This window comes from Manis pentadactyla, chromosome 1 (genome assembly GCF_030020395.1).
Source record: "Manis pentadactyla isolate mManPen7 chromosome 1, mManPen7.hap1, whole genome shotgun sequence".
Taxonomy (NCBI): Eukaryota; Metazoa; Chordata; class Mammalia; order Pholidota; family Manidae; genus Manis; species Manis pentadactyla.
In genome coordinates, this window is record NC_080019.1 from 84,246,656 (window position 1) to 84,388,541 (window position 141,886).

Consider the following 141,886-nt stretch of genomic DNA (forward strand, 5'->3'; position numbering starts at 1 on the left):
CATTCCTCTACTGACGGACATTGCCATTTCTTGTCTACTGTGGATCGTGCTGCCATTAACATAGGGGTGCATCTGTCTTTTTCCAACCGGGCTGCTGCGTTCTTAGGGTACATTCCCAGAAGTGGAATTCCTGGGTCAAATGGTATTCCCATTTTGAGCTCTTCGAGGAACCTCCACACTGCTTTCCACAACGGACGAACTGACTTCGGTTCCCACCAGCAGCGCAGGAGGGTTCCCCTCTCTCCCTCACCTTGCCAACGTCTGTTGTGGGTCTCCCGGATGGCGGCCATCCTGACCGGTGTGAGGTGATATCCCGTGGTGGTTTTAATTTGCATTTCTCCGACGATGAGCCACGTGGAGCATCTTTTCATGTGCCTGTCGGCCACTTGGCTTTCTTCTTTGGAGAAGTGTCTGCTCAGGTCCTCTGCCCATTTCTGGATTGGAGTATCTGCTTTCTGTCTGCTGAGGTATGTGGGCTCTTTATGTAGTTTTGGATGTCAATCCTTGAGCGGATCTCTCACTGATGGGTATATTCTCCCTTACTGCAGGAGAACTCTTTGTTCTATCGATGGTGTCCTTTGCTGTACAGAGGCTTTTCAGCTTGGTGTAGTCCCCCTCGTTCATTTTTGCTTTTGTTTCCCTTGCCCGGGGAGATATGTCCATGAAGAGGTCGCTTGTGTTTATGTCCAAGAGATTGCTGCCTGTGTTTTTCTCTAAGAGGCTTATGGTTTCATGACTGACAGTCAGGCCTTTGGTCCATTTCAGACTTGCAGTTGTGTGTGGGGTTAGACAGTGATCCAGTTTCATTCTCTTACATGTAGCTGCCCTGTTTTTGCCAGCACCATCTGTTGAAGAGACGGTCTTTTCCCCATTGTATGTCCACGGTCCCTTTATCGTGCATTGATTGACCATATATGTTTGGGTTACTGCCTGGAGTCTCTGTTCAGTTCCACTGGTCTGTGGCTCCCTCTTGTGCCAGTGCCAAACTGTCTTGATGACTGTGGCTTTGTAGTAGAGCTTGAGGTTGGGGACCGAGATCCACCCCCCCCCACCCCCCCACCCCCCACTTGATTCTTCCTTCTCAGGACCGCTTTGGCTATTCATTTGGGGTCTTTGGTGTTTCCATGTGAATTTTTGAACTACTTGTTCCAGTTCGTTGAAGAATGCAGTTGGTTATTTGATCGGGATTGCATCAAATCTGTATATTGCTTTGGGCAGGATGGCCATTTTGATGATATTAATTGTTCCTAGCCCAGAGCACGGGGTGAGTTTCCATTTGTTAGTGTCCCCTTTAACTCCCGTGAAGGGTGTCGTATAGGTGTCAGGGTTTCGGTGTTTCACTGCCTTGGTTCGGTTTATGCCTAGGTGTTTTATTCTTTTTGATGCAGTTGTGAATGGAGTGGTGTTCCTGATTTCCCTTTCTATTCAGTTCACCGTTAGTGTATGGGAAAGCCACAGATTTCTGTGTGTTCACTTTGTGTCCTGCAGCTCTGCTGTGTTCCGGTATCAGTTCTAGCAGTTCTGGAGTGGAGTCTTTCGGGGTTGTTGTTTTTTTGTCTTTTGTTTTTTTTTTTTTACGGTCCAGCATCATGTCATCTGCAAATAGTGACAGTTTGACTTCTTCTTTACCAATCTGGATTCCTTGTATTTCTTTGTTTCGTCTACTCACTGTGGCCAGTGCCTCCAGTACTGTGTTGAAGAAGAGTGGTGAGAGTGGGCATCCCTGCCTTGTTCCTGATCTCAGAGGAAAAGCTTTCAGCTTCTCACTGTTCAGTGTGATGTTGGCTGTGGGTTTATCACATGTGGCCTTTTTACTATGTTGAGGTACTTGCCCTCCTGACCCGTTTTGCTGAGGGTTTTTACCGTGAGTGGATGTTGAGTTTTGTCAGACGCTTTTTCAGCGTCTGTGGAGATGAGCATGTGGTTTCTGTCCTCCTTTTTCTTTATGTACCACGTCTTCTTCATGCATTCCTCTACTGACGGACATTGCCATTTCTTGTCTACTGTGGATCGTGCTGCCATTAACATAGGGGTGCATCTGTCTTTTTCCAACCGGGCTGCTGCGTTCTTAGGGTACATTCCCAGAAGTGGAATTCCTGGGTCAAATGGTATTCCCATTTTGAGCTCTTCGAGGAATCTCCACACTGCTTTCCACAACGGACGAACTGACTTCGGTTCCCACCAGCAGCGCAGGAGGGTTCCCCTCTCTCCCTCACCTTGCCAACGTCTGTTGTGGGTCTCCCGGATGGCGGCCATCCTGACCGGTGTGAGGTGATATCCCGTGGTGGTTTTAATTTGCATTTCTCCGACGATGAGCCACGTGGAGCATCTTTTCATGTGCCTGTCGGCCACTTGGCTTTCTTCTTTGGAGAAGTGTCTGCTCAGGTCCTCTGCCCATTTTGGATTGGTTTTATTTGCTTTTTGCGTGTGGAGGCGCCTGAGCACTTAAGACGTATTTTAGTTGGCAGCCCCTGATCGGATATGTCATCTATGGATATATCCTCCCGTTCTATAGGGTGTCTTTGTTCTTCTTCTGATGTTTTAAACAGAATGGTATGCCCCTCCCATTTCATTCAAATTCTTACTCAAATTTTTCTTTTTTTTTCCCAGGACACCAACCCGTCGAGAAAACTGGAATGCAGAGGAGAAGATGTGATGCAGGAACATCGGGCCTAAGCTGAGAAGTGAGATGGTGGAGACTGATAGTATCTTTCCATGTGCTGCTTTCAAGGTTCATAGGGAGAAAAGGTTGCCACGGAGATAAGGCCCGGGATGTGGACATCACCTGGTATCGGTGGTGCCACCTAGCCACTAGCCATTCATGGGAAGGCTTAGCATGCGGCACTGTTTATCTCCTGTGGATTTACACGTGCGGCGTCCCCCCATTGCAGTTCGGTCAGACCCCGTGTGGGACTGCCCTGACAGCGGCCGGGGTGGATCTGAGCGCTCTGCCCGTTCCTGCTGGGCTGTCCCAGCATCCTTCTCAGAACAAGGCCTCAAAAGTGCTGCTGGTAAAGAGAGAGGTGGGGGGGCGGGAGAGAGAGAGAGAGGGAGAGAGAGAGAGAGGTAATTATGCTCAAGAGACAGGGGCAATTTTTTGCTGTAGCTCCATGAGCATGTTTCTGATTTTTATGTTGAGATCCCTTTCACGAAGATTGCTCGAGTCCAGTTACCAGGTTCCTTTGACTTTGACGTTTCCTATTTGTAGGTGGCACCCTCTAGCGCCCAGAAGCTTTTCTCTCTGGAGCTGCTCAGCCCTTGGGGTGATGGCAGGCAGGGGTCACAGAGGAGCGGTGCTGGTGCCCGCAGGAGGAAAGAGGTCTTTCCTGCTTCCCGGCCGCAGTGCCTGTCTCCACTGCCGGGGCCAGTTTGCGGAGCACGCAGGGAGAAGCCTCTGTGCTTTGCACCTGTAGCTGCCGTAGGTGGGGCCGTCCCGTCACTGGCCCGGTGCGATGGAGGGGGCAGCCGGTTTGCGAGCCGGTGCTGTTGGGGAGGAAGGTGCAGCTGGCCGTGTTGTGTATCAGTCATATCATGGTGGGGGCGCCTTGGAGCTGCGTAGCCAGCCAGGGGTCTGGAGCGCCCGGAGCTCCTAAAAGTTCCCCCACCTGCTGGGCAGAGTGCACCGGGACAGTTTTGCGCACCTGTGCTTTCTTCTGAGCGGCAAGCAAGCTCTGTGCAACCCTTGCCCCTTTAGCGGCTCTCTCGCTGTTACGAAGCCTCTCAGACTGCCCGCCTTTCTTTTGTCCCACAGCGGCCGGATGTGGATCCCTGTGTTCCGCAAGTGGCAGCAATGTCAAGTCTCTCGAAGTATTCCGCCCGTCTTCGCTTTCCGACCCCACCGATCCTCCAGAGCATCCTGTAAGGTAGGTTCGTGCTCCCAGAGCAGATCTGCAGGGCTGGGTGTTCAGCAGTCCTGGGCCTCCACCCGCCTCCCCGGCTCCGTTTCTCTTCCTCCCTCCGCTGAGCTCGGGTGCAGGAAGAAGTAAGTGCTTGCGGGGTCCCTCTGGATCACGGCCTTGGTACATCACCCTCCACCTTGAGGTGACGGCCTGCCGCGGCAGCCTTCTTTCCTGCTTCTCTTCCAGGATCTGGTGTAGTGGTCATATTCCCATACTGTATGTATGTATGTGGTTTTCGGAGGAGGTTTCTGCCTCCCCTCGCATGCTGCCTGCCGTCTTTAATCCTACCAAGCCATCTTTAAAGTTTTTTTCTTTTTCTTTTTCAGTTTCACTTCTGACTTCTGTAGGGTACGTTTTCCCACCCCTTCAACTTGTAGTTTGTCTGTGTGCTTGGATCTCAAGTGAGCCTCCTGTAAGGGAGCACGTAGGTGGTCTTGAGTATTCATCCATTCATTCAACCCTGTGTCTTTTCGATTGGAGCATTTAAAGTCTTTCCCTTTAGTGTGATAATTGATAGCTGTGTCCTTAGTGCACTTCCTAAACTTGATTTCTTTCTTCTTTGTGTTTGTAGTTCTTCTCTGTGCTTTCACCGTTGCTCTCCTGGTTATGAGCTATAGCTTTGTTTAGTATTATGCTTTCCTATCTGTCTGTCTGTCTGTCTGTCTGTGTATCTATCTATCTATCTATCTATCTATCTATCTATCTAATCTATCTACTGTCATCTATGTGTCTGTCTATCCAAACTACCTAATCTATCACCTATCTGTCTATTATCTATCATCTGTATGTATCTGTATCAATGAGTCTAGCTAATCTATATGAATCTATATCATCTATCTAATCTATCTAATGCATCTATCATCTACCTAGTCTATCATCTTATCAATCTGTCTACCTATCATCTATCTGTATGTGTCTGTAGGTGTCTCTGTCATCTGTCCACCTAATCTATCATCTGTCTAATCTGTCTGTCTAATCTATCATTCTATCTATCAGTCTCATCTAATGTATCCATCTACCTAATGCATCTACTTATTTACTTATTTTGCCCATTTTTATCAACATACCGTCACTAGGCGCACAGTGATTCCTCTGTCTCCTTCTCATTCTTGATTCCTTGTGTTTGTTTCTGTGAGTTAGCTGTGTCTTTGGGTCTTGAGAGGAGTGGCCATGGGTTGGAACATCAGGGTAGGTGGCACAAGTCCGCTGGGGGTAGGTGGCCACCTGGACTCTCTAACCGGTGCGGGCGGGGACCCTCCGGGTGCTCTGCCCCGGGGCTGGCCCTGCTGGGGTGGCTGCGTGAGCTGCGGGGCAGATCCGAGGCCCCACACGGGGCACCCCGGCTGGCCTGCTGGCGCTGAGGCAGGTGCATGCCCAGTAGGTGGTCTTTGTGCCTGCGCGCCGATGTCACCTCGGTGGCCCTGCTTGGCGGCCCGTCTCCCAAGAGAGCACGTGTAGTCACAGGTTAAGTGAGCCACCTTTCGGGGACACGCAGGGCTGCTGTGGGCTAGTGGCCCATGGGCTCGCTGAGGTGGCAGGCCAGCTAGCTCCTGGGGAAACTGCTCCCCTCTGCTATCAAGGTGTAGGTGGAGTGTCAGTGCATTTAGGCATTTAGATGGGAGTGAGGTCTATCTGAAATGGAATAGTATAGCATTTAGAGCTATGTTTCTCTTGGATTGAAAAGGATGCTGAGCGTAAAGTGTTGGGTGGTGGTGGCCGGAATTCTAGGAATGTTTGTGTCCTTGCATTTATTTACTTTCGGTTAAGGGAAGTGATTCTGAGGTAACATTTTGCTCATGGATGAAGGTGGTGCGTAAGGTCATCCCACGTCAGTCATGGTGAGATGAAGTGAGGTGGTAGAAGTAAAGCCTGTACCCCTTGGCCTGATACATAGGAGACACACTGTGGGTGCTCTTTGCTGCTCTCCCGTCCTGGCTTATTACCTTAACTACCGTGATGGTTCAGAGTGGTCCCAGTGACATTTCCAGCAAAATCTTTCTAAAATTGTATAGAAACACTTGCCAAGGAAATCCCCAGAGGCTAGTGGAAAAGTTTACCCTTTCTCGTCACTGTTTGCAACCTGTTCGCTCTATCACATGTCCCTTTGTTACTTTTAGACCGATAGGGACAGTGGTACACGCTCACTTGCGTGCGCGCGCACACACACACACACAACACACACACACACACACACAGAACTAAACATGTTTCGAAACCAGAATGAACAGAGAGGTTCTGTGTGTCACAGCAGGAATTCCCTAGCCTGTGGCGAGCTCAGAGCAGTAGCAGAGAAGAGGGAAGGGGCCTCGTAAGCCAACCCCATCTCCCTCCTCTGGACTTGCCTCCCCCTGGGTTGTCATCCCTTAAACGCTCAGCACGCAGACCTCGCGTTGAGCATGCACAGCTACTTCCACGTCCCAGTCACTGGGGCATGGGACACGTTGCATCTTTAGGTGTGGCACAAAACATCGTCACTCATGTCTGTGAGTCCTTCCTCTGCAGCTGAGTGAAAGAGTAAACAGAGCAGAGGCATATTAGCAAGAACAGGGTTTAGTGGGAATATATAATACACACACACACACCAAATTTGGGAAAGATTTTAATGGATAGTAGAATATGAACATAGGCCTTGTCTGGGGCAGGGGGAGGGGGGCTCTAGATGGCCTCGAGGGGGGTGGTGTGCCCAGCCCTTCACCATGGTCGGGGGTAGGGCTGACTCCGGCAGTGGTGCCACGTGCGGCATCGTTTGGGGCCCGTGAGGATGTTATGGGAGGGGGGCAGGAGGCCGGCGGCGGTGATGAAGCCCACGGCTTGGCGTGGGGCAGGTGGGGACCGGAAGACGATGGCCCGGGCGGGTGGTGTTGTGTCCATAGGTTCGTCCTCCGCGTCAGATTCCGGCCTCAGGCCGGCAGATGTGATGATGTCCACGGCCCTGCGTTTGGCCGGTGGGGACCGGAAGACGACGGCCCGGGCGCGTGGTGTTGTGTCCATAGGTTGGTCCTCCACGTCCGAGTCCGGCTCCAGGCCGGCGGTCGTGATGATACCCAGGGCCCGGTCGGGTGGTGTTGTGTCCATAGGTTCGTCCTCCCCGTCAGAGTCCGGCCCCAGGCCGGAGGATGTGATGATGCGCACGGCCTGGCTTGGGGCCGGTGGGGACCGGAAGACGATGGCCCGGGCAGGTGGTGTTGTGTCCATAGGTTCGTCCTCCGCGTCAGATTCCGGCCCCAGGCCTGCGGGAGTGATGATGCCCACGGCGCGTCGTTTGGCCGGTGGGGACCGGAAGACGATGGCCCGGGCGGGTGGTGGTGTGTCCATAGGATCGTCCTCCGCGTCAGATTCCAGCCCCAGGCCGGCAGATATGATGAAGTCCACGGCCCTGCGTTTGGCCGGTGGGGACCGTAAGACGACGGCCCGGTCGGGTGGTGTTGTGTCCATAGGTTCGTCCTCCCCGTCAGAGTCCAGCCCCAGGCCAGAGGATGTGATGATGCCCACGGCCTGGCGTGGGGCCGGTGGGGACCGGAAGACGATGGCCCGGGCGGGTGGTGGTGTGTCCACAGGTTCGTCCTCCGTGTGAGATTCCGGCCCCAGGCCGGCAGATGTGATGATGTCCACGGCCCTGCGTTTGGCCGGTGGGGACCGGAAGACGATGGCCCGGGCGCGTGGTGTTGTGTCCATAGGTTGGTCCTCCACGTCCGAGTCCGGCTCCAGGCCGGCGGTTGTGATGATACCCAGGGCCTGCTGTGGGGCCGGTGGGGACCGGAAGACGATGGCCCGGGCTGGTGGTGGTGTGTCCATAGGTTCGTCCTCCGCGTCAGAGTCCGGCCCCAGGCCGGAGGATGTGATGATGCCCACGGCCCGGCTTTTGGCCGATGGGGGGGACCGGAACACGATGGCCCGGGATGGTGGTGTAGTGTCCATACGTTCGTTCTCCGCATCACTGTCCGGCCCCAGGCCGGCGGATGTGATGTTGCCCACGGCCCGGCGTTTGGCCGGTGGGGACCGGAAGACGATGGCCCTGGATGGTGGTGTAGTGTCCGTAGGTTCATCCTCCGAATCATTGTCTGGCCCCAGGCCGGCGGACGTGATGATGCCCACGGCCTGACGTGGGGCCTGTGGGTACTGGAAGACGATGGCCCGGGCGGGTGGTGTTGTGTCCATAGGTTCGTCCTCCGCGTCAGATTCCGGCCCCAGGCCTGCGAGAGTGATGATGCCCACGGCGCGTCGTTTGGCCGGTGGGGACCGGAAGACGATGGCCCGGGCGGGTGGTGGTGTGTCCATAGGATCGTCCTCCACGTCAGATTCCAGCCCCAGGCCGGCAGATGTGATGATGTCCACGGCCCTGCGTTTGACCGGTGGGGACCGGAAGACGACGGCCCGGGCGCGTGGTGTTGTGTCCATAGGTTGGTCCTCCACGTCCGAGTCCGGCTCCAGGCCGGCGGTTGTGATGATACCCAGGGCCTGCTGTGGGGCCGGTGGGGACCGGAAGACGATGGCCAGGTCGGGTGGTGTTGTGTCCATAGGTTCGTCCTCCGCGTCAGATTCCGGCCCCAGGCCCGCGGGTGTGTTGATGCCCACGGCCCGGCGTTTGGCCGGTGGGGACCGGAAGACGATGGCCCGGGCGGGTGGTGTTGTGTCCATAGGTTCGTCCTCCGCGTCCGAGTCCGGCTCCGGGCCGGCGGTTGTGATGATACCCAGGGCCTGCTGTGGGGCCGGTGGGGACCGGAAGACGATGGCCCGGGCTGGTGGTGGTGTGTCCATAGGTTCGTCCTCCGCGTCAGAGTCCGGCCCGAGCCCAGCGGTTGTGAAGATCTCCACGGCCGTGCGTCGGGCCGGTGGGGGCCGTACGATAGCGGCCCACGAGGGCGGTTTCGTGTCAGTAAGTCCTTCGTTTGAGGCAGGCATGAGAATAGCGTATGAAGCTAGGGAGAGCTTCTAACTTCTTCTCTGGCCAAGCTCGCACTGATCTGCCCAGCTAGGGTAACCTCTGATTGGTCAGCCAGGGGACGCATCACATAGGAGCCTGGGCAACCGTGATGTCACCCAGGGGGAACGCATCACGGGGCCCCCACCCCCATGAGCACACCAGCCCCGCCCACAGGAGACCCTGGCCAAAGGTCACAGGGCGTGGCCGCAATGCCCACCCCAGTAGAATCCCTTGCCCCCAGGACTGCCAGCCGCGGGCCGTGCAGCTGTTTGGGCCAGCGAGACCGCCATGCAGACCGTTCAGGGCCGCAGTGCCCGCGTCTGTCATAGCTCAGCCCGCCCGGGTGCCGGCTCTGCCCGCGCTCAGCATCCGGGGTGCGGTGGCCAATGCTGTGCCCTCCGCGGTCCCGGAGGCCAGCTCTGCCGTGGCACACGGCCCGCCCTCGCCCCGGGCCTTCCCATCTTCTCTGGGAGGCCTGGAGCCAGACATGCTTTCTCCGCCATGGCCAGCCAGGCAGGTGACAGATTCTGAGGAAGGGTCCGGCCGCATGACTTCCCTTTCTAGGTAGCAGGCAGGTTCATTCTTTGCTTCCCAGAAAGCGTAGGCGAGGGACCACCAGGTTTCAGCATAGGAACATCCCACATTCGGACCGGGCCTAACAGCCCAGATTTTCTCTTTGGTCTCGTTTTGGGTCCTGTGTCTGGTATATAAAGAACACAACACGGTAAACTGGGAAACCATTTTTATTTTCTCACTTTTATTTTTTTATTTTTATTCATTTTGTTATCATTAATCTACAATTACACGAAGAACATTATGTTTACTAGACTCCCCCCTTCACCAAGCCCCCCCCACAAACCCGATGACAGTCACTGTACATCAGCGTAGTGAGATGCTGTAGAATCACTACGTGTCTTCTCTGTGTCGCACAGCTCTCCCTATGCCCCCCCCCCCCATTATAAAACCTAATCGTAAGGCCCCCGTTCTTTTCCCCACCCTTATCCCTCCCTTTGCACGCATCCTCCCCAGGCCCTTTCCCTTTGTTAACTGTTAGTCCATTCTTGGGTTCTGTGATTCTGCTGCTGTTTTGTTCCTTCAGTTTTTCTTTGATCTTATACTCCACACATGAGTGAAATCATTTGGAGCTTGTCTTTCTCCGCCTGGCTTATTTCACTGAGCACAATACCCTCTAGCTCCATCCATGTTGTGGCAAATGGTAGGATGTGTTTTTTTATTTTGGCTGAGTAATATTCCATTATGTATATGTACCACGTCTTCTTCATGCATTCCTCTACTGACGGACATTGCCATTTCTTGTCTACTGTGGATCGTGCTGCCATTAACATAGGGGTGCATCTGTCTTTTTCCAACCGGGCTGCTGCGTTCTTAGGGTACATTCCCAGAAGTGGAATTCCTGGGTCAAATGGTATTCCCATTTTGAGCTCTTCGAGGAACCTCCACACTGCTTTCCACAACGGACGAACTGACTTCGGTTCCCACCAGCAGCGCAGGAGGGTTCCCCTCTCTCCCTCACCTTGCCAACGTCTGTTGTGGGTCTCCCGGATGGCGGCCATCCTGACCGGTGTGAGGTGATATCCCGTGGTGGTTTTAATTTGCATTTCTCCGACGATGAGCCACGTGGAGCATCTTTTCATGTGCCTGTCGGCCACTTGGCTTTCTTCTTTGGAGAAGTGTCTGCTCAGGTCCTCTGCCCATTTCTGGATTGGAGTATCTGCTTTCTGTCTGCTGAGGTATGTGGGCTCTTTATGTAGTTTTGGATGTCAATCCTTGAGCGGATCTCTCACTGATGGGTATATTCTCCCTTACTGCAGGAGAACTCTTTGTTCTATCGATGGTGTCCTTTGCTGTACAGAGGCTTTTCAGCTTGGTGTAGTCCCCCTCGTTCATTTTTGCTTTTGTTTCCCTTGCCCGGGGAGATATGTCCATGAAGAGGTCGCTTGTGTTTATGTCCAAGAGATTGCTGCCTGTGTTTTTCTCTAAGAGGCTTATGGTTTCATGACTGACAGTCAGGCCTTTGGTCCATTTCAGACTTGCAGTTGTGTGTGGGGTTAGACAGTGATCCAGTTTCATTCTCTTACATGTAGCTGCCCTGTTTTTGCCAGCACCATCTGTTGAAGAGACGGTCTTTTCCCCATTGTATGTCCACGGTCCCTTTATCGTGCATTGATTGACCATATATGTTTGGGTTACTGCCTGGAGTCTCTGTTCAGTTCCACTGGTCTGTGGCTCCCTCTTGTGCCAGTGCCAAACTGTCTTGATGACTGTGGCTTTGTAGTAGAGCTTGAGGTTGGGGACCGAGATCCACCCCCCCCCACCCCCCCACCCCCCACTTGATTCTTCCTTCTCAGGACCGCTTTGGCTATTCATTTGGGGTCTTTGGTGTTTCCATGTGAATTTTTGAACTACTTGTTCCAGTTCGTTGAAGAATGCAGTTGGTTATTTGATCGGGATTGCATCAAATCTGTATATTGCTTTGGGCAGGATGGCCATTTTGATGATATTAATTGTTCCTAGCCCAGAGCACGGGGTGAGTTTCCATTTGTTAGTGTCCCCTTTAACTCCCGTGAAGGGTGTCGTATAGGTGTCAGGGTTTCGGTGTTTCACTGCCTTGGTTCGGTTTATGCCTAGGTGTTTTATTCTTTTTGATGCAGTTGTGAATGGAGTGGTGTTCCTGATTTCCCTTTCTATTCAGTTCACCGTTAGTGTATGGGAAAGCCACAGATTTCTGTGTGTTCACTTTGTGTCCTGCAGCTCTGCTGTGTTCCGGTATCAGTTCTAGCAGTTCTGGAGTGGAGTCTTTCGGGGTTGTTGTTTTTTTGTCTTTTGTTTTTTTTTTTTTACGGTCCAGCATCATGTCATCTGCAAATAGTGACAGTTTGACTTCTTCTTTACCAATCTGGATTCCTTGTATTTCTTTGTTTCGTCTACTCACTGTGGCCAGTGCCTCCAGTACTGTGTTGAAGAAGAGTGGTGAGAGTGGGCATCCCTGCCTTGTTCCTGATCTCAGAGGAAAAGCTTTCAGCTTCTCACTGTTCAGTGTGATGTTGGCTGTGGGTTTATCACATGTGGCCTTTTTACTATGTTGAGGTACTTGCCCTCCTGACCCGTTTTGCTGAGGGTTTTTACCGTGAGTGGATGTTGAGTTTTGTCAGACGCTTTTTCAGCGTCTGTGGAGATGAGCATGTGGTTTCTGTCCTCCTTTTTCTTTATGTACCACGTCTTCTTCATGCATTCCTCTACTGACGGACATTGCCATTTCTTGTCTACTGTGGATCGTGCTGCCATTAACATAGGGGTGCATCTGTCTTTTTCCAACCGGGCTGCTGCGTTCTTAGGGTACATTCCCAGAAGTGGAATTCCTGGGTCAAATGGTATTCCCATTTTGAGCTCTTCGAGGAATCTCCACACTGCTTTCCACAACGGACGAACTGACTTCGGTTCCCACCAGCAGCGCAGGAGGGTTCCCCTCTCTCCCTCACCTTGCCAACGTCTGTTGTGGGTCTCCCGGATGGCGGCCATCCTGACCGGTGTGAGGTGATATCCCGTGGTGGTTTTAATTTGCATTTCTCCGACGATGAGCCACGTGGAGCATCTTTTCATGTGCCTGTCGGCCACTTGGCTTTCTTCTTTGGAGAAGTGTCTGCTCAGGTCCTCTGCCCATTTTGGATTGGTTTTATTTGCTTTTTGCGTGTGGAGGCGCCTGAGCACTTAAGACGTATTTTAGTTGGCAGCCCCTGATCGGATATGTCATCTATGGATATATCCTCCCGTTCTATAGGGTGTCTTTGTTCTTCTTCTGATGTTTTAAACAGAATGGTATGCCCCTCCCATTTCATTCAAATTCTTACTCAAATTTTTCTTTTTTTTTCCCAGGACACCAACCCGTCGAGAAAACTGGAATGCAGAGGAGAAGATGTGATGCAGGAACATCGGGCCTAAGCTGAGAAGTGAGATGGTGGAGACTGATAGTATCTTTCCATGTGCTGCTTTCAAGGTTCATAGGGAGAAAAGGTTGCCACGGAGATAAGGCCCGGGATGTGGACATCACCTGGTATCGGTGGTGCCACCTAGCCACTAGCCATTCATGGGAAGGCTTAGCATGCGGCACTGTTTATCTCCTGTGGATTTACACGTGCGGCGTCCCCCCATTGCAGTTCGGTCAGACCCCGTGTGGGACTGCCCTGACAGCGGCCGGGGTGGATCTGAGCGCTCTGCCCGTTCCTGCTGGGCTGTCCCAGCATCCTTCTCAGAACAAGGCCTCAAAAGTGCTGCTGGTAAAGAGAGAGGTGGGGGGGCGGGAGAGAGAGAGAGAGGGAGAGAGAGAGAGAGGTAATTATGCTCAAGAGACAGGGGCAATTTTTTGCTGTAGCTCCATGAGCATGTTTCTGATTTTTATGTTGAGATCCCTTTCACGAAGATTGCTCGAGTCCAGTTACCAGGTTCCTTTGACTTTGACGTTTCCTATTTGTAGGTGGCACCCTCTAGCGCCCAGAAGCTTTTCTCTCTGGAGCTGCTCAGCCCTTGGGGTGATGGCAGGCAGGGGTCACAGAGGAGCGGTGCTGGTGCCCGCAGGAGGAAAGAGGTCTTTCCTGCTTCCCGGCCGCAGTGCCTGTCTCCACTGCCGGGGCCAGTTTGCGGAGCACGCAGGGAGAAGCCTCTGTGCTTTGCACCTGTAGCTGCCGTAGGTGGGGCCGTCCCGTCACTGGCCCGGTGCGATGGAGGGGGCAGCCGGTTTGCGAGCCGGTGCTGTTGGGGAGGAAGGTGCAGCTGGCCGTGTTGTGTATCAGTCATATCATGGTGGGGGCGCCTTGGAGCTGCGTAGCCAGCCAGGGGTCTGGAGCGCCCGGAGCTCCTAAAAGTTCCCCCACCTGCTGGGCAGAGTGCACCGGGACAGTTTTGCGCACCTGTGCTTTCTTCTGAGCGGCAAGCAAGCTCTGTGCAACCCTTGCCCCTTTAGCGGCTCTCTCGCTGTTACGAAGCCTCTCAGACTGCCCGCCTTTCTTTTGTCCCACAGCGGCCGGATGTGGATCCCTGTGTTCCGCAAGTGGCAGCAATGTCAAGTCTCTCGAAGTATTCCGCCCGTCTTCGCTTTCCGACCCCACCGATCCTCCAGAGCATCCTGTAAGGTAGGTTCGTGCTCCCAGAGCAGATCTGCAGGGCTGGGTGTTCAGCAGTCCTGGGCCTCCACCCGCCTCCCCGGCTCCGTTTCTCTTCCTCCCTCCGCTGAGCTCGGGTGCAGGAAGAAGTAAGTGCTTGCGGGGTCCCTCTGGATCACGGCCTTGGTACATCACCCTCCACCTTGAGGTGACGGCCTGCCGCGGCAGCCTTCTTTCCTGCTTCTCTTCCAGGATCTGGTGTAGTGGTCATATTCCCATACTGTATGTATGTATGTGGTTTTCGGAGGAGGTTTCTGCCTCCCCTCGCATGCTGCCTGCCGTCTTTAATCCTACCAAGCCATCTTTAAAGTTTTTTTCTTTTTCTTTTTCAGTTTCACTTCTGACTTCTGTAGGGTACGTTTTCCCACCCCTTCAACTTGTAGTTTGTCTGTGTGCTTGGATCTCAAGTGAGCCTCCTGTAAGGGAGCACGTAGGTGGTCTTGAGTATTCATCCATTCATTCAACCCTGTGTCTTTTCGATTGGAGCATTTAAAGTCTTTCCCTTTAGTGTGATAATTGATAGCTGTGTCCTTAGTGCACTTCCTAAACTTGATTTCTTTCTTCTTTGTGTTTGTAGTTCTTCTCTGTGCTTTCACCGTTGCTCTCCTGGTTATGAGCTATAGCTTTGTTTAGTATTATGCTTTCCTATCTGTCTGTCTGTCTGTCTGTCTGTGTATCTATCTATCTATCTATCTATCTATCTATCTAATCTATCTACTGTCATCTATGTGTCTGTCTATCCAAACTACCTAATCTATCACCTATCTGTCTATTATCTATCATCTGTATGTATCTGTATCAATGAGTCTAGCTAATCTATATGAATCTATATCATCTATCTAATCTATCTAATGCATCTATCATCTACCTAGTCTATCATCTTATCAATCTGTCTACCTATCATCTATCTGTATGTGTCTGTAGGTGTCTCTGTCATCTGTCCACCTAATCTATCATCTGTCTAATCTGTCTGTCTAATCTATCATTCTATCTATCAGTCTCATCTAATGTATCCATCTACCTAATGCATCTACTTATTTACTTATTTTGCCCATTTTTATCAACATACCGTCACTAGGCGCACAGTGATTCCTCTGTCTCCTTCTCATTCTTGATTCCTTGTGTTTGTTTCTGTGAGTTAGCTGTGTCTTTGGGTCTTGAGAGGAGTGGCCATGGGTTGGAACATCAGGGTAGGTGGCACAAGTCCGCTGGGGGTAGGTGGCCACCTGGACTCTCTAACCGGTGCGGGCGGGGACCCTCCGGGTGCTCTGCCCCGGGGCTGGCCCTGCTGGGGTGGCTGCGTGAGCTGCGGGGCAGATCCGAGGCCCCACACGGGGCACCCCGGCTGGCCTGCTGGCGCTGAGGCAGGTGCATGCCCAGTAGGTGGTCTTTGTGCCTGCGCGCCGATGTCACCTCGGTGGCCCTGCTTGGCGGCCCGTCTCCCAAGAGAGCACGTGTAGTCACAGGTTAAGTGAGCCACCTTTCGGGGACACGCAGGGCTGCTGTGGGCTAGTGGCCCATGGGCTCGCTGAGGTGGCAGGCCAGCTAGCTCCTGGGGAAACTGCTCCCCTCTGCTATCAAGGTGTAGGTGGAGTGTCAGTGCATTTAGGCATTTAGATGGGAGTGAGGTCTATCTGAAATGGAATAGTATAGCATTTAGAGCTATGTTTCTCTTGGATTGAAAAGGATGCTGAGCGTAAAGTGTTGGGTGGTGGTGGCCGGAATTCTAGGAATGTTTGTGTCCTTGCATTTATTTACTTTCGGTTAAGGGAAGTGATTCTGAGGTAACATTTTGCTCATGGATGAAGGTGGTGCGTAAGGTCATCCCACGTCAGTCATGGTGAGATGAAGTGAGGTGGTAGAAGTAAAGCCTGTACCCCTTGGCCTGATACATAGGAGACACACTGTGGGTGCTCTTTGCTGCTCTCCCGTCCTGGCTTATTACCTTAACTACCGTGATGGTTCAGAGTGGTCCCAGTGACATTTCCAGCAAAATCTTTCTAAAATTGTATAGAAACACTTGCCAAGGAAATCCCCAGAGGCTAGTGGAAAAGTTTACCCTTTCTCGTCACTGTTTGCAACCTGTTCGCTCTATCACATGTCCCTTTGTTACTTTTAGACCGATAGGGACAGTGGTACACGCTCACTTGCGCGCGCGCGCACACACACACACACAACACACACACACACACACACAGAACTAAACATGTTTCGAAACCAGAATGAACAGAGAGGTTCTGTGTGTCACAGCAGGAATTCCCTAGCCTGTGGCGAGCTCAGAGCAGTAGCAGAGAAGAGGGAAGGGGCCTCGTAAGCCAACCCCATCTCCCTCCTCTGGACTTGCCTCCCCCTGGGTTGTCATCCCTTAAACGCTCAGCACGCAGACCTCGCGTTGAGCATGCACAGCTACTTCCACGTCCCAGTCACTGGGGCATGGGACACGTTGCATCTTTAGGTGTGGCACAAAACATCGTCACTCATGTCTGTGAGTCCTTCCTCTGCAGCTGAGTGAAAGAGTAAACAGAGCAGAGGCATATTAGCAAGAACAGGGTTTAGTGGGAATATATAATACACACACACACACCAAATTTGGGAAAGATTTTAATGGATAGTAGAATATGAACATAGGCCTTGTCTGGGGCAGGGGGAGGGGGGCTCTAGATGGCCTCGAGGGGGGTGGTGTGCCCAGCCCTTCACCATGGTCGGGGGTAGGGCTGACTCCGGCAGTGGTGCCACGTGCGGCATCGTTTGGGGCCCGTGAGGATGTTATGGGAGGGGGGCAGGAGGCCGGCGGCGGTGATGAAGCCCACGGCTTGGCGTGGGGCAGGTGGGGACCGGAAGACGATGGCCCGGGCGGGTGGTGTTGTGTCCATAGGTTCGTCCTCCGCGTCAGATTCCGGCCTCAGGCCGGCAGATGTGATGATGTCCACGGCCCTGCGTTTGGCCGGTGGGGACCGGAAGACGACGGCCCGGGCGCGTGGTGTTGTGTCCATAGGTTGGTCCTCCACGTCCGAGTCCGGCTCCAGGCCGGCGGTCGTGATGATACCCAGGGCCCGGTCGGGTGGTGTTGTGTCCATAGGTTCGTCCTCCCCGTCAGAGTCCGGCCCCAGGCCGGAGGATGTGATGATGCGCACGGCCTGGCTTGGGGCCGGTGGGGACCGGAAGACGATGGCCCGGGCAGGTGGTGTTGTGTCCATAGGTTCGTCCTCCGCGTCAGATTCCGGCCCCAGGCCTGCGGGAGTGATGATGCCCACGGCGCGTCGTTTGGCCGGTGGGGACCGGAAGACGATGGCCCGGGCGGGTGGTGGTGTGTCCATAGGATCGTCCTCCGCGTCAGATTCCAGCCCCAGGCCGGCAGATATGATGAAGTCCACGGCCCTGCGTTTGGCCGGTGGGGACCGTAAGACGACGGCCCGGTCGGGTGGTGTTGTGTCCATAGGTTCGTCCTCCCCGTCAGAGTCCAGCCCCAGGCCAGAGGATGTGATGATGCCCACGGCCTGGCGTGGGGCCGGTGGGGACCGGAAGACGATGGCCCGGGCGGGTGGTGGTGTGTCCACAGGTTCGTCCTCCGTGTGAGATTCCGGCCCCAGGCCGGCAGATGTGATGATGTCCACGGCCCTGCGTTTGGCCGGTGGGGACCGGAAGACGATGGCCCGGGCGCGTGGTGTTGTGTCCATAGGTTGGTCCTCCACGTCCGAGTCCGGCTCCAGGCCGGCGGTTGTGATGATACCCAGGGCCTGCTGTGGGGCCGGTGGGGACCGGAAGACGATGGCCCGGGCTGGTGGTGGTGTGTCCATAGGTTCGTCCTCCGCGTCAGAGTCCGGCCCCAGGCCGGAGGATGTGATGATGCCCACGGCCCGGCTTTTGGCCGATGGGGGGGACCGGAACACGATGGCCCGGGATGGTGGTGTAGTGTCCATACGTTCGTTCTCCGCATCACTGTCCGGCCCCAGGCCGGCGGATGTGATGTTGCCCACGGCCCGGCGTTTGGCCGGTGGGGACCGGAAGACGATGGCCCTGGATGGTGGTGTAGTGTCCGTAGGTTCATCCTCCGAATCATTGTCTGGCCCCAGGCCGGCGGACGTGATGATGCCCACGGCCTGACGTGGGGCCTGTGGGTACTGGAAGACGATGGCCCGGGCGGGTGGTGTTGTGTCCATAGGTTCGTCCTCCGCGTCAGATTCCGGCCCCAGGCCTGCGAGAGTGATGATGCCCACGGCGCGTCGTTTGGCCGGTGGGGACCGGAAGACGATGGCCCGGGCGGGTGGTGGTGTGTCCATAGGATCGTCCTCCACGTCAGATTCCAGCCCCAGGCCGGCAGATGTGATGATGTCCACGGCCCTGCGTTTGACCGGTGGGGACCGGAAGACGACGGCCCGGGCGCGTGGTGTTGTGTCCATAGGTTGGTCCTCCACGTCCGAGTCCGGCTCCAGGCCGGCGGTTGTGATGATACCCAGGGCCTGCTGTGGGGCCGGTGGGGACCGGAAGACGATGGCCAGGTCGGGTGGTGTTGTGTCCATAGGTTCGTCCTCCGCGTCAGATTCCGGCCCCAGGCCCGCGGGTGTGTTGATGCCCACGGCCCGGCGTTTGGCCGGTGGGGACCGGAAGACGATGGCCCGGGCGGGTGGTGTTGTGTCCATAGGTTCGTCCTCCGCGTCCGAGTCCGGCTCCGGGCCGGCGGTTGTGATGATACCCAGGGCCTGCTGTGGGGCCGGTGGGGACCGGAAGACGATGGCCCGGGCTGGTGGTGGTGTGTCCATAGGTTCGTCCTCCGCGTCAGAGTCCGGCCCGAGCCCAGCGGTTGTGAAGATCTCCACGGCCGTGCGTCGGGCCGGTGGGGGCCGTACGATAGCGGCCCACGAGGGCGGTTTCGTGTCAGTAAGTCCTTCGTTTGAGGCAGGCATGAGAATAGCGTATGAAGCTAGGGAGAGCTTCTAACTCCTTCTCTGGCCAAGCTCGCACTGATCTGCCCAGCTAGGGTAACCTCTGATTGGTCAGCCAGGGGACGCATCACATAGGAGCCTGGGCAACCGTGATGTCACCCAGGGGGAACGCATCACGGGGCCCCCACCCCCATGAGCACACCAGCCCCGCCCACAGGAGACCCTGGCCAAAGGTCACAGGGCGTGGCCGCAATGCCCACCCCAGTAGAATCCCTTGCCCCCAGGACTGCCAGCCGCGGGCCGTGCAGCTGTTTGGGCCAGCGAGACTGCCATGCAGACCGTTCAGGGCCGCAGTGCCCGCGTCTGTCATAGCTCAGCCCGCCCGGGTGCCGGCTCTGCCCGCGCTCAGCATCCGGGGTGCGGTGGCCAATGCTGTGCCCTCCGCGGTCCCGGAGGCCAGCTCTGCCGTGGCACACGGCCCGCCCTCGCCCCGGGCCTTCCCATCTTCTCTGGGAGGCCTGGAGCCAGACATGCTTTCTCCGCCATGGCCAGCCAGGCAGGTGACAGATTCTGAGGAAGGGTCCGGCCGCATGACTTCCCTTTCTAGGTAGCAGGCAGGTTCATTCTTTGCTTCCCAGAAAGCGTAGGCGAGGGACCACCAGGTTTCAGCATAGGAACATCCCACATTCGGACCGGGCCTAACAGCCCAGATTTTCTCTTTGGTCTCGTTTTGGGTCCTGTGTCTGGTATATAAAGAACACAACACGGTAAACTGGGAAACCATTTTTATTTTCTCACTTTTATTTTTTTATTTTTATTCATTTTGTTATCATTAATCTACAATTACACGAAGAACATTATGTTTACTAGACTCCCCCCTTCACCAAGCCCCCCCCACAAACCCGATGACAGTCACTGTACATCAGCGTAGTGAGATGCTGTAGAATCACTACGTGTCTTCTCTGTGTCGCACAGCTCTCCCTATGCCCCCCCCCCCCATTATAAAACCTAATCGTAAGGCCCCCGTTCTTTTCCCCACCCTTATCCCTCCCTTTGCACGCATCCTCCCCAGGCCCTTTCCCTTTGTTAACTGTTAGTCCATTCTTGGGTTCTGTGATTCTGCTGCTGTTTTGTTCCTTCAGTTTTTCTTTGATCTTATACTCCACACATGAGTGAAATCATTTGGAGCTTGTCTTTCTCCGCCTGGCTTATTTCACTGAGCACAATACCCTCTAGCTCCATCCATGTTGTGGCAAATGGTAGGATGTGTTTTTTTATTTTGGCTGAGTAATATTCCATTATGTATATGTACCACGTCTTCTTCATGCATTCCTCTACTGACGGACATTGCCATTTCTTGTCTACTGTGGATCGTGCTGCCATTAACATAGGGGTGCATCTGTCTTTTTCCAACCGGGCTGCTGCGTTCTTAGGGTACATTCCCAGAAGTGGAATTCCTGGGTCAAATGGTATTCCCATTTTGAGCTCTTCGAGGAACCTCCACACTGCTTTCCACAACGGACGAACTGACTTCGGTTCCCACCAGCAGCGCAGGAGGGTTCCCCTCTCTCCCTCACCTTGCCAACGTCTGTTGTGGGTCTCCCGGATGGCGGCCATCCTGACCGGTGTGAGGTGATATCCCGTGGTGGTTTTAATTTGCATTTCTCCGACGATGAGCCACGTGGAGCATCTTTTCATGTGCCTGTCGGCCACTTGGCTTTCTTCTTTGGAGAAGTGTCTGCTCAGGTCCTCTGCCCATTTCTGGATTGGAGTATCTGCTTTCTGTCTGCTGAGGTATGTGGGCTCTTTATGTAGTTTTGGATGTCAATCCTTGAGCGGATCTCTCACTGATGGGTATATTCTCCCTTACTGCAGGAGAACTCTTTGTTCTATCGATGGTGTCCTTTGCTGTACAGAGGCTTTTCAGCTTGGTGTAGTCCCCCTCGTTCATTTTTGCTTTTGTTTCCCTTGCCCGGGGAGATATGTCCATGAAGAGGTCGCTTGTGTTTATGTCCAAGAGATTGCTGCCTGTGTTTTTCTCTAAGAGGCTTATGGTTTCATGACTGACAGTCAGGCCTTTGGTCCATTTCAGACTTGCAGTTGTGTGTGGGGTTAGACAGTGATCCAGTTTCATTCTCTTACATGTAGCTGCCCTGTTTTTGCCAGCACCATCTGTTGAAGAGACGGTCTTTTCCCCATTGTATGTCCACGGTCCCTTTATCGTGCATTGATTGACCATATATGTTTGGGTTACTGCCTGGAGTCTCTGTTCAGTTCCACTGGTCTGTGGCTCCCTCTTGTGCCAGTGCCAAACTGTCTTGATGACTGTGGCTTTGTAGTAGAGCTTGAGGTTGGGGACCGAGATCCACCCCCCCCCACCCCCCCACCCCCCACTTGATTCTTCCTTCTCAGGACCGCTTTGGCTATTCATTTGGGGTCTTTGGTGTTTCCATGTGAATTTTTGAACTACTTGTTCCAGTTCGTTGAAGAATGCAGTTGGTTATTTGATCGGGATTGCATCAAATCTGTATATTGCTTTGGGCAGGATGGCCATTTTGATGATATTAATTGTTCCTAGCCCAGAGCACGGGGTGAGTTTCCATTTGTTAGTGTCCCCTTTAACTCCCGTGAAGGGTGTCGTATAGGTGTCAGGGTTTCGGTGTTTCACTGCCTTGGTTCGGTTTATGCCTAGGTGTTTTATTCTTTTTGATGCAGTTGTGAATGGAGTGGTGTTCCTGATTTCCCTTTCTATTCAGTTCACCGTTAGTGTATGGGAAAGCCACAGATTTCTGTGTGTTCACTTTGTGTCCTGCAGCTCTGCTGTGTTCCGGTATCAGTTCTAGCAGTTCTGGAGTGGAGTCTTTCGGGGTTGTTGTTTTTTTGTCTTTTGTTTTTTTTTTTTTACGGTCCAGCATCATGTCATCTGCAAATAGTGACAGTTTGACTTCTTCTTTACCAATCTGGATTCCTTGTATTTCTTTGTTTCGTCTACTCACTGTGGCCAGTGCCTCCAGTACTGTGTTGAAGAAGAGTGGTGAGAGTGGGCATCCCTGCCTTGTTCCTGATCTCAGAGGAAAAGCTTTCAGCTTCTCACTGTTCAGTGTGATGTTGGCTGTGGGTTTATCACATGTGGCCTTTTTACTATGTTGAGGTACTTGCCCTCCTGACCCGTTTTGCTGAGGGTTTTTACCATGAGTGGATGTTGAGTTTTGTCAGACGCTTTTTCAGCGTCTGTGGAGATGAGCATGTGGTTTCTGTCCTCCTTTTTCTTTATGTACCACGTCTTCTTCATGCATTCCTCTACTGACGGACATTGCCATTTCTTGTCTACTGTGGATCGTGCTGCCATTAACATAGGGGTGCATCTGTCTTTTTCCAACCGGGCTGCTGCGTTCTTAGGGTACATTCCCAGAAGTGGAATTCCTGGGTCAAATGGTATTCCCATTTTGAGCTCTTCGAGGAATCTCCACACTGCTTTCCACAACGGACGAACTGACTTCGGTTCCCACCAGCAGCGCAGGAGGGTTCCCCTCTCTCCCTCACCTTGCCAACGTCTGTTGTGGGTCTCCCGGATGGCGGCCATCCTGACCGGTGTGAGGTGATATCCCGTGGTGGTTTTAATTTGCATTTCTCCGACGATGAGCCACGTGGAGCATCTTTTCATGTGCCTGTCGGCCACTTGGCTTTCTTCTTTGGAGAAGTGTCTGCTCAGGTCCTCTGCCCATTTTGGATTGGTTTTATTTGCTTTTTGCGTGTGGAGGCGCCTGAGCACTTAAGACGTATTTTAGTTGGCAGCCCCTGATCGGATATGTCATCTATGGATATATCCTCCCGTTCTATAGGGTGTCTTTGTTCTTCTTCTGATGTTTTAAACAGAATGGTATGCCCCTCCCATTTCATTCAAATTCTTACTCAAATTTTTCTTTTTTTTTCCCAGGACACCAACCCGTCGAGAAAACTGGAATGCAGAGGAGAAGATGTGATGCAGGAACATCGGGCCTAAGCTGAGAAGTGAGATGGTGGAGACTGATAGTATCTTTCCATGTGCTGCTTTCAAGGTTCATAGGGAGAAAAGGTTGCCACGGAGATAAGGCCCGGGATGTGGACATCACCTGGTATCGGTGGTGCCACCTAGCCACTAGCCATTCATGGGAAGGCTTAGCATGCGGCACTGTTTATCTCCTGTGGATTTACACGTGCGGCGTCCCCCCATTGCAGTTCGGTCAGACCCCGTGTGGGACTGCCCTGACAGCGGCCGGGGTGGATCTGAGCGCTCTGCCCGTTCCTGCTGGGCTGTCCCAGCATCCTTCTCAGAACAAGGCCTCAAAAGTGCTGCTGGTAAAGAGAGAGGTGGGGGGGCGGGAGAGAGAGAGAGAGGGAGAGAGAGAGAGAGGTAATTATGCTCAAGAGACAGGGGCAATTTTTTGCTGTAGCTCCATGAGCATGTTTCTGATTTTTATGTTGAGATCCCTTTCACGAAGATTGCTCGAGTCCAGTTACCAGGTTCCTTTGACTTTGACGTTTCCTATTTGTAGGTGGCACCCTCTAGCGCCCAGAAGCTTTTCTCTCTGGAGCTGCTCAGCCCTTGGGGTGATGGCAGGCAGGGGTCACAGAGGAGCGGTGCTGGTGCCCGCAGGAGGAAAGAGGTCTTTCCTGCTTCCCGGCCGCAGTGCCTGTCTCCACTGCCGGGGCCAGTTTGCGGAGCACGCAGGGAGAAGCCTCTGTGCTTTGCACCTGTAGCTGCCGTAGGTGGGGCCGTCCCGTCACTGGCCCGGTGCGATGGAGGGGGCAGCCGGTTTGCGAGCCGGTGCTGTTGGGGAGGAAGGTGCAGCTGGCCGTGTTGTGTATCAGTCATATCATGGTGGGGGCGCCTTGGAGCTGCGTAGCCAGCCAGGGGTCTGGAGCGCCCGGAGCTCCTAAAAGTTCCCCCACCTGCTGGGCAGAGTGCACCGGGACAGTTTTGCGCACCTGTGCTTTCTTCTGAGCGGCAAGCAAGCTCTGTGCAACCCTTGCCCCTTTAGCGGCTCTCTCGCTGTTACGAAGCCTCTCAGACTGCCCGCCTTTCTTTTGTCCCACAGCGGCCGGATGTGGATCCCTGTGTTCCGCAAGTGGCAGCAATGTCAAGTCTCTCGAAGTATTCCGCCCGTCTTCGCTTTCCGACCCCACCGATCCTCCAGAGCATCCTGTAAGGTAGGTTCGTGCTCCCAGAGCAGATCTGCAGGGCTGGGTGTTCAGCAGTCCTGGGCCTCCACCCGCCTCCCCGGCTCCGTTTCTCTTCCTCCCTCCGCTGAGCTCGGGTGCAGGAAGAAGTAAGTGCTTGCGGGGTCCCTCTGGATCACGGCCTTGGTACATCACCCTCCACCTTGAGGTGACGGCCTGCCGCGGCAGCCTTCTTTCCTGCTTCTCTTCCAGGATCTGGTGTAGTGGTCATATTCCCATACTGTATGTATGTATGTGGTTTTCGGAGGAGGTTTCTGCCTCCCCTCGCATGCTGCCTGCCGTCTTTAATCCTACCAAGCCATCTTTAAAGTTTTTTTCTTTTTCTTTTTCAGTTTCACTTCTGACTTCTGTAGGGTACGTTTTCCCACCCCTTCAACTTGTAGTTTGTCTGTGTGCTTGGATCTCAAGTGAGCCTCCTGTAAGGGAGCACGTAGGTGGTCTTGAGTATTCATCCATTCATTCAACCCTGTGTCTTTTCGATTGGAGCATTTAAAGTCTTTCCCTTTAGTGTGATAATTGATAGCTGTGTCCTTAGTGCACTTCCTAAACTTGATTTCTTTCTTCTTTGTGTTTGTAGTTCTTCTCTGTGCTTTCACCGTTGCTCTCCTGGTTATGAGCTATAGCTTTGTTTAGTATTATGCTTTCCTATCTGTCTGTCTGTCTGTCTGTCTGTGTATCTATCTATCTATCTATCTATCTATCTATCTAATCTATCTACTGTCATCTATGTGTCTGTCTATCCAAACTACCTAATCTATCACCTATCTGTCTATTATCTATCATCTGTATGTATCTGTATCAATGAGTCTAGCTAATCTATATGAATCTATATCATCTATCTAATCTATCTAATGCATCTATCATCTACCTAGTCTATCATCTTATCAATCTGTCTACCTATCATCTATCTGTATGTGTCTGTAGGTGTCTCTGTCATCTGTCCACCTAATCTATCATCTGTCTAATCTGTCTGTCTAATCTATCATTCTATCTATCAGTCTCATCTAATGTATCCATCTACCTAATGCATCTACTTATTTACTTATTTTGCCCATTTTTATCAACATACCGTCACTAGGCGCACAGTGATTCCTCTGTCTCCTTCTCATTCTTGATTCCTTGTGTTTGTTTCTGTGAGTTAGCTGTGTCTTTGGGTCTTGAGAGGAGTGGCCATGGGTTGGAACATCAGGGTAGGTGGCACAAGTCCGCTGGGGGTAGGTGGCCACCTGGACTCTCTAACCGGTGCGGGCGGGGACCCTCCGGGTGCTCTGCCCCGGGGCTGGCCCTGCTGGGGTGGCTGCGTGAGCTGCGGGGCAGATCCGAGGCCCCACACGGGGCACCCCGGCTGGCCTGCTGGCGCTGAGGCAGGTGCATGCCCAGTAGGTGGTCTTTGTGCCTGCGCGCCGATGTCACCTCGGTGGCCCTGCTTGGCGGCCCGTCTCCCAAGAGAGCACGTGTAGTCACAGGTTAAGTGAGCCACCTTTCGGGGACACGCAGGGCTGCTGTGGGCTAGTGGCCCATGGGCTCGCTGAGGTGGCAGGCCAGCTAGCTCCTGGGGAAACTGCTCCCCTCTGCTATCAAGGTGTAGGTGGAGTGTCAGTGCATTTAGGCATTTAGATGGGAGTGAGGTCTATCTGAAATGGAATAGTATAGCATTTAGAGCTATGTTTCTCTTGGATTGAAAAGGATGCTGAGCGTAAAGTGTTGGGTGGTGGTGGCCGGAATTCTAGGAATGTTTGTGTCCTTGCATTTATTTACTTTCGGTTAAGGGAAGTGATTCTGAGGTAACATTTTGCTCATGGATGAAGGTGGTGCGTAAGGTCATCCCACGTCAGTCATGGTGAGATGAAGTGAGGTGGTAGAAGTAAAGCCTGTACCCCTTGGCCTGATACATAGGAGACACACTGTGGGTGCTCTTTGCTGCTCTCCCGTCCTGGCTTATTACCTTAACTACCGTGATGGTTCAGAGTGGTCCCAGTGACATTTCCAGCAAAATCTTTCTAAAATTGTATAGAAACACTTGCCAAGGAAATCCCCAGAGGCTAGTGGAAAAGTTTACCCTTTCTCGTCACTGTTTGCAACCTGTTCGCTCTATCACATGTCCCTTTGTTACTTTTAGACCGATAGGGACAGTGGTACACGCTCACTTGCGCACGCGCGCACACACACACACACAACACACACACACACACACACAGAACTAAACATGTTTCGAAACCAGAATGAACAGAGAGGTTCTGTGTGTCACAGCAGGAATTCCCTAGCCTGTGGCGAGCTCAGAGCAGTAGCAGAGAAGAGGGAAGGGGCCTCGTAAGCCAACCCCATCTCCCTCCTCTGGACTTGCCTCCCCCTGGGTTGTCATCCCTTAAACGCTCAGCACGCAGACCTCGCGTTGAGCATGCACAGCTACTTCCACGTCCCAGTCACTGGGGCATGGGACACGTTGCATCTTTAGGTGTGGCACAAAACATCGTCACTCATGTCTGTGAGTCCTTCCTCTGCAGCTGAGTGAAAGAGTAAACAGAGCAGAGGCATATTAGCAAGAACAGGGTTTAGTGGGAATATATAATACACACACACACACCAAATTTGGGAAAGATTTTAATGGATAGTAGAATATGAACATAGGCCTTGTCTGGGGCAGGGGGAGGGGGGCTCTAGATGGCCTCGAGGGGGGTGGTGTGCCCAGCCCTTCACCATGGTCGGGGGTAGGGCTGACTCCGGCAGTGGTGCCACGTGCGGCATCGTTTGGGGCCCGTGAGGATGTTATGGGAGGGGGGCAGGAGGCCGGCGGCGGTGATGAAGCCCACGGCTTGGCGTGGGGCAGGTGGGGACCGGAAGACGATGGCCCGGGCGGGTGGTGTTGTGTCCATAGGTTCGTCCTCCGCGTCAGATTCCGGCCTCAGGCCGGCAGATGTGATGATGTCCACGGCCCTGCGTTTGGCCGGTGGGGACCGGAAGACGACGGCCCGGGCGCGTGGTGTTGTGTCCATAGGTTGGTCCTCCACGTCCGAGTCCGGCTCCAGGCCGGCGGTCGTGATGATACCCAGGGCCCGGTCGGGTGGTGTTGTGTCCATAGGTTCGTCCTCCCCGTCGGAGTCCGGCCCCAGGCCGGAGGATGTGATGATGCGCACGGCCTGGCTTGGGGCCGGTGGGGACCGGAAGACGATGGCCCGGGCAGGTGGTGTTGTGTCCATAGGTTCGTCCTCCGCGTCAGATTCCGGCCCCAGGCCTGCGGGAGTGATGATGCCCACGGCGCGTCGTTTGGCCGGTGGGGACCGGAAGACGATGGCCCGGGCGGGTGGTGGTGTGTCCATAGGATCGTCCTCCGCGTCAGATTCCAGCCCCAGGCCGGCAGATATGATGAAGTCCACGGCCCTGCGTTTGGCCGGTGGGGACCGTAAGACGACGGCCCGGTCGGGTGGTGTTGTGTCCATAGGTTCGTCCTCCCCGTCAGAGTCCAGCCCCAGGCCAGAGGATGTGATGATGCCCACGGCCTGGCGTGGGGCCGGTGGGGACCGGAAGACGATGGCCCGGGCGGGTGGTGGTGTGTCCACAGGTTCGTCCTCCGTGTGAGATTCCGGCCCCAGGCCGGCAGATGTGATGATGTCCACGGCCCTGCGTTTGGCCGGTGGGGACCGGAAGACGATGGCCCGGGCGCGTGGTGTTGTGTCCATAGGTTGGTCCTCCACGTCCGAGTCCGGCTCCAGGCCGGCGGTTGTGATGATACCCAGGGCCTGCTGTGGGGCCGGTGGGGACCGGAAGACGATGGCCCGGGCTGGTGGTGGTGTGTCCATAGGTTCGTCCTCCGCGTCAGAGTCCGGCCCCAGGCCGGAGGATGTGATGATGCCCACGGCCCGGCTTTTGGCCGATGGGGGGGACCGGAACACGATGGCCCGGGATGGTGGTGTAGTGTCCATACGTTCGTTCTCCGCATCACTGTCCGGCCCCAGGCCGGCGGATGTGATGTTGCCCACGGCCCGGCGTTTGGCCGGTGGGGACCGGAAGACGATGGCCCTGGATGGTGGTGTAGTGTCCGTAGGTTCATCCTCCGAATCATTGTCTGGCCCCAGGCCAGCGGACGTGATGATGCCCACGGCCTGACGTGGGGCCTGTGGGTACTGGAAGACGATGGCCCGGGCGGGTGGTGTTGTGTCCATAGGTTCGTCCTCCGCGTCAGATTCCGGCCCCAGGCCTGCGAGAGTGATGATGCCCACGGCGCGTCGTTTGGCCGGTGGGGACCGGAAGACGATGGCCCGGGCGGGTGGTGGTGTGTCCATAGGATCGTCCTCCACGTCAGATTCCAGCCCCAGGCCGGCAGATGTGATGATGTCCACGGCCCTGCGTTTGACCGGTGGGGACCGGAAGACGACGGCCCGGGCGCGTGGTGTTGTGTCCATAGGTTGGTCCTCCACGTCCGAGTCCGGCTCCAGGCCGGCGGTTGTGATGATACCCAGGGCCTGCTGTGGGGCCGGTGGGGACCGGAAGACGATGGCCAGGTCGGGTGGTGTTGTGTCCATAGGTTCGTCCTCCGCGTCAGATTCCGGCCCCAGGCCCGCGGGTGTGTTGATGCCCACGGCCCGGCGTTTGGCCGGTGGGGACCGGAAGACGATGGCCCGGGCGGGTGGTGTTGTGTCCATAGGTTCGTCCTCCGCGTCCGAGTCCGGCTCCGGGCCGGCGGTTGTGATGATACCCAGGGCCTGCTGTGGGGCCGGTGGGGACCGGAAGACGATGGCCCGGGCTGGTGGTGGTGTGTCCATAGGTTCGTCCTCCGCGTCAGAGTCCGGCCCGAGCCCAGCGGTTGTGAAGATCTCCACGGCCGTGCGTCGGGCCGGTGGGGGCCGTACGATAGCGGCCCACGAGGGCGGTTTCGTGTCAGTAAGTCCTTCGTTTGAGGCAGGCATGAGAATAGCGTATGAAGCTAGGGAGAGCTTCTAACTCCTTCTCTGGCCAAGCTCGCACTGATCTGCCCAGCTAGGGTAACCTCTGATTGGTCAGCCAGGGGACGCATCACATAGGAGCCTGGGCAACCGTGATGTCACCCAGGGGGAACGCATCACGGGGCCCCCACCCCCATGAGCACACCAGCCCCGCCCACAGGAGACCCTGGCCAAAGGTCACAGGGCGTGGCCGCAATGCCCACCCCAGTAGAATCCCTTGCCCCCAGGACTGCCAGCCGCGGGCCGTGCAGCTGTTTGGGCCAGCGAGACCGCCATGCAGACCGTTCAGGGCCGCAGTGCCCGCGTCTGTCATAGCTCAGCCCGCCCGGGTGCCGGCTCTGCCCGCGCTCAGCATCCGGGGTGCGGTGGCCAATGCTGTGCCCTCCGCGGTCCCGGAGGCCAGCTCTGCCGTGGCACACGGCCCGCCCTCGCCCCGGGCCTTCCCATCTTCTCTGGGAGGCCTGGAGCCAGACATGCTTTCTCCGCCATGGCCAGCCAGGCAGGTGACAGATTCTGAGGAAGGGTCCGGCCGCATGACTTCCCTTTCTAGGTAGCAGGCAGGTTCATTCTTTGCTTCCCAGAAAGCGTAGGCGAGGGACCACCAGGTTTCAGCATAGGAACATCCCACATTCGGACCGGGCCTAACAGCCCAGATTTTCTCTTTGGTCTCGTTTTGGGTCCTGTGTCTGGTATATAAAGAACACAACACGGTAAACTGGGAAACCATTTTTATTTTCTCACTTTTATTTTTTTATTTTTATTCATTTTGTTATCATTAATCTACAATTACACGAAGAACATTATGTTTACTAGACTCCCCCCTTCACCAAGCCCCCCCCACAAACCCGATGACAGTCACTGTACATCAGCGTAGTGAGATGCTGTAGAATCACTACGTGTCTTCTCTGTGTCGCACAGCTCTCCCTATGCCCCCCCCCCCCATTATAAAACCTAATCGTAAGGCCCCCGTTCTTTTCCCCACCCTTATCCCTCCCTTTGCACGCATCCTCCCCAGGCCCTTTCCCTTTGTTAACTGTTAGTCCATTCTTGGGTTCTGTGATTCTGCTGCTGTTTTGTTCCTTCAGTTTTTCTTTGATCTTATACTCCACACATGAGTGAAATCATTTGGAGCTTGTCTTTCTCCGCCTGGCTTATTTCACTGAGCACAATACCCTCTAGCTCCATCCATGTTGTGGCAAATGGTAGGATGTGTTTTTTTATTTTGGCTGAGTAATATTCCATTATGTATATGTACCACGTCTTCTTCATGCATTCCTCTACTGACGGACATTGCCATTTCTTGTCTACTGTGGATCGTGCTGCCATTAACATAGGGGTGCATCTGTCTTTTTCCAACCGGGCTGCTGCGTTCTTAGGGTACATTCCCAGAAGTGGAATTCCTGGGTCAAATGGTATTCCCATTTTGAGCTCTTCGAGGAACCTCCACACTGCTTTCCACAACGGACGAACTGACTTCGGTTCCCACCAGCAGCGCAGGAGGGTTCCCCTCTCTCCCTCACCTTGCCAACGTCTGTTGTGGGTCTCCCGGATGGCGGCCATCCTGACCGGTGTGAGGTGATATCCCGTGGTGGTTTTAATTTGCATTTCTCCGACGATGAGCCACGTGGAGCATCTTTTCATGTGCCTGTCGGCCACTTGGCTTTCTTCTTTGGAGAAGTGTCTGCTCAGGTCCTCTGCCCATTTCTGGATTGGAGTATCTGCTTTCTGTCTGCTGAGGTATGTGGGCTCTTTATGTAGTTTTGGATGTCAATCCTTGAGCGGATCTCTCACTGATGGGTATATTCTCCCTTACTGCAGGAGAACTCTTTGTTCTATCGATGGTGTCCTTTGCTGTACAGAGGCTTTTCAGCTTGGTGTAGTCCCCCTCGTTCATTTTTGCTTTTGTTTCCCTTGCCCGGGGAGATATGTCCATGAAGAGGTCGCTTGTGTTTATGTCCAAGAGATTGCTGCCTGTGTTTTTCTCTAAGAGGCTTATGGTTTCATGACTGACAGTCAGGCCTTTGGTCCATTTCAGACTTGCAGTTGTGTGTGGGGTTAGACAGTGATCCAGTTTCATTCTCTTACATGTAGCTGCCCTGTTTTTGCCAGCACCATCTGTTGAAGAGACGGTCTTTTCCCCATTGTATGTCCACGGTCCCTTTATCGTGCATTGATTGACCATATATGTTTGGGTTACTGCCTGGAGTCTCTGTTCAGTTCCACTGGTCTGTGGCTCCCTCTTGTGCCAGTGCCAAACTGTCTTGATGACTGTGGCTTTGTAGTAGAGCTTGAGGTTGGGGACCGAGATCCACCCCCCCCCACCCCCCCACCCCCCACTTGATTCTTCCTTCTCAGGACCGCTTTGGCTATTCATTTGGGGTCTTTGGTGTTTCCATGTGAATTTTTGAACTACTTGTTCCAGTTCGTTGAAGAATGCAGTTGGTTATTTGATCGGGATTGCATCAAATCTGTATATTGCTTTGGGCAGGATGGCCATTTTGATGATATTAATTGTTCCTAGCCCAGAGCACGGGGTGAGTTTCCATTTGTTAGTGTCCCCTTTAACTCCCGTGAAGGGTGTCGTATAGGTGTCAGGGTTTCGGTGTTTCACTGCCTTGGTTCGGTTTATGCCTAGGTGTTTTATTCTTTTTGATGCAGTTGTGAATGGAGTGGTGTTCCTGATTTCCCTTTCTATTCAGTTCACCGTTAGTGTATGGGAAAGCCACAGATTTCTGTGTGTTCACTTTGTGTCCTGCAGCTCTGCTGTGTTCCGGTATCAGTTCTAGCAGTTCTGGAGTGGAGTCTTTCGGGGTTGTTGTTTTTTTGTCTTTTGTTTTTTTTTTTTTACGGTCCAGCATCATGTCATCTGCAAATAGTGACAGTTTGACTTCTTCTTTACCAATCTGGATTCCTTGTATTTCTTTGTTTCGTCTACTCACTGTGGCCAGTGCCTCCAGTACTGTGTTGAAGAAGAGTGGTGAGAGTGGGCATCCCTGCCTTGTTCCTGATCTCAGAGGAAAAGCTTTCAGCTTCTCACTGTTCAGTGTGATGTTGGCTGTGGGTTTATCACATGTGGCCTTTTTACTATGTTGAGGTACTTGCCCTCCTGACCCGTTTTGCTGAGGGTTTTTACCATGAGTGGATGTTGAGTTTTGTCAGACGCTTTTTCAGCGTCTGTGGAGATGAGCATGTGGTTTCTGTCCTCCTTTTTCTTTATGTACCACGTCTTCTTCATGCATTCCTCTACTGACGGACATTGCCATTTCTTGTCTACTGTGGATCGTGCTGCCATTAACATAGGGGTGCATCTGTCTTTTTCCAACCGGGCTGCTGCGTTCTTAGGGTACATTCCCAGAAGTGGAATTCCTGGGTCAAATGGTATTCCCATTTTGAGCTCTTCGAGGAATCTCCACACTGCTTTCCACAACGGACGAACTGACTTCGGTTCCCACCAGCAGCGCAGGAGGGTTCCCCTCTCTCCCTCACCTTGCCAACGTCTGTTGTGGGTCTCCCGGATGGCGGCCATCCTGACCGGTGTGAGGTGATATCCCGTGGTGGTTTTAATTTGCATTTCTCCGACGATGAGCCACGTGGAGCATCTTTTCATGTGCCTGTCGGCCACTTGGCTTTCTTCTTTGGAGAAGTGTCTGCTCAGGTCCTCTGCCCATTTTGGATTGGTTTTATTTGCTTTTTGCGTGTGGAGGCGCCTGAGCACTTAAGACGTATTTTAGTTGGCAGCCCCTGATCGGATATGTCATCTATGGATATATCCTCCCGTTCTATAGGGTGTCTTTGTTCTTCTTCTGATGTTTTAAACAGAATGGTATGCCCCTCCCATTTCATTCAAATTCTTACTCAAATTTTTCTTTTTTTTTCCCAGGACACCAACCCGTCGAGAAAACTGGAATGCAGAGGAGAAGATGTGATGCAGGAACATCGGGCCTAAGCTGAGAAGTGAGATGGTGGAGACTGATAGTATCTTTCCATGTGCTGCTTTCAAGGTTCATAGGGAGAAAAGGTTGCCACGGAGATAAGGCCCGGGATGTGGACATCACCTGGTATCGGTGGTGCCACCTAGCCACTAGCCATTCATGGGAAGGCTTAGCATGCGGCACTGTTTATCTCCTGTGGATTTACACGTGCGGCGTCCCCCCATTGCAGTTCGGTCAGACCCCGTGTGGGACTGCCCTGACAGCGGCCGGGGTGGATCTGAGCGCTCTGCCCGTTCCTGCTGGGCTGTCCCAGCATCCTTCTCAGAACAAGGCCTCAAAAGTGCTGCTGGTAAAGAGAGAGGTGGGGGGGCGGGAGAGAGAGAGAGAGGGAGAGAGAGAGAGAGGTAATTATGCTCAAGAGACAGGGGCAATTTTTTGCTGTAGCTCCATGAGCATGTTTCTGATTTTTATGTTGAGATCCCTTTCACGAAGATTGCTCGAGTCCAGTTACCAGGTTCCTTTGACTTTGACGTTTCCTATTTGTAGGTGGCACCCTCTAGCGCCCAGAAGCTTTTCTCTCTGGAGCTGCTCAGCCCTTGGGGTGATGGCAGGCAGGGGTCACAGAGGAGCGGTGCTGGTGCCCGCAGGAGGAAAGAGGTCTTTCCTGCTTCCCGGCCGCAGTGCCTGTCTCCACTGCCGGGGCCAGTTTGCGGAGCACGCAGGGAGAAGCCTCTGTGCTTTGCACCTGTAGCTGCCGTAGGTGGGGCCGTCCCGTCACTGGCCCGGTGCGATGGAGGGGGCAGCCGGTTTGCGAGCCGGTGCTGTTGGGGAGGAAGGTGCAGCTGGCCGTGTTGTGTATCAGTCATATCATGGTGGGGGCGCCTTGGAGCTGCGTAGCCAGCCAGGGGTCTGGAGCGCCCGGAGCTCCTAAAAGTTCCCCCACCTGCTGGGCAGAGTGCACCGGGACAGTTTTGCGCACCTGTGCTTTCTTCTGAGCGGCAAGCAAGCTCTGTGCAACCCTTGCCCCTTTAGCGGCTCTCTCGCTGTTACGAAGCCTCTCAGACTGCCCGCCTTTCTTTTGTCCCACAGCGGCCGGATGTGGATCCCTGTGTTCCGCAAGTGGCAGCAATGTCAAGTCTCTCGAAGTATTCCGCCCGTCTTCGCTTTCCGACCCCACCGATCCTCCAGAGCATCCTGTAAGGTAGGTTCGTGCTCCCAGAGCAGATCTGCAGGGCTGGGTGTTCAGCAGTCCTGGGCCTCCACCCGCCTCCCCGGCTCCGTTTCTCTTCCTCCCTCCGCTGAGCTCGGGTGCAGGAAGAAGTAAGTGCTTGCGGGGTCCCTCTGGATCACGGCCTTGGTACATCACCCTCCACCTTGAGGTGACGGCCTGCCGCGGCAGCCTTCTTTCCTGCTTCTCTTCCAGGATCTGGTGTAGTGGTCATATTCCCATACTGTATGTATGTATGTGGTTTTCGGAGGAGGTTTCTGCCTCCCCTCGCATGCTGCCTGCCGTCTTTAATCCTACCAAGCCATCTTTAAAGTTTTTTTCTTTTTCTTTTTCAGTTTCACTTCTGACTTCTGTAGGGTACGTTTTCCCACCCCTTCAACTTGTAGTTTGTCTGTGTGCTTGGATCTCAAGTGAGCCTCCTGTAAGGGAGCACGTAGGTGGTCTTGAGTATTCATCCATTCATTCAACCCTGTGTCTTTTCGATTGGAGCATTTAAAGTCTTTCCCTTTAGTGTGATAATTGATAGCTGTGTCCTTAGTGCACTTCCTAAACTTGATTTCTTTCTTCTTTGTGTTTGTAGTTCTTCTCTGTGCTTTCACCGTTGCTCTCCTGGTTATGAGCTATAGCTTTGTTTAGTATTATGCTTTCCTATCTGTCTGTCTGTCTGTCTGTCTGTGTATCTATCTATCTATCTATCTATCTATCTATCTAATCTATCTACTGTCATCTATGTGTCTGTCTATCCAAACTACCTAATCTATCACCTATCTGTCTATTATCTATCATCTGTATGTATCTGTATCAATGAGTCTAGCTAATCTATATGAATCTATATCATCTATCTAATCTATCTAATGCATCTATCATCTACCTAGTCTATCATCTTATCAATCTGTCTACCTATCATCTATCTGTATGTGTCTGTAGGTGTCTCTGTCATCTGTCCACCTAATCTATCATCTGTCTAATCTGTCTGTCTAATCTATCATTCTATCTATCAGTCTCATCTAATGTATCCATCTACCTAATGCATCTACTTATTTACTTATTTTGCCCATTTTTATCAACATACCGTCACTAGGCGCACAGTGATTCCTCTGTCTCCTTCTCATTCTTGATTCCTTGTGTTTGTTTCTGTGAGTTAGCTGTGTCTTTGGGTCTTGAGAGGAGTGGCCATGGGTTGGAACATCAGGGTAGGTGGCACAAGTCCGCTGGGGGTAGGTGGCCACCTGGACTCTCTAACCGGTGCGGGCGGGGACCCTCCGGGTGCTCTGCCCCGGGGCTGGCCCTGCTGGGGTGGCTGCGTGAGCTGCGGGGCAGATCCGAGGCCCCACACGGGGCACCCCGGCTGGCCTGCTGGCGCTGAGGCAGGTGCATGCCCAGTAGGTGGTCTTTGTGCCTGCGCGCCGATGTCACCTCGGTGGCCCTGCTTGGCGGCCCGTCTCCCAAGAGAGCACGTGTAGTCACAGGTTAAGTGAGCCACCTTTCGGGGACACGCAGGGCTGCTGTGGGCTAGTGGCCCATGGGCTCGCTGAGGTGGCAGGCCAGCTAGCTCCTGGGGAAACTGCTCCCCTCTGCTATCAAGGTGTAGGTGGAGTGTCAGTGCATTTAGGCATTTAGATGGGAGTGAGGTCTATCTGAAATGGAATAGTATAGCATTTAGAGCTATGTTTCTCTTGGATTGAAAAGGATGCTGAGCGTAAAGTGTTGGGTGGTGGTGGCCGGAATTCTAGGAATGTTTGTGTCCTTGCATTTATTTACTTTCGGTTAAGGGAAGTGATTCTGAGGTAACATTTTGCTCATGGATGAAGGTGGTGCGTAAGGTCATCCCACGTCAGTCATGGTGAGATGAAGTGAGGTGGTAGAAGTAAAGCCTGTACCCCTTGGCCTGATACATAGGAGACACACTGTGGGTGCTCTTTGCTGCTCTCCCGTCCTGGCTTATTACCTTAACTACCGTGATGGTTCAGAGTGGTCCCAGTGACATTTCCAGCAAAATCTTTCTAAAATTGTATAGAAACACTTGCCAAGGAAATCCCCAGAGGCTAGTGGAAAAGTTTACCCTTTCTCGTCACTGTTTGCAACCTGTTCGCTCTATCACATGTCCCTTTGTTACTTTTAGACCGATAGGGACAGTGGTACACGCTCACTTGCGCGCGCGCGCACACACACACACACAACACACACACACACACACACAGAACTAAACATGTTTCGAAACCAGAATGAACAGAGAGGTTCTGTGTGTCACAGCAGGAATTCCCTAGCCTGTGGCGAGCTCAGAGCAGTAGCAGAGAAGAGGGAAGGGGCCTCGTAAGCCAACCCCATCTCCCTCCTCTGGACTTGCCTCCCCCTGGGTTGTCATCCCTTAAACGCTCAGCACGCAGACCTCGCGTTGAGCATGCACAGCTACTTCCACGTCCCAGTCACTGGGGCATGGGACACGTTGCATCTTTAGGTGTGGCACAAAACATCGTCACTCATGTCTGTGAGTCCTTCCTCTGCAGCTGAGTGAAAGAGTAAACAGAGCAGAGGCATATTAGCAAGAACAGGGTTTAGTGGGAATATATAATACACACACACACACCAAATTTGGGAAAGATTTTAATGGATAGTAGAATATGAACATAGGCCTTGTCTGGGGCAGGGGGAGGGGGGCTCTAGATGGCCTCGAGGGGGGTGGTGTGCCCAGCCCTTCACCATGGTCGGGGGTAGGGCTGACTCCGGCAGTGGTGCCACGTGCGGCATCGTTTGGGGCCCGTGAGGATGTTATGGGAGGGGGGCAGGAGGCCGGCGGCGGTGATGAAGCCCACGGCTTGGCGTGGGGCAGGTGGGGACCGGAAGACGATGGCCCGGGCGGGTGGTGTTGTGTCCATAGGTTCGTCCTCCGCGTCAGATTCCGGCCTCAGGCCGGCAGATGTGATGATGTCCACGGCCCTGCGTTTGGCCGGTGGGGACCGGAAGACGACGGCCCGGGCGCGTGGTGTTGTGTCCATAGGTTGGTCCTCCACGTCCGAGTCCGGCTCCAGGCCGGCGGTCGTGATGATACCCAGGGCCCGGTCGGGTGGTGTTGTGTCCATAGGTTCGTCCTCCCCGTCAGAGTCCGGCCCCAGGCCGGAGGATGTGATGATGCGCACGGCCTGGCTTGGGGCCGGTGGGGACCGGAAGACGATGGCCCGGGCAGGTGGTGTTGTGTCCATAGGTTCGTCCTCCGCGTCAGATTCCGGCCCCAGGCCTGCGGGAGTGATGATGCCCACGGCGCGTCGTTTGGCCGGTGGGGACCGGAAGACGATGGCCCGGGCGGGTGGTGGTGTGTCCATAGGATCGTCCTCCGCGTCAGATTCCAGCCCCAGGCCGGCAGATATGATGAAGTCCACGGCCCTGCGTTTGGCCGGTGGGGACCGTAAGACGACGGCCCGGTCGGGTGGTGTTGTGTCCATAGGTTCGTCCTCCCCGTCAGAGTCCAGCCCCAGGCCAGAGGATGTGATGATGCCCACGGCCTGGCGTGGGGCCGGTGGGGACCGGAAGACGATGGCCCGGGCGGGTGGTGGTGTGTCCACAGGTTCGTCCTCCGTGTGAGATTCCGGCCCCAGGCCGGCAGATGTGATGATGTCCACGGCCCTGCGTTTGGCCGGTGGGGACCGGAAGACGATGGCCCGGGCGCGTGGTGTTGTGTCCATAGGTTGGTCCTCCACGTCCGAGTCCGGCTCCAGGCCGGCGGTTGTGATGATACCCAGGGCCTGCTGTGGGGCCGGTGGGGACCGGAAGACGATGGCCCGGGCTGGTGGTGGTGTGTCCATAGGTTCGTCCTCCGCGTCAGAGTCCGGCCCCAGGCCGGAGGATGTGATGATGCCCACGGCCCGGCTTTTGGCCGATGGGGGGGACCGGAACACGATGGCCCGGGATGGTGGTGTAGTGTCCATACGTTCGTTCTCCGCATCACTGTCCGGCCCCAGGCCGGCGGATGTGATGTTGCCCACGGCCCGGCGTTTGGCCGGTGGGGACCGGAAGACGATGGCCCTGGATGGTGGTGTAGTGTCCGTAGGTTCATCCTCCGAATCATTGTCTGGCCCCAGGCCGGCGGACGTGATGATGCCCACGGCCTGACGTGGGGCCTGTGGGTACTGGAAGACGATGGCCCGGGCGGGTGGTGTTGTGTCCATAGGTTCGTCCTCCGCGTCAGATTCCGGCCCCAGGCCTGTGAGAGTGATGATGCCCACGGCGCGTCGTTTGGCCGGTGGGGACCGGAAGACGATGGCCCGGGCGGGTGGTGGTGTGTCCATAGGATCGTCCTCCACGTCAGATTCCAGCCCCAGGCCGGCAGATGTGATGATGTCCACGGCCCTGCGTTTGACCGGTGGGGACCGGAAGACGACGGCCCGGGCGCATGGTGTTGTGTCCATAGGTTGGTCCTCCACGTCCGAGTCCGGCTCCAGGCCGGCGGTTGTGATGATACCCAGGGCCTGCTGTGGGGCCGGTGGGGACCGGAAGACGATGGCCAGGTCGGGTGGTGTTGTGTCCATAGGTTCGTCCTCCGCGTCAGATTCCGGCCCCAGGCCCGCGGGTGTGTTGATGCCCACGGCCCGGCGTTTGGCCGGTGGGGACCGGAAGACGATGGCCCGGGCGGGTGGTGTTGTGTCCATAGGTTCGTCCTCCGCGTCCGAGTCCGGCTCCGGGCCGGCGGTTGTGATGATACCCAGGGCCTGCTGTGGGGCCGGTGGGGACCGGAAGACGATGGCCCGGGCTGGTGGTGGTGTGTCCATAGGTTCGTCCTCCGCGTCAGAGTCCGGCCCGAGCCCAGCGGTTGTGAAGATCTCCACGGCCGTGCGTCGGGCCGGTGGGGGCCGTACGATAGCGGCCCACGAGGGCGGTTTCGTGTCAGTAAGTCCTTCGTTTGAGGCAGGCATGAGAATAGCGTATGAAGCTAGGGAGAGCTTCTAACTCCTTCTCTGGCCAAGCTCGCACTGATCTGCCCAGCTAGGGTAACCTCTGATTGGTCAGCCAGGGGACGCATCACATAGGAGCCTGGGCAACCGTGATGTCACCCAGGGGGAACGCATCACGGGGCCCCCACCCCCATGAGCACACCAGCCCCGCCCACAGGAGACCCTGGCCAAAGGTCACAGGGCGTGGCCGCAATGCCCACCCCAGTAGAATCCCTTGCCCCCAGGACTGCCAGCCGCGGGCCGTGCAGCTGTTTGGGCCAGCGAGACCGCCATGCAGACCGTTCAGGGCCGCAGTGCCCGCGTCTGTCATAGCTCAGCCCGCCCGGGTGCCGGCTCTGCCCGCGCTCAGCATCCGGGGTGCGGTGGCCAATGCTGTGCCCTCCGCGGTCCCGGAGGCCAGCTCTGCCGTGGCACACGGCCCGCCCTCGCCCCGGGCCTTCCCATCTTCTCTGGGAGGCCTGGAGCCAGACATGCTTTCTCCGCCATGGCCAGCCAGGCAGGTGACAGATTCTGAGGAAGGGTCCGGCCGCATGACTTCCCTTTCTAGGTAGCAGGCAGGTTCATTCTTTGCTTCCCAGAAAGCGTAGGCGAGGGACCACCAGGTTTCAGCATAGGAACATCCCACATTCGGACCGGGCCTAACAGCCCAGATTTTCTCTTTGGTCTCGTTTTGGGTCCTGTGTCTGGTATATAAAGAACACAACACGGTAAACTGGGAAACCATTTTTATTTTCTCACTTTTATTTTTTTATTTTTATTCATTTTGTTATCATTAATCTACAATTACACGAAGAACATTATGTTTACTAGACTCCCCCCTTCACCAAGCCCCCCCACAAACCCGATGACAGTCACTGTACATCAGCGTAGTGAGATGCTGTAGAATCACTACGTGTCTTCTCTGTGTCGCACAGCTCTCCCTATGCCCCCCCCCCCCATTATAAAACCTAATCGTAAGGCCCCCGTTCTTTTCCCCACCCTTATCCCTCCCTTTGCACGCATCCTCCCCAGGCCCTTTCCCTTTGTTAACTGTTAGTCCATTCTTGGGTTCTGTGATTCTGCTGCTGTTTTGTTCCTTCAGTTTTTCTTTGATCTTATACTCCACACATGAGTGAAATCATTTGGAGCTTGTCTTTCTCCGCCTGGCTTATTTCACTGAGCACAATACCCTCTAGCTCCATCCATGTTGTGGCAAATGGTAGGATGTGTTTTTTTATTTTGGCTGAGTAATATTCCATTATGTATATGTACCACGTCTTCTTCATGCATTCCTCTACTGACGGACATTGCCATTTCTTGTCTACTGTGGATCGTGCTGCCATTAACATAGGGGTGCATCTGTCTTTTTCCAACCGGGCTGCTGCGTTCTTAGGGTACATTCCCAGAAGTGGAATTCCTGGGTCAAATGGTATTCCCATTTTGAGCTCTTCGAGGAACCTCCACACTGCTTTCCACAACGGACGAACTGACTTCGGTTCCCACCAGCAGCGCAGGAGGGTTCCCCTCTCTCCCTCACCTTGCCAACGTCTGTTGTGGGTCTCCCGGATGGCGGCCATCCTGACCGGTGTGAGGTGATATCCCGTGGTGGTTTTAATTTGCATTTCTCCGACGATGAGCCACGTGGAGCATCTTTTCATGTGCCTGTCGGCCACTTGGCTTTCTTCTTTGGAGAAGTGTCTGCTCAGGTCCTCTGCCCATTTCTGGATTGGAGTATCTGCTTTCTGTCTGCTGAGGTATGTGGGCTCTTTATGTAGTTTTGGATGTCAATCCTTGAGCGGATCTCTCACTGATGGGTATATTCTCCCTTACTGCAGGAGAACTCTTTGTTCTATCGATGGTGTCCTTTGCTGTACAGAGGCTTTTCAGCTTGGTGTAGTCCCCCTCGTTCATTTTTGCTTTTGTTTCCCTTGCCCGGGGAGATATGTCCATGAAGAGGTCGCTTGTGTTTATGTCCAAGAGATTGCTGCCTGTGTTTTTCTCTAAGAGGCTTATGGTTTCATGACTGACAGTCAGGCCTTTGGTCCATTTCAGACTTGCAGTTGTGTGTGGGGTTAGACAGTGATCCAGTTTCATTCTCTTACATGTAGCTGCCCTGTTTTTGCCAGCACCATCTGTTGAAGAGACGGTCTTTTCCCCATTGTATGTCCACGGTCCCTTTATCGTGCATTGATTGACCATATATGTTTGGGTTACTGCCTGGAGTCTCTGTTCAGTTCCACTGGTCTGTGGCTCCCTCTTGTGCCAGTGCCAAACTGTCTTGATGACTGTGGCTTTGTAGTAGAGCTTGAGGTTGGGGACCGAGATCCACCCCCCCCCACCCCCCCACCCCCCACTTGATTCTTCCTTCTCAGGACCGCTTTGGCTATTCATTTGGGGTCTTTGGTGTTTCCATGTGAATTTTTGAACTACTTGTTCCAGTTCGTTGAAGAATGCAGTTGGTTATTTGATCGGGATTGCATCAAATCTGTATATTGCTTTGGGCAGGATGGCCATTTTGATGATATTAATTGTTCCTAGCCCAGAGCACGGGGTGAGTTTCCATTTGTTAGTGTCCCCTTTAACTCCCGTGAAGGGTGTCGTATAGGTGTCAGGGTTTCGGTGTTTCACTGCCTTGGTTCGGTTTATGCCTAGGTGTTTTATTCTTTTTGATGCAGTTGTGAATGGAGTGGTGTTCCTGATTTCCCTTTCTATTCAGTTCACCGTTAGTGTATGGGAAAGCCACAGATTTCTGTGTGTTCACTTTGTGTCCTGCAGCTCTGCTGTGTTCCGGTATCAGTTCTAGCAGTTCTGGAGTGGAGTCTTTCGGGGTTGTTGTTTTTTTGTCTTTTGTTTTTTTTTTTTTACGGTCCAGCATCATGTCATCTGCAAATAGTGACAGTTTGACTTCTTCTTTACCAATCTGGATTCCTTGTATTTCTTTGTTTCGTCTACTCACTGTGGCCAGTGCCTCCAGTACTGTGTTGAAGAAGAGTGGTGAGAGTGGGCATCCCTGCCTTGTTCCTGATCTCAGAGGAAAAGCTTTCAGCTTCTCACTGTTCAGTGTGATGTTGGCTGTGGGTTTATCACATGTGGCCTTTTTACTATGTTGAGGTACTTGCCCTCCTGACCCGTTTTGCTGAGGGTTTTTACCGTGAGTGGATGTTGAGTTTTGTCAGACGCTTTTTCAGCGTCTGTGGAGATGAGCATGTGGTTTCTGTCCTCCTTTTTCTTTATGTACCACGTCTTCTTCATGCATTCCTCTACTGACGGACATTGCCATTTCTTGTCTACTGTGGATCGTGCTGCCATTAACATAGGGGTGCATCTGTCTTTTTCCAACCGGGCTGCTGCGTTCTTAGGGTACATTCCCAGAAGTGGAATTCCTGGGTCAAATGGTATTCCCATTTTGAGCTCTTCGAGGAATCTCCACACTGCTTTCCACAACGGACGAACTGACTTCGGTTCCCACCAGCAGCGCAGGAGGGTTCCCCTCTCTCCCTCACCTTGCCAACGTCTGTTGTGGGTCTCCCGGATGGCGGCCATCCTGACCGGTGTGAGGTGATATCCCGTGGTGGTTTTAATTTGCATTTCTCCGACGATGAGCCACGTGGAGCATCTTTTCATGTGCCTGTCGGCCACTTGGCTTTCTTCTTTGGAGAAGTGTCTGCTCAGGTCCTCTGCCCATTTTGGATTGGTTTTATTTGCTTTTTGCGTGTGGAGGCGCCTGAGCACTTAAGACGTATTTTAGTTGGCAGCCCCTGATCGGATATGTCATCTATGGATATATCCTCCCGTTCTATAGGGTGTCTTTGTTCTTCTTCTGATGTTTTAAACAGAATGGTATGCCCCTCCCATTTCATTCAAATTCTTACTCAAATTTTTCTTTTTTTTTCCCAGGACACCAACCCGTCGAGAAAACTGGAATGCAGAGGAGAAGATGTGATGCAGGAACATCGGGCCTAAGCTGAGAAGTGAGATGGTGGAGACTGATAGTATCTTTCCATGTGCTGCTTTCAAGGTTCATAGGGAGAAAAGGTTGCCACGGAGATAAGGCCCGGGATGTGGACATCACCTGGTATCGGTGGTGCCACCTAGCCACTAGCCATTCATGGGAAGGCTTAGCATGCGGCACTGTTTATCTCCTGTGGATTTACACGTGCGGCGTCCCCCCATTGCAGTTCGGTCAGACCCCGTGTGGGACTGCCCTGACAGCGGCCGGGGTGGATCTGAGCGCTCTGCCCGTTCCTGCTGGGCTGTCCCAGCATCCTTCTCAGAACAAGGCCTCAAAAGTGCTGCTGGTAAAGAGAGAGGTGGGGGGGCGGGAGAGAGAGAGAGAGGGAGAGAGAGAGAGAGGTAATTATGCTCAAGAGACAGGGGCAATTTTTTGCTGTAGCTCCATGAGCATGTTTCTGATTTTTATGTTGAGATCCCTTTCACGAAGATTGCTCGAGTCCAGTTACCAGGTTCCTTTGACTTTGACGTTTCCTATTTGTAGGTGGCACCCTCTAGCGCCCAGAAGCTTTTCTCTCTGGAGCTGCTCAGCCCTTGGGGTGATGGCAGGCAGGGGTCACAGAGGAGCGGTGCTGGTGCCCGCAGGAGGAAAGAGGTCTTTCCTGCTTCCCGGCCGCAGTGCCTGTCTCCACTGCCGGGGCCAGTTTGCGGAGCACGCAGGGAGAAGCCTCTGTGCTTTGCACCTGTAGCTGCCGTAGGTGGGGCCGTCCCGTCACTGGCCCGGTGCGATGGAGGGGGCAGCCGGTTTGCGAGCCGGTGCTGTTGGGGAGGAAGGTGCAGCTGGCCGTGTTGTGTATCAGTCATATCATGGTGGGGGCGCCTTGGAGCTGCGTAGCCAGCCAGGGGTCTGGAGCGCCCGGAGCTCCTAAAAGTTCCCCCACCTGCTGGGCAGAGTGCACCGGGACAGTTTTGCGCACCTGTGCTTTCTTCTGAGCGGCAAGCAAGCTCTGTGCAACCCTTGCCCCTTTAGCGGCTCTCTCGCTGTTACGAAGCCTCTCAGACTGCCCGCCTTTCTTTTGTCCCACAGCGGCCGGATGTGGATCCCTGTGTTCCGCAAGTGGCAGCAATGTCAAGTCTCTCGAAGTATTCCGCCCGTCTTCGCTTTCCGACCCCACCGATCCTCCAGAGCATCCTGTAAGGTAGGTTCGTGCTCCCAGAGCAGATCTGCAGGGCTGGGTGTTCAGCAGTCCTGGGCCTCCACCCGCCTCCCCGGCTCCGTTTCTCTTCCTCCCTCCGCTGAGCTCGGGTGCAGGAAGAAGTAAGTGCTTGCGGGGTCCCTCTGGATCACGGCCTTGGTACATCACCCTCCACCTTGAGGTGACGGCCTGCCGCGGCAGCCTTCTTTCCTGCTTCTCTTCCAGGATCTGGTGTAGTGGTCATATTCCCATACTGTATGTATGTATGTGGTTTTCGGAGGAGGTTTCTGCCTCCCCTCGCATGCTGCCTGCCGTCTTTAATCCTACCAAGCCATCTTTAAAGTTTTTTTCTTTTTCTTTTTCAGTTTCACTTCTGACTTCTGTAGGGTACGTTTTCCCACCCCTTCAACTTGTAGTTTGTCTGTGTGCTTGGATCTCAAGTGAGCCTCCTGTAAGGGAGCACGTAGGTGGTCTTGAGTATTCATCCATTCATTCAACCCTGTGTCTTTTCGATTGGAGCATTTAAAGTCTTTCCCTTTAGTGTGATAATTGATAGCTGTGTCCTTAGTGCACTTCCTAAACTTGATTTCTTTCTTCTTTGTGTTTGTAGTTCTTCTCTGTGCTTTCACCGTTGCTCTCCTGGTTATGAGCTATAGCTTTGTTTAGTATTATGCTTTCCTATCTGTCTGTCTGTCTGTCTGTCTGTGTATCTATCTATCTATCTATCTATCTATCTATCTAATCTATCTACTGTCATCTATGTGTCTGTCTATCCAAACTACCTAATCTATCACCTATCTGTCTATTATCTATCATCTGTATGTATCTGTATCAATGAGTCTAGCTAATCTATATGAATCTATATCATCTATCTAATCTATCTAATGCATCTATCATCTACCTAGTCTATCATCTTATCAATCTGTCTACCTATCATCTATCTGTATGTGTCTGTAGGTGTCTCTGTCATCTGTCCACCTAATCTATCATCTGTCTAATCTGTCTGTCTAATCTATCATTCTATCTATCAGTCTCATCTAATGTATCCATCTACCTAATGCATCTACTTATTTACTTATTTTGCCCATTTTTATCAACATACCGTCACTAGGCGCACAGTGATTCCTCTGTCTCCTTCTCATTCTTGATTCCTTGTGTTTGTTTCTGTGAGTTAGCTGTGTCTTTGGGTCTTGAGAGGAGTGGCCATGGGTTGGAACATCAGGGTAGGTGGCACAAGTCCGCTGGGGGTAGGTGGCCACCTGGACTCTCTAACCGGTGCGGGCGGGGACCCTCCGGGTGCTCTGCCCCGGGGCTGGCCCTGCTGGGGTGGCTGCGTGAGCTGCGGGGCAGATCCGAGGCCCCACACGGGGCACCCCGGCTGGCCTGCTGGCGCTGAGGCAGGTGCATGCCCAGTAGGTGGTCTTTGTGCCTGCGCGCCGATGTCACCTCGGTGGCCCTGCTTGGCGGCCCGTCTCCCAAGAGAGCACGTGTAGTCACAGGTTAAGTGAGCCACCTTTCGGGGACACGCAGGGCTGCTGTGGGCTAGTGGCCCATGGGCTCGCTGAGGTGGCAGGCCAGCTAGCTCCTGGGGAAACTGCTCCCCTCTGCTATCAAGGTGTAGGTGGAGTGTCAGTGCATTTAGGCATTTAGATGGGAGTGAGGTCTATCTGAAATGGAATAGTATAGCATTTAGAGCTATGTTTCTCTTGGATTGAAAAGGATGCTGAGCGTAAAGTGTTGGGTGGTGGTGGCCGGAATTCTAGGAATGTTTGTGTCCTTGCATTTATTTACTTTCGGTTAAGGGAAGTGATTCTGAGGTAACATTTTGCTCATGGATGAAGGTGGTGCGTAAGGTCATCCCACGTCAGTCATGGTGAGATGAAGTGAGGTGGTAGAAGTAAAGCCTGTACCCCTTGGCCTGATACATAGGAGACACACTGTGGGTGCTCTTTGCTGCTCTCCCGTCCTGGCTTATTACCTTAACTACCGTGATGGTTCAGAGTGGTCCCAGTGACATTTCCAGCAAAATCTTTCTAAAATTGTATAGAAACACTTGCCAAGGAAATCCCCAGAGGCTAGTGGAAAAGTTTACCCTTTCTCGTCACTGTTTGCAACCTGTTCGCTCTATCACATGTCCCTTTGTTACTTTTAGACCGATAGGGACAGTGGTACACGCTCACTTGCGCGCGCGCGCACACACACACACACAACACACACACACACACACACAGAACTAAACATGTTTCGAAACCAGAATGAACAGAGAGGTTCTGTGTGTCACAGCAGGAATTCCCTAGCCTGTGGCGAGCTCAGAGCAGTAGCAGAGAAGAGGGAAGGGGCCTCGTAAGCCAACCCCATCTCCCTCCTCTGGACTTGCCTCCCCCTGGGTTGTCATCCCTTAAACGCTCAGCACGCAGACCTCGCGTTGAGCATGCACAGCTACTTCCACGTCCCAGTCACTGGGGCATGGGACACGTTGCATCTTTAGGTGTGGCACAAAACATCGTCACTCATGTCTGTGAGTCCTTCCTCTGCAGCTGAGTGAAAGAGTAAACAGAGCAGAGGCATATTAGCAAGAACAGGGTTTAGTGGGAATATATAATACACACACACACACCAAATTTGGGAAAGATTTTAATGGATAGTAGAATATGAACATAGGCCTTGTCTGGGGCAGGGGGAGGGGGGCTCTAGATGGCCTCGAGGGGGGTGGTGTGCCCAGCCCTTCACCATGGTCGGGGGTAGGGCTGACTCCGGCAGTGGTGCCACGTGCGGCATCGTTTGGGGCCCGTGAGGATGTTATGGGAGGGGGGCAGGAGGCCGGCGGCGGTGATGAAGCCCACGGCTTGGCGTGGGGCAGGTGGGGACCGGAAGACGATGGCCCGGGCGGGTGGTGTTGTGTCCATAGGTTCGTCCTCCGCGTCAGATTCCGGCCTCAGGCCGGCAGATGTGATGATGTCCACGGCCCTGCGTTTGGCCGGTGGGGACCGGAAGACGACGGCCCGGGCGCGTGGTGTTGTGTCCATAGGTTGGTCCTCCACGTCCGAGTCCGGCTCCAGGCCGGCGGTCGTGATGATACCCAGGGCCCGGTCGGGTGGTGTTGTGTCCATAGGTTCGTCCTCCCCGTCAGAGTCCGGCCCCAGGCCGGAGGATGTGATGATGCGCACGGCCTGGCTTGGGGCCGGTGGGGACCGGAAGACGATGGCCCGGGCAGGTGGTGTTGTGTCCATAGGTTCGTCCTCCGCGTCAGATTCCGGCCCCAGGCCTGCGGGAGTGATGATGCCCACGGCGCGTCGTTTGGCCGGTGGGGACCGGAAGACGATGGCCCGGGCGGGTGGTGGTGTGTCCATAGGATCGTCCTCCGCGTCAGATTCCAGCCCCAGGCCGGCAGATATGATGAAGTCCACGGCCCTGCGTTTGGCCGGTGGGGACCGTAAGACGACGGCCCGGTCGGGTGGTGTTGTGTCCATAGGTTCGTCCTCCCCGTCAGAGTCCAGCCCCAGGCCAGAGGATGTGATGATGCCCACGGCCTGGCGTGGGGCCGGTGGGGACCGGAAGACGATGGCCCGGGCGGGTGGTGGTGTGTCCACAGGTTCGTCCTCCGTGTGAGATTCCGGCCCCAGGCCGGCAGATGTGATGATGTCCACGGCCCTGCGTTTGGCTGGTGGGGACCGGAAGACGATGGCCCGGGCGCGTGGTGTTGTGTCCATAGGTTGGTCCTCCACGTCCGAGTCCGGCTCCAGGCCGGCGGTTGTGATGATACCCAGGGCCTGCTGTGGGGCCGGTGGGGACCGGAAGACGATGGCCCGGGCTGGTGGTGGTGTGTCCATAGGTTCGTCCTCCGCGTCAGAGTCCGGCCCCAGGCCGGAGGATGTGATGATGCCCACGGCCCGGCTTTTGGCCGATGGGGGGGACCGGAACACGATGGCCCGGGATGGTGGTGTAGTGTCCATACGTTCGTTCTCCGCATCACTGTCCGGCCCCAGGCCGGCGGATGTGATGTTGCCCACGGCCCGGCGTTTGGCCGGTGGGGACCGGAAGACGATGGCCCTGGATGGTGGTGTAGTGTCCGTAGGTTCATCCTCCGAATCATTGTCTGGCCCCAGGCCAGCGGACGTGATGATGCCCACGGCCTGACGTGGGGCCTGTGGGTACTGGAAGACGATGGCCCGGGCGGGTGGTGTTGTGTCCATAGGTTCGTCCTCCGCGTCAGATTCCGGCCCCAGGCCTGCGAGAGTGATGATGCCCACGGCGCGTCGTTTGGCCGGTGGGGACCGGAAGACGATGGCCCGGGCGGGTGGTGGTGTGTCCATAGGATCGTCCTCCACGTCAGATTCCAGCCCCAGGCCGGCAGATGTGATGATGTCCACGGCCCTGCGTTTGACCGGTGGGGACCGGAAGACGACGGCCCGGGCGCGTGGTGTTGTGTCCATAGGTTGGTCCTCCACGTCCGAGTCCGGCTCCAGGCCGGCGGTTGTGATGATACCCAGGGCCTGCTGTGGGGCCGGTGGGGACCGGAAGACGATGGCCAGGTCGGGTGGTGTTGTGTCCATAGGTTCGTCCTCCGCGTCAGATTCCGGCCCCAGGCCCGCGGGTGTGTTGATGCCCACGGCCCGGCGTTTGGCCGGTGGGGACCGGAAGACGATGGCCCGGGCGGGTGGTGTTGTGTCCATAGGTTCGTCCTCCGCGTCCGAGTCCGGCTCCGGGCCGGCGGTTGTGATGATACCCAGGGCCTGCTGTGGGGCCGGTGGGGACCGGAAGACGATGGCCCGGGCTGGTGGTGGTGTGTCCATAGGTTCGTCCTCCGCGTCAGAGTCCGGCCCGAGCCCAGCGGTTGTGAAGATCTCCACGGCCGTGCGTCGGGCCGGTGGGGGCCGTACGATAGCGGCCCACGAGGGCGGTTTCGTGTCAGTAAGTCCTTCGTTTGAGGCAGGCATGAGAATAGCGTATGAAGCTAGGGAGAGCTTCTAACTCCTTCTCTGGCCAAGCTCGCACTGATCTGCCCAGCTAGGGTAACCTCTGATTGGTCAGCCAGGGGACGCATCACATAGGAGCCTGGGCAACCGTGATGTCACCCAGGGGGAACGCATCACGGGGCCCCCACCCCCATGAGCACACCAGCCCCGCCCACAGGAGACCCTGGCCAAAGGTCACAGGGCGTGGCCGCAATGCCCACCCCAGTAGAATCCCTTGCCCCCAGGACTGCCAGCCGCGGGCCGTGCAGCTGTTTGGGCCAGCGAGACCGCCATGCAGACCGTTCAGGGCCGCAGTGCCCGCGTCTGTCATAGCTCAGCCCGCCCGGGTGCCGGCTCTGCCCGCGCTCAGCATCCGGGGTGCGGTGGCCAATGCTGTGCCCTCCGCGGTCCCGGAGGCCAGCTCTGCCGTGGCACACGGCCCGCCCTCGCCCCGGGCCTTCCCATCTTCTCTGGGAGGCCTGGAGCCAGACATGCTTTCTCCGCCATGGCCAGCCAGGCAGGTGACAGATTCTGAGGAAGGGTCCGGCCGCATGACTTCCCTTTCTAGGTAGCAGGCAGGTTCATTCTTTGCTTCCCAGAAAGCGTAGGCGAGGGACCACCAGGTTTCAGCATAGGAACATCCCACATTCGGACCGGGCCTAACAGCCCAGATTTTCTCTTTGGTCTCGTTTTGGGTCCTGTGTCTGGTATATAAAGAACACAACACGGTAAACTGGGAAACCATTTTTATTTTCTCACTTTTATTTTTTTATTTTTATTCATTTTGTTATCATTAATCTACAATTACACGAAGAACATTATGTTTACTAGACTCCCCCCTTCACCAAGCCCCCCCCACAAACCCGATGACAGTCACTGTACATCAGCGTAGTGAGATGCTGTAGAATCACTACGTGTCTTCTCTGTGTCGCACAGCTCTCCCTATGCCCCCCCCCCCCCATTATAAAACCTAATCGTAAGGCCCCCGTTCTTTTCCCCACCCTTATCCCTCCCTTTGCACGCATCCTCCCCAGGCCCTTTCCCTTTGTTAACTGTTAGTCCATTCTTGGGTTCTGTGATTCTGCTGCTGTTTTGTTCCTTCAGTTTTTCTTTGATCTTATACTCCACACATGAGTGAAATCATTTGGAGCTTGTCTTTCTCCGCCTGGCTTATTTCACTGAGCACAAAACCCTCTAGCTCCATCCATGTTGTGGCAAATGGTAGGATGTGTTTTTTTATTTTGGCTGAGTAATATTCCATTATGTATATGTACCACGTCTTCTTCATGCATTCCTCTACTGACGGACATTGCCATTTCTTGTCTACTGTGGATCGTGCTGCCATTAACATAGGGGTGCATCTGTCTTTTTCCAACCGGGCTGCTGCGTTCTTAGGGTACATTCCCAGAAGTGGAATTCCTGGGTCAAATGGTATTCCCATTTTGAGCTCTTCGAGGAACCTCCACACTGCTTTCCACAACGGACGAACTGACTTCGGTTCCCACCAGCAGCGCAGGAGGGTTCCCCTCTCTCCCTCACCTTGCCAACGTCTGTTGTGGGTCTCCCGGATGGCGGCCATCCTGACCGGTGTGAGGTGATATCCCGTGGTGGTTTTAATTTGCATTTCTCCGACGATGAGCCACGTGGAGCATCTTTTCATGTGCCTGTCGGCCACTTGGCTTTCTTCTTTGGAGAAGTGTCTGCTCAGGTCCTCTGCCCATTTTGGATTGGTTTTATTTGCTTTTTGCGTGTGGAGGCGCCTGAGCACTTAAGACGTATTTTAGTTGGCAGCCCCTGATCGGATATGTCATCTATGGATATATCCTCCCGTTCTATAGGGTGTCTTTGTTCTTCTTCTGATGTTTTAAACAGAATGGTATGCCCCTCCCATTTCATTCAAATTCTTACTCAAATTTTTCTTTTTTTTTCCCAGGACACCAACCCGTCGAGAAAACTGGAATGCAGAGGAGAAGATGTGATGCAGGAACATCGGGCCTAAGCTGAGAAGTGAGATGGTGGAGACTGATAGTATCTTTCCATGTGCTGCTTTCAAGGTTCATAGGGAGAAAAGGTTGCCACGGAGATAAGGCCCGGGATGTGGACATCACCTGGTATCGGTGGTGCCACCTAGCCACTAGCCATTCATGGGAAGGCTTAGCATGCGGCACTGTTTATCTCCTGTGGATTTACACGTGCGGCGTCCCCCCATTGCAGTTCGGTCAGACCCCGTGTGGGACTGCCCTGACAGCGGCCGGGGTGGATCTGAGCGCTCTGCCCGTTCCTGCTGGGCTGTCCCAGCATCCTTCTCAGAACAAGGCCTCAAAAGTGCTGCTGGTAAAGAGAGAGGTGGGGGGGCGGGAGAGAGAGAGAGAGGGAGAGAGAGAGAGAGGTAATTATGCTCAAGAGACAGGGGCAATTTTTTGCTGTAGCTCCATGAGCATGTTTCTGATTTTTATGTTGAGATCCCTTTCACGAAGATTGCTCGAGTCCAGTTACCAGGTTCCTTTGACTTTGACGTTTCCTATTTGTAGGTGGCACCCTCTAGCGCCCAGAAGCTTTTCTCTCTGGAGCTGCTCAGCCCTTGGGGTGATGGCAGGCAGGGGTCACAGAGGAGCGGTGCTGGTGCCCGCAGGAGGAAAGAGGTCTTTCCTGCTTCCCGGCCGCAGTGCCTGTCTCCACTGCCGGGGCCAGTTTGCGGAGCACGCAGGGAGAAGCCTCTGTGCTTTGCACCTGTAGCTGCCGTAGGTGGGGCCGTCCCGTCACTGGCCCGGTGCGATGGAGGGGGCAGCCGGTTTGCGAGCCGGTGCTGTTGGGGAGGAAGGTGCAGCTGGCCGTGTTGTGTATCAGTCATATCATGGTGGGGGCGCCTTGGAGCTGCGTAGCCAGCCAGGGGTCTGGAGCGCCCGGAGCTCCTAAAAGTTCCCCCACCTGCTGGGCAGAGTGCACCGGGACAGTTTTGCGCACCTGTGCTTTCTTCTGAGCGGCAAGCAAGCTCTGTGCAACCCTTGCCCCTTTAGCGGCTCTCTCGCTGTTACGAAGCCTCTCAGACTGCCCGCCTTTCTTTTGTCCCACAGCGGCCGGATGTGGATCCCTGTGTTCCGCAAGTGGCAGCAATGTCAAGTCTCTCGAAGTATTCCGCCCGTCTTCGCTTTCCGACCCCACCGATCCTCCAGAGCATCCTGTAAGGTAGGTTCGTGCTCCCAGAGCAGATCTGCAGGGCTGGGTGTTCAGCAGTCCTGGGCCTCCACCCGCCTCCCCGGCTCCGTTTCTCTTCCTCCCTCCGCTGAGCTCGGGTGCAGGAAGAAGTAAGTGCTTGCGGGGTCCCTCTGGATCACGGCCTTGGTACATCACCCTCCACCTTGAGGTGACGGCCTGCCGCGGCAGCCTTCTTTCCTGCTTCTCTTCCAGGATCTGGTGTAGTGGTCATATTCCCATACTGTATGTATGTATGTGGTTTTCGGAGGAGGTTTCTGCCTCCCCTCGCATGCTGCCTGCCGTCTTTAATCCTACCAAGCCATCTTTAAAGTTTTTTTCTTTTTCTTTTTCAGTTTCACTTCTGACTTCTGTAGGGTACGTTTTCCCACCCCTTCAACTTGTAGTTTGTCTGTGTGCTTGGATCTCAAGTGAGCCTCCTGTAAGGGAGCACGTAGGTGGTCTTGAGTATTCATCCATTCATTCAACCCTGTGTCTTTTCGATTGGAGCATTTAAAGTCTTTCCCTTTAGTGTGATAATTGATAGCTGTGTCCTTAGTGCACTTCCTAAACTTGATTTCTTTCTTCTTTGTGTTTGTAGTTCTTCTCTGTGCTTTCACCGTTGCTCTCCTGGTTATGAGCTATAGCTTTGTTTAGTATTATGCTTTCCTATCTGTCTGTCTGTCTGTCTGTCTGTGTATCTATCTATCTATCTATCTATCTATCTATCTAATCTATCTACTGTCATCTATGTGTCTGTCTATCCAAACTACCTAATCTATCACCTATCTGTCTATTATCTATCATCTGTATGTATCTGTATCAATGAGTCTAGCTAATCTATATGAATCTATATCATCTATCTAATCTATCTAATGCATCTATCATCTACCTAGTCTATCATCTTATCAATCTGTCTACCTATCATCTATCTGTATGTGTCTGTAGGTGTCTCTGTCATCTGTCCACCTAATCTATCATCTGTCTAATCTGTCTGTCTAATCTATCATTCTATCTATCAGTCTCATCTAATGTATCCATCTACCTAATGCATCTACTTATTTACTTATTTTGCCCATTTTTATCAACATACCGTCACTAGGCGCACAGTGATTCCTCTGTCTCCTTCTCATTCTTGATTCCTTGTGTTTGTTTCTGTGAGTTAGCTGTGTCTTTGGGTCTTGAGAGGAGTGGCCATGGGTTGGAACATCAGGGTAGGTGGCACAAGTCCGCTGGGGGTAGGTGGCCACCTGGACTCTCTAACCAGTGCGGGCGGGGACCCTCCGGGTGCTCTGCCCCGGGGCTGGCCCTGCTGGGGTGGCTGCGTGAGCTGCGGGGCAGATCCGAGGCCCCACACGGGGCACCCCGGCTGGCCTGCTGGCGCTGAGGCAGGTGCATGCCCAGTAGGTGGTCTTTGTGCCTGCGCGCCGATGTCACCTCGGTGGCCCTGCTTGGCGGCCCGTCTCCCAAGAGAGCACGTGTAGTCACAGGTTAAGTGAGCCACCTTTCGGGGACACGCAGGGCTGCTGTGGGCTAGTGGCCCATGGGCTCGCTGAGGTGGCAGGCCAGCTAGCTCCTGGGGAAACTGCTCCCCTCTGCTATCAAGGTGTAGGTGGAGTGTCAGTGCATTTAGGCATTTAGATGGGAGTGAGGTCTATCTGAAATGGAATAGTATAGCATTTAGAGCTATGTTTCTCTTGGATTGAAAAGGATGCTGAGCGTAAAGTGTTGGGTGGTGGTGGCCGGAATTCTAGGAATGTTTGTGTCCTTGCATTTATTTACTTTCGGTTAAGGGAAGTGATTCTGAGGTAACATTTTGCTCATGGATGAAGGTGGTGCGTAAGGTCATCCCACGTCAGTCATGGTGAGATGAAGTGAGGTGGTAGAAGTAAAGCCTGTACCCCTTGGCCTGATACATAGGAGACACACTGTGGGTGCTCTTTGCTGCTCTCCCGTCCTGGCTTATTACCTTAACTACCGTGATGGTTCAGAGTGGTCCCAGTGACATTTCCAGCAAAATCTTTCTAAAATTGTATAGAAACACTTGCCAAGGAAATCCCCAGAGGCTAGTGGAAAAGTTTACCCTTTCTCGTCACTGTTTGCAACCTGTTCGCTCTATCACATGTCCCTTTGTTACTTTTAGACCGATAGGGACAGTGGTACACGCTCACTTGCGCGCGCGCGCACACACACACACACAACACACACACACACACACACAGAACTAAACATGTTTCGAAACCAGAATGAACAGAGAGGTTCTGTGTGTCACAGCAGGAATTCCCTAGCCTGTGGCGAGCTCAGAGCAGTAGCAGAGAAGAGGGAAGGGGCCTCGTAAGCCAACCCCATCTCCCTCCTCTGGACTTGCCTCCCCCTGGGTTGTCATCCCTTAAACGCTCAGCACGCAGACCTCGCGTTGAGCATGCACAGCTACTTCCACGTCCCAGTCACTGGGGCATGGGACACGTTGCATCTTTAGGTGTGGCACAAAACATCGTCACTCATGTCTGTGAGTCCTTCCTCTGCAGCTGAGTGAAAGAGTAAACAGAGCAGAGGCATATTAGCAAGAACAGGGTTTAGTGGGAATATATAATACACACACACACACCAAATTTGGGAAAGATTTTAATGGATAGTAGAATATGAACATAGGCCTTGTCTGGGGCAGGGGGAGGGGGGCTCTAGATGGCCTCGAGGGGGGTGGTGTGCCCAGCCCTTCACCATGGTCGGGGGTAGGGCTGACTCCGGCAGTGGTGCCACGTGCGGCATCGTTTGGGGCCCGTGAGGATGTTATGGGAGGGGGGCAGGAGGCCGGCGGCGGTGATGAAGCCCACGGCTTGGCGTGGGGCAGGTGGGGACCGGAAGACGATGGCCCGGGCGGGTGGTGTTGTGTCCATAGGTTCGTCCTCCGCGTCAGATTCCGGCCTCAGGCCGGCAGATGTGATGATGTCCACGGCCCTGCGTTTGGCCGGTGGGGACCGGAAGACGACGGCCCGGGCGCGTGGTGTTGTGTCCATAGGTTGGTCCTCCACGTCCGAGTCCGGCTCCAGGCCGGCGGTCGTGATGATACCCAGGGCCCGGTCGGGTGGTGTTGTGTCCATAGGTTCGTCCTCCCCGTCGGAGTCCGGCCCCAGGCCGGAGGATGTGATGATGCGCACGGCCTGGCTTGGGGCCGGTGGGGACCGGAAGACGATGGCCCGGGCAGGTGGTGTTGTGTCCATAGGTTCGTCCTCCGCGTCAGATTCCGGCCCCAGGCCTGCGGGAGTGATGATGCCCACGGCGCGTCGTTTGGCCGGTGGGGACCGGAAGACGATGGCCCGGGCGGGTGGTGGTGTGTCCATAGGATCGTCCTCCGCGTCAGATTCCGGCCCCAGGCCGGCAGATATGATGAAGTCCACGGCCCTGCGTTTGGCCGGTGGGGACCGTAAGACGACGGCCCGGTCGGGTGGTGTTGTGTCCATAGGTTCGTCCTCCCCGTCAGAGTCCAGCCCCAGGCCAGAGGATGTGATGATGCCCACGGCCTGGCGTGGGGCCGGTGGGGACCGGAAGACGATGGCCCGGGCGGGTGGTGGTGTGTCCACAGGTTCGTCCTCCGTGTGAGATTCCGGCCCCAGGCCGGCAGATGTGATGATGTCCACGGCCCTGCGTTTGGCCGGTGGGGACCGGAAGACGATGGCCCGGGCGCGTGGTGTTGTGTCCATAGGTTGGTCCTCCACGTCCGAGTCCGGCTCCAGGCCGGCGGTTGTGATGATACCCAGGGCCTGCTGTGGGGCCGGTGGGGACCGGAAGACGATGGCCCGGGCTGGTGGTGGTGTGTCCATAGGTTCGTCCTCCGCGTCAGAGTCCGGCCCCAGGCCGGAGGATGTGATGATGCCCACGGCCCGGCTTTTGGCCGATGGGGGGGACCGGAACACGATGGCCCGGGATGGTGGTGTAGTGTCCATACGTTCGTTCTCCGCATCACTGTCCGGCCCCAGGCCGGCGGATGTGATGTTGCCCACGGCCCGGCGTTTGGCCGGTGGGGACCGGAAGACGATGGCCCTGGATGGTGGTGTAGTGTCCGTAGGTTCATCCTCCGAATCATTGTCTGGCCCCAGGCCGGCGGACGTGATGATGCCCACGGCCTGACGTGGGGCCTGTGGGTACTGGAAGACGATGGCCCGGGCGGGTGGTGTTGTGTCCATAGGTTCGTCCTCCGCGTCAGATTCCGGCCCCAGGCCTGCGAGAGTGATGATGCCCACGGCGCGTCGTTTGGCCGGTGGGGACCGGAAGACGATGGCCCGGGCGGGTGGTGGTGTGTCCATAGGATCGTCCTCCACGTCAGATTCCAGCCCCAGGCCGGCAGATGTGATGATGTCCACGGCCCTGCGTTTGACCGGTGGGGACCGGAAGACGACGGCCCGGGCGCGTGGTGTTGTGTCCATAGGTTGGTCCTCCACGTCCGAGTCCGGCTCCAGGCCGGCGGTTGTGATGATACCCAGGGCCTGCTGTGGGGCCGGTGGGGACCGGAAGACGATGGCCAGGTCGGGTGGTGTTGTGTCCATAGGTTCGTCCTCCGCGTCAGATTCCGGCCCCAGGCCCGCGGGTGTGTTGATGCCCACGGCCCGGCGTTTGGCCGGTGGGGACCGGAAGACGATGGCCCGGGCGGGTGGTGTTGTGTCCATAGGTTCGTCCTCCGCGTCCGAGTCCGGCTCCGGGCCGGCGGTTGTGATGATACCCAGGGCCTGCTGTGGGGCCGGTGGGGACCGGAAGACGATGGCCCGGGCTGGTGGTGGTGTGTCCATAGGTTCGTCCTCCGCGTCAGAGTCCGGCCCGAGCCCAGCGGTTGTGAAGATCTCCACGGCCGTGCGTCGGGCCGGTGGGGGCCGTACGATAGCGGCCCACGAGGGCGGTTTCGTGTCAGTAAGTCCTTCGTTTGAGGCAGGCATGAGAATAGCGTATGAAGCTAGGGAGAGCTTCTAACTCCTTCTCTGGCCAAGCTCGCACTGATCTGCCCAGCTAGGGTAACCTCTGATTGGTCAGCCAGGGGACGCATCACATAGGAGCCTGGGCAACCGTGATGTCACCCAGGGGGAACGCATCACGGGGCCCCCACCCCCATGAGCACACCAGCCCCGCCCACAGGAGACCCTGGCCAAAGGTCACAGGGCGTGGCCGCAATGCCCACCCCAGTAGAATCCCTTGCCCCCAGGACTGCCAGCCGCGGGCCGTGCAGCTGTTTGGGCCAGCGAGACCGCCATGCAGACCGTTCAGGGCCGCAGTGCCCGCGTCTGTCATAGCTCAGCCCGCCCGGGTGCCGGCTCTGCCCGCGCTCAGCATCCGGGGTGCGGTGGCCAATGCTGTGCCCTCCGCGGTCCCGGAGGCCAGCTCTGCCGTGGCACACGGCCCGCCCTCGCCCCGGGCCTTCCCATCTTCTCTGGGAGGCCTGGAGCCAGACATGCTTTCTCCGCCATGGCCAGCCAGGCAGGTGACAGATTCTGAGGAAGGGTCCGGCCGCATGACTTCCCTTTCTAGGTAGCAGGCAGGTTCATTCTTTGCTTCCCAGAAAGCGTAGGCGAGGGACCACCAGGTTTCAGCATAGGAACATCCCACATTCGGACCGGGCCTAACAGCCCAGATTTTCTCTTTGGTCTCGTTTTGGGTCCTGTGTCTGGTATATAAAGAACACAACACGGTAAACTGGGAAACCATTTTTATTTTCTCACTTTTATTTTTTTATTTTTATTCATTTTGTTATCATTAATCTACAATTACACGAAGAACATTATGTTTACTAGACTCCCCCCTTCACCAAGCCCCCCCCACAAACCCGATGACAGTCACTGTACATCAGCGTAGTGAGATGCTGTAGAATCACTACGTGTCTTCTCTGTGTCGCACAGCTCTCCCTATGCCCCCCCCCCCCATTATAAAACCTAATCGTAAGGCCCCCGTTCTTTTCCCCACCCTTATCCCTCCCTTTGCACGCATCCTCCCCAGGCCCTTTCCCTTTGTTAACTGTTAGTCCATTCTTGGGTTCTGTGATTCTGCTGCTGTTTTGTTCCTTCAGTTTTTCTTTGATCTTATACTCCACACATGAGTGAAATCATTTGGAGCTTGTCTTTCTCCGCCTGGCTTATTTCACTGAGCACAATACCCTCTAGCTCCATCCATGTTGTGGCAAATGGTAGGATGTGTTTTTTTATTTTGGCTGAGTAATATTCCATTATGTATATGTACCACGTCTTCTTCATGCATTCCTCTACTGACGGACATTGCCATTTCTTGTCTACTGTGGATCGTGCTGCCATTAACATAGGGGTGCATCTGTCTTTTTCCAACCGGGCTGCTGCGTTCTTAGGGTACATTCCCAGAAGTGGAATTCCTGGGTCAAATGGTATTCCCATTTTGAGCTCTTCGAGGAACCTCCACACTGCTTTCCACAACGGACGAACTGACTTCGGTTCCCACCAGCAGCGCAGGAGGGTTCCCCTCTCTCCCTCACCTTGCCAACGTCTGTTGTGGGTCTCCCGGATGGCGGCCATCCTGACCGGTGTGAGGTGATATCCCGTGGTGGTTTTAATTTGCATTTCTCCGACGATGAGCCACGTGGAGCATCTTTTCATGTGCCTGTCGGCCACTTGGCTTTCTTCTTTGGAGAAGTGTCTGCTCAGGTCCTCTGCCCATTTCTGGATTGGAGTATCTGCTTTCTGTCTGCTGAGGTATGTGGGCTCTTTATGTAGTTTTGGATGTCAATCCTTGAGCGGATCTCTCACTGATGGGTATATTCTCCCTTACTGCAGGAGAACTCTTTGTTCTATCGATGGTGTCCTTTGCTGTACAGAGGCTTTTCAGCTTGGTGTAGTCCCCCTCGTTCATTTTTGCTTTTGTTTCCCTTGCCCGGGGAGATATGTCCATGAAGAGGTCGCTTGTGTTTATGTCCAAGAGATTGCTGCCTGTGTTTTTCTCTAAGAGGCTTATGGTTTCATGACTGACAGTCAGGCCTTTGGTCCATTTCAGACTTGCAGTTGTGTGTGGGGTTAGACAGTGATCCAGTTTCATTCTCTTACATGTAGCTGCCCTGTTTTTGCCAGCACCATCTGTTGAAGAGACGGTCTTTTCCCCATTGTATGTCCACGGTCCCTTTATCGTGCATTGATTGACCATATATGTTTGGGTTACTGCCTGGAGTCTCTGTTCAGTTCCACTGGTCTGTGGCTCCCTCTTGTGCCAGTGCCAAACTGTCTTGATGACTGTGGCTTTGTAGTAGAGCTTGAGGTTGGGGACCGAGATCCACCCCCCCCACCCCCCCACCCCCCACTTGATTCTTCCTTCTCAGGACCGCTTTGGCTATTCATTTGGGGTCTTTTGGTGTTTCCATGTGAATTTTTGAACTACTTGTTCCAGTTCGTTGAAGAATGCAGTTGGTTATTTGATCGGGATTGCATCAAATCTGTATATTGCTTTGGGCAGGATGGCCATTTTGATGATATTAATTGTTCCTAGCCCAGAGCACGGGGTGAGTTTCCATTTGTTAGTGTCCCCTTTAACTCCCGTGAAGGGTGTCGTATAGGTGTCAGGGTTTCGGTGTTTCACTGCCTTGGTTCGGTTTATGCCTAGGTGTTTTATTCTTTTTGATGCAGTTGTGAATGGAGTGGTGTTCCTGATTTCCCTTTCTATTCAGTTCACCGTTAGTGTATGGGAAAGCCACAGATTTCTGTGTGTTCACTTTGTGTCCTGCAGCTCTGCTGTGTTCCGGTATCAGTTCTAGCAGTTCTGGAGTGGAGTCTTTCGGGGTTGTTGTTTTTTTGTCTTTTGTTTTTTTTTTTTTACGGTCCAGCATCATGTCATCTGCAAATAGTGACAGTTTGACTTCTTCTTTACCAATCTGGATTCCTTGTATTTCTTTGTTTCGTCTACTCACTGTGGCCAGTGCCTCCAGTACTGTGTTGAAGAAGAGTGGTGAGAGTGGGCATCCCTGCCTTGTTCCTGATCTCAGAGGAAAAGCTTTCAGCTTCTCACTGTTCAGTGTGATGTTGGCTGTGGGTTTATCACATGTGGCCTTTTTACTATGTTGAGGTACTTGCCCTCCTGACCCGTTTTGCTGAGGGTTTTTACCGTGAGTGGATGTTGAGTTTTGTCAGACGCTTTTTCAGCGTCTGTGGAGATGAGCATGTGGTTTCTGTCCTCCTTTTTCTTTATGTACCACGTCTTCTTCATGCATTCCTCTACTGACGGACATTGCCATTTCTTGTCTACTGTGGATCGTGCTGCCATTAACATAGGGGTGCATCTGTCTTTTTCCAACCGGGCTGCTGCGTTCTTAGGGTACATTCCCAGAAGTGGAATTCCTGGGTCAAATGGTATTCCCATTTTGAGCTCTTCGAGGAATCTCCACACTGCTTTCCACAACGGACGAACTGACTTCGGTTCCCACCAGCAGCGCAGGAGGGTTCCCCTCTCTCCCTCACCTTGCCAACGTCTGTTGTGGGTCTCCCGGATGGCGGCCATCCTGACCGGTGTGAGGTGATATCCCGTGGTGGTTTTAATTTGCATTTCTCCGACGATGAGCCACGTGGAGCATCTTTTCATGTGCCTGTCGGCCACTTGGCTTTCTTCTTTGGAGAAGTGTCTGCTCAGGTCCTCTGCCCATTTTGGATTGGTTTTATTTGCTTTTTGCGTGTGGAGGCGCCTGAGCACTTAAGACGTATTTTAGTTGGCAGCCCCTGATCGGATATGTCATCTATGGATATATCCTCCCGTTCTATAGGGTGTCTTTGTTCTTCTTCTGATGTTTTAAACAGAATGGTATGCCCCTCCCATTTCATTCAAATTCTTACTCAAATTTTTCTTTTTTTTTCCCAGGACACCAACCCGTCGAGAAAACTGGAATGCAGAGGAGAAGATGTGATGCAGGAACATCGGGCCTAAGCTGAGAAGTGAGATGGTGGAGACTGATAGTATCTTTCCATGTGCTGCTTTCAAGGTTCATAGGGAGAAAAGGTTGCCACGGAGATAAGGCCCGGGATGTGGACATCACCTGGTATCGGTGGTGCCACCTAGCCACTAGCCATTCATGGGAAGGCTTAGCATGCGGCACTGTTTATCTCCTGTGGATTTACACGTGCGGCGTCCCCCCATTGCAGTTCGGTCAGACCCCGTGTGGGACTGCCCTGACAGCGGCCGGGGTGGATCTGAGCGCTCTGCCCGTTCCTGCTGGGCTGTCCCAGCATCCTTCTCAGAACAAGGCCTCAAAAGTGCTGCTGGTAAAGAGAGAGGTGGGGGGGCGGGAGAGAGAGAGAGAGGGAGAGAGAGAGAGAGGTAATTATGCTCAAGAGACAGGGGCAATTTTTTGCTGTAGCTCCATGAGCATGTTTCTGATTTTTATGTTGAGATCCCTTTCACGAAGATTGCTCGAGTCCAGTTACCAGGTTCCTTTGACTTTGACGTTTCCTATTTGTAGGTGGCACCCTCTAGCGCCCAGAAGCTTTTCTCTCTGGAGCTGCTCAGCCCTTGGGGTGATGGCAGGCAGGGGTCACAGAGGAGCGGTGCTGGTGCCCGCAGGAGGAAAGAGGTCTTTCCTGCTTCCCGGCCGCAGTGCCTGTCTCCACTGCCGGGGCCAGTTTGCGGAGCACGCAGGGAGAAGCCTCTGTGCTTTGCACCTGTAGCTGCCGTAGGTGGGGCCGTCCCGTCACTGGCCCGGTGCGATGGAGGGGGCAGCCGGTTTGCGAGCCGGTGCTGTTGGGGAGGAAGGTGCAGCTGGCCGTGTTGTGTATCAGTCATATCATGGTGGGGGCGCCTTGGAGCTGCGTAGCCAGCCAGGGGTCTGGAGCGCCCGGAGCTCCTAAAAGTTCCCCCACCTGCTGGGCAGAGTGCACCGGGACAGTTTTGCGCACCTGTGCTTTCTTCTGAGCGGCAAGCAAGCTCTGTGCAACCCTTGCCCCTTTAGCGGCTCTCTCGCTGTTACGAAGCCTCTCAGACTGCCCGCCTTTCTTTTGTCCCACAGCGGCCGGATGTGGATCCCTGTGTTCCGCAAGTGGCAGCAATGTCAAGTCTCTCGAAGTATTCCGCCCGTCTTCGCTTTCCGACCCCACCGATCCTCCAGAGCATCCTGTAAGGTAGGTTCGTGCTCCCAGAGCAGATCTGCAGGGCTGGGTGTTCAGCAGTCCTGGGCCTCCACCCGCCTCCCCGGCTCCGTTTCTCTTCCTCCCTCCGCTGAGCTCGGGTGCAGGAAGAAGTAAGTGCTTGCAGGGTCCCTCTGGATCACGGCCTTGGTACATCACCCTCCACCTTGAGGTGACGGCCTGCCGCGGCAGCCTTCTTTCCTGCTTCTCTTCCAGGATCTGGTGTAGTGGTCATATTCCCATACTGTATGTATGTATGTGGTTTTCGGAGGAGGTTTCTGCCTCCCCTCGCATGCTGCCTGCCGTCTTTAATCCTACCAAGCCATCTTTAAAGTTTTTTTCTTTTTCTTTTTCAGTTTCACTTCTGACTTCTGTAGGGTACGTTTTCCCACCCCTTCAACTTGTAGTTTGTCTGTGTGCTTGGATCTCAAGTGAGCCTCCTGTAAGGGAGCACGTAGGTGGTCTTGAGTATTCATCCATTCATTCAACCCTGTGTCTTTTCGATTGGAGCATTTAAAGTCTTTCCCTTTAGTGTGATAATTGATAGCTGTGTCCTTAGTGCACTTCCTAAACTTGATTTCTTTCTTCTTTGTGTTTGTAGTTCTTCTCTGTGCTTTCACCGTTGCTCTCCTGGTTATGAGCTATAGCTTTGTTTAGTATTATGCTTTCCTATCTGTCTGTCTGTCTGTCTGTCTGTGTATCTATCTATCTATCTATCTATCTATCTATCTAATCTATCTACTGTCATCTATGTGTCTGTCTATCCAAACTACCTAATCTATCACCTATCTGTCTATTATCTATCATCTGTATGTATCTGTATCAATGAGTCTAGCTAATCTATATGAATCTATATCATCTATCTAATCTATCTAATGCATCTATCATCTACCTAGTCTATCATCTTATCAATCTGTCTACCTATCATCTATCTGTATGTGTCTGTAGGTGTCTCTGTCATCTGTCCACCTAATCTATCATCTGTCTAATCTGTCTGTCTAATCTATCATTCTATCTATCAGTCTCATCTAATGTATCCATCTACCTAATGCATCTACTTATTTACTTATTTTGCCCATTTTTATCAACATACCGTCACTAGGCGCACAGTGATTCCTCTGTCTCCTTCTCATTCTTGATTCCTTGTGTTTGTTTCTGTGAGTTAGCTGTGTCTTTGGGTCTTGAGAGGAGTGGCCATGGGTTGGAACATCAGGGTAGGTGGCACAAGTCCGCTGGGGGTAGGTGGCCACCTGGACTCTCTAACCGGTGCGGGCGGGGACCCTCCGGGTGCTCTGCCCCGGGGCTGGCCCTGCTGGGGTGGCTGCGTGAGCTGCGGGGCAGATCCGAGGCCCCACACGGGGCACCCCGGCTGGCCTGCTGGCGCTGAGGCAGGTGCATGCCCAGTAGGTGGTCTTTGTGCCTGCGCGCCGATGTCACCTCGGTGGCCCTGCTTGGCGGCCCGTCTCCCAAGAGAGCACGTGTAGTCACAGGTTAAGTGAGCCACCTTTCGGGGACACGCAGGGCTGCTGTGGGCTAGTGGCCCATGGGCTCGCTGAGGTGGCAGGCCAGCTAGCTCCTGGGGAAACTGCTCCCCTCTGCTATCAAGGTGTAGGTGGAGTGTCAGTGCATTTAGGCATTTAGATGGGAGTGAGGTCTATCTGAAATGGAATAGTATAGCATTTAGAGCTATGTTTCTCTTGGATTGAAAAGGATGCTGAGCGTAAAGTGTTGGGTGGTGGTGGCCGGAATTCTAGGAATGTTTGTGTCCTTGCATTTATTTACTTTCGGTTAAGGGAAGTGATTCTGAGGTAACATTTTGCTCATGGATGAAGGTGGTGCGTAAGGTCATCCCACGTCAGTCATGGTGAGATGAAGTGAGGTGGTAGAAGTAAAGCCTGTACCCCTTGGCCTGATACATAGGAGACACACTGTGGGTGCTCTTTGCTGCTCTCCCGTCCTGGCTTATTACCTTAACTACCGTGATGGTTCAGAGTGGTCCCAGTGACATTTCCAGCAAAATCTTTCTAAAATTGTATAGAAACACTTGCCAAGGAAATCCCCAGAGGCTAGTGGAAAAGTTTACCCTTTCTCGTCACTGTTTGCAACCTGTTCGCTCTATCACATGTCCCTTTGTTACTTTTAGACCGATAGGGACAGTGGTACACGCTCACTTGCGCGCGCGCGCACACACACACACACAACACACACACACACACACACAGAACTAAACATGTTTCGAAACCAGAATGAACAGAGAGGTTCTGTGTGTCACAGCAGGAATTCCCTAGCCTGTGGCGAGCTCAGAGCAGTAGCAGAGAAGAGGGAAGGGGCCTCGTAAGCCAACCCCATCTCCCTCCTCTGGACTTGCCTCCCCCTGGGTTGTCATCCCTTAAACGCTCAGCACGCAGACCTCGCGTTGAGCATGCACAGCTACTTCCACGTCCCAGTCACTGGGGCATGGGACACGTTGCATCTTTAGGTGTGGCACAAAACATCGTCACTCATGTCTGTGAGTCCTTCCTCTGCAGCTGAGTGAAAGAGTAAACAGAGCAGAGGCATATTAGCAAGAACAGGGTTTAGTGGGAATATATAATACACACACACACACCAAATTTGGGAAAGATTTTAATGGATAGTAGAATATGAACATAGGCCTTGTCTGGGGCAGGGGGAGGGGGGCTCTAGATGGCCTCGAGGGGGGTGGTGTGCCCAGCCCTTCACCATGGTCGGGGGTAGGGCTGACTCCGGCAGTGGTGCCACGTGCGGCATCGTTTGGGGCCCGTGAGGATGTTATGGGAGGGGGGCAGGAGGCCGGCGGCGGTGATGAAGCCCACGGCTTGGCGTGGGGCAGGTGGGGACCGGAAGACGATGGCCCGGGCGGGTGGTGTTGTGTCCATAGGTTCGTCCTCCGCGTCAGATTCCGGCCTCAGGCCGGCAGATGTGATGATGTCCACGGCCCTGCGTTTGGCCGGTGGGGACCGGAAGACGACGGCCCGGGCGCGTGGTGTTGTGTCCATAGGTTGGTCCTCCACGTCCGAGTCCGGCTCCAGGCCGGCGGTCGTGATGATACCCAGGGCCCGGTCGGGTGGTGTTGTGTCCATAGGTTCGTCCTCCCCGTCGGAGTCCGGCCCCAGGCCGGAGGATGTGATGATGCGCACGGCCTGGCTTGGGGCCGGTGGGGACCGGAAGACGATGGCCCGGGCAGGTGGTGTTGTGTCCATAGGTTCGTCCTCCGCGTCAGATTCCGGCCCCAGGCCTGCGGGAGTGATGATGCCCACGGCGCGTCGTTTGGCCGGTGGGGACCGGAAGACGATGGCCCGGGCGGGTGGTGGTGTGTCCATAGGATCGTCCTCCGCGTCAGATTCCGGCCCCAGGCCGGCAGATATGATGAAGTCCACGGCCCTGCGTTTGGCCGGTGGGGACCGTAAGACGACGGCCCGGTCGGGTGGTGTTGTGTCCATAGGTTCGTCCTCCCCGTCAGAGTCCAGCCCCAGGCCAGAGGATGTGATGATGCCCACGGCCTGGCGTGGGGCCGGTGGGGACCGGAAGACGATGGCCCGGGCGGGTGGTGGTGTGTCCACAGGTTCGTCCTCCGTGTGAGATTCCGGCCCCAGGCCGGCAGATGTGATGATGTCCACGGCCCTGCGTTTGGCCGGTGGGGACCGGAAGACGATGGCCCGGGCGCGTGGTGTTGTGTCCATAGGTTGGTCCTCCACGTCCGAGTCCGGCTCCAGGCCGGCGGTTGTGATGATACCCAGGGCCTGCTGTGGGGCCGGTGGGGACCGGAAGACGATGGCCCGGGCTGGTGGTGGTGTGTCCATAGGTTCGTCCTCCGCGTCAGAGTCCGGCCCCAGGCCGGAGGATGTGATGATGCCCACGGCCCGGCTTTTGGCCGATGGGGGGGACCGGAACACGATGGCCCGGGATGGTGGTGTAGTGTCCATACGTTCGTTCTCCGCATCACTGTCCGGCCCCAGGCCGGCGGATGTGATGTTGCCCACGGCCCGGCGTTTGGCCGGTGGGGACCGGAAGACGATGGCCCTGGATGGTGGTGTAGTGTCCGTAGGTTCATCCTCCGAATCATTGTCTGGCCCCAGGCCGGCGGACGTGATGATGCCCACGGCCTGACGTGGGGCCTGTGGGTACTGGAAGACGATGGCCCGGGCGGGTGGTGTTGTGTCCATAGGTTCGTCCTCCGCGTCAGATTCCGGCCCCAGGCCTGCGAGAGTGATGATGCCCACGGCGCGTCGTTTGGCCGGTGGGGACCGGAAGACGATGGCCCGGGCGGGTGGTGGTGTGTCCATAGGATCGTCCTCCACGTCAGATTCCAGCCCCAGGCCGGCAGATGTGATGATGTCCACGGCCCTGCGTTTGACCGGTGGGGACCGGAAGACGACGGCCCGGGCGCGTGGTGTTGTGTCCATAGGTTGGTCCTCCACGTCCGAGTCCGGCTCCAGGCCGGCGGTTGTGATGATACCCAGGGCCTGCTGTGGGGCCGGTGGGGACCGGAAGACGATGGCCAGGTCGGGTGGTGTTGTGTCCATAGGTTCGTCCTCCGCGTCAGATTCCGGCCCCAGGCCCGCGGGTGTGTTGATGCCCACGGCCCGGCGTTTGGCCGGTGGGGACCGGAAGACGATGGCCCGGGCGGGTGGTGTTGTGTCCATAGGTTCGTCCTCCGCGTCCGAGTCCGGCTCCGGGCCGGCGGTTGTGATGATACCCAGGGCCTGCTGTGGGGCCGGTGGGGACCGGAAGACGATGGCCCGGGCTGGTGGTGGTGTGTCCATAGGTTCGTCCTCCGCGTCAGAGTCCGGCCCGAGCCCAGCGGTTGTGAAGATCTCCACGGCCGTGCGTCGGGCCGGTGGGGGCCGTACGATAGCGGCCCACGAGGGCGGTTTCGTGTCAGTAAGTCCTTCGTTTGAGGCAGGCATGAGAATAGCGTATGAAGCTAGGGAGAGCTTCTAACTCCTTCTCTGGCCAAGCTCGCACTGATCTGCCCAGCTAGGGTAACCTCTGATTGGTCAGCCAGGGGACGCATCACATAGGAGCCTGGGCAACCGTGATGTCACCCAGGGGGAACGCATCACGGGGCCCCCACCCCCATGAGCACACCAGCCCCGCCCACAGGAGACCCTGGCCAAAGGTCACAGGGCGTGGCCGCAATGCCCACCCCAGTAGAATCCCTTGCCCCCAGGACTGCCAGCCGCGGGCCGTGCAGCTGTTTGGGCCAGCGAGACCGCCATGCAGACCGTTCAGGGCCGCAGTGCCCGCGTCTGTCATAGCTCAGCCCGCCCGGGTGCCGGCTCTGCCCGCGCTCAGCATCCGGGGTGCGGTGGCCAATGCTGTGCCCTCCGCGGTCCCGGAGGCCAGCTCTGCCGTGGCACACGGCCCGCCCTCGCCCCGGGCCTTCCCATCTTCTCTGGGAGGCCTGGAGCCAGACATGCTTTCTCCGCCATGGCCAGCCAGGCAGGTGACAGATTCTGAGGAAGGGTCCGGCCGCATGACTTCCCTTTCTAGGTAGCAGGCAGGTTCATTCTTTGCTTCCCAGAAAGCGTAGGCGAGGGACCACCAGGTTTCAGCATAGGAACATCCCACATTCGGACCGGGCCTAACAGCCCAGATTTTCTCTTTGGTCTCGTTTTGGGTCCTGTGTCTGGTATATAAAGAACACAACACGGTAAACTGGGAAACCATTTTTATTTTCTCACTTTTATTTTTTTATTTTTATTCATTTTGTTATCATTAATCTACAATTACACGAAGAACATTATGTTTACTAGACTCCCCCCTTCACCAAGCCCCCCCCACAAACCCGATGACAGTCACTGTACATCAGCGTAGTGAGATGCTGTAGAATCACTACGTGTCTTCTCTGTGTCGCACAGCTCTCCCTATGCCCCCCCCCCCCCATTATAAAACCTAATCGTAAGGCCCCCGTTCTTTTCCCCACCCTTATCCCTCCCTTTGCACGCATCCTCCCCAGGCCCTTTCCCTTTGTTAACTGTTAGTCCATTCTTGGGTTCTGTGATTCTGCTGCTGTTTTGTTCCTTCAGTTTTTCTTTGATCTTATACTCCACACATGAGTGAAATCATTTGGAGCTTGTCTTTCTCCGCCTGGCTTATTTCACTGAGCACAATACCCTCTAGCTCCATCCATGTTGTGGCAAATGGTAGGATGTGTTTTTTTATTTTGGCTGAGTAATATTCCATTATGTATATGTACCACGTCTTCTTCATGCATTCCTCTACTGACGGACATTGCCATTTCTTGTCTACTGTGGATCGTGCTGCCATTAACATAGGGGTGCATCTGTCTTTTTCCAACCGGGCTGCTGCGTTCTTAGGGTACATTCCCAGAAGTGGAATTCCTGGGTCAAATGGTATTCCCATTTTGAGCTCTTCGAGGAACCTCCACACTGCTTTCCACAACGGACGAACTGACTTCGGTTCCCACCAGCAGCGCAGGAGGGTTCCCCTCTCTCCCTCACCTTGCCAACGTCTGTTGTGGGTCTCCCGGATGGCGGCCATCCTGACCGGTGTGAGGTGATATCCCGTGGTGGTTTTAATTTGCATTTCTCCGACGATGAGCCACGTGGAGCATCTTTTCATGTGCCTGTCGGCCACTTGGCTTTCTTCTTTGGAGAAGTGTCTGCTCAGGTCCTCTGCCCATTTCTGGATTGGAGTATCTGCTTTCTGTCTGCTGAGGTATGTGGGCTCTTTATGTAGTTTTGGATGTCAATCCTTGAGCGGATCTCTCACTGATGGGTATATTCTCCCTTACTGCAGGAGAACTCTTTGTTCTATCGATGGTGTCCTTTGCTGTACAGAGGCTTTTCAGCTTGGTGTAGTCCCCCTCGTTCATTTTTGCTTTTGTTTCCCTTGCCCGGGGAGATATGTCCATGAAGAGGTCGCTTGTGTTTATGTCCAAGAGATTGCTGCCTGTGTTTTTCTCTAAGAGGCTTATGGTTTCATGACTGACAGTCAGGCCTTTGGTCCATTTCAGACTTGCAGTTGTGTGTGGGGTTAGACAGTGATCCAGTTTCATTCTCTTACATGTAGCTGCCCTGTTTTTGCCAGCACCATCTGTTGAAGAGACGGTCTTTTCCCCATTGTATGTCCACGGTCCCTTTATCGTGCATTGATTGACCATATATGTTTGGGTTACTGCCTGGAGTCTCTGTTCAGTTCCACTGGTCTGTGGCTCCCTCTTGTGCCAGTGCCAAACTGTCTTGATGACTGTGGCTTTGTAGTAGAGCTTGAGGTTGGGGACCGAGATCCACCCCCCCCCACCCCCCCACCCCCCACTTGATTCTTCCTTCTCAGGACCGCTTTGGCTATTCATTTGGGGTCTTTGGTGTTTCCATGTGAATTTTTGAACTACTTGTTCCAGTTCGTTGAAGAATGCAGTTGGTTATTTGATCGGGATTGCATCAAATCTGTATATTGCTTTGGGCAGGATGGCCATTTTGATGATATTAATTGTTCCTAGCCCAGAGCACGGGGTGAGTTTCCATTTGTTAGTGTCCCCTTTAACTCCCGTGAAGGGTGTCGTATAGGTGTCAGGGTTTCGGTGTTTCACTGCCTTGGTTCGGTTTATGCCTAGGTGTTTTATTCTTTTTGATGCAGTTGTGAATGGAGTGGTGTTCCTGATTTCCCTTTCTATTCAGTTCACCGTTAGTGTATGGGAAAGCCACAGATTTCTGTGTGTTCACTTTGTGTCCTGCAGCTCTGCTGTGTTCCGGTATCAGTTCTAGCAGTTCTGGAGTGGAGTCTTTCGGGGTTGTTGTTTTTTTGTCTTTTGTTTTTTTTTTTTTACGGTCCAGCATCATGTCATCTGCAAATAGTGACAGTTTGACTTCTTCTTTACCAATCTGGATTCCTTGTATTTCTTTGTTTCGTCTACTCACTGTGGCCAGTGCCTCCAGTACTGTGTTGAAGAAGAGTGGTGAGAGTGGGCATCCCTGCCTTGTTCCTGATCTCAGAGGAAAAGCTTTCAGCTTCTCACTGTTCAGTGTGATGTTGGCTGTGGGTTTATCACATGTGGCCTTTTTACTATGTTGAGGTACTTGCCCTCCTGACCCGTTTTGCTGAGGGTTTTTACCGTGAGTGGATGTTGAGTTTTGTCAGACGCTTTTTCAGCGTCTGTGGAGATGAGCATGTGGTTTCTGTCCTCCTTTTTCTTTATGTACCACGTCTTCTTCATGCATTCCTCTACTGACGGACATTGCCATTTCTTGTCTACTGTGGATCGTGCTGCCATTAACATAGGGGTGCATCTGTCTTTTTCCAACCGGGCTGCTGCGTTCTTAGGGTACATTCCCAGAAGTGGAATTCCTGGGTCAAATGGTATTCCCATTTTGAGCTCTTCGAGGAATCTCCACACTGCTTTCCACAACGGACGAACTGACTTCGGTTCCCACCAGCAGCGCAGGAGGGTTCCCCTCTCTCCCTCACCTTGCCAACGTCTGTTGTGGGTCTCCCGGATGGCGGCCATCCTGACCGGTGTGAGGTGATATCCCGTGGTGGTTTTAATTTGCATTTCTCCGACGATGAGCCACGTGGAGCATCTTTTCATGTGCCTGTCGGCCACTTGGCTTTCTTCTTTGGAGAAGTGTCTGCTCAGGTCCTCTGCCCATTTTGGATTGGTTTTATTTGCTTTTTGCGTGTGGAGGCGCCTGAGCACTTAAGACGTATTTTAGTTGGCAGCCCCTGATCGGATATGTCATCTATGGATATATCCTCCCGTTCTATAGGGTGTCTTTGTTCTTCTTCTGATGTTTTAAACAGAATGGTATGCCCCTCCCATTTCATTCAAATTCTTACTCAAATTTTTCTTTTTTTTTCCCAGGACACCAACCCGTCGAGAAAACTGGAATGCAGAGGAGAAGATGTGATGCAGGAACATCGGGCCTAAGCTGAGAAGTGAGATGGTGGAGACTGATAGTATCTTTCCATGTGCTGCTTTCAAGGTTCATAGGGAGAAAAGGTTGCCACGGAGATAAGGCCCGGGATGTGGACATCACCTGGTATCGGTGGTGCCACCTAGCCACTAGCCATTCATGGGAAGGCTTAGCATGCGGCACTGTTTATCTCCTGTGGATTTACACGTGCGGCGTCCCCCCATTGCAGTTCGGTCAGACCCCGTGTGGGACTGCCCTGACAGCGGCCGGGGTGGATCTGAGCGCTCTGCCCGTTCCTGCTGGGCTGTCCCAGCATCCTTCTCAGAACAAGGCCTCAAAAGTGCTGCTGGTAAAGAGAGAGGTGGGGGGGCGGGAGAGAGAGAGAGAGGGAGAGAGAGAGAGAGGTAATTATGCTCAAGAGACAGGGGCAATTTTTTGCTGTAGCTCCATGAGCATGTTTCTGATTTTTATGTTGAGATCCCTTTCACGAAGATTGCTCGAGTCCAGTTACCAGGTTCCTTTGACTTTGACGTTTCCTATTTGTAGGTGGCACCCTCTAGCGCCCAGAAGCTTTTCTCTCTGGAGCTGCTCAGCCCTTGGGGTGATGGCAGGCAGGGGTCACAGAGGAGCGGTGCTGGTGCCCGCAGGAGGAAAGAGGTCTTTCCTGCTTCCCGGCCGCAGTGCCTGTCTCCACTGCCGGGGCCAGTTTGCGGAGCACGCAGGGAGAAGCCTCTGTGCTTTGCACCTGTAGCTGCCGTAGGTGGGGCCGTCCCGTCACTGGCCCGGTGCGATGGAGGGGGCAGCCGGTTTGCGAGCCGGTGCTGTTGGGGAGGAAGGTGCAGCTGGCCGTGTTGTGTATCAGTCATATCATGGTGGGGGCGCCTTGGAGCTGCGTAGCCAGCCAGGGGTCTGGAGCGCCCGGAGCTCCTAAAAGTTCCCCCACCTGCTGGGCAGAGTGCACCGGGACAGTTTTGCGCACCTGTGCTTTCTTCTGAGCGGCAAGCAAGCTCTGTGCAACCCTTGCCCCTTTAGCGGCTCTCTCGCTGTTACGAAGCCTCTCAGACTGCCCGCCTTTCTTTTGTCCCACAGCGGCCGGATGTGGATCCCTGTGTTCCGCAAGTGGCAGCAATGTCAAGTCTCTCGAAGTATTCCGCCCGTCTTCGCTTTCCGACCCCACCGATCCTCCAGAGCATCCTGTAAGGTAGGTTCGTGCTCCCAGAGCAGATCTGCAGGGCTGGGTGTTCAGCAGTCCTGGGCCTCCACCCGCCTCCCCGGCTCCGTTTCTCTTCCTCCCTCCGCTGAGCTCGGGTGCAGGAAGAAGTAAGTGCTTGCGGGGTCCCTCTGGATCACGGCCTTGGTACATCACCCTCCACCTTGAGGTGACGGCCTGCCGCGGCAGCCTTCTTTCCTGCTTCTCTTCCAGGATCTGGTGTAGTGGTCATATTCCCATACTGTATGTATGTATGTGGTTTTCGGAGGAGGTTTCTGCCTCCCCTCGCATGCTGCCTGCCGTCTTTAATCCTACCAAGCCATCTTTAAAGTTTTTTTCTTTTTCTTTTTCAGTTTCACTTCTGACTTCTGTAGGGTACGTTTTCCCACCCCTTCAACTTGTAGTTTGTCTGTGTGCTTGGATCTCAAGTGAGCCTCCTGTAAGGGAGCACGTAGGTGGTCTTGAGTATTCATCCATTCATTCAACCCTGTGTCTTTTCGATTGGAGCATTTAAAGTCTTTCCCTTTAGTGTGATAATTGATAGCTGTGTCCTTAGTGCACTTCCTAAACTTGATTTCTTTCTTCTTTGTGTTTGTAGTTCTTCTCTGTGCTTTCACCGTTGCTCTCCTGGTTATGAGCTATAGCTTTGTTTAGTATTATGCTTTCCTATCTGTCTGTCTGTCTGTCTGTCTGTGTATCTATCTATCTATCTATCTATCTATCTATCTAATCTATCTACTGTCATCTATGTGTCTGTCTATCCAAACTACCTAATCTATCACCTATCTGTCTATTATCTATCATCTGTATGTATCTGTATCAATGAGTCTAGCTAATCTATATGAATCTATATCATCTATCTAATCTATCTAATGCATCTATCATCTACCTAGTCTATCATCTTATCAATCTGTCTACCTATCATCTATCTGTATGTGTCTGTAGGTGTCTCTGTCATCTGTCCACCTAATCTATCATCTGTCTAATCTGTCTGTCTAATCTATCATTCTATCTATCAGTCTCATCTAATGTATCCATCTACCTAATGCATCTACTTATTTACTTATTTTGCCCATTTTTATCAACATACCGTCACTAGGCGCACAGTGATTCCTCTGTCTCCTTCTCATTCTTGATTCCTTGTGTTTGTTTCTGTGAGTTAGCTGTGTCTTTGGGTCTTGAGAGGAGTGGCCATGGGTTGGAACATCAGGGTAGGTGGCACAAGTCCGCTGGGGGTAGGTGGCCACCTGGACTCTCTAACCGGTGCGGGCGGGGACCCTCCGGGTGCTCTGCCCCGGGGCTGGCCCTGCTGGGGTGGCTGCGTGAGCTGCGGGGCAGATCCGAGGCCCCACACGGGGCACCCCGGCTGGCCTGCTGGCGCTGAGGCAGGTGCATGCCCAGTAGGTGGTCTTTGTGCCTGCGCGCCGATGTCACCTCGGTGGCCCTGCTTGGCGGCCCGTCTCCCAAGAGAGCACGTGTAGTCACAGGTTAAGTGAGCCACCTTTCGGGGACACGCAGGGCTGCTGTGGGCTAGTGGCCCATGGGCTCGCTGAGGTGGCAGGCCAGCTAGCTCCTGGGGAAACTGCTCCCCTCTGCTATCAAGGTGTAGGTGGAGTGTCAGTGCATTTAGGCATTTAGATGGGAGTGAGGTCTATCTGAAATGGAATAGTATAGCATTTAGAGCTATGTTTCTCTTGGATTGAAAAGGATGCTGAGCGTAAAGTGTTGGGTGGTGGTGGCCGGAATTCTAGGAATGTTTGTGTCCTTGCATTTATTTACTTTCGGTTAAGGGAAGTGATTCTGAGGTAACATTTTGCTCATGGATGAAGGTGGTGCGTAAGGTCATCCCACGTCAGTCATGGTGAGATGAAGTGAGGTGGTAGAAGTAAAGCCTGTACCCCTTGGCCTGATACATAGGAGACACACTGTGGGTGCTCTTTGCTGCTCTCCCGTCCTGGCTTATTACCTTAACTACCGTGATGGTTCAGAGTGGTCCCAGTGACATTTCCAGCAAAATCTTTCTAAAATTGTATAGAAACACTTGCCAAGGAAATCCCCAGAGGCTAGTGGAAAAGTTTACCCTTTCTCGTCACTGTTTGCAACCTGTTCGCTCTATCACATGTCCCTTTGTTACTTTTAGACCGATAGGGACAGTGGTACACGCTCACTTGCGCGCGCGCGCACACACACACACACAACACACACACACACACACACAGAACTAAACATGTTTCGAAACCAGAATGAACAGAGAGGTTCTGTGTGTCACAGCAGGAATTCCCTAGCCTGTGGCGAGCTCAGAGCAGTAGCAGAGAAGAGGGAAGGGGCCTCGTAAGCCAACCCCATCTCCCTCCTCTGGACTTGCCTCCCCCTGGGTTGTCATCCCTTAAACGCTCAGCACGCAGACCTCGCGTTGAGCATGCACAGCTACTTCCACGTCCCAGTCACTGGGGCATGGGACACGTTGCATCTTTAGGTGTGGCACAAAACATCGTCACTCATGTCTGTGAGTCCTTCCTCTGCAGCTGAGTGAAAGAGTAAACAGAGCAGAGGCATATTAGCAAGAACAGGGTTTAGTGGGAATATATAATACACACACACACACCAAATTTGGGAAAGATTTTAATGGATAGTAGAATATGAACATAGGCCTTGTCTGGGGCAGGGGGAGGGGGGCTCTAGATGGCCTCGAGGGGGGTGGTGTGCCCAGCCCTTCACCATGGTCGGGGGTAGGGCTGACTCCGGCAGTGGTGCCACGTGCGGCATCGTTTGGGGCCCGTGAGGATGTTATGGGAGGGGGGCAGGAGGCCGGCGGCGGTGATGAAGCCCACGGCTTGGCGTGGGGCAGGTGGGGACCGGAAGACGATGGCCCGGGCGGGTGGTGTTGTGTCCATAGGTTCGTCCTCCGCGTCAGATTCCGGCCTCAGGCCGGCAGATGTGATGATGTCCACGGCCCGGCGTTTGGCCGGTGGGGACCGGAAGACGACGGCCCGGGCGCGTGGTGTTGTGTCCATAGGTTGGTCCTCCACGTCCGAGTCCGGCTCCAGGCCGGCGGTCGTGATGATACCCAGGGCCCGGTCGGGTGGTGTTGTGTCCATAGGTTCGTCCTCCCCGTCGGAGTCCGGCCCCAGGCCGGAGGATGTGATGATGCGCACGGCCTGGCTTGGGGCCGGTGGGGACCGGAAGACGATGGCCCGGGCAGGTGGTGTTGTGTCCATAGGTTCGTCCTCCGCGTCAGATTCCGGCCCCAGGCCTGCGGGAGTGATGATGCCCACGGCGCGTCGTTTGGCCGGTGGGGACCGGAAGACGATGGCCCGGGCGGGTGGTGGTGTGTCCATAGGATCGTCCTCCGCGTCAGATTCCGGCCCCAGGCCGGCAGATATGATGAAGTCCACGGCCCTGCGTTTGGCCGGTGGGGACCGTAAGACGACGGCCCGGTCGGGTGGTGTTGTGTCCATAGGTTCGTCCTCCCCGTCAGAGTCCAGCCCCAGGCCAGAGGATGTGATGATGCCCACGGCCTGGCGTGGGGCCGGTGGGGACCGGAAGACGATGGCCCGGGCGGGTGGTGGTGTGTCCACAGGTTCGTCCTCCGTGTGAGATTCCGGCCCCAGGCCGGCAGATGTGATGATGTCCACGGCCCTGCGTTTGGCCGGTGGGGACCGGAAGACGATGGCCCGGGCGCGTGGTGTTGTGTCCATAGGTTGGTCCTCCACGTCCGAGTCCGGCTCCAGGCCGGCGGTTGTGATGATACCCAGGGCCTGCTGTGGGGCCGGTGGGGACCGGAAGACGATGGCCCGGGCTGGTGGTGGTGTGTCCATAGGTTCGTCCTCCGCGTCAGAGTCCGGCCCCAGGCCGGAGGATGTGATGATGCCCACGGCCCGGCTTTTGGCCGATGGGGGGGACCGGAACACGATGGCCCGGGATGGTGGTGTAGTGTCCATACGTTCGTTCTCCGCATCACTGTCCGGCCCCAGGCCGGCGGATGTGATGTTGCCCACGGCCCGGCGTTTGGCCGGTGGGGACCGGAAGACGATGGCCCTGGATGGTGGTGTAGTGTCCGTAGGTTCATCCTCCGAATCATTGTCTGGCCCCAGGCCGGCGGACGTGATGATGCCCACGGCCTGACGTGGGGCCTGTGGGTACTGGAAGACGATGGCCCGGGCGGGTGGTGTTGTGTCCATAGGTTCGTCCTCCGCGTCAGATTCCGGCCCCAGGCCTGCGAGAGTGATGATGCCCACGGCGCGTCGTTTGGCCGGTGGGGACCGGAAGACGATGGCCCGGGCGGGTGGTGGTGTGTCCATAGGATCGTCCTCCACGTCAGATTCCAGCCCCAGGCCGGCAGATGTGATGATGTCCACGGCCCTGCGTTTGACCGGTGGGGACCGGAAGACGACGGCCCGGGCGCGTGGTGTTGTGTCCATAGGTTGGTCCTCCACGTCCGAGTCCGGCTCCAGGCCGGCGGTTGTGATGATACCCAGGGCCTGCTGTGGGGCCGGTGGGGACCGGAAGACGATGGCCAGGTCGGGTGGTGTTGTGTCCATAGGTTCGTCCTCCGCGTCAGATTCCGGCCCCAGGCCCGCGGGTGTGTTGATGCCCACGGCCCGGCGTTTGGCCGGTGGGGACCGGAAGACGATGGCCCGGGCGGGTGGTGTTGTGTCCATAGGTTCGTCCTCCGCGTCCGAGTCCGGCTCCGGGCCGGCGGTTGTGATGATACCCAGGGCCTGCTGTGGGGCCGGTGGGGACCGGAAGACGATGGCCCGGGCTGGTGGTGGTGTGTCCATAGGTTCGTCCTCCGCGTCAGAGTCCGGCCCGAGCCCAGCGGTTGTGAAGATCTCCACGGCCGTGCGTCGGGCCGGTGGGGGCCGTACGATAGCGGCCCACGAGGGCGGTTTCGTGTCAGTAAGTCCTTCGTTTGAGGCAGGCATGAGAATAGCGTATGAAGCTAGGGAGAGCTTCTAACTCCTTCTCTGGCCAAGCTCGCACTGATCTGCCCAGCTAGGGTAACCTCTGATTGGTCAGCCAGGGGACGCATCACATAGGAGCCTGGGCAACCGTGATGTCACCCAGGGGGAACGCATCACGGGGCCCCCACCCCCATGAGCACACCAGCCCCGCCCACAGGAGACCCTGGCCAAAGGTCACAGGGCGTGGCCGCAATGCCCACCCCAGTAGAATCCCTTGCCCCCAGGACTGCCAGCCGCGGGCCGTGCAGCTGTTTGGGCCAGCGAGACCGCCATGCAGACCGTTCAGGGCCGCAGTGCCCGCGTCTGTCATAGCTCAGCCCGCCCGGGTGCCGGCTCTGCCCGCGCTCAGCATCCGGGGTGCGGTGGCCAATGCTGTGCCCTCCGCGGTCCCGGAGGCCAGCTCTGCCGTGGCACACGGCCCGCCCTCGCCCCGGGCCTTCCCATCTTCTCTGGGAGGCCTGGAGCCAGACATGCTTTCTCCGCCATGGCCAGCCAGGCAGGTGACAGATTCTGAGGAAGGGTCCGGCCGCATGACTTCCCTTTCTAGGTAGCAGGCAGGTTCATTCTTTGCTTCCCAGAAAGCGTAGGCGAGGGACCACCAGGTTTCAGCATAGGAACATCCCACATTCGGACCGGGCCTAACAGCCCAGATTTTCTCTTTGGTCTCGTTTTGGGTCCTGTGTCTGGTATATAAAGAACACAACACGGTAAACTGGGAAACCATTTTTATTTTCTCACTTTTATTTTTTTATTTTTATTCATTTTGTTATCATTAATCTACAATTACACGAAGAACATTATGTTTACTAGACTCCCCCCTTCACCAAGCCCCCCCCACAAACCCGATGACAGTCACTGTACATCAGCGTAGTGAGATGCTGTAGAATCACTACGTGTCTTCTCTGTGTCGCACAGCTCTCCCTATGCCCCCCCCCCCCCATTATAAAACCTAATCGTAAGGCCCCCGTTCTTTTCCCCACCCTTATCCCTCCCTTTGCACGCATCCTCCCCAGGCCCTTTCCCTTTGTTAACTGTTAGTCCATTCTTGGGTTCTGTGATTCTGCTGCTGTTTTGTTCCTTCAGTTTTTCTTTGATCTTATACTCCACACATGAGTGAAATCATTTGGAGCTTGTCTTTCTCCGCCTGGCTTATTTCACTGAGCACAATACCCTCTAGCTCCATCCATGTTGTGGCAAATGGTAGGATGTGTTTTTTTATTTTGGCTGAGTAATATTCCATTATGTATATGTACCACGTCTTCTTCATGCATTCCTCTACTGACGGACATTGCCATTTCTTGTCTACTGTGGATCGTGCTGCCATTAACATAGGGGTGCATCTGTCTTTTTCCAACCGGGCTGCTGCGTTCTTAGGGTACATTCCCAGAAGTGGAATTCCTGGGTCAAATGGTATTCCCATTTTGAGCTCTTCGAGGAACCTCCACACTGCTTTCCACAACGGACGAACTGACTTCGGTTCCCACCAGCAGCGCAGGAGGGTTCCCCTCTCTCCCTCACCTTGCCAACGTCTGTTGTGGGTCTCCCGGATGGCGGCCATCCTGACCGGTGTGAGGTGATATCCCGTGGTGGTTTTAATTTGCATTTCTCCGACGATGAGCCACGTGGAGCATCTTTTCATGTGCCTGTCGGCCACTTGGCTTTCTTCTTTGGAGAAGTGTCTGCTCAGGTCCTCTGCCCATTTCTGGATTGGAGTATCTGCTTTCTGTCTGCTGAGGTATGTGGGCTCTTTATGTAGTTTTGGATGTCAATCCTTGAGCGGATCTCTCACTGATGGGTATATTCTCCCTTACTGCAGGAGAACTCTTTGTTCTATCGATGGTGTCCTTTGCTGTACAGAGGCTTTTCAGCTTGGTGTAGTCCCCCTCGTTCATTTTTGCTTTTGTTTCCCTTGCCCGGGGAGATATGTCCATGAAGAGGTCGCTTGTGTTTATGTCCAAGAGATTGCTGCCTGTGTTTTTCTCTAAGAGGCTTATGGTTTCATGACTGACAGTCAGGCCTTTGGTCCATTTCAGACTTGCAGTTGTGTGTGGGGTTAGACAGTGATCCAGTTTCATTCTCTTACATGTAGCTGCCCTGTTTTTGCCAGCACCATCTGTTGAAGAGACGGTCTTTTCCCCATTGTATGTCCACGGTCCCTTTATCGTGCATTGATTGACCATATATGTTTGGGTTACTGCCTGGAGTCTCTGTTCAGTTCCACTGGTCTGTGGCTCCCTCTTGTGCCAGTGCCAAACTGTCTTGATGACTGTGGCTTTGTAGTAGAGCTTGAGGTTGGGGACCGAGATCCACCCCCCCCCACCCCCCCACCCCCCACTTGATTCTTCCTTCTCAGGACCGCTTTGGCTATTCATTTGGGGTCTTTGGTGTTTCCATGTGAATTTTTGAACTACTTGTTCCAGTTCGTTGAAGAATGCAGTTGGTTATTTGATCGGGATTGCATCAAATCTGTATATTGCTTTGGGCAGGATGGCCATTTTGATGATATTAATTGTTCCTAGCCCAGAGCACGGGGTGAGTTTCCATTTGTTAGTGTCCCCTTTAACTCCCGTGAAGGGTGTCGTATAGGTGTCAGGGTTTCGGTGTTTCACTGCCTTGGTTCGGTTTATGCCTAGGTGTTTTATTCTTTTTGATGCAGTTGTGAATGGAGTGGTGTTCCTGATTTCCCTTTCTATTCAGTTCACCGTTAGTGTATGGGAAAGCCACAGATTTCTGTGTGTTCACTTTGTGTCCTGCAGCTCTGCTGTGTTCCGGTATCAGTTCTAGCAGTTCTGGAGTGGAGTCTTTCGGGGTTGTTGTTTTTTTGTCTTTTGTTTTTTTTTTTTTACGGTCCAGCATCATGTCATCTGCAAATAGTGACAGTTTGACTTCTTCTTTACCAATCTGGATTCCTTGTATTTCTTTGTTTCGTCTACTCACTGTGGCCAGTGCCTCCAGTACTGTGTTGAAGAAGAGTGGTGAGAGTGGGCATCCCTGCCTTGTTCCTGATCTCAGAGGAAAAGCTTTCAGCTTCTCACTGTTCAGTGTGATGTTGGCTGTGGGTTTATCACATGTGGCCTTTTTACTATGTTGAGGTACTTGCCCTCCTGACCCGTTTTGCTGAGGGTTTTTACCGTGAGTGGATGTTGAGTTTTGTCAGACGCTTTTTCAGCGTCTGTGGAGATGAGCATGTGGTTTCTGTCCTCCTTTTTCTTTATGTACCACGTCTTCTTCATGCATTCCTCTACTGACGGACATTGCCATTTCTTGTCTACTGTGGATCGTGCTGCCATTAACATAGGGGTGCATCTGTCTTTTTCCAACCGGGCTGCTGCGTTCTTAGGGTACATTCCCAGAAGTGGAATTCCTGGGTCAAATGGTATTCCCATTTTGAGCTCTTCGAGGAATCTCCACACTGCTTTCCACAACGGACGAACTGACTTCGGTTCCCACCAGCAGCGCAGGAGGGTTCCCCTCTCTCCCTCACCTTGCCAACGTCTGTTGTGGGTCTCCCGGATGGCGGCCATCCTGACCGGTGTGAGGTGATATCCCGTGGTGGTTTTAATTTGCATTTCTCCGACGATGAGCCACGTGGAGCATCTTTTCATGTGCCTGTCGGCCACTTGGCTTTCTTCTTTGGAGAAGTGTCTGCTCAGGTCCTCTGCCCATTTTGGATTGGTTTTATTTGCTTTTTGCGTGTGGAGGCGCCTGAGCACTTAAGACGTATTTTAGTTGGCAGCCCCTGATCGGATATGTCATCTATGGATATATCCTCCCGTTCTATAGGGTGTCTTTGTTCTTCTTCTGATGTTTTAAACAGAATGGTATGCCCCTCCCATTTCATTCAAATTCTTACTCAAATTTTTCTTTTTTTTTCCCAGGACACCAACCCGTCGAGAAAACTGGAATGCAGAGGAGAAGATGTGATGCAGGAACATCGGGCCTAAGCTGAGAAGTGAGATGGTGGAGACTGATAGTATCTTTCCATGTGCTGCTTTCAAGGTTCATAGGGAGAAAAGGTTGCCACGGAGATAAGGCCCGGGATGTGGACATCACCTGGTATCGGTGGTGCCACCTAGCCACTAGCCATTCATGGGAAGGCTTAGCATGCGGCACTGTTTATCTCCTGTGGATTTACACGTGCGGCGTCCCCCCATTGCAGTTCGGTCAGACCCCGTGTGGGACTGCCCTGACAGCGGCCGGGGTGGATCTGAGCGCTCTGCCCGTTCCTGCTGGGCTGTCCCAGCATCCTTCTCAGAACAAGGCCTCAAAAGTGCTGCTGGTAAAGAGAGAGGTGGGGGGGCGGGAGAGAGAGAGAGAGGGAGAGAGAGAGAGAGGTAATTATGCTCAAGAGACAGGGGCAATTTTTTGCTGTAGCTCCATGAGCATGTTTCTGATTTTTATGTTGAGATCCCTTTCACGAAGATTGCTCGAGTCCAGTTACCAGGTTCCTTTGACTTTGACGTTTCCTATTTGTAGGTGGCACCCTCTAGCGCCCAGAAGCTTTTCTCTCTGGAGCTGCTCAGCCCTTGGGGTGATGGCAGGCAGGGGTCACAGAGGAGCGGTGCTGGTGCCCGCAGGAGGAAAGAGGTCTTTCCTGCTTCCCGGCCGCAGTGCCTGTCTCCACTGCCGGGGCCAGTTTGCGGAGCACGCAGGGAGAAGCCTCTGTGCTTTGCACCTGTAGCTGCCGTAGGTGGGGCCGTCCCGTCACTGGCCCGGTGCGATGGAGGGGGCAGCCGGTTTGCGAGCCGGTGCTGTTGGGGAGGAAGGTGCAGCTGGCCGTGTTGTGTATCAGTCATATCATGGTGGGGGCGCCTTGGAGCTGCGTAGCCAGCCAGGGGTCTGGAGCGCCCGGAGCTCCTAAAAGTTCCCCCACCTGCTGGGCAGAGTGCACCGGGACAGTTTTGCGCACCTGTGCTTTCTTCTGAGCGGCAAGCAAGCTCTGTGCAACCCTTGCCCCTTTAGCGGCTCTCTCGCTGTTACGAAGCCTCTCAGACTGCCCGCCTTTCTTTTGTCCCACAGCGGCCGGATGTGGATCCCTGTGTTCCGCAAGTGGCAGCAATGTCAAGTCTCTCGAAGTATTCCGCCCGTCTTCGCTTTCCGACCCCACCGATCCTCCAGAGCATCCTGTAAGGTAGGTTCGTGCTCCCAGAGCAGATCTGCAGGGCTGGGTGTTCAGCAGTCCTGGGCCTCCACCCGCCTCCCCGGCTCCGTTTCTCTTCCTCCCTCCGCTGAGCTCGGGTGCAGGAAGAAGTAAGTGCTTGCGGGGTCCCTCTGGATCACGGCCTTGGTACATCACCCTCCACCTTGAGGTGACGGCCTGCCGCGGCAGCCTTCTTTCCTGCTTCTCTTCCAGGATCTGGTGTAGTGGTCATATTCCCATACTGTATGTATGTATGTGGTTTTCGGAGGAGGTTTCTGCCTCCCCTCGCATGCTGCCTGCCGTCTTTAATCCTACCAAGCCATCTTTAAAGTTTTTTTCTTTTTCTTTTTCAGTTTCACTTCTGACTTCTGTAGGGTACGTTTTCCCACCCCTTCAACTTGTAGTTTGTCTGTGTGCTTGGATCTCAAGTGAGCCTCCTGTAAGGGAGCACGTAGGTGGTCTTGAGTATTCATCCATTCATTCAACCCTGTGTCTTTTCGATTGGAGCATTTAAAGTCTTTCCCTTTAGTGTGATAATTGATAGCTGTGTCCTTAGTGCACTTCCTAAACTTGATTTCTTTCTTCTTTGTGTTTGTAGTTCTTCTCTGTGCTTTCACCGTTGCTCTCCTGGTTATGAGCTATAGCTTTGTTTAGTATTATGCTTTCCTATCTGTCTGTCTGTCTGTCTGTCTGTGTATCTATCTATCTATCTATCTATCTATCTATCTATCTAATCTATCTACTGTCATCTATGTGTCTGTCTATCCAAACTACCTAATCTATCACCTATCTGTCTATTATCTATCATCTGTATGTATCTGTATCAATGAGTCTAGCTAATCTATATGAATCTATATCATCTATCTAATCTATCTAATGCATCTATCATCTACCTAGTCTATCATCTTATCAATCTGTCTACCTATCATCTATCTGTATGTGTCTGTAGGTGTCTCTGTCATCTGTCCACCTAATCTATCATCTGTCTAATCTGTCTGTCTAATCTATCATTCTATCTATCAGTCTCATCTAATGTATCCATCTACCTAATGCATCTACTTATTTACTTATTTTGCCCATTTTTATCAACATACCGTCACTAGGCGCACAGTGATTCCTCTGTCTCCTTCTCATTCTTGATTCCTTGTGTTTGTTTCTGTGAGTTAGCTGTGTCTTTGGGTCTTGAGAGGAGTGGCCATGGGTTGGAACATCAGGGTAGGTGGCACAAGTCCGCTGGGGGTAGGTGGCCACCTGGACTCTCTAACCGGTGCGGGCGGGGACCCTCCGGGTGCTCTGCCCCGGGGCTGGCCCTGCTGGGGTGGCTGCGTGAGCTGCGGGGCAGATCCGAGGCCCCACACGGGGCACCCCGGCTGGCCTGCTGGCGCTGAGGCAGGTGCATGCCCAGTAGGTGGTCTTTGTGCCTGCGCGCCGATGTCACCTCGGTGGCCCTGCTTGGCGGCCCGTCTCCCAAGAGAGCACGTGTAGTCACAGGTTAAGTGAGCCACCTTTCGGGGACACGCAGGGCTGCTGTGGGCTAGTGGCCCATGGGCTCGCTGAGGTGGCAGGCCAGCTAGCTCCTGGGGAAACTGCTCCCCTCTGCTATCAAGGTGTAGGTGGAGTGTCAGTGCATTTAGGCATTTAGATGGGAGTGAGGTCTATCTGAAATGGAATAGTATAGCATTTAGAGCTATGTTTCTCTTGGATTGAAAAGGATGCTGAGCGTAAAGTGTTGGGTGGTGGTGGCCGGAATTCTAGGAATGTTTGTGTCCTTGCATTTATTTACTTTCGGTTAAGGGAAGTGATTCTGAGGTAACATTTTGCTCATGGATGAAGGTGGTGCGTAAGGTCATCCCACGTCAGTCATGGTGAGATGAAGTGAGGTGGTAGAAGTAAAGCCTGTACCCCTTGGCCTGATACATAGGAGACACACTGTGGGTGCTCTTTGCTGCTCTCCCGTCCTGGCTTATTACCTTAACTACCGTGATGGTTCAGAGTGGTCCCAGTGACATTTCCAGCAAAATCTTTCTAAAATTGTATAGAAACACTTGCCAAGGAAATCCCCAGAGGCTAGTGGAAAAGTTTACCCTTTCTCGTCACTGTTTGCAACCTGTTCGCTCTATCACATGTCCCTTTGTTACTTTTAGACCGATAGGGACAGTGGTACACGCTCACTTGCGCGCGCGCGCACACACACACACACAACACACACACACACACACACAGAACTAAACATGTTTCGAAACCAGAATGAACAGAGAGGTTCTGTGTGTCACAGCAGGAATTCCCTAGCCTGTGGCGAGCTCAGAGCAGTAGCAGAGAAGAGGGAAGGGGCCTCGTAAGCCAACCCCATCTCCCTCCTCTGGACTTGCCTCCCCCTGGGTTGTCATCCCTTAAACGCTCAGCACGCAGACCTCGCGTTGAGCATGCACAGCTACTTCCACGTCCCAGTCACTGGGGCATGGGACACGTTGCATCTTTAGGTGTGGCACAAAACATCGTCACTCATGTCTGTGAGTCCTTCCTCTGCAGCTGAGTGAAAGAGTAAACAGAGCAGAGGCATATTAGCAAGAACAGGGTTTAGTGGGAATATATAATACACACACACACACCAAATTTGGGAAAGATTTTAATGGATAGTAGAATATGAACATAGGCCTTGTCTGGGGCAGGGGGAGGGGGGCTCTAGATGGCCTCGAGGGGGGTGGTGTGCCCAGCCCTTCACCATGGTCGGGGGTAGGGCTGACTCCGGCAGTGGTGCCACGTGCGGCATCGTTTGGGGCCCGTGAGGATGTTATGGGAGGGGGGCAGGAGGCCGGCGGCGGTGATGAAGCCCACGGCTTGGCGTGGGGCAGGTGGGGACCGGAAGACGATGGCCCGGGCGGGTGGTGTTGTGTCCATAGGTTCGTCCTCCGCGTCAGATTCCGGCCTCAGGCCGGCAGATGTGATGATGTCCACGGCCCTGCGTTTGGCCGGTGGGGACCGGAAGACGACGGCCCGGGCGCGTGGTGTTGTGTCCATAGGTTGGTCCTCCACGTCCGAGTCCGGCTCCAGGCCGGCGGTCGTGATGATACCCAGGGCCCGGTCGGGTGGTGTTGTGTCCATAGGTTCGTCCTCCCCGTCGGAGTCCGGCCCCAGGCCGGAGGATGTGATGATGCGCACGGCCTGGCTTGGGGCCGGTGGGGACCGGAAGACGATGGCCCGGGCAGGTGGTGTTGTGTCCATAGGTTCGTCCTCCGCGTCAGATTCCGGCCCCAGGCCTGCGGGAGTGATGATGCCCACGGCGCGTCGTTTGGCCGGTGGGGACCGGAAGACGATGGCCCGGGCGGGTGGTGGTGTGTCCATAGGATCGTCCTCCGCGTCAGATTCCGGCCCCAGGCCGGCAGATATGATGAAGTCCACGGCCCTGCGTTTGGCCGGTGGGGACCGTAAGACGACGGCCCGGTCGGGTGGTGTTGTGTCCATAGGTTCGTCCTCCCCGTCAGAGTCCAGCCCCAGGCCAGAGGATGTGATGATGCCCACGGCCTGGCGTGGGGCCGGTGGGGACCGGAAGACGATGGCCCGGGCGGGTGGTGGTGTGTCCACAGGTTCGTCCTCCGTGTGAGATTCCGGCCCCAGGCCGGCAGATGTGATGATGTCCACGGCCCTGCGTTTGGCCGGTGGGGACCGGAAGACGATGGCCCGGGCGCGTGGTGTTGTGTCCATAGGTTGGTCCTCCACGTCCGAGTCCGGCTCCAGGCCGGCGGTTGTGATGATACCCAGGGCCTGCTGTGGGGCCGGTGGGGACCGGAAGACGATGGCCCGGGCTGGTGGTGGTGTGTCCATAGGTTCGTCCTCCGCGTCAGAGTCCGGCCCCAGGCCGGAGGATGTGATGATGCCCACGGCCCGGCTTTTGGCCGATGGGGGGGACCGGAACACGATGGCCCGGGATGGTGGTGTAGTGTCCATACGTTCGTTCTCCGCATCACTGTCCGGCCCCAGGCCGGCGGATGTGATGTTGCCCACGGCCCGGCGTTTGGCCGGTGGGGACCGGAAGACGATGGCCCTGGATGGTGGTGTAGTGTCCGTAGGTTCATCCTCCGAATCATTGTCTGGCCCCAGGCCGGCGGACGTGATGATGCCCACGGCCTGACGTGGGGCCTGTGGGTACTGGAAGACGATGGCCCGGGCGGGTGGTGTTGTGTCCATAGGTTCGTCCTCCGCGTCAGATTCCGGCCCCAGGCCTGCGAGAGTGATGATGCCCACGGCGCGTCGTTTGGCCGGTGGGGACCGGAAGACGATGGCCCGGGCGGGTGGTGGTGTGTCCATAGGATCGTCCTCCACGTCAGATTCCAGCCCCAGGCCGGCAGATGTGATGATGTCCACGGCCCTGCGTTTGACCGGTGGGGACCGGAAGACGACGGCCCGGGCGCGTGGTGTTGTGTCCATAGGTTGGTCCTCCACGTCCGAGTCCGGCTCCAGGCCGGCGGTTGTGATGATACCCAGGGCCTGCTGTGGGGCCGGTGGGGACCGGAAGACGATGGCCAGGTCGGGTGGTGTTGTGTCCATAGGTTCGTCCTCCGCGTCAGATTCCGGCCCCAGGCCCGCGGGTGTGTTGATGCCCACGGCCCGGCGTTTGGCCGGTGGGGACCGGAAGACGATGGCCCGGGCGGGTGGTGTTGTGTCCATAGGTTCGTCCTCCGCGTCCGAGTCCGGCTCCGGGCCGGCGGTTGTGATGATACCCAGGGCCTGCTGTGGGGCCGGTGGGGACCGGAAGACGATGGCCCGGGCTGGTGGTGGTGTGTCCATAGGTTCGTCCTCCGCGTCAGAGTCCGGCCCGAGCCCAGCGGTTGTGAAGATCTCCACGGCCGTGCGTCGGGCCGGTGGGGGCCGTACGATAGCGGCCCACGAGGGCGGTTTCGTGTCAGTAAGTCCTTCGTTTGAGGCAGGCATGAGAATAGCGTATGAAGCTAGGGAGAGCTTCTAACTCCTTCTCTGGCCAAGCTCGCACTGATCTGCCCAGCTAGGGTAACCTCTGATTGGTCAGCCAGGGGACGCATCACATAGGAGCCTGGGCAACCGTGATGTCACCCAGGGGGAACGCATCACGGGGCCCCCACCCCCATGAGCACACCAGCCCCGCCCACAGGAGACCCTGGCCAAAGGTCACAGGGCGTGGCCGCAATGCCCACCCCAGTAGAATCCCTTGCCCCCAGGACTGCCAGCCGCGGGCCGTGCAGCTGTTTGGGCCAGCGAGACCGCCATGCAGACCGTTCAGGGCCGCAGTGCCCGCGTCTGTCATAGCTCAGCCCGCCCGGGTGCCGGCTCTGCCCGCGCTCAGCATCCGGGGTGCGGTGGCCAATGCTGTGCCCTCCGCGGTCCCGGAGGCCAGCTCTGCCGTGGCACACGGCCCGCCCTCGCCCCGGGCCTTCCCATCTTCTCTGGGAGGCCTGGAGCCAGACATGCTTTCTCCGCCATGGCCAGCCAGGCAGGTGACAGATTCTGAGGAAGGGTCCGGCCGCATGACTTCCCTTTCTAGGTAGCAGGCAGGTTCATTCTTTGCTTCCCAGAAAGCGTAGGCGAGGGACCACCAGGTTTCAGCATAGGAACATCCCACATTCGGACCGGGCCTAACAGCCCAGATTTTCTCTTTGGTCTCGTTTTGGGTCCTGTGTCTGGTATATAAAGAACACAACACGGTAAACTGGGAAACCATTTTTATTTTCTCACTTTTATTTTTTTATTTTTATTCATTTTGTTATCATTAATCTACAATTACACGAAGAACATTATGTTTACTAGACTCCCCCCTTCACCAAGCCCCCCCCACAAACCCGATGACAGTCACTGTACATCAGCGTAGTGAGATGCTGTAGAATCACTACGTGTCTTCTCTGTGTCGCACAGCTCTCCCTATGCCCCCCCCCCCCCATTATAAAACCTAATCGTAAGGCCCCCGTTCTTTTCCCCACCCTTATCCCTCCCTTTGCACGCATCCTCCCCAGGCCCTTTCCCTTTGTTAACTGTTAGTCCATTCTTGGGTTCTGTGATTCTGCTGCTGTTTTGTTCCTTCAGTTTTTCTTTGATCTTATACTCCACACATGAGTGAAATCATTTGGAGCTTGTCTTTCTCCGCCTGGCTTATTTCACTGAGCACAATACCCTCTAGCTCCATCCATGTTGTGGCAAATGGTAGGATGTGTTTTTTTATTTTGGCTGAGTAATATTCCATTATGTATATGTACCACGTCTTCTTCATGCATTCCTCTACTGACGGACATTGCCATTTCTTGTCTACTGTGGATCGTGCTGCCATTAACATAGGGGTGCATCTGTCTTTTTCCAACCGGGCTGCTGCGTTCTTAGGGTACATTCCCAGAAGTGGAATTCCTGGGTCAAATGGTATTCCCATTTTGAGCTCTTCGAGGAACCTCCACACTGCTTTCCACAACGGACGAACTGACTTCGGTTCCCACCAGCAGCGCAGGAGGGTTCCCCTCTCTCCCTCACCTTGCCAACGTCTGTTGTGGGTCTCCCGGATGGCGGCCATCCTGACCGGTGTGAGGTGATATCCCGTGGTGGTTTTAATTTGCATTTCTCCGACGATGAGCCACGTGGAGCATCTTTTCATGTGCCTGTCGGCCACTTGGCTTTCTTCTTTGGAGAAGTGTCTGCTCAGGTCCTCTGCCCATTTCTGGATTGGAGTATCTGCTTTCTGTCTGCTGAGGTATGTGGGCTCTTTATGTAGTTTTGGATGTCAATCCTTGAGCGGATCTCTCACTGATGGGTATATTCTCCCTTACTGCAGGAGAACTCTTTGTTCTATCGATGGTGTCCTTTGCTGTACAGAGGCTTTTCAGCTTGGTGTAGTCCCCCTCGTTCATTTTTGCTTTTGTTTCCCTTGCCCGGGGAGATATGTCCATGAAGAGGTCGCTTGTGTTTATGTCCAAGAGATTGCTGCCTGTGTTTTTCTCTAAGAGGCTTATGGTTTCATGACTGACAGTCAGGCCTTTGGTCCATTTCAGACTTGCAGTTGTGTGTGGGGTTAGACAGTGATCCAGTTTCATTCTCTTACATGTAGCTGCCCTGTTTTTGCCAGCACCATCTGTTGAAGAGACGGTCTTTTCCCCATTGTATGTCCACGGTCCCTTTATCGTGCATTGATTGACCATATATGTTTGGGTTACTGCCTGGAGTCTCTGTTCAGTTCCACTGGTCTGTGGCTCCCTCTTGTGCCAGTGCCAAACTGTCTTGATGACTGTGGCTTTGTAGTAGAGCTTGAGGTTGGGGACCGAGATCCACCCCCCCCCACCCCCCCACCCCCCACTTGATTCTTCCTTCTCAGGACCGCTTTGGCTATTCATTTGGGGTCTTTGGTGTTTCCATGTGAATTTTTGAACTACTTGTTCCAGTTCGTTGAAGAATGCAGTTGGTTATTTGATCGGGATTGCATCAAATCTGTATATTGCTTTGGGCAGGATGGCCATTTTGATGATATTAATTGTTCCTAGCCCAGAGCACGGGGTGAGTTTCCATTTGTTAGTGTCCCCTTTAACTCCCGTGAAGGGTGTCGTATAGGTGTCAGGGTTTCGGTGTTTCACTGCCTTGGTTCGGTTTATGCCTAGGTGTTTTATTCTTTTTGATGCAGTTGTGAATGGAGTGGTGTTCCTGATTTCCCTTTCTATTCAGTTCACCGTTAGTGTATGGGAAAGCCACAGATTTCTGTGTGTTCACTTTGTGTCCTGCAGCTCTGCTGTGTTCCGGTATCAGTTCTAGCAGTTCTGGAGTGGAGTCTTTCGGGGTTGTTGTTTTTTTGTCTTTTGTTTTTTTTTTTTTACGGTCCAGCATCATGTCATCTGCAAATAGTGACAGTTTGACTTCTTCTTTACCAATCTGGATTCCTTGTATTTCTTTGTTTCGTCTACTCACTGTGGCCAGTGCCTCCAGTACTGTGTTGAAGAAGAGTGGTGAGAGTGGGCATCCCTGCCTTGTTCCTGATCTCAGAGGAAAAGCTTTCAGCTTCTCACTGTTCAGTGTGATGTTGGCTGTGGGTTTATCACATGTGGCCTTTTTACTATGTTGAGGTACTTGCCCTCCTGACCCGTTTTGCTGAGGGTTTTTACCGTGAGTGGATGTTGAGTTTTGTCAGACGCTTTTTCAGCGTCTGTGGAGATGAGCATGTGGTTTCTGTCCTCCTTTTTCTTTATGTACCACGTCTTCTTCATGCATTCCTCTACTGACGGACATTGCCATTTCTTGTCTACTGTGGATCGTGCTGCCATTAACATAGGGGTGCATCTGTCTTTTTCCAACCGGGCTGCTGCGTTCTTAGGGTACATTCCCAGAAGTGGAATTCCTGGGTCAAATGGTATTCCCATTTTGAGCTCTTCGAGGAATCTCCACACTGCTTTCCACAACGGACGAACTGACTTCGGTTCCCACCAGCAGCGCAGGAGGGTTCCCCTCTCTCCCTCACCTTGCCAACGTCTGTTGTGGGTCTCCCGGATGGCGGCCATCCTGACCGGTGTGAGGTGATATCCCGTGGTGGTTTTAATTTGCATTTCTCCGACGATGAGCCACGTGGAGCATCTTTTCATGTGCCTGTCGGCCACTTGGCTTTCTTCTTTGGAGAAGTGTCTGCTCAGGTCCTCTGCCCATTTTGGATTGGTTTTATTTGCTTTTTGCGTGTGGAGGCGCCTGAGCACTTAAGACGTATTTTAGTTGGCAGCCCCTGATCGGATATGTCATCTATGGATATATCCTCCCGTTCTATAGGGTGTCTTTGTTCTTCTTCTGATGTTTTAAACAGAATGGTATGCCCCTCCCATTTCATTCAAATTCTTACTCAAATTTTTCTTTTTTTTTCCCAGGACACCAACCCGTCGAGAAAACTGGAATGCAGAGGAGAAGATGTGATGCAGGAACATCGGGCCTAAGCTGAGAAGTGAGATGGTGGAGACTGATAGTATCTTTCCATGTGCTGCTTTCAAGGTTCATAGGGAGAAAAGGTTGCCACGGAGATAAGGCCCGGGATGTGGACATCACCTGGTATCGGTGGTGCCACCTAGCCACTAGCCATTCATGGGAAGGCTTAGCATGCGGCACTGTTTATCTCCTGTGGATTTACACGTGCGGCGTCCCCCCATTGCAGTTCGGTCAGACCCCGTGTGGGACTGCCCTGACAGCGGCCGGGGTGGATCTGAGCGCTCTGCCCGTTCCTGCTGGGCTGTCCCAGCATCCTTCTCAGAACAAGGCCTCAAAAGTGCTGCTGGTAAAGAGAGAGGTGGGGGGGCGGGAGAGAGAGAGAGAGGGAGAGAGAGAGAGAGGTAATTATGCTCAAGAGACAGGGGCAATTTTTTGCTGTAGCTCCATGAGCATGTTTCTGATTTTTATGTTGAGATCCCTTTCACGAAGATTGCTCGAGTCCAGTTACCAGGTTCCTTTGACTTTGACGTTTCCTATTTGTAGGTGGCACCCTCTAGCGCCCAGAAGCTTTTCTCTCTGGAGCTGCTCAGCCCTTGGGGTGATGGCAGGCAGGGGTCACAGAGGAGCGGTGCTGGTGCCCGCAGGAGGAAAGAGGTCTTTCCTGCTTCCCGGCCGCAGTGCCTGTCTCCACTGCCGGGGCCAGTTTGCGGAGCACGCAGGGAGAAGCCTCTGTGCTTTGCACCTGTAGCTGCCGTAGGTGGGGCCGTCCCGTCACTGGCCCGGTGCGATGGAGGGGGCAGCCGGTTTGCGAGCCGGTGCTGTTGGGGAGGAAGGTGCAGCTGGCCGTGTTGTGTATCAGTCATATCATGGTGGGGGCGCCTTGGAGCTGCGTAGCCAGCCAGGGGTCTGGAGCGCCCGGAGCTCCTAAAAGTTCCCCCACCTGCTGGGCAGAGTGCACCGGGACAGTTTTGCGCACCTGTGCTTTCTTCTGAGCGGCAAGCAAGCTCTGTGCAACCCTTGCCCCTTTAGCGGCTCTCTCGCTGTTACGAAGCCTCTCAGACTGCCCGCCTTTCTTTTGTCCCACAGCGGCCGGATGTGGATCCCTGTGTTCCGCAAGTGGCAGCAATGTCAAGTCTCTCGAAGTATTCCGCCCGTCTTCGCTTTCCGACCCCACCGATCCTCCAGAGCATCCTGTAAGGTAGGTTCGTGCTCCCAGAGCAGATCTGCAGGGCTGGGTGTTCAGCAGTCCTGGGCCTCCACCCGCCTCCCCGGCTCCGTTTCTCTTCCTCCCTCCGCTGAGCTCGGGTGCAGGAAGAAGTAAGTGCTTGCGGGGTCCCTCTGGATCACGGCCTTGGTACATCACCCTCCACCTTGAGGTGACGGCCTGCCGCGGCAGCCTTCTTTCCTGCTTCTCTTCCAGGATCTGGTGTAGTGGTCATATTCCCATACTGTATGTATGTATGTGGTTTTCGGAGGAGGTTTCTGCCTCCCCTCGCATGCTGCCTGCCGTCTTTAATCCTACCAAGCCATCTTTAAAGTTTTTTTCTTTTTCTTTTTCAGTTTCACTTCTGACTTCTGTAGGGTACGTTTTCCCACCCCTTCAACTTGTAGTTTGTCTGTGTGCTTGGATCTCAAGTGAGCCTCCTGTAAGGGAGCACGTAGGTGGTCTTGAGTATTCATCCATTCATTCAACCCTGTGTCTTTTCGATTGGAGCATTTAAAGTCTTTCCCTTTAGTGTGATAATTGATAGCTGTGTCCTTAGTGCACTTCCTAAACTTGATTTCTTTCTTCTTTGTGTTTGTAGTTCTTCTCTGTGCTTTCACCGTTGCTCTCCTGGTTATGAGCTATAGCTTTGTTTAGTATTATGCTTTCCTATCTGTCTGTCTGTCTGTCTGTCTGTGTATCTATCTATCTATCTATCTATCTATCTATCTAATCTATCTACTGTCATCTATGTGTCTGTCTATCCAAACTACCTAATCTATCACCTATCTGTCTATTATCTATCATCTGTATGTATCTGTATCAATGAGTCTAGCTAATCTATATGAATCTATATCATCTATCTAATCTATCTAATGCATCTATCATCTACCTAGTCTATCATCTTATCAATCTGTCTACCTATCATCTATCTGTATGTGTCTGTAGGTGTCTCTGTCATCTGTCCACCTAATCTATCATCTGTCTAATCTGTCTGTCTAATCTATCATTCTATCTATCAGTCTCATCTAATGTATCCATCTACCTAATGCATCTACTTATTTACTTATTTTGCCCATTTTTATCAACATACCGTCACTAGGCGCACAGTGATTCCTCTGTCTCCTTCTCATTCTTGATTCCTTGTGTTTGTTTCTGTGAGTTAGCTGTGTCTTTGGGTCTTGAGAGGAGTGGCCATGGGTTGGAACATCAGGGTAGGTGGCACAAGTCCGCTGGGGGTAGGTGGCCACCTGGACTCTCTAACCGGTGCGGGCGGGGACCCTCCGGGTGCTCTGCCCCGGGGCTGGCCCTGCTGGGGTGGCTGCGTGAGCTGCGGGGCAGATCCGAGGCCCCACACGGGGCACCCCGGCTGGCCTGCTGGCGCTGAGGCAGGTGCATGCCCAGTAGGTGGTCTTTGTGCCTGCGCGCCGATGTCACCTCGGTGGCCCTGCTTGGCGGCCCGTCTCCCAAGAGAGCACGTGTAGTCACAGGTTAAGTGAGCCACCTTTCGGGGACACGCAGGGCTGCTGTGGGCTAGTGGCCCATGGGCTCGCTGAGGTGGCAGGCCAGCTAGCTCCTGGGGAAACTGCTCCCCTCTGCTATCAAGGTGTAGGTGGAGTGTCAGTGCATTTAGGCATTTAGATGGGAGTGAGGTCTATCTGAAATGGAATAGTATAGCATTTAGAGCTATGTTTCTCTTGGATTGAAAAGGATGCTGAGCGTAAAGTGTTGGGTGGTGGTGGCCGGAATTCTAGGAATGTTTGTGTCCTTGCATTTATTTACTTTCGGTTAAGGGAAGTGATTCTGAGGTAACATTTTGCTCATGGATGAAGGTGGTGCGTAAGGTCATCCCACGTCAGTCATGGTGAGATGAAGTGAGGTGGTAGAAGTAAAGCCTGTACCCCTTGGCCTGATACATAGGAGACACACTGTGGGTGCTCTTTGCTGCTCTCCCGTCCTGGCTTATTACCTTAACTACCGTGATGGTTCAGAGTGGTCCCAGTGACATTTCCAGCAAAATCTTTCTAAAATTGTATAGAAACACTTGCCAAGGAAATCCCCAGAGGCTAGTGGAAAAGTTTACCCTTTCTCGTCACTGTTTGCAACCTGTTCGCTCTATCACATGTCCCTTTGTTACTTTTAGACCGATAGGGACAGTGGTACACGCTCACTTGCGCGCGCGCGCACACACACACACACAACACACACACACACACACACAGAACTAAACATGTTTCGAAACCAGAATGAACAGAGAGGTTCTGTGTGTCACAGCAGGAATTCCCTAGCCTGTGGCGAGCTCAGAGCAGTAGCAGAGAAGAGGGAAGGGGCCTCGTAAGCCAACCCCATCTCCCTCCTCTGGACTTGCCTCCCCCTGGGTTGTCATCCCTTAAACGCTCAGCACGCAGACCTCGCGTTGAGCATGCACAGCTACTTCCACGTCCCAGTCACTGGGGCATGGGACACGTTGCATCTTTAGGTGTGGCACAAAACATCGTCACTCATGTCTGTGAGTCCTTCCTCTGCAGCTGAGTGAAAGAGTAAACAGAGCAGAGGCATATTAGCAAGAACAGGGTTTAGTGGGAATATATAATACACACACACACACCAAATTTGGGAAAGATTTTAATGGATAGTAGAATATGAACATAGGCCTTGTCTGGGGCAGGGGGAGGGGGGCTCTAGATGGCCTCGAGGGGGGTGGTGTGCCCAGCCCTTCACCATGGTCGGGGGTAGGGCTGACTCCGGCAGTGGTGCCACGTGCGGCATCGTTTGGGGCCCGTGAGGATGTTATGGGAGGGGGGCAGGAGGCCGGCGGCGGTGATGAAGCCCACGGCTTGGCGTGGGGCAGGTGGGGACCGGAAGACGATGGCCCGGGCGGGTGGTGTTGTGTCCATAGGTTCGTCCTCCGCGTCAGATTCCGGCCTCAGGCCGGCAGATGTGATGATGTCCACGGCCCTGCGTTTGGCCGGTGGGGACCGGAAGACGACGGCCCGGGCGCGTGGTGTTGTGTCCATAGGTTGGTCCTCCACGTCCGAGTCCGGCTCCAGGCCGGCGGTCGTGATGATACCCAGGGCCCGGTCGGGTGGTGTTGTGTCCATAGGTTCGTCCTCCCCGTCGGAGTCCGGCCCCAGGCCGGAGGATGTGATGATGCGCACGGCCTGGCTTGGGGCCGGTGGGGACCGGAAGACGATGGCCCGGGCAGGTGGTGTTGTGTCCATAGGTTCGTCCTCCGCGTCAGATTCCGGCCCCAGGCCTGCGGGAGTGATGATGCCCACGGCGCGTCGTTTGGCCGGTGGGGACCGGAAGACGATGGCCCGGGCGGGTGGTGGTGTGTCCATAGGATCGTCCTCCGCGTCAGATTCCGGCCCCAGGCCGGCAGATATGATGAAGTCCACGGCCCTGCGTTTGGCCGGTGGGGACCGTAAGACGACGGCCCGGTCGGGTGGTGTTGTGTCCATAGGTTCGTCCTCCCCGTCAGAGTCCAGCCCCAGGCCAGAGGATGTGATGATGCCCACGGCCTGGCGTGGGGCCGGTGGGGACCGGAAGACGATGGCCCGGGCGGGTGGTGGTGTGTCCACAGGTTCGTCCTCCGTGTGAGATTCCGGCCCCAGGCCGGCAGATGTGATGATGTCCACGGCCCTGCGTTTGGCCGGTGGGGACCGGAAGACGATGGCCCGGGCGCGTGGTGTTGTGTCCATAGGTTGGTCCTCCACGTCCGAGTCCGGCTCCAGGCCGGCGGTTGTGATGATACCCAGGGCCTGCTGTGGGGCCGGTGGGGACCGGAAGACGATGGCCAGGTCGGGTGGTGTTGTGTCCATAGGTTCGTCCTCCGCGTCAGATTCCGGCCCCAGGCCCGCGGGTGTGTTGATGCCCACGGCCCGGCGTTTGGCCGGTGGGGACCGGAAGACGATGGCCCGGGCGGGTGGTGTTGTGTCCATAGGTTCGTCCTCCGCGTCCGAGTCCGGCTCCGGGCCGGCGGTTGTGATGATACCCAGGGCCTGCTGTGGGGCCGGTGGGGACCGGAAGACGATGGCCCGGGCTGGTGGTGGTGTGTCCATAGGTTCGTCCTCCGCGTCAGAGTCCGGCCCGAGCCCAGCGGTTGTGAAGATCTCCACGGCCGTGCGTCGGGCCGGTGGGGGCCGTACGATAGCGGCCCACGAGGGCGGTTTCGTGTCAGTAAGTCCTTCGTTTGAGGCAGGCATGAGAATAGCGTATGAAGCTAGGGAGAGCTTCTAACTCCTTCTCTGGCCAAGCTCGCACTGATCTGCCCAGCTAGGGTAACCTCTGATTGGTCAGCCAGGGGACGCATCACATAGGAGCCTGGGCAACCGTGATGTCACCCAGGGGGAACGCATCACGGGGCCCCCACCCCCATGAGCACACCAGCCCCGCCCACAGGAGACCCTGGCCAAAGGTCACAGGGCGTGGCCGCAATGCCCACCCCAGTAGAATCCCTTGCCCCCAGGACTGCCAGCCGCGGGCCGTGCAGCTGTTTGGGCCAGCGAGACCGCCATGCAGACCGTTCAGGGCCGCAGTGCCCGCGTCTGTCATAGCTCAGCCCGCCCGGGTGCCGGCTCTGCCCGCGCTCAGCATCCGGGGTGCGGTGGCCAATGCTGTGCCCTCCGCGGTCCCGGAGGCCAGCTCTGCCGTGGCACACGGCCCGCCCTCGCCCCGGGCCTTCCCATCTTCTCTGGGAGGCCTGGAGCCAGACATGCTTTCTCCGCCATGGCCAGCCAGGCAGGTGACAGATTCTGAGGAAGGGTCCGGCCGCATGACTTCCCTTTCTAGGTAGCAGGCAGGTTCATTCTTTGCTTCCCAGAAAGCGTAGGCGAGGGACCACCAGGTTTCAGCATAGGAACATCCCACATTCGGACCGGGCCTAACAGCCCAGATTTTCTCTTTGGTCTCGTTTTGGGTCCTGTGTCTGGTATATAAAGAACACAACACGGTAAACTGGGAAACCATTTTTATTTTCTCACTTTTATTTTTTTATTTTTATTCATTTTGTTATCATTAATCTACAATTACACGAAGAACATTATGTTTACTAGACTCCCCCCTTCACCAAGCCCCCCCCACAAACCCGATGACAGTCACTGTACATCAGCGTAGTGAGATGCTGTAGAATCACTACGTGTCTTCTCTGTGTCGCACAGCTCTCCCTATGCCCCCCCCCCCCCATTATAAAACCTAATCGTAAGGCCCCCGTTCTTTTCCCCACCCTTATCCCTCCCTTTGCACGCATCCTCCCCAGGCCCTTTCCCTTTGTTAACTGTTAGTCCATTCTTGGGTTCTGTGATTCTGCTGCTGTTTTGTTCCTTCAGTTTTTCTTTGATCTTATACTCCACACATGAGTGAAATCATTTGGAGCTTGTCTTTCTCCGCCTGGCTTATTTCACTGAGCACAATACCCTCTAGCTCCATCCATGTTGTGGCAAATGGTAGGATGTGTTTTTTTATTTTGGCTGAGTAATATTCCATTATGTATATGTACCACGTCTTCTTCATGCATTCCTCTACTGACGGACATTGCCATTTCTTGTCTACTGTGGATCGTGCTGCCATTAACATAGGGGTGCATCTGTCTTTTTCCAACCGGGCTGCTGCGTTCTTAGGGTACATTCCCAGAAGTGGAATTCCTGGGTCAAATGGTATTCCCATTTTGAGCTCTTCGAGGAACCTCCACACTGCTTTCCACAACGGACGAACTGACTTCGGTTCCCACCAGCAGCGCAGGAGGGTTCCCCTCTCTCCCTCACCTTGCCAACGTCTGTTGTGGGTCTCCCGGATGGCGGCCATCCTGACCGGTGTGAGGTGATATCCCGTGGTGGTTTTAATTTGCATTTCTCCGACGATGAGCCACGTGGAGCATCTTTTCATGTGCCTGTCGGCCACTTGGCTTTCTTCTTTGGAGAAGTGTCTGCTCAGGTCCTCTGCCCATTTCTGGATTGGAGTATCTGCTTTCTGTCTGCTGAGGTATGTGGGCTCTTTATGTAGTTTTGGATGTCAATCCTTGAGCGGATCTCTCACTGATGGGTATATTCTCCCTTACTGCAGGAGAACTCTTTGTTCTATCGATGGTGTCCTTTGCTGTACAGAGGCTTTTCAGCTTGGTGTAGTCCCCCTCGTTCATTTTTGCTTTTGTTTCCCTTGCCCGGGGAGATATGTCCATGAAGAGGTCGCTTGTGTTTATGTCCAAGAGATTGCTGCCTGTGTTTTTCTCTAAGAGGCTTATGGTTTCATGACTGACAGTCAGGCCTTTGGTCCATTTCAGACTTGCAGTTGTGTGTGGGGTTAGACAGTGATCCAGTTTCATTCTCTTACATGTAGCTGCCCTGTTTTTGCCAGCACCATCTGTTGAAGAGACGGTCTTTTCCCCATTGTATGTCCACGGTCCCTTTATCGTGCATTGATTGACCATATATGTTTGGGTTACTGCCTGGAGTCTCTGTTCAGTTCCACTGGTCTGTGGCTCCCTCTTGTGCCAGTGCCAAACTGTCTTGATGACTGTGGCTTTGTAGTAGAGCTTGAGGTTGGGGACCGAGATCCACCCCCCCCCACCCCCCCACCCCCCACTTGATTCTTCCTTCTCAGGACCGCTTTGGCTATTCATTTGGGGTCTTTGGTGTTTCCATGTGAATTTTTGAACTACTTGTTCCAGTTCGTTGAAGAATGCAGTTGGTTATTTGATCGGGATTGCATCAAATCTGTATATTGCTTTGGGCAGGATGGCCATTTTGATGATATTAATTGTTCCTAGCCCAGAGCACGGGGTGAGTTTCCATTTGTTAGTGTCCCCTTTAACTCCCGTGAAGGGTGTCGTATAGGTGTCAGGGTTTCGGTGTTTCACTGCCTTGGTTCGGTTTATGCCTAGGTGTTTTATTCTTTTTGATGCAGTTGTGAATGGAGTGGTGTTCCTGATTTCCCTTTCTATTCAGTTCACCGTTAGTGTATGGGAAAGCCACAGATTTCTGTGTGTTCACTTTGTGTCCTGCAGCTCTGCTGTGTTCCGGTATCAGTTCTAGCAGTTCTGGAGTGGAGTCTTTCGGGGTTGTTGTTTTTTTGTCTTTTGTTTTTTTTTTTTTACGGTCCAGCATCATGTCATCTGCAAATAGTGACAGTTTGACTTCTTCTTTACCAATCTGGATTCCTTGTATTTCTTTGTTTCGTCTACTCACTGTGGCCAGTGCCTCCAGTACTGTGTTGAAGAAGAGTGGTGAGAGTGGGCATCCCTGCCTTGTTCCTGATCTCAGAGGAAAAGCTTTCAGCTTCTCACTGTTCAGTGTGATGTTGGCTGTGGGTTTATCACATGTGGCCTTTTTACTATGTTGAGGTACTTGCCCTCCTGACCCGTTTTGCTGAGGGTTTTTACCGTGAGTGGATGTTGAGTTTTGTCAGACGCTTTTTCAGCGTCTGTGGAGATGAGCATGTGGTTTCTGTCCTCCTTTTTCTTTATGTACCACGTCTTCTTCATGCATTCCTCTACTGACGGACATTGCCATTTCTTGTCTACTGTGGATCGTGCTGCCATTAACATAGGGGTGCATCTGTCTTTTTCCAACCGGGCTGCTGCGTTCTTAGGGTACATTCCCAGAAGTGGAATTCCTGGGTCAAATGGTATTCCCATTTTGAGCTCTTCGAGGAATCTCCACACTGCTTTCCACAACGGACGAACTGACTTCGGTTCCCACCAGCAGCGCAGGAGGGTTCCCCTCTCTCCCTCACCTTGCCAACGTCTGTTGTGGGTCTCCCGGATGGCGGCCATCCTGACCGGTGTGAGGTGATATCCCGTGGTGGTTTTAATTTGCATTTCTCCGACGATGAGCCACGTGGAGCATCTTTTCATGTGCCTGTCGGCCACTTGGCTTTCTTCTTTGGAGAAGTGTCTGCTCAGGTCCTCTGCCCATTTTGGATTGGTTTTATTTGCTTTTTGCGTGTGGAGGCGCCTGAGCACTTAAGACGTATTTTAGTTGGCAGCCCCTGATCGGATATGTCATCTATGGATATATCCTCCCGTTCTATAGGGTGTCTTTGTTCTTCTTCTGATGTTTTAAACAGAATGGTATGCCCCTCCCATTTCATTCAAATTCTTACTCAAATTTTTCTTTTTTTTTCCCAGGACACCAACCCGTCGAGAAAACTGGAATGCAGAGGAGAAGATGTGATGCAGGAACATCGGGCCTAAGCTGAGAAGTGAGATGGTGGAGACTGATAGTATCTTTCCATGTGCTGCTTTCAAGGTTCATAGGGAGAAAAGGTTGCCACGGAGATAAGGCCCGGGATGTGGACATCACCTGGTATCGGTGGTGCCACCTAGCCACTAGCCATTCATGGGAAGGCTTAGCATGCGGCACTGTTTATCTCCTGTGGATTTACACGTGCGGCGTCCCCCCATTGCAGTTCGGTCAGACCCCGTGTGGGACTGCCCTGACAGCGGCCGGGGTGGATCTGAGCGCTCTGCCCGTTCCTGCTGGGCTGTCCCAGCATCCTTCTCAGAACAAGGCCTCAAAAGTGCTGCTGGTAAAGAGAGAGGTGGGGGGGCGGGAGAGAGAGAGAGAGGGAGAGAGAGAGAGAGGTAATTATGCTCAAGAGACAGGGGCAATTTTTTGCTGTAGCTCCATGAGCATGTTTCTGATTTTTATGTTGAGATCCCTTTCACGAAGATTGCTCGAGTCCAGTTACCAGGTTCCTTTGACTTTGACGTTTCCTATTTGTAGGTGGCACCCTCTAGCGCCCAGAAGCTTTTCTCTCTGGAGCTGCTCAGCCCTTGGGGTGATGGCAGGCAGGGGTCACAGAGGAGCGGTGCTGGTGCCCGCAGGAGGAAAGAGGTCTTTCCTGCTTCCCGGCCGCAGTGCCTGTCTCCACTGCCGGGGCCAGTTTGCGGAGCACGCAGGGAGAAGCCTCTGTGCTTTGCACCTGTAGCTGCCGTAGGTGGGGCCGTCCCGTCACTGGCCCGGTGCGATGGAGGGGGCAGCCGGTTTGCGAGCCGGTGCTGTTGGGGAGGAAGGTGCAGCTGGCCGTGTTGTGTATCAGTCATATCATGGTGGGGGCGCCTTGGAGCTGCGTAGCCAGCCAGGGGTCTGGAGCGCCCGGAGCTCCTAAAAGTTCCCCCACCTGCTGGGCAGAGTGCACCGGGACAGTTTTGCGCACCTGTGCTTTCTTCTGAGCGGCAAGCAAGCTCTGTGCAACCCTTGCCCCTTTAGCGGCTCTCTCGCTGTTACGAAGCCTCTCAGACTGCCCGCCTTTCTTTTGTCCCACAGCGGCCGGATGTGGATCCCTGTGTTCCGCAAGTGGCAGCAATGTCAAGTCTCTCGAAGTATTCCGCCCGTCTTCGCTTTCCGACCCCACCGATCCTCCAGAGCATCCTGTAAGGTAGGTTCGTGCTCCCAGAGCAGATCTGCAGGGCTGGGTGTTCAGCAGTCCTGGGCCTCCACCCGCCTCCCCGGCTCCGTTTCTCTTCCTCCCTCCGCTGAGCTCGGGTGCAGGAAGAAGTAAGTGCTTGCGGGGTCCCTCTGGATCACGGCCTTGGTACATCACCCTCCACCTTGAGGTGACGGCCTGCCGCGGCAGCCTTCTTTCCTGCTTCTCTTCCAGGATCTGGTGTAGTGGTCATATTCCCATACTGTATGTATGTATGTGGTTTTCGGAGGAGGTTTCTGCCTCCCCTCGCATGCTGCCTGCCGTCTTTAATCCTACCAAGCCATCTTTAAAGTTTTTTTCTTTTTCTTTTTCAGTTTCACTTCTGACTTCTGTAGGGTACGTTTTCCCACCCCTTCAACTTGTAGTTTGTCTGTGTGCTTGGATCTCAAGTGAGCCTCCTGTAAGGGAGCACGTAGGTGGTCTTGAGTATTCATCCATTCATTCAACCCTGTGTCTTTTCGATTGGAGCATTTAAAGTCTTTCCCTTTAGTGTGATAATTGATAGCTGTGTCCTTAGTGCACTTCCTAAACTTGATTTCTTTCTTCTTTGTGTTTGTAGTTCTTCTCTGTGCTTTCACCGTTGCTCTCCTGGTTATGAGCTATAGCTTTGTTTAGTATTATGCTTTCCTATCTGTCTGTCTGTCTGTCTGTCTGTGTATCTATCTATCTATCTATCTATCTATCTATCTAATCTATCTACTGTCATCTATGTGTCTGTCTATCCAAACTACCTAATCTATCACCTATCTGTCTATTATCTATCATCTGTATGTATCTGTATCAATGAGTCTAGCTAATCTATATGAATCTATATCATCTATCTAATCTATCTAATGCATCTATCATCTACCTAGTCTATCATCTTATCAATCTGTCTACCTATCATCTATCTGTATGTGTCTGTAGGTGTCTCTGTCATCTGTCCACCTAATCTATCATCTGTCTAATCTGTCTGTCTAATCTATCATTCTATCTATCAGTCTCATCTAATGTATCCATCTACCTAATGCATCTACTTATTTACTTATTTTGCCCATTTTTATCAACATACCGTCACTAGGCGCACAGTGATTCCTCTGTCTCCTTCTCATTCTTGATTCCTTGTGTTTGTTTCTGTGAGTTAGCTGTGTCTTTGGGTCTTGAGAGGAGTGGCCATGGGTTGGAACATCAGGGTAGGTGGCACAAGTCCGCTGGGGGTAGGTGGCCACCTGGACTCTCTAACCGGTGCGGGCGGGGACCCTCCGGGTGCTCTGCCCCGGGGCTGGCCCTGCTGGGGTGGCTGCGTGAGCTGCGGGGCAGATCCGAGGCCCCACACGGGGCACCCCGGCTGGCCTGCTGGCGCTGAGGCAGGTGCATGCCCAGTAGGTGGTCTTTGTGCCTGCGCGCCGATGTCACCTCGGTGGCCCTGCTTGGCGGCCCGTCTCCCAAGAGAGCACGTGTAGTCACAGGTTAAGTGAGCCACCTTTCGGGGACACGCAGGGCTGCTGTGGGCTAGTGGCCCATGGGCTCGCTGAGGTGGCAGGCCAGCTAGCTCCTGGGGAAACTGCTCCCCTCTGCTATCAAGGTGTAGGTGGAGTGTCAGTGCATTTAGGCATTTAGATGGGAGTGAGGTCTATCTGAAATGGAATAGTATAGCATTTAGAGCTATGTTTCTCTTGGATTGAAAAGGATGCTGAGCGTAAAGTGTTGGGTGGTGGTGGCCGGAATTCTAGGAATGTTTGTGTCCTTGCATTTATTTACTTTCGGTTAAGGGAAGTGATTCTGAGGTAACATTTTGCTCATGGATGAAGGTGGTGCGTAAGGTCATCCCACGTCAGTCATGGTGAGATGAAGTGAGGTGGTAGAAGTAAAGCCTGTACCCCTTGGCCTGATACATAGGAGACACACTGTGGGTGCTCTTTGCTGCTCTCCCGTCCTGGCTTATTACCTTAACTACCGTGATGGTTCAGAGTGGTCCCAGTGACATTTCCAGCAAAATCTTTCTAAAATTGTATAGAAACACTTGCCAAGGAAATCCCCAGAGGCTAGTGGAAAAGTTTACCCTTTCTCGTCACTGTTTGCAACCTGTTCGCTCTATCACATGTCCCTTTGTTACTTTTAGACCGATAGGGACAGTGGTACACGCTCACTTGCGCGCGCGCGCACACACACACACACAACACACACACACACACACACAGAACTAAACATGTTTCGAAACCAGAATGAACAGAGAGGTTCTGTGTGTCACAGCAGGAATTCCCTAGCCTGTGGCGAGCTCAGAGCAGTAGCAGAGAAGAGGGAAGGGGCCTCGTAAGCCAACCCCATCTCCCTCCTCTGGACTTGCCTCCCCCTGGGTTGTCATCCCTTAAACGCTCAGCACGCAGACCTCGCGTTGAGCATGCACAGCTACTTCCACGTCCCAGTCACTGGGGCATGGGACACGTTGCATCTTTAGGTGTGGCACAAAACATCGTCACTCATGTCTGTGAGTCCTTCCTCTGCAGCTGAGTGAAAGAGTAAACAGAGCAGAGGCATATTAGCAAGAACAGGGTTTAGTGGGAATATATAATACACACACACACACCAAATTTGGGAAAGATTTTAATGGATAGTAGAATATGAACATAGGCCTTGTCTGGGGCAGGGGGAGGGGGGCTCTAGATGGCCTCGAGGGGGGTGGTGTGCCCAGCCCTTCACCATGGTCGGGGGTAGGGCTGACTCCGGCAGTGGTGCCACGTGCGGCATCGTTTGGGGCCCGTGAGGATGTTATGGGAGGGGGGCAGGAGGCCGGCGGCGGTGATGAAGCCCACGGCTTGGCGTGGGGCAGGTGGGGACCGGAAGACGATGGCCCGGGCGGGTGGTGTTGTGTCCATAGGTTCGTCCTCCGCGTCAGATTCCGGCCTCAGGCCGGCAGATGTGATGATGTCCACGGCCCTGCGTTTGGCCGGTGGGGACCGGAAGACGACGGCCCGGGCGCGTGGTGTTGTGTCCATAGGTTGGTCCTCCACGTCCGAGTCCGGCTCCAGGCCGGCGGTCGTGATGATACCCAGGGCCCGGTCGGGTGGTGTTGTGTCCATAGGTTCGTCCTCCCCGTCGGAGTCCGGCCCCAGGCCGGAGGATGTGATGATGCGCACGGCCTGGCTTGGGGCCGGTGGGGACCGGAAGACGATGGCCCGGGCAGGTGGTGTTGTGTCCATAGGTTCGTCCTCCGCGTCAGATTCCGGCCCCAGGCCTGCGGGAGTGATGATGCCCACGGCGCGTCGTTTGGCCGGTGGGGACCGGAAGACGATGGCCCGGGCGGGTGGTGGTGTGTCCATAGGATCGTCCTCCGCGTCAGATTCCGGCCCCAGGCCGGCAGATATGATGAAGTCCACGGCCCTGCGTTTGGCCGGTGGGGACCGTAAGACGACGGCCCGGTCGGGTGGTGTTGTGTCCATAGGTTCGTCCTCCCCGTCAGAGTCCAGCCCCAGGCCAGAGGATGTGATGATGCCCACGGCCTGGCGTGGGGCCGGTGGGGACCGGAAGACGATGGCCCGGGCGGGTGGTGGTGTGTCCACAGGTTCGTCCTCCGTGTGAGATTCCGGCCCCAGGCCGGCAGATGTGATGATGTCCACGGCCCTGCGTTTGGCCGGTGGGGACCGGAAGACGATGGCCCGGGCGCGTGGTGTTGTGTCCATAGGTTGGTCCTCCACGTCCGAGTCCGGCTCCAGGCCGGCGGTTGTGATGATACCCAGGGCCTGCTGTGGGGCCGGTGGGGACCGGAAGACGATGGCCCGGGCTGGTGGTGGTGTGTCCATAGGTTCGTCCTCCGCGTCAGAGTCCGGCCCCAGGCCGGAGGATGTGATGATGCCCACGGCCCGGCTTTTGGCCGATGGGGGGGACCGGAACACGATGGCCCGGGATGGTGGTGTAGTGTCCATACGTTCGTTCTCCGCATCACTGTCCGGCCCCAGGCCGGCGGATGTGATGTTGCCCACGGCCCGGCGTTTGGCCGGTGGGGACCGGAAGACGATGGCCCTGGATGGTGGTGTAGTGTCCGTAGGTTCATCCTCCGAATCATTGTCTGGCCCCAGGCCGGCGGACGTGATGATGCCCACGGCCTGACGTGGGGCCTGTGGGTACTGGAAGACGATGGCCCGGGCGGGTGGTGTTGTGTCCATAGGTTCGTCCTCCGCGTCAGATTCCGGCCCCAGGCCTGCGAGAGTGATGATGCCCACGGCGCGTCGTTTGGCCGGTGGGGACCGGAAGACGATGGCCCGGGCGGGTGGTGGTGTGTCCATAGGATCGTCCTCCACGTCAGATTCCAGCCCCAGGCCGGCAGATGTGATGATGTCCACGGCCCTGCGTTTGACCGGTGGGGACCGGAAGACGACGGCCCGGGCGCGTGGTGTTGTGTCCATAGGTTGGTCCTCCACGTCCGAGTCCGGCTCCAGGCCGGCGGTTGTGATGATACCCAGGGCCTGCTGTGGGGCCGGTGGGGACCGGAAGACGATGGCCAGGTCGGGTGGTGTTGTGTCCATAGGTTCGTCCTCCGCGTCAGATTCCGGCCCCAGGCCCGCGGGTGTGTTGATGCCCACGGCCCGGCGTTTGGCCGGTGGGGACCGGAAGACGATGGCCCGGGCGGGTGGTGTTGTGTCCATAGGTTCGTCCTCCGCGTCCGAGTCCGGCTCCGGGCCGGCGGTTGTGATGATACCCAGGGCCTGCTGTGGGGCCGGTGGGGACCGGAAGACGATGGCCCGGGCTGGTGGTGGTGTGTCCATAGGTTCGTCCTCCGCGTCAGAGTCCGGCCCGAGCCCAGCGGTTGTGAAGATCTCCACGGCCGTGCGTCGGGCCGGTGGGGGCCGTACGATAGCGGCCCACGAGGGCGGTTTCGTGTCAGTAAGTCCTTCGTTTGAGGCAGGCATGAGAATAGCGTATGAAGCTAGGGAGAGCTTCTAACTCCTTCTCTGGCCAAGCTCGCACTGATCTGCCCAGCTAGGGTAACCTCTGATTGGTCAGCCAGGGGACGCATCACATAGGAGCCTGGGCAACCGTGATGTCACCCAGGGGGAACGCATCACGGGGCCCCCACCCCCATGAGCACACCAGCCCCGCCCACAGGAGACCCTGGCCAAAGGTCACAGGGCGTGGCCGCAATGCCCACCCCAGTAGAATCCCTTGCCCCCAGGACTGCCAGCCGCGGGCCGTGCAGCTGTTTGGGCCAGCGAGACCGCCATGCAGACCGTTCAGGGCCGCAGTGCCCGCGTCTGTCATAGCTCAGCCCGCCCGGGTGCCGGCTCTGCCCGCGCTCAGCATCCGGGGTGCGGTGGCCAATGCTGTGCCCTCCGCGGTCCCGGAGGCCAGCTCTGCCGTGGCACACGGCCCGCCCTCGCCCCGGGCCTTCCCATCTTCTCTGGGAGGCCTGGAGCCAGACATGCTTTCTCCGCCATGGCCAGCCAGGCAGGTGACAGATTCTGAGGAAGGGTCCGGCCGCATGACTTCCCTTTCTAGGTAGCAGGCAGGTTCATTCTTTGCTTCCCAGAAAGCGTAGGCGAGGGACCACCAGGTTTCAGCATAGGAACATCCCACATTCGGACCGGGCCTAACAGCCCAGATTTTCTCTTTGGTCTCGTTTTGGGTCCTGTGTCTGGTATATAAAGAACACAACACGGTAAACTGGGAAACCATTTTTATTTTCTCACTTTTATTTTTTTATTTTTATTCATTTTGTTATCATTAATCTACAATTACACGAAGAACATTATGTTTACTAGACTCCCCCCTTCACCAAGCCCCCCCCACAAACCCGATGACAGTCACTGTACATCAGCGTAGTGAGATGCTGTAGAATCACTACGTGTCTTCTCTGTGTCGCACAGCTCTCCCTATGCCCCCCCCCCCCCATTATAAAACCTAATCGTAAGGCCCCCGTTCTTTTCCCCACCCTTATCCCTCCCTTTGCACGCATCCTCCCCAGGCCCTTTCCCTTTGTTAACTGTTAGTCCATTCTTGGGTTCTGTGATTCTGCTGCTGTTTTGTTCCTTCAGTTTTTCTTTGATCTTATACTCCACACATGAGTGAAATCATTTGGAGCTTGTCTTTCTCCGCCTGGCTTATTTCACTGAGCACAATACCCTCTAGCTCCATCCATGTTGTGGCAAATGGTAGGATGTGTTTTTTTATTTTGGCTGAGTAATATTCCATTATGTATATGTACCACGTCTTCTTCATGCATTCCTCTACTGACGGACATTGCCATTTCTTGTCTACTGTGGATCGTGCTGCCATTAACATAGGGGTGCATCTGTCTTTTTCCAACCGGGCTGCTGCGTTCTTAGGGTACATTCCCAGAAGTGGAATTCCTGGGTCAAATGGTATTCCCATTTTGAGCTCTTCGAGGAACCTCCACACTGCTTTCCACAACGGACGAACTGACTTCGGTTCCCACCAGCAGCGCAGGAGGGTTCCCCTCTCTCCCTCACCTTGCCAACGTCTGTTGTGGGTCTCCCGGATGGCGGCCATCCTGACCGGTGTGAGGTGATATCCCGTGGTGGTTTTAATTTGCATTTCTCCGACGATGAGCCACGTGGAGCATCTTTTCATGTGCCTGTCGGCCACTTGGCTTTCTTCTTTGGAGAAGTGTCTGCTCAGGTCCTCTGCCCATTTCTGGATTGGAGTATCTGCTTTCTGTCTGCTGAGGTATGTGGGCTCTTTATGTAGTTTTGGATGTCAATCCTTGAGCGGATCTCTCACTGATGGGTATATTCTCCCTTACTGCAGGAGAACTCTTTGTTCTATCGATGGTGTCCTTTGCTGTACAGAGGCTTTTCAGCTTGGTGTAGTCCCCCTCGTTCATTTTTGCTTTTGTTTCCCTTGCCCGGGGAGATATGTCCATGAAGAGGTCGCTTGTGTTTATGTCCAAGAGATTGCTGCCTGTGTTTTTCTCTAAGAGGCTTATGGTTTCATGACTGACAGTCAGGCCTTTGGTCCATTTCAGACTTGCAGTTGTGTGTGGGGTTAGACAGTGATCCAGTTTCATTCTCTTACATGTAGCTGCCCTGTTTTTGCCAGCACCATCTGTTGAAGAGACGGTCTTTTCCCCATTGTATGTCCACGGTCCCTTTATCGTGCATTGATTGACCATATATGTTTGGGTTACTGCCTGGAGTCTCTGTTCAGTTCCACTGGTCTGTGGCTCCCTCTTGTGCCAGTGCCAAACTGTCTTGATGACTGTGGCTTTGTAGTAGAGCTTGAGGTTGGGGACCGAGATCCACCCCCCCCCACCCCCCCACCCCCCACTTGATTCTTCCTTCTCAGGACCGCTTTGGCTATTCATTTGGGGTCTTTGGTGTTTCCATGTGAATTTTTGAACTACTTGTTCCAGTTCGTTGAAGAATGCAGTTGGTTATTTGATCGGGATTGCATCAAATCTGTATATTGCTTTGGGCAGGATGGCCATTTTGATGATATTAATTGTTCCTAGCCCAGAGCACGGGGTGAGTTTCCATTTGTTAGTGTCCCCTTTAACTCCCGTGAAGGGTGTCGTATAGGTGTCAGGGTTTCGGTGTTTCACTGCCTTGGTTCGGTTTATGCCTAGGTGTTTTATTCTTTTTGATGCAGTTGTGAATGGAGTGGTGTTCCTGATTTCCCTTTCTATTCAGTTCACCGTTAGTGTATGGGAAAGCCACAGATTTCTGTGTGTTCACTTTGTGTCCTGCAGCTCTGCTGTGTTCCGGTATCAGTTCTAGCAGTTCTGGAGTGGAGTCTTTCGGGGTTGTTGTTTTTTTGTCTTTTGTTTTTTTTTTTTTACGGTCCAGCATCATGTCATCTGCAAATAGTGACAGTTTGACTTCTTCTTTACCAATCTGGATTCCTTGTATTTCTTTGTTTCGTCTACTCACTGTGGCCAGTGCCTCCAGTACTGTGTTGAAGAAGAGTGGTGAGAGTGGGCATCCCTGCCTTGTTCCTGATCTCAGAGGAAAAGCTTTCAGCTTCTCACTGTTCAGTGTGATGTTGGCTGTGGGTTTATCACATGTGGCCTTTTTACTATGTTGAGGTACTTGCCCTCCTGACCCGTTTTGCTGAGGGTTTTTACCGTGAGTGGATGTTGAGTTTTGTCAGACGCTTTTTCAGCGTCTGTGGAGATGAGCATGTGGTTTCTGTCCTCCTTTTTCTTTATGTACCACGTCTTCTTCATGCATTCCTCTACTGACGGACATTGCCATTTCTTGTCTACTGTGGATCGTGCTGCCATTAACATAGGGGTGCATCTGTCTTTTTCCAACCGGGCTGCTGCGTTCTTAGGGTACATTCCCAGAAGTGGAATTCCTGGGTCAAATGGTATTCCCATTTTGAGCTCTTCGAGGAATCTCCACACTGCTTTCCACAACGGACGAACTGACTTCGGTTCCCACCAGCAGCGCAGGAGGGTTCCCCTCTCTCCCTCACCTTGCCAACGTCTGTTGTGGGTCTCCCGGATGGCGGCCATCCTGACCGGTGTGAGGTGATATCCCGTGGTGGTTTTAATTTGCATTTCTCCGACGATGAGCCACGTGGAGCATCTTTTCATGTGCCTGTCGGCCACTTGGCTTTCTTCTTTGGAGAAGTGTCTGCTCAGGTCCTCTGCCCATTTTGGATTGGTTTTATTTGCTTTTTGCGTGTGGAGGCGCCTGAGCACTTAAGACGTATTTTAGTTGGCAGCCCCTGATCGGATATGTCATCTATGGATATATCCTCCCGTTCTATAGGGTGTCTTTGTTCTTCTTCTGATGTTTTAAACAGAATGGTATGCCCCTCCCATTTCATTCAAATTCTTACTCAAATTTTTCTTTTTTTTTCCCAGGACACCAACCCGTCGAGAAAACTGGAATGCAGAGGAGAAGATGTGATGCAGGAACATCGGGCCTAAGCTGAGAAGTGAGATGGTGGAGACTGATAGTATCTTTCCATGTGCTGCTTTCAAGGTTCATAGGGAGAAAAGGTTGCCACGGAGATAAGGCCCGGGATGTGGACATCACCTGGTATCGGTGGTGCCACCTAGCCACTAGCCATTCATGGGAAGGCTTAGCATGCGGCACTGTTTATCTCCTGTGGATTTACACGTGCGGCGTCCCCCCATTGCAGTTCGGTCAGACCCCGTGTGGGACTGCCCTGACAGCGGCCGGGGTGGATCTGAGCGCTCTGCCCGTTCCTGCTGGGCTGTCCCAGCATCCTTCTCAGAACAAGGCCTCAAAAGTGCTGCTGGTAAAGAGAGAGGTGGGGGGGCGGGAGAGAGAGAGAGAGGGAGAGAGAGAGAGAGGTAATTATGCTCAAGAGACAGGGGCAATTTTTTGCTGTAGCTCCATGAGCATGTTTCTGATTTTTATGTTGAGATCCCTTTCACGAAGATTGCTCGAGTCCAGTTACCAGGTTCCTTTGACTTTGACGTTTCCTATTTGTAGGTGGCACCCTCTAGCGCCCAGAAGCTTTTCTCTCTGGAGCTGCTCAGCCCTTGGGGTGATGGCAGGCAGGGGTCACAGAGGAGCGGTGCTGGTGCCCGCAGGAGGAAAGAGGTCTTTCCTGCTTCCCGGCCGCAGTGCCTGTCTCCACTGCCGGGGCCAGTTTGCGGAGCACGCAGGGAGAAGCCTCTGTGCTTTGCACCTGTAGCTGCCGTAGGTGGGGCCGTCCCGTCACTGGCCCGGTGCGATGGAGGGGGCAGCCGGTTTGCGAGCCGGTGCTGTTGGGGAGGAAGGTGCAGCTGGCCGTGTTGTGTATCAGTCATATCATGGTGGGGGCGCCTTGGAGCTGCGTAGCCAGCCAGGGGTCTGGAGCGCCCGGAGCTCCTAAAAGTTCCCCCACCTGCTGGGCAGAGTGCACCGGGACAGTTTTGCGCACCTGTGCTTTCTTCTGAGCGGCAAGCAAGCTCTGTGCAACCCTTGCCCCTTTAGCGGCTCTCTCGCTGTTACGAAGCCTCTCAGACTGCCCGCCTTTCTTTTGTCCCACAGCGGCCGGATGTGGATCCCTGTGTTCCGCAAGTGGCAGCAATGTCAAGTCTCTCGAAGTATTCCGCCCGTCTTCGCTTTCCGACCCCACCGATCCTCCAGAGCATCCTGTAAGGTAGGTTCGTGCTCCCAGAGCAGATCTGCAGGGCTGGGTGTTCAGCAGTCCTGGGCCTCCACCCGCCTCCCCGGCTCCGTTTCTCTTCCTCCCTCCGCTGAGCTCGGGTGCAGGAAGAAGTAAGTGCTTGCGGGGTCCCTCTGGATCACGGCCTTGGTACATCACCCTCCACCTTGAGGTGACGGCCTGCCGCGGCAGCCTTCTTTCCTGCTTCTCTTCCAGGATCTGGTGTAGTGGTCATATTCCCATACTGTATGTATGTATGTGGTTTTCGGAGGAGGTTTCTGCCTCCCCTCGCATGCTGCCTGCCGTCTTTAATCCTACCAAGCCATCTTTAAAGTTTTTTTCTTTTTCTTTTTCAGTTTCACTTCTGACTTCTGTAGGGTACGTTTTCCCACCCCTTCAACTTGTAGTTTGTCTGTGTGCTTGGATCTCAAGTGAGCCTCCTGTAAGGGAGCACGTAGGTGGTCTTGAGTATTCATCCATTCATTCAACCCTGTGTCTTTTCGATTGGAGCATTTAAAGTCTTTCCCTTTAGTGTGATAATTGATAGCTGTGTCCTTAGTGCACTTCCTAAACTTGATTTCTTTCTTCTTTGTGTTTGTAGTTCTTCTCTGTGCTTTCACCGTTGCTCTCCTGGTTATGAGCTATAGCTTTGTTTAGTATTATGCTTTCCTATCTGTCTGTCTGTCTGTCTGTCTGTGTATCTATCTATCTATCTATCTATCTATCTATCTAATCTATCTACTGTCATCTATGTGTCTGTCTATCCAAACTACCTAATCTATCACCTATCTGTCTATTATCTATCATCTGTATGTATCTGTATCAATGAGTCTAGCTAATCTATATGAATCTATATCATCTATCTAATCTATCTAATGCATCTATCATCTACCTAGTCTATCATCTTATCAATCTGTCTACCTATCATCTATCTGTATGTGTCTGTAGGTGTCTCTGTCATCTGTCCACCTAATCTATCATCTGTCTAATCTGTCTGTCTAATCTATCATTCTATCTATCAGTCTCATCTAATGTATCCATCTACCTAATGCATCTACTTATTTACTTATTTTGCCCATTTTTATCAACATACCGTCACTAGGCGCACAGTGATTCCTCTGTCTCCTTCTCATTCTTGATTCCTTGTGTTTGTTTCTGTGAGTTAGCTGTGTCTTTGGGTCTTGAGAGGAGTGGCCATGGGTTGGAACATCAGGGTAGGTGGCACAAGTCCGCTGGGGGTAGGTGGCCACCTGGACTCTCTAACCGGTGCGGGCGGGGACCCTCCGGGTGCTCTGCCCCGGGGCTGGCCCTGCTGGGGTGGCTGCGTGAGCTGCGGGGCAGATCCGAGGCCCCACACGGGGCACCCCGGCTGGCCTGCTGGCGCTGAGGCAGGTGCATGCCCAGTAGGTGGTCTTTGTGCCTGCGCGCCGATGTCACCTCGGTGGCCCTGCTTGGCGGCCCGTCTCCCAAGAGAGCACGTGTAGTCACAGGTTAAGTGAGCCACCTTTCGGGGACACGCAGGGCTGCTGTGGGCTAGTGGCCCATGGGCTCGCTGAGGTGGCAGGCCAGCTAGCTCCTGGGGAAACTGCTCCCCTCTGCTATCAAGGTGTAGGTGGAGTGTCAGTGCATTTAGGCATTTAGATGGGAGTGAGGTCTATCTGAAATGGAATAGTATAGCATTTAGAGCTATGTTTCTCTTGGATTGAAAAGGATGCTGAGCGTAAAGTGTTGGGTGGTGGTGGCCGGAATTCTAGGAATGTTTGTGTCCTTGCATTTATTTACTTTCGGTTAAGGGAAGTGATTCTGAGGTAACATTTTGCTCATGGATGAAGGTGGTGCGTAAGGTCATCCCACGTCAGTCATGGTGAGATGAAGTGAGGTGGTAGAAGTAAAGCCTGTACCCCTTGGCCTGATACATAGGAGACACACTGTGGGTGCTCTTTGCTGCTCTCCCGTCCTGGCTTATTACCTTAACTACCGTGATGGTTCAGAGTGGTCCCAGTGACATTTCCAGCAAAATCTTTCTAAAATTGTATAGAAACACTTGCCAAGGAAATCCCCAGAGGCTAGTGGAAAAGTTTACCCTTTCTCGTCACTGTTTGCAACCTGTTCGCTCTATCACATGTCCCTTTGTTACTTTTAGACCGATAGGGACAGTGGTACACGCTCACTTGCGCGCGCGCGCACACACACACACACAACACACACACACACACACACAGAACTAAACATGTTTCGAAACCAGAATGAACAGAGAGGTTCTGTGTGTCACAGCAGGAATTCCCTAGCCTGTGGCGAGCTCAGAGCAGTAGCAGAGAAGAGGGAAGGGGCCTCGTAAGCCAACCCCATCTCCCTCCTCTGGACTTGCCTCCCCCTGGGTTGTCATCCCTTAAACGCTCAGCACGCAGACCTCGCGTTGAGCATGCACAGCTACTTCCACGTCCCAGTCACTGGGGCATGGGACACGTTGCATCTTTAGGTGTGGCACAAAACATCGTCACTCATGTCTGTGAGTCCTTCCTCTGCAGCTGAGTGAAAGAGTAAACAGAGCAGAGGCATATTAGCAAGAACAGGGTTTAGTGGGAATATATAATACACACACACACACCAAATTTGGGAAAGATTTTAATGGATAGTAGAATATGAACATAGGCCTTGTCTGGGGCAGGGGGAGGGGGGCTCTAGATGGCCTCGAGGGGGGTGGTGTGCCCAGCCCTTCACCATGGTCGGGGGTAGGGCTGACTCCGGCAGTGGTGCCACGTGCGGCATCGTTTGGGGCCCGTGAGGATGTTATGGGAGGGGGGCAGGAGGCCGGCGGCGGTGATGAAGCCCACGGCTTGGCGTGGGGCAGGTGGGGACCGGAAGACGATGGCCCGGGCGGGTGGTGTTGTGTCCATAGGTTCGTCCTCCGCGTCAGATTCCGGCCTCAGGCCGGCAGATGTGATGATGTCCACGGCCCTGCGTTTGGCCGGTGGGGACCGGAAGACGACGGCCCGGGCGCGTGGTGTTGTGTCCATAGGTTGGTCCTCCACGTCCGAGTCCGGCTCCAGGCCGGCGGTCGTGATGATACCCAGGGCCCGGTCGGGTGGTGTTGTGTCCATAGGTTCGTCCTCCCCGTCGGAGTCCGGCCCCAGGCCGGAGGATGTGATGATGCGCACGGCCTGGCTTGGGGCCGGTGGGGACCGGAAGACGATGGCCCGGGCAGGTGGTGTTGTGTCCATAGGTTCGTCCTCCGCGTCAGATTCCGGCCCCAGGCCTGCGGGAGTGATGATGCCCACGGCGCGTCGTTTGGCCGGTGGGGACCGGAAGACGATGGCCCGGGCGGGTGGTGGTGTGTCCATAGGATCGTCCTCCGCGTCAGATTCCGGCCCCAGGCCGGCAGATATGATGAAGTCCACGGCCCTGCGTTTGGCCGGTGGGGACCGTAAGACGACGGCCCGGTCGGGTGGTGTTGTGTCCATAGGTTCGTCCTCCCCGTCAGAGTCCAGCCCCAGGCCAGAGGATGTGATGATGCCCACGGCCTGGCGTGGGGCCGGTGGGGACCGGAAGACGATGGCCCGGGCGGGTGGTGGTGTGTCCACAGGTTCGTCCTCCGTGTGAGATTCCGGCCCCAGGCCGGCAGATGTGATGATGTCCACGGCCCTGCGTTTGGCCGGTGGGGACCGGAAGACGATGGCCCGGGCGCGTGGTGTTGTGTCCATAGGTTGGTCCTCCACGTCCGAGTCCGGCTCCAGGCCGGCGGTTGTGATGATACCCAGGGCCTGCTGTGGGGCCGGTGGGGACCGGAAGACGATGGCCCGGGCTGGTGGTGGTGTGTCCATAGGTTCGTCCTCCGCGTCAGAGTCCGGCCCCAGGCCGGAGGATGTGATGATGCCCACGGCCCGGCTTTTGGCCGATGGGGGGGACCGGAACACGATGGCCCGGGATGGTGGTGTAGTGTCCATACGTTCGTTCTCCGCATCACTGTCCGGCCCCAGGCCGGCGGATGTGATGTTGCCCACGGCCCGGCGTTTGGCCGGTGGGGACCGGAAGACGATGGCCCTGGATGGTGGTGTAGTGTCCGTAGGTTCATCCTCCGAATCATTGTCTGGCCCCAGGCCGGCGGACGTGATGATGCCCACGGCCTGACGTGGGGCCTGTGGGTACTGGAAGACGATGGCCCGGGCGGGTGGTGTTGTGTCCATAGGTTCGTCCTCCGCGTCAGATTCCGGCCCCAGGCCTGCGAGAGTGATGATGCCCACGGCGCGTCGTTTGGCCGGTGGGGACCGGAAGACGATGGCCCGGGCGGGTGGTGGTGTGTCCATAGGATCGTCCTCCACGTCAGATTCCAGCCCCAGGCCGGCAGATGTGATGATGTCCACGGCCCTGCGTTTGACCGGTGGGGACCGGAAGACGACGGCCCGGGCGCGTGGTGTTGTGTCCATAGGTTGGTCCTCCACGTCCGAGTCCGGCTCCAGGCCGGCGGTTGTGATGATACCCAGGGCCTGCTGTGGGGCCGGTGGGGACCGGAAGACGATGGCCAGGTCGGGTGGTGTTGTGTCCATAGGTTCGTCCTCCGCGTCAGATTCCGGCCCCAGGCCCGCGGGTGTGTTGATGCCCACGGCCCGGCGTTTGGCCGGTGGGGACCGGAAGACGATGGCCCGGGCGGGTGGTGTTGTGTCCATAGGTTCGTCCTCCGCGTCCGAGTCCGGCTCCGGGCCGGCGGTTGTGATGATACCCAGGGCCTGCTGTGGGGCCGGTGGGGACCGGAAGACGATGGCCCGGGCTGGTGGTGGTGTGTCCATAGGTTCGTCCTCCGCGTCAGAGTCCGGCCCGAGCCCAGCGGTTGTGAAGATCTCCACGGCCGTGCGTCGGGCCGGTGGGGGCCGTACGATAGCGGCCCACGAGGGCGGTTTCGTGTCAGTAAGTCCTTCGTTTGAGGCAGGCATGAGAATAGCGTATGAAGCTAGGGAGAGCTTCTAACTCCTTCTCTGGCCAAGCTCGCACTGATCTGCCCAGCTAGGGTAACCTCTGATTGGTCAGCCAGGGGACGCATCACATAGGAGCCTGGGCAACCGTGATGTCACCCAGGGGGAACGCATCACGGGGCCCCCACCCCCATGAGCACACCAGCCCCGCCCACAGGAGACCCTGGCCAAAGGTCACAGGGCGTGGCCGCAATGCCCACCCCAGTAGAATCCCTTGCCCCCAGGACTGCCAGCCGCGGGCCGTGCAGCTGTTTGGGCCAGCGAGACCGCCATGCAGACCGTTCAGGGCCGCAGTGCCCGCGTCTGTCATAGCTCAGCCCGCCCGGGTGCCGGCTCTGCCCGCGCTCAGCATCCGGGGTGCGGTGGCCAATGCTGTGCCCTCCGCGGTCCCGGAGGCCAGCTCTGCCGTGGCACACGGCCCGCCCTCGCCCCGGGCCTTCCCATCTTCTCTGGGAGGCCTGGAGCCAGACATGCTTTCTCCGCCATGGCCAGCCAGGCAGGTGACAGATTCTGAGGAAGGGTCCGGCCGCATGACTTCCCTTTCTAGGTAGCAGGCAGGTTCATTCTTTGCTTCCCAGAAAGCGTAGGCGAGGGACCACCAGGTTTCAGCATAGGAACATCCCACATTCGGACCGGGCCTAACAGCCCAGATTTTCTCTTTGGTCTCGTTTTGGGTCCTGTGTCTGGTATATAAAGAACACAACACGGTAAACTGGGAAACCATTTTTATTTTCTCACTTTTATTTTTTTATTTTTATTCATTTTGTTATCATTAATCTACAATTACACGAAGAACATTATGTTTACTAGACTCCCCCCTTCACCAAGCCCCCCCCACAAACCCGATGACAGTCACTGTACATCAGCGTAGTGAGATGCTGTAGAATCACTACGTGTCTTCTCTGTGTCGCACAGCTCTCCCTATGCCCCCCCCCCCCCATTATAAAACCTAATCGTAAGGCCCCCGTTCTTTTCCCCACCCTTATCCCTCCCTTTGCACGCATCCTCCCCAGGCCCTTTCCCTTTGTTAACTGTTAGTCCATTCTTGGGTTCTGTGATTCTGCTGCTGTTTTGTTCCTTCAGTTTTTCTTTGATCTTATACTCCACACATGAGTGAAATCATTTGGAGCTTGTCTTTCTCCGCCTGGCTTATTTCACTGAGCACAATACCCTCTAGCTCCATCCATGTTGTGGCAAATGGTAGGATGTGTTTTTTTATTTTGGCTGAGTAATATTCCATTATGTATATGTACCACGTCTTCTTCATGCATTCCTCTACTGACGGACATTGCCATTTCTTGTCTACTGTGGATCGTGCTGCCATTAACATAGGGGTGCATCTGTCTTTTTCCAACCGGGCTGCTGCGTTCTTAGGGTACATTCCCAGAAGTGGAATTCCTGGGTCAAATGGTATTCCCATTTTGAGCTCTTCGAGGAACCTCCACACTGCTTTCCACAACGGACGAACTGACTTCGGTTCCCACCAGCAGCGCAGGAGGGTTCCCCTCTCTCCCTCACCTTGCCAACGTCTGTTGTGGGTCTCCCGGATGGCGGCCATCCTGACCGGTGTGAGGTGATATCCCGTGGTGGTTTTAATTTGCATTTCTCCGACGATGAGCCACGTGGAGCATCTTTTCATGTGCCTGTCGGCCACTTGGCTTTCTTCTTTGGAGAAGTGTCTGCTCAGGTCCTCTGCCCATTTCTGGATTGGAGTATCTGCTTTCTGTCTGCTGAGGTATGTGGGCTCTTTATGTAGTTTTGGATGTCAATCCTTGAGCGGATCTCTCACTGATGGGTATATTCTCCCTTACTGCAGGAGAACTCTTTGTTCTATCGATGGTGTCCTTTGCTGTACAGAGGCTTTTCAGCTTGGTGTAGTCCCCCTCGTTCATTTTTGCTTTTGTTTCCCTTGCCCGGGGAGATATGTCCATGAAGAGGTCGCTTGTGTTTATGTCCAAGAGATTGCTGCCTGTGTTTTTCTCTAAGAGGCTTATGGTTTCATGACTGACAGTCAGGCCTTTGGTCCATTTCAGACTTGCAGTTGTGTGTGGGGTTAGACAGTGATCCAGTTTCATTCTCTTACATGTAGCTGCCCTGTTTTTGCCAGCACCATCTGTTGAAGAGACGGTCTTTTCCCCATTGTATGTCCACGGTCCCTTTATCGTGCATTGATTGACCATATATGTTTGGGTTACTGCCTGGAGTCTCTGTTCAGTTCCACTGGTCTGTGGCTCCCTCTTGTGCCAGTGCCAAACTGTCTTGATGACTGTGGCTTTGTAGTAGAGCTTGAGGTTGGGGACCGAGATCCACCCCCCCCCACCCCCCCACCCCCCACTTGATTCTTCCTTCTCAGGACCGCTTTGGCTATTCATTTGGGGTCTTTGGTGTTTCCATGTGAATTTTTGAACTACTTGTTCCAGTTCGTTGAAGAATGCAGTTGGTTATTTGATCGGGATTGCATCAAATCTGTATATTGCTTTGGGCAGGATGGCCATTTTGATGATATTAATTGTTCCTAGCCCAGAGCACGGGGTGAGTTTCCATTTGTTAGTGTCCCCTTTAACTCCCGTGAAGGGTGTCGTATAGGTGTCAGGGTTTCGGTGTTTCACTGCCTTGGTTCGGTTTATGCCTAGGTGTTTTATTCTTTTTGATGCAGTTGTGAATGGAGTGGTGTTCCTGATTTCCCTTTCTATTCAGTTCACCGTTAGTGTATGGGAAAGCCACAGATTTCTGTGTGTTCACTTTGTGTCCTGCAGCTCTGCTGTGTTCCGGTATCAGTTCTAGCAGTTCTGGAGTGGAGTCTTTCGGGGTTGTTGTTTTTTTGTCTTTTGTTTTTTTTTTTTTACGGTCCAGCATCATGTCATCTGCAAATAGTGACAGTTTGACTTCTTCTTTACCAATCTGGATTCCTTGTATTTCTTTGTTTCGTCTACTCACTGTGGCCAGTGCCTCCAGTACTGTGTTGAAGAAGAGTGGTGAGAGTGGGCATCCCTGCCTTGTTCCTGATCTCAGAGGAAAAGCTTTCAGCTTCTCACTGTTCAGTGTGATGTTGGCTGTGGGTTTATCACATGTGGCCTTTTTACTATGTTGAGGTACTTGCCCTCCTGACCCGTTTTGCTGAGGGTTTTTACCGTGAGTGGATGTTGAGTTTTGTCAGACGCTTTTTCAGCGTCTGTGGAGATGAGCATGTGGTTTCTGTCCTCCTTTTTCTTTATGTACCACGTCTTCTTCATGCATTCCTCTACTGACGGACATTGCCATTTCTTGTCTACTGTGGATCGTGCTGCCATTAACATAGGGGTGCATCTGTCTTTTTCCAACCGGGCTGCTGCGTTCTTAGGGTACATTCCCAGAAGTGGAATTCCTGGGTCAAATGGTATTCCCATTTTGAGCTCTTCGAGGAATCTCCACACTGCTTTCCACAACGGACGAACTGACTTCGGTTCCCACCAGCAGCGCAGGAGGGTTCCCCTCTCTCCCTCACCTTTCCAACGTCTGTTGTGGGTCTCCCGGATGGCGGCCATCCTGACCGGTGTGAGGTGATATCCCGTGGTGGTTTTAATTTGCATTTCTCCGACGATGAGCCACGTGGAGCATCTTTTCATGTGCCTGTCGGCCACTTGGCTTTCTTCTTTGGAGAAGTGTCTGCTCAGGTCCTCTGCCCATTTTGGATTGGTTTTATTTGCTTTTTGCGTGTGGAGGCGCCTGAGCACTTAAGACGTATTTTAGTTGGCAGCCCCTGATCGGATATGTCATCTATGGATATATCCTCCCGTTCTATAGGGTGTCTTTGTTCTTCTTCTGATGTTTTAAACAGAATGGTATGCCCCTCCCATTTCATTCAAATTCTTACTCAAATTTTTCTTTTTTTTTCCCAGGACACCAACCCGTCGAGAAAACTGGAATGCAGAGGAGAAGATGTGATGCAGGAACATCGGGCCTAAGCTGAGAAGTGAGATGGTGGAGACTGATAGTATCTTTCCATGTGCTGCTTTCAAGGTTCATAGGGAGAAAAGGTTGCCACGGAGATAAGGCCCGGGATGTGGACATCACCTGGTATCGGTGGTGCCACCTAGCCACTAGCCATTCATGGGAAGGCTTAGCATGCGGCACTGTTTATCTCCTGTGGATTTACACGTGCGGCGTCCCCCCATTGCAGTTCGGTCAGACCCCGTGTGGGACTGCCCTGACAGCGGCCGGGGTGGATCTGAGCGCTCTGCCCGTTCCTGCTGGGCTGTCCCAGCATCCTTCTCAGAACAAGGCCTCAAAAGTGCTGCTGGTAAAGAGAGAGGTGGGGGGGCGGGAGAGAGAGAGAGAGGGAGAGAGAGAGAGAGGTAATTATGCTCAAGAGACAGGGGCAATTTTTTGCTGTAGCTCCATGAGCATGTTTCTGATTTTTATGTTGAGATCCCTTTCACGAAGATTGCTCGAGTCCAGTTACCAGGTTCCTTTGACTTTGACGTTTCCTATTTGTAGGTGGCACCCTCTAGCGCCCAGAAGCTTTTCTCTCTGGAGCTGCTCAGCCCTTGGGGTGATGGCAGGCAGGGGTCACAGAGGAGCGGTGCTGGTGCCCGCAGGAGGAAAGAGGTCTTTCCTGCTTCCCGGCCGCAGTGCCTGTCTCCACTGCCGGGGCCAGTTTGCGGAGCACGCAGGGAGAAGCCTCTGTGCTTTGCACCTGTAGCTGCCGTAGGTGGGGCCGTCCCGTCACTGGCCCGGTGCGATGGAGGGGGCAGCCGGTTTGCGAGCCGGTGCTGTTGGGGAGGAAGGTGCAGCTGGCCGTGTTGTGTATCAGTCATATCATGGTGGGGGCGCCTTGGAGCTGCGTAGCCAGCCAGGGGTCTGGAGCGCCCGGAGCTCCTAAAAGTTCCCCCACCTGCTGGGCAGAGTGCACCGGGACAGTTTTGCGCACCTGTGCTTTCTTCTGAGCGGCAAGCAAGCTCTGTGCAACCCTTGCCCCTTTAGCGGCTCTCTCGCTGTTACGAAGCCTCTCAGACTGCCCGCCTTTCTTTTGTCCCACAGCGGCCGGATGTGGATCCCTGTGTTCCGCAAGTGGCAGCAATGTCAAGTCTCTCGAAGTATTCCGCCCGTCTTCGCTTTCCGACCCCACCGATCCTCCAGAGCATCCTGTAAGGTAGGTTCGTGCTCCCAGAGCAGATCTGCAGGGCTGGGTGTTCAGCAGTCCTGGGCCTCCACCCGCCTCCCCGGCTCCGTTTCTCTTCCTCCCTCCGCTGAGCTCGGGTGCAGGAAGAAGTAAGTGCTTGCGGGGTCCCTCTGGATCACGGCCTTGGTACATCACCCTCCACCTTGAGGTGACGGCCTGCCGCGGCAGCCTTCTTTCCTGCTTCTCTTCCAGGATCTGGTGTAGTGGTCATATTCCCATACTGTATGTATGTATGTGGTTTTCGGAGGAGGTTTCTGCCTCCCCTCGCATGCTGCCTGCCGTCTTTAATCCTACCAAGCCATCTTTAAAGTTTTTTTCTTTTTCTTTTTCAGTTTCACTTCTGACTTCTGTAGGGTACGTTTTCCCACCCCTTCAACTTGTAGTTTGTCTGTGTGCTTGGATCTCAAGTGAGCCTCCTGTAAGGGAGCACGTAGGTGGTCTTGAGTATTCATCCATTCATTCAACCCTGTGTCTTTTCGATTGGAGCATTTAAAGTCTTTCCCTTTAGTGTGATAATTGATAGCTGTGTCCTTAGTGCACTTCCTAAACTTGATTTCTTTCTTCTTTGTGTTTGTAGTTCTTCTCTGTGCTTTCACCGTTGCTCTCCTGGTTATGAGCTATAGCTTTGTTTAGTATTATGCTTTCCTATCTGTCTGTCTGTCTGTCTGTCTGTGTATCTATCTATCTATCTATCTATCTATCTATCTATCTAATCTATCTACTGTCATCTATGTGTCTGTCTATCCAAACTACCTAATCTATCACCTATCTGTCTATTATCTATCATCTGTATGTATCTGTATCAATGAGTCTAGCTAATCTATATGAATCTATATCATCTATCTAATCTATCTAATGCATCTATCATCTACCTAGTCTATCATCTTATCAATCTGTCTACCTATCATCTATCTGTATGTGTCTGTAGGTGTCTCTGTCATCTGTCCACCTAATCTATCATCTGTCTAATCTGTCTGTCTAATCTATCATTCTATCTATCAGTCTCATCTAATGTATCCATCTACCTAATGCATCTACTTATTTACTTATTTTGCCCATTTTTATCAACATACCGTCACTAGGCGCACAGTGATTCCTCTGTCTCCTTCTCATTCTTGATTCCTTGTGTTTGTTTCTGTGAGTTAGCTGTGTCTTTGGGTCTTGAGAGGAGTGGCCATGGGTTGGAACATCAGGGTAGGTGGCACAAGTCCGCTGGGGGTAGGTGGCCACCTGGACTCTCTAACCGGTGCGGGCGGGGACCCTCCGGGTGCTCTGCCCCGGGGCTGGCCCTGCTGGGGTGGCTGCGTGAGCTGCGGGGCAGATCCGAGGCCCCACACGGGGCACCCCGGCTGGCCTGCTGGCGCTGAGGCAGGTGCATGCCCAGTAGGTGGTCTTTGTGCCTGCGCGCCGATGTCACCTCGGTGGCCCTGCTTGGCGGCCCGTCTCCCAAGAGAGCACGTGTAGTCACAGGTTAAGTGAGCCACCTTTCGGGGACACGCAGGGCTGCTGTGGGCTAGTGGCCCATGGGCTCGCTGAGGTGGCAGGCCAGCTAGCTCCTGGGGAAACTGCTCCCCTCTGCTATCAAGGTGTAGGTGGAGTGTCAGTGCATTTAGGCATTTAGATGGGAGTGAGGTCTATCTGAAATGGAATAGTATAGCATTTAGAGCTATGTTTCTCTTGGATTGAAAAGGATGCTGAGCGTAAAGTGTTGGGTGGTGGTGGCCGGAATTCTAGGAATGTTTGTGTCCTTGCATTTATTTACTTTCGGTTAAGGGAAGTGATTCTGAGGTAACATTTTGCTCATGGATGAAGGTGGTGCGTAAGGTCATCCCACGTCAGTCATGGTGAGATGAAGTGAGGTGGTAGAAGTAAAGCCTGTACCCCTTGGCCTGATACATAGGAGACACACTGTGGGTGCTCTTTGCTGCTCTCCCGTCCTGGCTTATTACCTTAACTACCGTGATGGTTCAGAGTGGTCCCAGTGACATTTCCAGCAAAATCTTTCTAAAATTGTATAGAAACACTTGCCAAGGAAATCCCCAGAGGCTAGTGGAAAAGTTTACCCTTTCTCGTCACTGTTTGCAACCTGTTCGCTCTATCACATGTCCCTTTGTTACTTTTAGACCGATAGGGACAGTGGTACACGCTCACTTGCGCGCGCGCGCACACACACACACACAACACACACACACACACACACAGAACTAAACATGTTTCGAAACCAGAATGAACAGAGAGGTTCTGTGTGTCACAGCAGGAATTCCCTAGCCTGTGGCGAGCTCAGAGCAGTAGCAGAGAAGAGGGAAGGGGCCTCGTAAGCCAACCCCATCTCCCTCCTCTGGACTTGCCTCCCCCTGGGTTGTCATCCCTTAAACGCTCAGCACGCAGACCTCGCGTTGAGCATGCACAGCTACTTCCACGTCCCAGTCACTGGGGCATGGGACACGTTGCATCTTTAGGTGTGGCACAAAACATCGTCACTCATGTCTGTGAGTCCTTCCTCTGCAGCTGAGTGAAAGAGTAAACAGAGCAGAGGCATATTAGCAAGAACAGGGTTTAGTGGGAATATATAATACACACACACACACCAAATTTGGGAAAGATTTTAATGGATAGTAGAATATGAACATAGGCCTTGTCTGGGGCAGGGGGAGGGGGGCTCTAGATGGCCTCGAGGGGGGTGGTGTGCCCAGCCCTTCACCATGGTCGGGGGTAGGGCTGACTCCGGCAGTGGTGCCACGTGCGGCATCGTTTGGGGCCCGTGAGGATGTTATGGGAGGGGGGCAGGAGGCCGGCGGCGGTGATGAAGCCCACGGCTTGGCGTGGGGCAGGTGGGGACCGGAAGACGATGGCCCGGGCGGGTGGTGTTGTGTCCATAGGTTCGTCCTCCGCGTCAGATTCCGGCCTCAGGCCGGCAGATGTGATGATGTCCACGGCCCGGCGTTTGGCCGGTGGGGACCGGAAGACGACGGCCCGGGCGCGTGGTGTTGTGTCCATAGGTTGGTCCTCCACGTCCGAGTCCGGCTCCAGGCCGGCGGTCGTGATGATACCCAGGGCCCGGTCGGGTGGTGTTGTGTCCATAGGTTCGTCCTCCCCGTCGGAGTCCGGCCCCAGGCCGGAGGATGTGATGATGCGCACGGCCTGGCTTGGGGCCGGTGGGGACCGGAAGACGATGGCCCGGGCAGGTGGTGTTGTGTCCATAGGTTCGTCCTCCGCGTCAGATTCCGGCCCCAGGCCTGCGGGAGTGATGATGCCCACGGCGCGTCGTTTGGCCGGTGGGGACCGGAAGACGATGGCCCGGGCGGGTGGTGGTGTGTCCATAGGATCGTCCTCCGCGTCAGATTCCGGCCCCAGGCCGGCAGATATGATGAAGTCCACGGCCCTGCGTTTGGCCGGTGGGGACCGTAAGACGACGGCCCGGTCGGGTGGTGTTGTGTCCATAGGTTCGTCCTCCCCGTCAGAGTCCAGCCCCAGGCCAGAGGATGTGATGATGCCCACGGCCTGGCGTGGGGCCGGTGGGGACCGGAAGACGATGGCCCGGGCGGGTGGTGGTGTGTCCACAGGTTCGTCCTCCGTGTGAGATTCCGGCCCCAGGCCGGCAGATGTGATGATGTCCACGGCCCTGCGTTTGGCCGGTGGGGACCGGAAGACGATGGCCCGGGCGCGTGGTGTTGTGTCCATAGGTTGGTCCTCCACGTCCGAGTCCGGCTCCAGGCCGGCGGTTGTGATGATACCCAGGGCCTGCTGTGGGGCCGGTGGGGACCGGAAGACGATGGCCCGGGCTGGTGGTGGTGTGTCCATAGGTTCGTCCTCCGCGTCAGAGTCCGGCCCCAGGCCGGAGGATGTGATGATGCCCACGGCCCGGCTTTTGGCCGATGGGGGGGACCGGAACACGATGGCCCGGGATGGTGGTGTAGTGTCCATACGTTCGTTCTCCGCATCACTGTCCGGCCCCAGGCCGGCGGATGTGATGTTGCCCACGGCCCGGCGTTTGGCCGGTGGGGACCGGAAGACGATGGCCCTGGATGGTGGTGTAGTGTCCGTAGGTTCATCCTCCGAATCATTGTCTGGCCCCAGGCCGGCGGACGTGATGATGCCCACGGCCTGACGTGGGGCCTGTGGGTACTGGAAGACGATGGCCCGGGCGGGTGGTGTTGTGTCCATAGGTTCGTCCTCCGCGTCAGATTCCGGCCCCAGGCCTGCGAGAGTGATGATGCCCACGGCGCGTCGTTTGGCCGGTGGGGACCGGAAGACGATGGCCCGGGCGGGTGGTGGTGTGTCCATAGGATCGTCCTCCACGTCAGATTCCAGCCCCAGGCCGGCAGATGTGATGATGTCCACGGCCCTGCGTTTGACCGGTGGGGACCGGAAGACGACGGCCCGGGCGCGTGGTGTTGTGTCCATAGGTTGGTCCTCCACGTCCGAGTCCGGCTCCAGGCCGGCGGTTGTGATGATACCCAGGGCCTGCTGTGGGGCCGGTGGGGACCGGAAGACGATGGCCAGGTCGGGTGGTGTTGTGTCCATAGGTTCGTCCTCCGCGTCAGATTCCGGCCCCAGGCCCGCGGGTGTGTTGATGCCCACGGCCCGGCGTTTGGCCGGTGGGGACCGGAAGACGATGGCCCGGGCGGGTGGTGTTGTGTCCATAGGTTCGTCCTCCGCGTCCGAGTCCGGCTCCGGGCCGGCGGTTGTGATGATACCCAGGGCCTGCTGTGGGGCCGGTGGGGACCGGAAGACGATGGCCCGGGCTGGTGGTGGTGTGTCCATAGGTTCGTCCTCCGCGTCAGAGTCCGGCCCGAGCCCAGCGGTTGTGAAGATCTCCACGGCCGTGCGTCGGGCCGGTGGGGGCCGTACGATAGCGGCCCACGAGGGCGGTTTCGTGTCAGTAAGTCCTTCGTTTGAGGCAGGCATGAGAATAGCGTATGAAGCTAGGGAGAGCTTCTAACTCCTTCTCTGGCCAAGCTCGCACTGATCTGCCCAGCTAGGGTAACCTCTGATTGGTCAGCCAGGGGACGCATCACATAGGAGCCTGGGCAACCGTGATGTCACCCAGGGGGAACGCATCACGGGGCCCCCACCCCCATGAGCACACCAGCCCCGCCCACAGGAGACCCTGGCCAAAGGTCACAGGGCGTGGCCGCAATGCCCACCCCAGTAGAATCCCTTGCCCCCAGGACTGCCAGCCGCGGGCCGTGCAGCTGTTTGGGCCAGCGAGACCGCCATGCAGACCGTTCAGGGCCGCAGTGCCCGCGTCTGTCATAGCTCAGCCCGCCCGGGTGCCGGCTCTGCCCGCGCTCAGCATCCGGGGTGCGGTGGCCAATGCTGTGCCCTCCGCGGTCCCGGAGGCCAGCTCTGCCGTGGCACACGGCCCGCCCTCGCCCCGGGCCTTCCCATCTTCTCTGGGAGGCCTGGAGCCAGACATGCTTTCTCCGCCATGGCCAGCCAGGCAGGTGACAGATTCTGAGGAAGGGTCCGGCCGCATGACTTCCCTTTCTAGGTAGCAGGCAGGTTCATTCTTTGCTTCCCAGAAAGCGTAGGCGAGGGACCACCAGGTTTCAGCATAGGAACATCCCACATTCGGACCGGGCCTAACAGCCCAGATTTTCTCTTTGGTCTCGTTTTGGGTCCTGTGTCTGGTATATAAAGAACACAACACGGTAAACTGGGAAACCATTTTTATTTTCTCACTTTTATTTTTTTATTTTTATTCATTTTGTTATCATTAATCTACAATTACACGAAGAACATTATGTTTACTAGACTCCCCCCTTCACCAAGCCCCCCCCACAAACCCGATGACAGTCACTGTACATCAGCGTAGTGAGATGCTGTAGAATCACTACGTGTCTTCTCTGTGTCGCACAGCTCTCCCTATGCCCCCCCCCCCCCATTATAAAACCTAATCGTAAGGCCCCCGTTCTTTTCCCCACCCTTATCCCTCCCTTTGCACGCATCCTCCCCAGGCCCTTTCCCTTTGTTAACTGTTAGTCCATTCTTGGGTTCTGTGATTCTGCTGCTGTTTTGTTCCTTCAGTTTTTCTTTGATCTTATACTCCACACATGAGTGAAATCATTTGGAGCTTGTCTTTCTCCGCCTGGCTTATTTCACTGAGCACAATACCCTCTAGCTCCATCCATGTTGTGGCAAATGGTAGGATGTGTTTTTTTATTTTGGCTGAGTAATATTCCATTATGTATATGTACCACGTCTTCTTCATGCATTCCTCTACTGACGGACATTGCCATTTCTTGTCTACTGTGGATCGTGCTGCCATTAACATAGGGGTGCATCTGTCTTTTTCCAACCGGGCTGCTGCGTTCTTAGGGTACATTCCCAGAAGTGGAATTCCTGGGTCAAATGGTATTCCCATTTTGAGCTCTTCGAGGAACCTCCACACTGCTTTCCACAACGGACGAACTGACTTCGGTTCCCACCAGCAGCGCAGGAGGGTTCCCCTCTCTCCCTCACCTTGCCAACGTCTGTTGTGGGTCTCCCGGATGGCGGCCATCCTGACCGGTGTGAGGTGATATCCCGTGGTGGTTTTAATTTGCATTTCTCCGACGATGAGCCACGTGGAGCATCTTTTCATGTGCCTGTCGGCCACTTGGCTTTCTTCTTTGGAGAAGTGTCTGCTCAGGTCCTCTGCCCATTTCTGGATTGGAGTATCTGCTTTCTGTCTGCTGAGGTATGTGGGCTCTTTATGTAGTTTTGGATGTCAATCCTTGAGCGGATCTCTCACTGATGGGTATATTCTCCCTTACTGCAGGAGAACTCTTTGTTCTATCGATGGTGTCCTTTGCTGTACAGAGGCTTTTCAGCTTGGTGTAGTCCCCCTCGTTCATTTTTGCTTTTGTTTCCCTTGCCCGGGGAGATATGTCCATGAAGAGGTCGCTTGTGTTTATGTCCAAGAGATTGCTGCCTGTGTTTTTCTCTAAGAGGCTTATGGTTTCATGACTGACAGTCAGGCCTTTGGTCCATTTCAGACTTGCAGTTGTGTGTGGGGTTAGACAGTGATCCAGTTTCATTCTCTTACATGTAGCTGCCCTGTTTTTGCCAGCACCATCTGTTGAAGAGACGGTCTTTTCCCCATTGTATGTCCACGGTCCCTTTATCGTGCATTGATTGACCATATATGTTTGGGTTACTGCCTGGAGTCTCTGTTCAGTTCCACTGGTCTGTGGCTCCCTCTTGTGCCAGTGCCAAACTGTCTTGATGACTGTGGCTTTGTAGTAGAGCTTGAGGTTGGGGACCGAGATCCACCCCCCCCCACCCCCCCACCCCCCACTTGATTCTTCCTTCTCAGGACCGCTTTGGCTATTCATTTGGGGTCTTTGGTGTTTCCATGTGAATTTTTGAACTACTTGTTCCAGTTCGTTGAAGAATGCAGTTGGTTATTTGATCGGGATTGCATCAAATCTGTATATTGCTTTGGGCAGGATGGCCATTTTGATGATATTAATTGTTCCTAGCCCAGAGCACGGGGTGAGTTTCCATTTGTTAGTGTCCCCTTTAACTCCCGTGAAGGGTGTCGTATAGGTGTCAGGGTTTCGGTGTTTCACTGCCTTGGTTCGGTTTATGCCTAGGTGTTTTATTCTTTTTGATGCAGTTGTGAATGGAGTGGTGTTCCTGATTTCCCTTTCTATTCAGTTCACCGTTAGTGTATGGGAAAGCCACAGATTTCTGTGTGTTCACTTTGTGTCCTGCAGCTCTGCTGTGTTCCGGTATCAGTTCTAGCAGTTCTGGAGTGGAGTCTTTCGGGGTTGTTGTTTTTTTGTCTTTTGTTTTTTTTTTTTTACGGTCCAGCATCATGTCATCTGCAAATAGTGACAGTTTGACTTCTTCTTTACCAATCTGGATTCCTTGTATTTCTTTGTTTCGTCTACTCACTGTGGCCAGTGCCTCCAGTACTGTGTTGAAGAAGAGTGGTGAGAGTGGGCATCCCTGCCTTGTTCCTGATCTCAGAGGAAAAGCTTTCAGCTTCTCACTGTTCAGTGTGATGTTGGCTGTGGGTTTATCACATGTGGCCTTTTTACTATGTTGAGGTACTTGCCCTCCTGACCCGTTTTGCTGAGGGTTTTTACCGTGAGTGGATGTTGAGTTTTGTCAGACGCTTTTTCAGCGTCTGTGGAGATGAGCATGTGGTTTCTGTCCTCCTTTTTCTTTATGTACCACGTCTTCTTCATGCATTCCTCTACTGACGGACATTGCCATTTCTTGTCTACTGTGGATCGTGCTGCCATTAACATAGGGGTGCATCTGTCTTTTTCCAACCGGGCTGCTGCGTTCTTAGGGTACATTCCCAGAAGTGGAATTCCTGGGTCAAATGGTATTCCCATTTTGAGCTCTTCGAGGAATCTCCACACTGCTTTCCACAACGGACGAACTGACTTCGGTTCCCACCAGCAGCGCAGGAGGGTTCCCCTCTCTCCCTCACCTTGCCAACGTCTGTTGTGGGTCTCCCGGATGGCGGCCATCCTGACCGGTGTGAGGTGATATCCCGTGGTGGTTTTAATTTGCATTTCTCCGACGATGAGCCACGTGGAGCATCTTTTCATGTGCCTGTCGGCCACTTGGCTTTCTTCTTTGGAGAAGTGTCTGCTCAGGTCCTCTGCCCATTTTGGATTGGTTTTATTTGCTTTTTGCGTGTGGAGGCGCCTGAGCACTTAAGACGTATTTTAGTTGGCAGCCCCTGATCGGATATGTCATCTATGGATATATCCTCCCGTTCTATAGGGTGTCTTTGTTCTTCTTCTGATGTTTTAAACAGAATGGTATGCCCCTCCCATTTCATTCAAATTCTTACTCAAATTTTTCTTTTTTTTTCCCAGGACACCAACCCGTCGAGAAAACTGGAATGCAGAGGAGAAGATGTGATGCAGGAACATCGGGCCTAAGCTGAGAAGTGAGATGGTGGAGACTGATAGTATCTTTCCATGTGCTGCTTTCAAGGTTCATAGGGAGAAAAGGTTGCCACGGAGATAAGGCCCGGGATGTGGACATCACCTGGTATCGGTGGTGCCACCTAGCCACTAGCCATTCATGGGAAGGCTTAGCATGCGGCACTGTTTATCTCCTGTGGATTTACACGTGCGGCGTCCCCCCATTGCAGTTCGGTCAGACCCCGTGTGGGACTGCCCTGACAGCGGCCGGGGTGGATCTGAGCGCTCTGCCCGTTCCTGCTGGGCTGTCCCAGCATCCTTCTCAGAACAAGGCCTCAAAAGTGCTGCTGGTAAAGAGAGAGGTGGGGGGGCGGGAGAGAGAGAGAGAGGGAGAGAGAGAGAGAGGTAATTATGCTCAAGAGACAGGGGCAATTTTTTGCTGTAGCTCCATGAGCATGTTTCTGATTTTTATGTTGAGATCCCTTTCACGAAGATTGCTCGAGTCCAGTTACCAGGTTCCTTTGACTTTGACGTTTCCTATTTGTAGGTGGCACCCTCTAGCGCCCAGAAGCTTTTCTCTCTGGAGCTGCTCAGCCCTTGGGGTGATGGCAGGCAGGGGTCACAGAGGAGCGGTGCTGGTGCCCGCAGGAGGAAAGAGGTCTTTCCTGCTTCCCGGCCGCAGTGCCTGTCTCCACTGCCGGGGCCAGTTTGCGGAGCACGCAGGGAGAAGCCTCTGTGCTTTGCACCTGTAGCTGCCGTAGGTGGGGCCGTCCCGTCACTGGCCCGGTGCGATGGAGGGGGCAGCCGGTTTGCGAGCCGGTGCTGTTGGGGAGGAAGGTGCAGCTGGCCGTGTTGTGTATCAGTCATATCATGGTGGGGGCGCCTTGGAGCTGCGTAGCCAGCCAGGGGTCTGGAGCGCCCGGAGCTCCTAAAAGTTCCCCCACCTGCTGGGCAGAGTGCACCGGGACAGTTTTGCGCACCTGTGCTTTCTTCTGAGCGGCAAGCAAGCTCTGTGCAACCCTTGCCCCTTTAGCGGCTCTCTCGCTGTTACGAAGCCTCTCAGACTGCCCGCCTTTCTTTTGTCCCACAGCGGCCGGATGTGGATCCCTGTGTTCCGCAAGTGGCAGCAATGTCAAGTCTCTCGAAGTATTCCGCCCGTCTTCGCTTTCCGACCCCACCGATCCTCCAGAGCATCCTGTAAGGTAGGTTCGTGCTCCCAGAGCAGATCTGCAGGGCTGGGTGTTCAGCAGTCCTGGGCCTCCACCCGCCTCCCCGGCTCCGTTTCTCTTCCTCCCTCCGCTGAGCTCGGGTGCAGGAAGAAGTAAGTGCTTGCGGGGTCCCTCTGGATCACGGCCTTGGTACATCACCCTCCACCTTGAGGTGACGGCCTGCCGCGGCAGCCTTCTTTCCTGCTTCTCTTCCAGGATCTGGTGTAGTGGTCATATTCCCATACTGTATGTATGTATGTGGTTTTCGGAGGAGGTTTCTGCCTCCCCTCGCATGCTGCCTGCCGTCTTTAATCCTACCAAGCCATCTTTAAAGTTTTTTTCTTTTTCTTTTTCAGTTTCACTTCTGACTTCTGTAGGGTACGTTTTCCCACCCCTTCAACTTGTAGTTTGTCTGTGTGCTTGGATCTCAAGTGAGCCTCCTGTAAGGGAGCACGTAGGTGGTCTTGAGTATTCATCCATTCATTCAACCCTGTGTCTTTTCGATTGGAGCATTTAAAGTCTTTCCCTTTAGTGTGATAATTGATAGCTGTGTCCTTAGTGCACTTCCTAAACTTGATTTCTTTCTTCTTTGTGTTTGTAGTTCTTCTCTGTGCTTTCACCGTTGCTCTCCTGGTTATGAGCTATAGCTTTGTTTAGTATTATGCTTTCCTATCTGTCTGTCTGTCTGTCTGTCTGTGTATCTATCTATCTATCTATCTATCTATCTATCTAATCTATCTACTGTCATCTATGTGTCTGTCTATCCAAACTACCTAATCTATCACCTATCTGTCTATTATCTATCATCTGTATGTATCTGTATCAATGAGTCTAGCTAATCTATATGAATCTATATCATCTATCTAATCTATCTAATGCATCTATCATCTACCTAGTCTATCATCTTATCAATCTGTCTACCTATCATCTATCTGTATGTGTCTGTAGGTGTCTCTGTCATCTGTCCACCTAATCTATCATCTGTCTAATCTGTCTGTCTAATCTATCATTCTATCTATCAGTCTCATCTAATGTATCCATCTACCTAATGCATCTACTTATTTACTTATTTTGCCCATTTTTATCAACATACCGTCACTAGGCGCACAGTGATTCCTCTGTCTCCTTCTCATTCTTGATTCCTTGTGTTTGTTTCTGTGAGTTAGCTGTGTCTTTGGGTCTTGAGAGGAGTGGCCATGGGTTGGAACATCAGGGTAGGTGGCACAAGTCCGCTGGGGGTAGGTGGCCACCTGGACTCTCTAACCGGTGCGGGCGGGGACCCTCCGGGTGCTCTGCCCCGGGGCTGGCCCTGCTGGGGTGGCTGCGTGAGCTGCGGGGCAGATCCGAGGCCCCACACGGGGCACCCCGGCTGGCCTGCTGGCGCTGAGGCAGGTGCATGCCCAGTAGGTGGTCTTTGTGCCTGCGCGCCGATGTCACCTCGGTGGCCCTGCTTGGCGGCCCGTCTCCCAAGAGAGCACGTGTAGTCACAGGTTAAGTGAGCCACCTTTCGGGGACACGCAGGGCTGCTGTGGGCTAGTGGCCCATGGGCTCGCTGAGGTGGCAGGCCAGCTAGCTCCTGGGGAAACTGCTCCCCTCTGCTATCAAGGTGTAGGTGGAGTGTCAGTGCATTTAGGCATTTAGATGGGAGTGAGGTCTATCTGAAATGGAATAGTATAGCATTTAGAGCTATGTTTCTCTTGGATTGAAAAGGATGCTGAGCGTAAAGTGTTGGGTGGTGGTGGCCGGAATTCTAGGAATGTTTGTGTCCTTGCATTTATTTACTTTCGGTTAAGGGAAGTGATTCTGAGGTAACATTTTGCTCATGGATGAAGGTGGTGCGTAAGGTCATCCCACGTCAGTCATGGTGAGATGAAGTGAGGTGGTAGAAGTAAAGCCTGTACCCCTTGGCCTGATACATAGGAGACACACTGTGGGTGCTCTTTGCTGCTCTCCCGTCCTGGCTTATTACCTTAACTACCGTGATGGTTCAGAGTGGTCCCAGTGACATTTCCAGCAAAATCTTTCTAAAATTGTATAGAAACACTTGCCAAGGAAATCCCCAGAGGCTAGTGGAAAAGTTTACCCTTTCTCGTCACTGTTTGCAACCTGTTCGCTCTATCACATGTCCCTTTGTTACTTTTAGACCGATAGGGACAGTGGTACACGCTCACTTGCGCGCGCGCGCACACACACACACACAACACACACACACACACACACACAGAACTAAACATGTTTCGAAACCAGAATGAACAGAGAGGTTCTGTGTGTCACAGCAGGAATTCCCTAGCCTGTGGCGAGCTCAGAGCAGTAGCAGAGAAGAGGGAAGGGGCCTCGTAAGCCAACCCCATCTCCCTCCTCTGGACTTGCCTCCCCCTGGGTTGTCATCCCTTAAACGCTCAGCACGCAGACCTCGCGTTGAGCATGCACAGCTACTTCCACGTCCCAGTCACTGGGGCATGGGACACGTTGCATCTTTAGGTGTGGCACAAAACATCGTCACTCATGTCTGTGAGTCCTTCCTCTGCAGCTGAGTGAAAGAGTAAACAGAGCAGAGGCATATTAGCAAGAACAGGGTTTAGTGGGAATATATAATACACACACACACACTAAATTTGGGAAAGATTTTAATGGATAGTAGAATATGAACATAGGCCTTGTCTGGGGCAGGGGGAGGGGGGCTCTAGATGGCCTCGAGGGGGGTGGTGTGCCCAGCCCTTCACCATGGTCGGGGGTAGGGCTGACTCCGGCAGTGGTGCCACGTGCGGCATCGTTTGGGGCCCGTGAGGATGTTATGGGAGGGGGGCAGGAGGCCGGCGGCGGTGATGAAGCCCACGGCTTGGCGTGGGGCAGGTGGGGACCGGAAGACGATGGCCCGGGCGGGTGGTGTTGTGTCCATAGGTTCGTCCTCCGCGTCAGATTCCGGCCTCAGGCCGGCAGATGTGATGATGTCCACGGCCCTGCGTTTGGCCGGTGGGGACCGGAAGACGACGGCCCGGGCGCGTGGTGTTGTGTCCATAGGTTGGTCCTCCACGTCCGAGTCCGGCTCCAGGCCGGCGGTCGTGATGATACCCAGGGCCCGGTCGGGTGGTGTTGTGTCCATAGGTTCGTCCTCCCCGTCGGAGTCCGGCCCCAGGCCGGAGGATGTGATGATGCGCACGGCCTGGCTTGGGGCCGGTGGGGACCGGAAGACGATGGCCCGGGCAGGTGGTGTTGTGTCCATAGGTTCGTCCTCCGCGTCAGATTCCGGCCCCAGGCCTGCGGGAGTGATGATGCCCACGGCGCGTCGTTTGGCCGGTGGGGACCGGAAGACGATGGCCCGGGCGGGTGGTGGTGTGTCCATAGGATCGTCCTCCGCGTCAGATTCCAGCCCCAGGCCGGCAGATATGATGAAGTCCACGGCCCTGCGTTTGGCCGGTGGGGACCGTAAGACGACGGCCCGGTCGGGTGGTGTTGTGTCCATAGGTTCGTCCTCCCCGTCAGAGTCCAGCCCCAGGCCAGAGGATGTGATGATGCCCACGGCCTGGCGTGGGGCCGGTGGGGACCGGAAGACGATGGCCCGGGCGGGTGGTGGTGTGTCCACAGGTTCGTCCTCCGTGTGAGATTCCGGCCCCAGGCCGGCAGATGTGATGATGTCCACGGCCCTGCGTTTGGCCGGTGGGGACCGGAAGACGATGGCCCGGGCGCGTGGTGTTGTGTCCATAGGTTGGTCCTCCACGTCCGAGTCCGGCTCCAGGCCGGCGGTTGTGATGATACCCAGGGCCTGCTGTGGGGCCGGTGGGGACCGGAAGACGATGGCCCGGGCTGGTGGTGGTGTGTCCATAGGTTCGTCCTCCGCGTCAGAGTCCGGCCCCAGGCCGGAGGATGTGATGATGCCCACGGCCCGGCTTTTGGCCGATGGGGGGGACCGGAACACGATGGCCCGGGATGGTGGTGTAGTGTCCATACGTTCGTTCTCCGCATCACTGTCCGGCCCCAGGCCGGCGGATGTGATGTTGCCCACGGCCCGGCGTTTGGCCGGTGGGGACCGGAAGACGATGGCCCTGGATGGTGGTGTAGTGTCCGTAGGTTCATCCTCCGAATCATTGTCTGGCCCCAGGCCGGCGGACGTGATGATGCCCACGGCCTGACGTGGGGCCTGTGGGTACTGGAAGACGATGGCCCGGGCGGGTGGTGTTGTGTCCATAGGTTCGTCCTCCGCGTCAGATTCCGGCCCCAGGCCTGCGAGAGTGATGATGCCCACGGCGCGTCGTTTGGCCGGTGGGGACCGGAAGACGATGGCCCGGGCGGGTGGTGGTGTGTCCATAGGATCGTCCTCCACGTCAGATTCCAGCCCCAGGCCGGCAGATGTGATGATGTCCACGGCCCTGCGTTTGACCGGTGGGGACCGGAAGACGACGGCCCGGGCGCGTGGTGTTGTGTCCATAGGTTGGTCCTCCACGTCCGAGTCCGGCTCCAGGCCGGCGGTTGTGATGATACCCAGGGCCTGCTGTGGGGCCGGTGGGGACCGGAAGACGATGGCCAGGTCGGGTGGTGTTGTGTCCATAGGTTCGTCCTCCGCGTCAGATTCCGGCCCCAGGCCCGCGGGTGTGTTGATGCCCACGGCCCGGCGTTTGGCCGGTGGGGACCGGAAGACGATGGCCCGGGCGGGTGGTGTTGTGTCCATAGGTTCGTCCTCCGCGTCCGAGTCCGGCTCCGGGCCGGCGGTTGTGATGATACCCAGGGCCTGCTGTGGGGCCGGTGGGGACCGGAAGACGATGGCCCGGGCTGGTGGTGGTGTGTCCATAGGTTCGTCCTCCGCGTCAGAGTCCGGCCCGAGCCCAGCGGTTGTGAAGATCTCCACGGCCGTGCGTCGGGCCGGTGGGGGCCGTACGATAGCGGCCCACGAGGGCGGTTTCGTGTCAGTAAGTCCTTCGTTTGAGGCAGGCATGAGAATAGCGTATGAAGCTAGGGAGAGCTTCTAACTCCTTCTCTGGCCAAGCTCGCACTGATCTGCCCAGCTAGGGTAACCTCTGATTGGTCAGCCAGGGGACGCATCACATAGGAGCCTGGGCAACCGTGATGTCACCCAGGGGGAACGCATCACGGGGCCCCCACCCCCATGAGCACACCAGCCCCGCCCACAGGAGACCCTGGCCAAAGGTCACAGGGCGTGGCCGCAATGCCCACCCCAGTAGAATCCCTTGCCCCCAGGACTGCCAGCCGCGGGCCGTGCAGCTGTTTGGGCCAGCGAGACCGCCATGCAGACCGTTCAGGGCCGCAGTGCCCGCGTCTGTCATAGCTCAGCCCGCCCGGGTGCCGGCTCTGCCCGCGCTCAGCATCCGGGGTGCGGTGGCCAATGCTGTGCCCTCCGCGGTCCCGGAGGCCAGCTCTGCCGTGGCACACGGCCCGCCCTCGCCCCGGGCCTTCCCATCTTCTCTGGGAGGCCTGGAGCCAGACATGCTTTCTCCGCCATGGCCAGCCAGGCAGGTGACAGATTCTGAGGAAGGGTCCGGCCGCATGACTTCCCTTTCTAGGTAGCAGGCAGGTTCATTCTTTGCTTCCCAGAAAGCGTAGGCGAGGGACCACCAGGTTTCAGCATAGGAACATCCCACATTCGGACCGGGCCTAACAGCCCAGATTTTCTCTTTGGTCTCGTTTTGGGTCCTGTGTCTGGTATATAAAGAACACAACACGGTAAACTGGGAAACCATTTTTATTTTCTCACTTTTATTTTTTTATTTTTATTCATTTTGTTATCATTAATCTACAATTACACGAAGAACATTATGTTTACTAGACTCCCCCCTTCACCAAGCCCCCCCCACAAACCCGATGACAGTCACTGTACATCAGCGTAGTGAGATGCTGTAGAATCACTACGTGTCTTCTCTGTGTCGCACAGCTCTCCCTATGCCCCCCCCCCCCCATTATAAAACCTAATCGTAAGGCCCCCGTTCTTTTCCCCACCCTTATCCCTCCCTTTGCACGCATCCTCCCCAGGCCCTTTCCCTTTGTTAACTGTTAGTCCATTCTTGGGTTCTGTGATTCTGCTGCTGTTTTGTTCCTTCAGTTTTTCTTTGATCTTATACTCCACACATGAGTGAAATCATTTGGAGCTTGTCTTTCTCCGCCTGGCTTATTTCACTGAGCACAATACCCTCTAGCTCCATCCATGTTGTGGCAAATGGTAGGATGTGTTTTTTTATTTTGGCTGAGTAATATTCCATTATGTATATGTACCACGTCTTCTTCATGCATTCCTCTACTGACGGACATTGCCATTTCTTGTCTACTGTGGATCGTGCTGCCATTAACATAGGGGTGCATCTGTCTTTTTCCAACCGGGCTGCTGCGTTCTTAGGGTACATTCCCAGAAGTGGAATTCCTGGGTCAAATGGTATTCCCATTTTGAGCTCTTCGAGGAACCTCCACACTGCTTTCCACAACGGACGAACTGACTTCGGTTCCCACCAGCAGCGCAGGAGGGTTCCCCTCTCTCCCTCACCTTGCCAACGTCTGTTGTGGGTCTCCCGGATGGCGGCCATCCTGACCGGTGTGAGGTGATATCCCGTGGTGGTTTTAATTTGCATTTCTCCGACGATGAGCCACGTGGAGCATCTTTTCATGTGCCTGTCGGCCACTTGGCTTTCTTCTTTGGAGAAGTGTCTGCTCAGGTCCTCTGCCCATTTCTGGATTGGAGTATCTGCTTTCTGTCTGCTGAGGTATGTGGGCTCTTTATGTAGTTTTGGATGTCAATCCTTGAGCGGATCTCTCACTGATGGGTATATTCTCCCTTACTGCAGGAGAACTCTTTGTTCTATCGATGGTGTCCTTTGCTGTACAGAGGCTTTTCAGCTTGGTGTAGTCCCCCTCGTTCATTTTTGCTTTTGTTTCCCTTGCCCGGGGAGATATGTCCATGAAGAGGTCGCTTGTGTTTATGTCCAAGAGATTGCTGCCTGTGTTTTTCTCTAAGAGGCTTATGGTTTCATGACTGACAGTCAGGCCTTTGGTCCATTTCAGACTTGCAGTTGTGTGTGGGGTTAGACAGTGATCCAGTTTCATTCTCTTACATGTAGCTGCCCTGTTTTTGCCAGCACCATCTGTTGAAGAGACGGTCTTTTCCCCATTGTATGTCCACGGTCCCTTTATCGTGCATTGATTGACCATATATGTTTGGGTTACTGCCTGGAGTCTCTGTTCAGTTCCACTGGTCTGTGGCTCCCTCTTGTGCCAGTGCCAAACTGTCTTGATGACTGTGGCTTTGTAGTAGAGCTTGAGGTTGGGGACCGAGATCCACCCCCCCCCACCCCCCCACCCCCCACTTGATTCTTCCTTCTCAGGACCGCTTTGGCTATTCATTTGGGGTCTTTGGTGTTTCCATGTGAATTTTTGAACTACTTGTTCCAGTTCGTTGAAGAATGCAGTTGGTTATTTGATCGGGATTGCATCAAATCTGTATATTGCTTTGGGCAGGATGGCCATTTTGATGATATTAATTGTTCCTAGCCCAGAGCACGGGGTGAGTTTCCATTTGTTAGTGTCCCCTTTAACTCCCGTGAAGGGTGTCGTATAGGTGTCAGGGTTTCGGTGTTTCACTGCCTTGGTTCGGTTTATGCCTAGGTGTTTTATTCTTTTTGATGCAGTTGTGAATGGAGTGGTGTTCCTGATTTCCCTTTCTATTCAGTTCACCGTTAGTGTATGGGAAAGCCACAGATTTCTGTGTGTTCACTTTGTGTCCTGCAGCTCTGCTGTGTTCCGGTATCAGTTCTAGCAGTTCTGGAGTGGAGTCTTTCGGGGTTGTTGTTTTTTTGTCTTTTGTTTTTTTTTTTTTACGGTCCAGCATCATGTCATCTGCAAATAGTGACAGTTTGACTTCTTCTTTACCAATCTGGATTCCTTGTATTTCTTTGTTTCGTCTACTCACTGTGGCCAGTGCCTCCAGTACTGTGTTGAAGAAGAGTGGTGAGAGTGGGCATCCCTGCCTTGTTCCTGATCTCAGAGGAAAAGCTTTCAGCTTCTCACTGTTCAGTGTGATGTTGGCTGTGGGTTTATCACATGTGGCCTTTTTACTATGTTGAGGTACTTGCCCTCCTGACCCGTTTTGCTGAGGGTTTTTACCGTGAGTGGATGTTGAGTTTTGTCAGACGCTTTTTCAGCGTCTGTGGAGATGAGCATGTGGTTTCTGTCCTCCTTTTTCTTTATGTACCACGTCTTCTTCATGCATTCCTCTACTGACGGACATTGCCATTTCTTGTCTACTGTGGATCGTGCTGCCATTAACATAGGGGTGCATCTGTCTTTTTCCAACCGGGCTGCTGCGTTCTTAGGGTACATTCCCAGAAGTGGAATTCCTGGGTCAAATGGTATTCCCATTTTGAGCTCTTCGAGGAATCTCCACACTGCTTTCCACAACGGACGAACTGACTTCGGTTCCCACCAGCAGCGCAGGAGGGTTCCCCTCTCTCCCTCACCTTGCCAACGTCTGTTGTGGGTCTCCCGGATGGCGGCCATCCTGACCGGTGTGAGGTGATATCCCGTGGTGGTTTTAATTTGCATTTCTCCGACGATGAGCCACGTGGAGCATCTTTTCATGTGCCTGTCGGCCACTTGGCTTTCTTCTTTGGAGAAGTGTCTGCTCAGGTCCTCTGCCCATTTTGGATTGGTTTTATTTGCTTTTTGCGTGTGGAGGCGCCTGAGCACTTAAGACGTATTTTAGTTGGCAGCCCCTGATCGGATATGTCATCTATGGATATATCCTCCCGTTCTATAGGGTGTCTTTGTTCTTCTTCTGATGTTTTAAACAGAATGGTATGCCCCTCCCATTTCATTCAAATTCTTACTCAAATTTTTCTTTTTTTTTCCCAGGACACCAACCCGTCGAGAAAACTGGAATGCAGAGGAGAAGATGTGATGCAGGAACATCGGGCCTAAGCTGAGAAGTGAGATGGTGGAGACTGATAGTATCTTTCCATGTGCTGCTTTCAAGGTTCATAGGGAGAAAAGGTTGCCACGGAGATAAGGCCCGGGATGTGGACATCACCTGGTATCGGTGGTGCCACCTAGCCACTAGCCATTCATGGGAAGGCTTAGCATGCGGCACTGTTTATCTCCTGTGGATTTACACGTGCGGCGTCCCCCCATTGCAGTTCGGTCAGACCCCGTGTGGGACTGCCCTGACAGCGGCCGGGGTGGATCTGAGCGCTCTGCCCGTTCCTGCTGGGCTGTCCCAGCATCCTTCTCAGAACAAGGCCTCAAAAGTGCTGCTGGTAAAGAGAGAGGTGGGGGGGCGGGAGAGAGAGAGAGAGGGAGAGAGAGAGAGAGGTAATTATGCTCAAGAGACAGGGGCAATTTTTTGCTGTAGCTCCA